This window comes from Maylandia zebra, linkage group LG18 (assembly GCF_041146795.1).
Source record: "Maylandia zebra isolate NMK-2024a linkage group LG18, Mzebra_GT3a, whole genome shotgun sequence".
Taxonomy (NCBI): domain Eukaryota; kingdom Metazoa; phylum Chordata; class Actinopteri; order Cichliformes; family Cichlidae; genus Maylandia; species Maylandia zebra.
In genome coordinates, this window is record NC_135184.1 from 31,138,871 (window position 1) to 31,283,049 (window position 144,179).

Sequence of the window (144,179 nt, forward strand, 5' to 3'; positions counted from 1 at the left end):
GAAATTAAACAGTGTCAGTCCGTAAGATCAGTCAAATCTGAGAAGAGTTCTCACCATACCCCTCACACACAATATCTTATTCAGTGATTTCTTTCTATATTTTTGAGCATCAGTATCAGTTTCAACAGCAAAATCTGTCAGAGTAATGCGTCTGACTTAGAGGAACATCTATTGATATCCTTTTTGACAATTCAGTGGAAAAAAAAAAAGTTTACCCGAAAAGGATCTTTTCGGGTAAACTTTCAAGTGTAAAATCAGCATATAATGGTCACAATACCCCAATGACAAACTTTGATCTTTTTTTCTCTTAGATAATGAATAGTCAGTTAGTTTTGCATCGTGGGCTTCACAGAAATGGAATCTGTAGAGCTGAATCAAACTGGATCATTTCTGGATCTTCAGAGTGTCGTGCTTTTCAGAAATGCTTCTTCTCTAACATTTCAAAATGTTTTTAGTTTTCACTGCTTCACAACACAAAAAGGAAAGTCCTACGTGATAGAAAGTATTAAGCTGAAGAAGGACAAAGTAGGAACTTTTTCTTTAAAATTATTGCTTTGGGGTTGCCAGCTGTGCAAACAAGAGCTTTGACTTTCAATTCAACTCAGTTTTATCTATACAGCGCCAAATCACAACAACAGTCGCCTCAAGGTGCTTTATGTTGTAAGGTGGATCCTACAACAGTAGATACAGAGAAAAACCCAACAATCATATGACCCCCTATGAGCAAGCACTTTGGCGATAGTGGGAAGGAAAAACTCCCTTTTAACAGGAAAAAACCTCCGTCAGAACCAGGCTCAGGGAGGGCTCCCCAGGCTCCCCAACCGGTTGGGGAGAGCGAAGGATTCATCCTTTAACTGAGTACGGTAAGCACGTGGAGTTCAATTTTAAACCTCACCTTGCCTCTATTAATATTGTCTCTATTGAGTTTTTGCTTGTTTCCTTGTTTTTTTCTCTTCCATCACTTTGAGAAAAACTGAAATGGAAGCACACCATCTACTTGTCCTCACTTCGCTTTTGTGGATTTTGCAATTTTATGCAAAAATCTAAATTCATTTCTTGTACAGAGCTGAACAAGAAAAAAATCTCAGACTGTAATCATCACATGGCAGACCCGTCCACATTTTCATGCTTTTCAGCTTCATCTTTTATTCTCCACGGTTGCTGTACACAATACCCGGCTACAACCACGACAACGGTCCGAGCACAGACTTTACGTGATTGTGGATGTTGCTGAAATTCTACTGCATGCGCATTAAATATATTTTTCCCTACATTCTGGTTAAGCATTTTGTGGACAGGAGAGAAACCAGCCATTCACCTTAACCTCCTAGGACCTGGCGTCCACATATGGGGACATCACCTCTCGCCCTCCAACAACCCTCGATCCTACATCCTAACATAAAAAAAAAGAAAAGAACATTTTTTGTCTTGTTTTTGTTTCGCTTTTCCCTCCTGATTTGATATCTGGATTATGACTAGCATGTTGCGCAGTATGTTAGACGGATATTCGGTAATCTGGGCAAATTCACAGGAAATTTGCTGGCAGAGCAGAACCTGGCAAGACAATGACAAGTGATATAAATTGAGACAGAGCCACAATGACAGCAGAGCTGCTTCAGGCTGTAGATCCCTCTGAAATCACTGCTTAAAGTGGGGATTTCCTCAGTTGTTGTGTTTATTGATAATGTAAAGAAGCAGAGTCAGAAAGCAGCAAGTAAAGTTATTTCATCAAAGCTTGAAATGTGATATATGTATACAGTAGAGTACATGCCACATGCATCAAAAGACTTTATTTTTATCTTAAAACCCTGCTTGATAATTTTCATATTTTAACAATGACCTTCAGTAAGTGGACAGAAAATAAAACACTTCCCCCCGATTTCCTGGAAGGAGAAATGAGGAAAGAAGACAAGACTGCATGCTGAGTTGGTAATTCAGTGTGTGTGTGAGAGGGGCAGGGGGCATGGGACGGCTGGTGGATTTCACGTCCCACTTCCTCCTGCAAGGCGATTAAGCCAGACGTCTGTCACACAGAGAGAGAGGAGAGCGAGTGAGAGACCCACCTCTCTCTACCCTCTGCTAGAGTAAACACACCCTCGCTTACACACTTATGTTTGCTTAACTAAAAATGTGATGATATCCTGTTGACTTTCATTCAATCCAGTCTGGACAACTTTTTAAAGAATTGCATGAGTGATTTTGATTATGTCAGTATTAACTCTGAGATATTGGTATGGAAGTACTGATGTTTACCGTAAAGGTCGCATCAAAAATCATATTGTCGCTAAAATTTTAATCAAGTGGCTGAAAAGTGAAAAAACTGTAGTTTCTACTCGTGGCCACTTGAGGCTGGCTCCAAAAGCCATTCAATCCCCACAGACCCTCATGTCAAAATCTCCAGTTTAACAGCATTAAATAGTGTATTTACGGCATAGTATGAACAGCTGCTGTGGATAGTTTAGCTTTCATGACTGGTTGTGTGTGTGTTTTTTTAAATAACTAATCCAATTAGATTTTTTAAGGCTTTCAATTAAAGATGCTTTCATCAACGGGTGTGTCAACACAGGCAGCTGTAGTTGATGCTTTCAGGCTCCTCTTCTGTGGAACCAGCTCCCAGTTTGGATTCAGGAGACAGACATTATTTCTCCTCTCATCTCTGTATTTAGGCGAGAGCAAAAACATATGGTTTACCCTCTCTGGATAGTACAATACCACTAATAAGTGGTTTTACTTTTGTCAAAAAACTGCGGTACATTTATATGAGTTGAATTTAGTAGGAAATTTAGTAGAAAAGGGTTAAAGCAAACCTGCAACTGATGGCTGGAGAGCTTTTAACCGTATTAGCATTTATTTGACTTTATTAAACACATTGTGCTTTAGCTGTGCTATCACCATAAGAGAGAACTGAAATGCAGTGTAGTAATAAATGCCTAATTTCACAGCATGAAAAAGAACAGCCAAAACATTACATGTTATTGTCCATTAACTGAAACACAGACACACACACGCACAGAGGGAGACAGTTGGGTCTTGCTGTCGGTTTGTGTTTTGTCAGCAGCTCCAGTGGGAGAGAGGCCATTTTTGATGCCTGGCCGGAGTGGTACACACACCCAGACACACAGCTAGAGTTTCCTGTTCCTTTATTTCACCTCCACTTGACCTGAAATGTTAAACTTTTAGTATTTTCCTCATTTATGGTGTCACACTCTGCACTCACACTCCTGTATGATCCCAGCATCTTCATCCAACCAAAGGTCTGACCTCTCTGATCTGTTCCACTCGTGTGTAATGACCACTGGATCCTCTAGGGGCAACTAAGAGGTTTCTAAGGCTTTAGTGACACACTGTACAAACTGTATTCACACTCATGGTACTGTACGTATATTTCATCTAATATCCAAGCAGTCTGCTGGTCAGAGAATTAGCATCAGCTGCAACGGTTAGAGTTGAGCAGATGATAAAATTATGGTGAGATGAGATCAAAATGAGAGAATTGCTAGCCGGGCCTTAGTTTGACAAAAAAGGCCAAAGGCTGCAGCTGGATGGATGATGATCTCAGTAGCATCAATCAGTTTTGCAAAGGGAATTCTACTTTAGATTCAACTTTATGTGCTAGAAATCAGGACTTTTATTAAAGCGCTAATTTTCTGTGAGTCTACTATAGTGGCTTTCACATCCATCTTCTTACATTTAACCAATCCGTGGTCACTGGACTGGAGCCTACACCAGCTGTCGGGCCAGGCACACCCTGGACAGGTCCTCAGTCTGGTGGCGTGTTCACAAGAGTCCCATTTAAAAAACCAAGAAACCCCACAAACTTTAATCTTATATTTTGGTCCCTTCAGCTTTCATTTAAGTCCTCAAAAAACAAAAACATGTCTAACTTTTTATAAGTGAGGCCCTTTTTTGGTACCAACTTTAATTTTACTCAAAGGTCAACACTATAGCTTTTAACATTTGTAAAGGAAAAACAAAACTTCCTGTAATGACTCCCAGAGATTAGTTTCTTCACACAAGCTCTTATAAAAGACAAAAAAAAAAGAAAAAGAAAAGAAACAAACAAAAAAAACCCTGAACATTTATTCAAGTGCAGGGAGGCAAATGATGAGACACAGGCTGAGGATTGGTTTCCTAGGCGAATATCATGATTCACTTTTATTAAAAGCATCATAGCTACAATTCATCATACATGATGTCTCAAAAAACAAAAGAAATAAAAACAAAAAACAAAAGACACACACCAAAAAAAAAAAAAAAAAAAAAAAAAAATTAAAAAAAAAAAAAAAAGAGGAAAAAACATTTACATGGTATGTCTGTAAACTTCAAGGCTAGATAAGAATTGAGGTAATGCTCTTCAGCTTGCTGGCTAAAAGTAACAAAAAGTCCTTTTTTCAAGAAAAGTAGCTAAGTAATAAAGGTACCTGATTATTTTAACTCTTTAACACCAGTGCATCAACAGGAACAGCGTGAGACAAAATTGATTGCAGTACTTATTTGTCATCATTTACAGTTTTAGTTTTGTTTTTCTATTCATACGACACTTGTGGTTATTTATAGTGTGTGTGTGTGTGTGTGTGTGTGTGTGTTGGGAGAGTGATGCTGGAACATTCAAAAGCTGCCTTGGTTATTGCTGTCTCAGCGTTAGAGAGGAGAACGGGGATCTTTGATGGGGAAGGTGTTCCCCTCACCTCTAACCCACTTCCCTCTCTCTGCATCTGCTGGGCTGGCTGTGAGAGCAAATGTTTAATATAAAAAAAAAAAAAAAAAAAACAAGACCTGGCCACAGTGTGTGTCTTTGAATGTACTCTCAAATATCTGAACCACTCGCAGCACTTGATTCATATCAGACACTTGAACTGGCCTCAGGGGGGGAACGGAAAATCAAGCACCGCTTGCGCTTTTTCAAGTATTTCAAACATACTCAGTGAGAAGAGTTGAACTTCATATAGAAAATGCAATTTTCCAACTCTGCTGAAAAATGTGTCTCAGTCCTGCGTTGGCCAGGCCTGGTGTCAGTGTGTGACTAAAGCAACAGTCTTTAAAGTGAAGGTCGCCAGGGAGCAGCACTTGGCCTGGAACTACTGGGAGGAGGTGAAGAGAACAAAAACAAAGCATTTATAACATGCTGCCCCCCTTTAAAGAATAAACCTGAAGCATCGCATCCCGTTGTAGACCACTTCTCTAAAATCCATTTACAGAAGCCTCCCAAATGAGGACGCCTGGATTAAGCAGCTCGAAGTGGACCAATCAGAAAACCTGATTGGTGTCAGACCCAGCCCGCTCGTCACCCCCTGAGCCAAAACCAGGCGCCTTGAAGCGGGAGGAAGGTTTTGAGATGTGGCAATGGAAAGACCGGAGACTGGTATTCAGTGTGGGACTGGGTTTAACAGTATTGGTTCAGTGTGCACACAAGCACACACACGTACACTCAAAGAGAAACAGTCCTCCCAGAAACAGTCACATGACAGAGAAAGGGGTTAGTGTGAGTGTGTAGTGGTGGACACCTGAAAGAGCGTGTGCAGCTAATGATCAAGTACGTGTTGGATGTGTGTGTTGTGGAAGTCAGTGTGTGAGACTGAGCTTTTTTCTTTTTTCCTTCTTCTTCCTTTAGGCCAGTCTGGTTTTGTTTCCTCCTCCACATCTACCTGGTCTGATATGTGAGAACTTAAAATCTGTTCTTACTCAGAACAGCTCAACTCCATTACCCACAATTCCTTTTGCAGCAGCTTTGTCAGACAGACAGTCGGGTTAGCTGTAATGCTGTTTTCCTTTTCTTTTGAGCTCACGGGGGTGCACTGCAAAGCAACCTCAAACCCTGAATGAGACGGTTCAACTCTTCCATGACCCTTTCTGCTTAAGGCTGTGTGAGTGATCAAAAATGTGATCCGTCTTAATGTACAGTCAGTTAAGTAGTTATTCTACCACTCAGGTGATGGCTACACATTAGAGATGATAAACCTCAAACCAATCAATTTAAACATGATAAATCTGCATTAAGGTTTTGACACCAATGCAAAATAATTAAAAGAATCTCACTGACTGAATATTCTGTGTCAGACTTCCTAAAACAGTGTAGTTTCTGGCTTTAGGCTCTTCCAACTTCGCAGTACACCCCTTAAACGCTGGAAAAAGTGTTGGCAGGGGATGCTTCTCGTTTTGATGAGATGCTGCCGACAACAACAAAACAGTCCAGACGAAAAAACAAAGGAAAAAAGGAGGAGGCAAAGAAAAAAAGACATTTGAGAGCTGAAAGCAGCAATAATAATAATAACAATAATAATAATAATAATAATAATAGTAGTACTACTGGAACCCTTGTGAAGTCTTGTTTGAGGGATTGTGGGAGGGAAGCGTGGGTGCACCGTTCACAGTGTGCGCACACAGGCCAACCAAACAAAAAGAAACAGTCTTTGAAGAGCAGCCGAGCACTCGGCGAGCGGCTGTGAGGATTTTCCCTGACTACACTATCGATCAGAAAGATTTAACTTAACACGCACAAACCTCGTTCTCTCTGACGCATAGGAAATATAACTGGCCAAAAAAACAACAAAGTGAAAGTAAATCATCAACAACAATGCAAAGAAAAAAAAAAAAAGAATTTATAATAGTTTGGATATTTCTGGTGGAGGCGTGTAAACGTGGTGGGTGGAGGAGGTGAAGAAATGTCCAAGGCCAGTCAGTTTTGTATTTTAGTTCAGTCACTCTTGTCCTTCTGTGAAGATGCTGCTGCTTCCTCTGCCGCCGCCTCTTCCTCCTCCTCGCCCATCCCTCCATCCTCTAAAGCTGAATAATCAGCCTCACTTCTCATCTCCCCCTCCTTCTCCTCAGCTAAGTCACTCTCTCCTCCTCCCTCTTCATCCTCTTCCTCTTCTTCCTCCTCTTCTGCTGCCGCTTTCAGATCTGCCTTCTTGTCCTCCTTCTCTTGGTCTCTTAGGACATTTGGAGTCCCAGCACTGCCCCCCAGCGCTCCAGCCATTGCATTCTGTAGTTCAGCAAGGTTGGAGGCGGTGGGGAAGCCCGGTAGGCTGAGCCCTCCAAGGCCTGGAGGTAGGAACATAGACGGGTAGAGGAGACCAGGGGCCATGGTGGAGAGAAGAAAGGGGTTGAATGCCAGGGTGTTAGCAGACATGCCAGCCGCAGCCAGCAGGGTGGCAGCGTCACCGTTGATGGTTGCCTCTGCTGACGAATCGGCAGCTGGGATCTGAGGCGCCACGGCGTCTTCGCTGAGGGATGCCTCAGTTTTCTCTGCCCCATCCTCTTTCTCCATCTTCTTCCTCTTTGCCTTCTTCACTCCTTCATCGTTTCCCTCAGCTGCCTCCTCGTCCTCTCCCGCCTCATTGCGGTTTTCTGCTTCATCTCTCTCCTCTCCCTCCCTCTTCCTCTTTGTTGTTGCCGTTTCGCCACAGTCTCCTCCCTCTCCTTCGGCTGTTCCGTTCGTTTTGCCTGCTGTGGTGGTGGCTGTGGAGTTGGGTGGAGCTGGGGCAGCGGCTGTGGCTGTTGCCAGGTTACCACCAAAGAGCCCGCCGAGGCTGAACATGTTGGGTAGGGCGGTGGCCATGTTGGGAAGGCCTCCCATGCCGGGCAGCATGAGAGGCAGCATGGAAGCGGCGGCGGCATTGGCAGCGGCCTGTTTGGGGTCTGTGGGAGGAGGGAAGGCCATCAGACCTGCAGCCAACTGGAGAGACTGAAGGCTCTGGAGAGAAGACAGGTCCATCCCTCCAAACAGACTGTTCAACAGCAAAGGGTTGATGCCTCCTGCAGACACAGACACATACAGTAAGTGAGGGTTCAAACACACAGTCTACTGAGACACACTCCTGCCTGATCCACATGCCAGACGGTTGGTTGGTTCGTACCTGCTGATGAAGCAGCCGTGGCCAGTGAAGCCTGTGCAGCCTGAGCTGCAGCAGCTGCCTGCGCAGCAGCAGCTGCCTTGGCGATCTCAGATTTGGGGCGACGCCCCCGACGGCGGACGCCCTCCTCTCTGACTACAGGGCCGGTCAGAAGGCGGTCAAACATCGCTTCAGGGAGGAAACCCTGTGTAGACAGGGATTTTTTTAAAGTAAAAACTTCAGTTAACTACATTATCACCAAGTGTAGGTTGTGCCTTCGTTACTCACCGACTGTTTGACAATATCTGTCCAATCAGGAGCAATCGAAAACTCTGGGTTCTCCAGCAACCACCTGGGAAGCTCTTTCATTGGAGGAGCCATGGCTCCGCCCATCTAGAAAACAGGAAAATGAAGTGAGGTTGGTGTTGAAAATGTCATTTTTCTGAAACAAAGAGACGATCTTGGAGAGGCAGTGATAGTGCGGCAGTGTTAGCTTACCTTGCGTCCATTCCTTCTGTTGACCACAGGCACTCTCTCATCCCCCGTCAGTGTGTTGATGTCTATCTTGTTGGGGTTTCGACAACGATGGCGCTTCTGCTTAGGCTTAGAGAACGGAGACAGCAGCAAGTCCTCATTCTTCTGTAACACAAAGAAAACAACACAGGGCACATTTAAGAAACGCGTCCACAAGTCGCAGCACAACATCCATCAAGTGATAATCTCGCTTGAGCTTTAATCCACAGTAATTATCAAATAAAAATGCAGAAAAAACAAGAGGACTTACTGGTGTGAAGCCAGGCATATCCATGGTGTACGTTGGGTGCTGCCTCAGCCATTCGCCGAGCTCTTTGTTGGAAACCGCCGTCTCTTCTTCCTCCAGATTGCCTGAGGCGAGAGATCTTGCACTGGGGCTCTGCTCAGAGACATTGCGGGGTTTGTGGACACGTGAAGCATCCTGAAGCCCCTCCACACCTGAGACCTTTGGCCCATCTGCATGATCCTGAAAAAATGACGCAGAAGGAAAGATTACCTTGACAATCTGTACAAGGATCACATCTGTGTGCATGACACAAATGACCACATTTGCCCTCCTACATACCCCTTCTGTTCGTCTGTTGCCCATGAACAGCAGCTCCAAACCCTCCACATTTTTCCTGCGGCCACGCCTCCTCTTAATGACAGGCAGGTCAGCCTCCAGCGAACCGTTGGCTCTGTGTCCAGTCGCTGGGCCTTGCTGAAGCAAATCCATCTGCGCCTTGAGGGAGGAGTTTGTCACCAGGGCACTGGAGAAGCTGGTCAGTGAGGGAGAGGCCTTGTGGTGATGGGGCATACCCTGAAGATCAGATCAGATCAGTTGTAATGCATCAACTTTTACACTTTAAACATTAATACAAAATCTGTAATTCTGTCAGGACCAGTTCAGTTAAAATAGGACTGGCATTCCTTCTGAAGTAATTTTTATGGCTCTGTAGTAGCACACAAAAGCTAAAGAGGCCAAATACAGCAGGCGTGTAACATCATACACATTAGAGGAAATGCTGCTGACTTCATCAGCTGATGTAGGCTGGAACTGAGACAAGCTGATGTGCTAAGACTGCTGACTGAGCTCAACTGTGTAGCCCGCCAAAACTGAAGTGATTTAGTTTAACAACAGTAAGACTCAATCGTTAAGAGCTAGTAACTAGACTGAACGTGTTAGTGAGCACCTTGGTGAGGTCTATAGCCTGGCTCTGGGACTCGGCAGCAGCATGGCTCTCTCTCAGCTGTGCCACCATTTCCATCAGGTTACGTCTCTTGGCTGCCCTCTCTGCCTCAATCTCAATCTTTTTCCTCCTCCTCCTTCTCTGTCGAGGCACCGTCAGGCTCAGAGTCTCCTCCTGCAATAATAGGTCAGCACTCAGTCCTCCTTCTGTTCCAAAACTGCATTTCACATATGAGCTCGGCACAGTGTCGTCATTTCCAAAAACATGATGATGGTAAACTGAGAATACTATTAATGGGTAACGTCATTTGTTGAACTTGTTTAGTGTACATGTGTGCAAACACTCACATGAACCTGAGGTGATAGTGTTTTATCTTCACTCCCACTAAATGGTGTATGGATGCCGGCCATTGTCAGCTCAGCCAGGCTCCGCCTCTGGAGCGGGCTCTCGGTCGCCATGGCTGCAGCCGCTGTTGTTGCTGAGGAGCCGTGCCCTGGCAGGAGGTTGCCAGGGAAGTCGAATACGTGGCGTCTGTTGACAGGCCACTTGCCCTTCAGGACGGCCTCGCAGATGTTATCCATCCTGTTGATCATCACTCGATCCTGAGTGGAAGAGAGAACCGGGTGAGGTGATGGATCATTCTGTCAGTTCCTTTGTCAGCTTCATTTCCTGCGTACTGTAAATCTCTCAGAACCACGGTTTTGCTTGAGAATCAGACTATGTTTCAGTTTTCTAAAGTATATTTCAGCACATTTTGGGGAAAAATCTAACAGAAAACTCTCTCTCTTCTGTAATTCTTTCCAATCACTCGCTGTTTTTACAATTGCTGCTGAGCTACTGTCAAGTAAACACTTCCCGCACAGATGTTTCATATTAAAAGCCTTGCAGTAGATCAAAAGGCATAATCCTCCTTCTGGTAAGCAGTTCATGTAGGGCTGGTTCTGATTATTTCTTGGCCTAAAAACTATCAGTACATAGCATAAAGAATTCCTCAAACTTTAAGTTGTAGGTTTTTACAAGGTCCAGTTTCAGTTGGAGGACAGTTCAGTTCATTATGGGAAGATTAATGATGAAAAAAAAAGTAATATATATATAAATAGAAAAAAAAAAAAAAAAAAGAGGGGGCACATTAAAATTTTTTTTTGACAAATCTTAACAGTTCAGACTTAATGTGGAATGTTTATACAAAGGGTTGAGTTTAAGTACTGTGACTGCATAGGAACAGCCAAGCCAAGCAAAGAAAGAAAGCAGAGCTACTGTGTTGTGTGCATGATGTGATTCATGTGCTGACAGAATTACTGCTTTAGAAATCGAAATTCCTGAAATTAAAGGAGACTGGGTATGTGACGTCATGGGTATAGATATGCCTAATATGCCAAGGAGTGGCCAATCAGAAAAGGGTCTGCTTTAAAAACTTGGAGCAGAAAGTTAAACTGGATCGTAAAATGTGAGTCAGGAAAAGCTGCTGTAGTCGAATAATCTGTTCACTTTAACATGTGAGAAATTACTATATTGTAATTCCAGCCTCCGTTGTTTGTATCCGCTGGCTAGTATTTGAGACTCACCTTAGGCCAGAATGAGAAGCCAAAGGCTCGGTCCTGTAAAGCCTGCAATGCAGAGGTTTCAGGCAGGTCGTCGGGGCAGAAGCCGTCTCTGGTTTCATCCCGGGCCGAGGTGCTCAGAGATGCGATGCTCTCCTCGTCAAAGTTCTTCTGCTCTGACGCAGCACTCACTGTGTCGAGAGAAGGAAAGTCATGCTACAAGCCTTAATTAAAAAGACATTCTGAATTGTTATCGAGGGAGCTAAACTCATTTTTCCCTCTCGCCCCTGGAACTCGGGCCTATTTCTGGTGTTTCCCCTCATGACTCGTCAGGGTTTTAATGAGCCTGTGACCGAGTGTAGGCCCAGCAATAACAGTGACTGACAACCAGGGCAAATAAAGTCAGTAGCAAAAGGGTCATAACACACAAAAGTGAAATGAGAGAAATTTGTGCAAGCTACAGTTAGATTTGTTTTATCAGAGATGAGGCGAAGAACTCATGGTTCAACATTATCCCTGCTCAGATCACTAACTCGGCCTTCACTCATACCTTCAGCCTGAGAAGACTTCTCCGATTTGTCATCTTCATCTAGCCTCTCCTCCTCTTCCTCCTCTGGGCTTTTCTCTGTGTCAGCAGACTTTGGAGATTTAGGAGACTCTGGGTTCTCCTTTTCTTCTCCATCTTCCTCCTCTGCAGTCTTTTGAGCTGGTTGCACTTTAGGAGAGGAGTGTTGGAGTTCAGCGAGTGTGTCCTTCTGGTCACCGAGTGTGCCGTTTTTCTCTTCTGTCAGGTCTTTGTCCTGGTCATTGGTTAGCTTCTCTTCTTCACCACTTTGCTCTTCTTTGTGCACTTCTTCCTCTTCGTTTTCTGCCTTTGGCTGGACCTCTTCTTCTTTCTTGATCTCCTTACTTTGTGATGCAGCGGTCTCATCTTTATCTTCTCTGATCTCTCCCTCATGTTCCTTCTGTTCATCGGGAGTTTCAATTTTAGCACACGGAATGTTGTTGGCATCCCCTTCCTCCATTTCGACCACCATTTCTGCTTTCTCGTCCTCCATCTTTACAGCCTTCTCTTCCACCTCCTCCTCTTTTGTTGCATTGACAGCAATTTTGGCAGCAGCTGTGGCACTTGCCAGTTCCGCAGGGGTTAGGAGCGGAGCAGAGGTACTTTCTGCCCCTCCCATCCCAGCTTTGGTGATCTCTAATGAGGCTCCTATGCTAACGTTGGCTCCTCGCTGGCTGGTAAAGCGTTGGTGGGCCTCCAGGAAGGCCAAGGTTGGGTCGTTCAAGATGTGATAATCTGTGCGGCTCACACCATGTTTCGAAGCACCCAGGAGGAGGTCCCGGTCGTGGCGGCCACACTCCCACCACTCTGGAAGGTCTGGGGAAGGCTGACAGAGCTTGAGGCGTTCAGAGAGCTGAGGGTGAGGGAGGACCTGCTCTCGGATGCGGCGGAGAAGCTCGATGCGGTAGAGGGTCCGAGAGGCACGCTCCTCTGTTATGGGGTCAATGATCAGAGTCGGGTCTGGAAGTTCTGACGACAAATAAGGCAAACAAGAATTAGGAAAATAAACATCACTCAAGTTTAAACAATCTCAAGAAACGTGTCCATAAGTCCACCTTACCTGTTTCAGTCTTGACTTGCATTCTGCAGACCCGTTTACACATGGCGATGAATGAATAGTAGTACTTCTCCAAACTCTCGTCTGTTTTCTTGTCCAGTCGAGCAAAGGCTCTGAACTGCGTCCAATCAAATTTCTGACGTTTGGTATCAAAAACGACTCCAAAGGTTGAAACAACGCGATAGAAGTCGGCCTCTTCACGACGCGTCCATCTGAAAAAGAAATGTAAAGAAAATTACTGGGGGCTGTTGTTAGGGAGTCACTGTCTCTTTAAACATAGAAGCATTCAATAAATAATAACTTGCTAATAAATGAAACGCTACCTCTGTCTTCTTTCCTTGTAGTACATTGCTCCCTCAGACACCAGGGAGCTGGCGTTCAACACTGGAGATGCCTCTGGCATAAACTGTCCACCTTTGACAAAATAAGCACTTCCTTTAGCCAAATATGGGCTTCCTTCTGCCATGAACATCCCTGCGCCATCTTGGATGTAAGGTGCTGCTCCTCCCGTTTCAGTAACCATACCAACTGAAGGCAGGAACTCCCTGCGTCTTCGTCGCCGGCCATCAGGTCGGTTGAGTGCCTCCTGGCGAAGCTGCTCTCTCCGGTTGGAGCGCTGGTAGGCGGTGATGAGGCGGCGCAGACGAGCTGTCAGAGCTGAGGCTGCTGGCCAGTAGAGGCGCTCATTGGAAGCAGGAGCCCTCTGACTGTTTTCATCTGATTTTGCTACCGGAGAGAAGAAATGATCTCAGCGTCTGAATAGTTGTTCTATACTGTGCTGCTTCTGGCAAAGCGTACCATAAATAGTCAGTAATGGCAGCTCACTGTGCTTTATATCTTTTTTTTGCAGTCATAAATATTCTGTCTCAATGAACATGGTTAAAGTTTGTACAAGTAATCCCTGTGAGCCAAAAGCTCAGGCTTCAGTCTGCTATGCACTCGTTTTTTTTTCTACTTTTGGATGTGTGATATCAGCAACGTTTTACTCCGGAGAGGCAGCAAATCAGAATGAAGTCGAGTTAAATGAGGGGGAATTAAAACACAGAGGATGAATTGAGGTGGTGCTTCAACGCTCATAAGACACATGAGAATTCAAGTCAGTTCAGTTTTATTTAAATAGCACCAACAGTTCCCTCGAGGCACTTTAGACTGTAAGGTGAAAACCCTACAATAATATAGATTATTCCAATAAAATACGGCTTCATTTGAAAATTCATTTTTTGTAATTAAACCACATGACAAATGGTTTCAGTCAGTCAGCACTTTGTCAAAAACTACTTTTGGACAGTAACAATTTTTGCTCGCCTCCGATCTTTCTGGACATTAATTCATTAGAAAAAAAGAAGCATTTTTTTAGGTTTTTCAACCTGCTTTTATGTGTGAAAAGGTAAGAGGAAGAAGATTAACGCCATTAAACGATCCACAGGGTTTAAGTCAACTGATCTTACGATAAACCAGGAGCGATTTTAGCCCATTTTTGGGGGTGCTTCAGCAAAATTAATCAAAGCACCCCCAAAGATTTCTTACTTTTTTTGACAATATTTGCCGTTTTTGGGACATACTACTAAAAGTATAAAAAAAGCATACAGTACTGAATTGAGATGGAACATTTTAACAACAAAAGTATAGATAACCCCTCCTCCCTCCCAAAATAGTTTGTTCCAGCTTGCCTCTCCCCTGCTCTGGCTCTAGCGCTGTTGCTGCCAGAGCGATGGTGGCTGAGACGCAGCGGAGCGGAGGTGTACGTGCCTGCCTTAAAACAGGACATATTAGCTGCATTTAACCTTCAGTTACTCTTTATATAGTTAGGTAGGAGTCAGACCATGTTTCTTTTTAGCTGAAAAACATTACACCAGGTAACCTGCTGTGTTGAAAACGTGTTTCCCGACTATGTTTGCTACCCTACAATTCGTCCTGCTCTGTAGTAAAATCAGCGACATTTGACCGTCCTGTTGCTCCCATTGAAATGTATACAGCCTATTTAAAATCTAAAACTTAACATTGTCCGTAGCCTGCTGTTGTTACCACTGTCCTGTTTGAAATGTAATGAGAGAAACTGGTTATTTTGTCATATGTGCCGATATTGAACCCAAGGTACTAACTAGAGGGTAAAATTATGATGACTGATAATGGAGATGAAGACAACAGACGATGAGAACAGGGAGGAACAGGGGTTTAAATGCATCAAGGAGACAGTCAGAGGGAACTCGGGACAACTGGAGACATTTAAGGATGCAGGGACTGACAGAGATGGGGAAGAAGTCTCATTGTGACGAGTAAAGTTTACCTTGCCTGGATGGGCAGCTCTCTGGGTGCTCAGCACCCCCAAAGCTCTGATCCTAGAATCACCCCTGCGATAAACTGATGGGAACCTACTAAATTAATCAGTAGGTGCGTTAAAGCCACCTTTCACCCCTTCCCCTCTTTGTCTGTATGGAGTTTACCTTCATTCTCTCCCTCTACACCCTCATCTTTGTCATCAAGTGGAGAGTTGGTGAAGTCATCCATGTCGTCTTTAAAGGGCATCCGCAGCGGCTTGTATTCGGGATCCTCATCCTCACTGTTGAAAGTCACAGGGAAAACTTAGGAAGCTTAAGTGTTACAACAGAGTGGGAAATTGGACAAACTTCAAAGGGCATTACAATGTGACTAATGAAACACAGAGATGGGGACTAAAACAGACAATACTACAAGGACAGGAGAGTAAAGAGCTGCTGGTCAGTGAAGCCTGCTTTCTTACCCCTCAACACCATCTGCCATCATGTCAGAGCCCCTCTGCTCAGCAGCAATGGCTTTGGCGTCTGGCATGCCCACTCGCTCCAAGAAACACAGGGCGGGGTCAGCACGCATTGAGTTGTACTTCTCATAGCCTGAAGAGGAAGAGAAAGGCATGAGAAATACAGACACCAGAAATCGACGCCTGCAGGTGTGGAGGATAGAGATTAGAATAGTCAAAACTGGAAAAGAATAACTAAAAGGTTTTCCCTTCAAGACACACCCAGCTACGGGCAAACTCCTACAAGGGTGGGTGAGAGAGAAGTCGTGCTTTCTAGCTCAATACTAAACAGGCAGAATGCCCCCCACACACACTTCATATTAAATGAAGGAATAGACAAAAACAGCAGCAGAAGGGCAGACCCCAGGAGCCAGCTGCTGACAAGACAGTCTGTGTGTCCGTGTGTGCATGTTTCTGAGTGTGTACACTTGCCCATGTTCTGCCCGTGTGTGTCTGCTTATCCAAGTGAGCCTGCAGGTGCTCATTTGTGTCAGAGGGGGAAACGGGGGGGGGGGGGGGGGGGGGAGCAAGGAGGGATGGAAAGGAGAAGGAGAGAAGAGTGTGTGTGTGTGTGTGTGTGTGTGTGTGTGTGTGTGTGTGTGTGTGTCGTGGAGTCTGTGAAAGTGAGCTAGTGAGTGTGAGAAACTGTGCGTGTTTGTCCGTTAGGAGCGTTCAGGCAGAACAGATTAGAATGTGCAGATCCTACCGAGACACATCAGGAAGGAGAGAGAAAGACGGGTGAGAAAAATGGAAGGAATGAGAGGAAAATACAGAAGAGTGGGGTGGAGGGTGGGAGGGAGGGAGGAGCATGAAGAGGAGGCTTGCAGTAACAACCGCACCACCTCTTCGCTTATCCCTTATTCCTTCTCTTTCCACCACATTTCAATTAGGAGAGATGTCACACATTGTTCCCAATCTCTGTCACACACACACCTCTGTGCCCGCAGCCAAACTTAATCATTGGGGTCTTTATAGGCTATCACTCTTTCTGTGCATATGTGTAACATTGTCTTGTGTGGCACAATCTGTGTCTGCATACAAACCTGTGTGTGTTTTATATCCCCCCCCCCGAAGGCCCTCCTGAGTGAATGAGGATTATGATTAACTACGGGTGAGCCCTTTTGTATTCCTGTGTGTGAGTGTCCTAATTGAATCATAGAAGGTGGCAATGATGGAAAAATTATGAGAATTATGCCAAATTAATATGAATGAGGGTCTCCATCCACAACGTGCACACACGCTTAACTCTTCCCCGTCAGTCTCTGACACTCACACACGCAGTCTGCACCTAACATTGGCCCACTGGTCAATTAATGATGCACTAAACAACCAGTTCCACAGTTAACTGAGGTTTTCTTATTGAAACTCTAAAACTAGACTAAGACAGAGCATGCAGACGCGCGCGCGCGCACACACACACACACACACACACACACACACACACACACACACACACACACACACACACACACACACACACACACACAGTCAGTAGCGAAAGTAGCCATCAATCACACTCCCAACAGCACACCAAGCCGGCCAGCTGCGTACAGCTATCACTATAGCAACACCAGTCAACTGGTGGCACCAGAAGTGGGAGGGACGAATACTTTCGACAGTAGTGTTTGTTTGTGTGCGTGCATGCGCGTGTGTGCTTCTGTGATGCTCACTGTGCCTGGATGCAGCAGGAGTTTGTCTGTAGGTGCTGACATGTTATCTGAGAGTCTCATGGCTGCCATGTTGGAGGGTGTGGATCTGTGTGTATAGGCAACGTGAAAAAAAGCTACCGTGTTTGAAGACGCCGATGAGCAGGGATTTGTCAGCTTCACTGTCCCACCAGTCAGCCGGCACCTCAGCATGAAACGGCTGGGGGATCCAGATGTCCAAAACACTGTGGCAGAGATAAACAATGTCAACTAAATAAACTCTGCAGGCTTAGTTTGATCTGGTACTGAATCAATCTTTATTTCAATTTTAAACAGAGCATGAGAAAAAGGCTGAGGTTGAGACGATAGACCATTGAAGCTCGATCAGCTGTAAGCAAGCATTAAAACACAGTAAAGCTGTATGTAGGTTCATTTTACTCAACTAAGATACCCTGATACAACTGAACAACAACATACTGATGCTACCATCACGGTGCCTAAACTCAGCCTTAGACCATGCGAGGGGGGCGGGGTGGGTTAAATCCATTTCCCCCCAACCAGACTGAGACATCTGGTTTGTCCATGCCTGTAAATAAGCTGAATACTTTCAATTACTCTTAGCTCTTCTATGTTGTAGCGCCAAAACAAAAAATAAATAAATAAAATGCATCCATTATGGAAAGAAAATGGCGTTTCCAGCTAGTTACAGAGAGAAAAGGGTACAATACACAATGGAGCAGAAAGACAGAGCATGACAGGAGGATATAAAAAAAACAAACAAAAAAAACCTGGGGAAATGGTCCCTTATCTCTGCAAACAGCAGCATTCCCAGCCTTGGCAACACACACACACACACACACACACACACACACACACACACACACACCAAGACTGGCATGCTAAATCCCCCTGGCATATGTTGGCACGATGGCACCCCGTATGCTCACGTCTGGCACGCGCTGATACACACAAACACACACACACGGTAGTCACAGTAGCCACTGAAGGGGGAGGGACAGAGAAGAGGGGGTGAGAGAGATCAACATGGAGTGCATGTGTTCCACATTATAAATGCATTCACATCTGGGTGGCAGCGTGATGGAAGGGGGATGGGAGCTGATGAGAGACTAAAGTGCACTTCAGAAAAAGGCAGGGATGGACAGATGGCAAGGAAAGGGTAGTATGACAGAAAAGAAAGGAGGAAGCCATGAAGGAGCTGTCAGAGTAAGATGAAGCTGACTGCTGAGGTGAGCAGCATATCTAACCTTCACATCCACACCTCTGCACCATGAGGCCTTGTGCCAAATCATAATAGGCAACAGCTTGTCAAAGAACTTCTAAATGGGTCAAAGTGTGATAAAAGGACCGGTCCCCTGATAAAGTAACTGAGTGTTGTGTCTGTCAGAATAGAAAGAACCCTGCCAAAGAGGCCACTAGAACAGCCTGAAATATACTTTAGTAATAATTCATCACAAGTTCATATAAATATCCGCCTCTCATCTCACTTTCATAATGCATCCAATACTTGAAGCCTCTCCATTCCTCTCAAAGTTCTTCTAGGAATAATACTCTCATGCACAGGGTATTTATTGTGTTTATTTCCTTTGACTCGCATCCAACATCCTCATGAGAAAATGCAGGAAAACCAAGATTTCACAAAGGCAGAGGGCCTTGGGTGTGTCTTTTATGTCAATTACAGCATTTTAATTAAATTTGATCACGGATCAGGCTCAAGATCCCTGAACTTTTGAGAGACTATTTACAATGCCAAAATAGTTTAGAACGGGCTCGTGAGAGCAACAAAAGACACAAAACAAAGATTTGTGCGTGCAAATCAGTCTTCTGTAGTGTGTAAAGATATTGTCCAATAAAGTGAAGAATTAGAAAATAGCACTGAGAAAGTCTACTGACCTGGAGTCTGCACCTTCCAGGATGCGCTCAGCCTGGTCACCTATGACTTCCTGTCGCAGATAATACAGCATTCTCACTCTCAGCAGGACCCTGAGGACGAGGAGGACAGAGTTAGCAATGAGGCTTTGTGACGTACTGGTGGAGAAAAAAAAAAAAAAAAAACTCGTAATGAGGCAACATTTTCAAACCCTCTATTAATTGCTTTTTCCATTATTCAAGTGTTTGATGGGATTTCTGGATCCAAATGCTTCTTCAGTTTTAAAAGGAAAAACAAACAGAGGCACTAGTGACCGTTATAAACAACCAATATTCCTAGTCTCCCAATGCAATGATATGATGTGAATGACACTGTGAACCCAAGCTCTGAAAGCAAACATAGGATCCAGGCATTAATCAGAGGTGGAGAGGCAACAAAAGCTTGTTTATCAAAAGATGAGATGGTAAGTACTTAAAAAACAAAAAACTCTTTAAACAAGTTAAAACGGCAGCAGATTTTTGGATGGTCTGTGAAGTGAAGGATCATTATAGAATGGCACATCTGCCAAATGGTGGCTAGCGAGGTTTCATTAAGCTAATACATACATGGCAGCATTGACAATGTGCCTACAAAGCTTTAAAATGAGGATTTAAATGCACAGACAGCACTGCAGCCAAGACAGCGTGCACCAAAAGTGCATCACCAACCGAGCATGGATGAAGATACATTTTGTTGTGTGCTATTTTCTAGTAAAAAGCCATCACCTCAACACTCAGTTGGCCTGATAGTGATTTATTTTCAAAACTTTAAATAGCCATTAACAACCATATTAAATGTCATCACAATGCCTCAGTTTCCCATGACATTTTCAAATTGCTTGTTTTTCCTGAACATGAGGCTTCAGATACAAAAATAATGTAAACCCTAGAAAAGAAGCAATAAATATGTGACAAACAAGAACAAGACAATGTCATAAGATCAAGAAATTAAACTGAATCATCTTCTGTAGTTAACTGGTATTAAATAAAGGATCTTTTAAGAGATTTAGTATGGTTCACATTTTGCGTTACAATGTTCTCTCTTTTGAAAATACAATTCAAATGTTTCAATATAAAATATAGTTCCTATGCATTTGCTACCACTAAGGACAAAATAATTATGGTCATCTCTGGAAAAGAATGAAACGTGTTCCGTATGATAATTAGCTTTGAACGCCTTAACATGTAACATGAATCAGTTTAGCCAAACACTGTGAATCAGATTTGATCTCCTGACACTGGAAATGCTGCTATCTGGGAGATCTGGCTCACTGTAAACATTTGTCACAAGATTTGTCACCAGGATTTAATGTCAGTAAGGATGTTTGGAGCAGGACACAAGGGGAGGACAGCCAGGTTAGGTTGGTTGGTGCAGAGAGGAGATGGATTGAAAGGACTGAGGAATGCTGAAAGGGGAGTTAACGCAAAGTTTGGAGAGGCAGCGAAGAGTGTGTGTGAGTGTGTGTGTGTGGTGGTGGTGGTGGTGGGGGGGGTTGGTGTATGAAGACAGTCATTTGCAACTCATTCTGCAGCATGTCTGTGTGTTTGTGCATCAATGGCATCACAAGTTGCAGAGTGTGTGTGTTTGTTGGCAGGCTGTGTGTGCTCATCCATCAATGTGCCAGGTCTGATTAGCCACACAACGCTGTGCTCCAGCCTAGCAGATGGCACCACATAATCACCCCCAAGTGTGTGTATGTGTGCGTGTCTGTGTTTATGTGTGTCTTTCACCCACTTCCAACAGGTCTGCCTGCCTAGCACCTGGCCTGGCATGCAGCCAGAAAAACACACACATGCACATGCACACACAAACTTCCCCTGTAGACAAAAAAAAAACCAAAAACCCTTGGAATTGAATCGTGAGGCCAAGGAAGCATATCTCCCTGACAACAGGAGAGAGAGCTGACCACACACAAATGACTCAGTGTGTGTGCGACAGGGGAAGTCATGAGACTGCTACATCCGTTAAAGTTTTGTTTTTCATCTTCATCTTGTTTTTAAAGCCACAGTACCATCCACTAACTTTCCATCTAAATGAACATTACCCACAACAATGCCTTCGTGCTGCTGGCAACATAAGTTGGCCACTAGCTGCCCTGATGTGCCACGTGCCTTTAGATGTCTGGGAAGTGCCAATACACCCTCCGCAGGGGTCGCTTCATTATCGCATAGATGCAGCCATTTATAGCCTCTGCACTATTCTCCTAAACAATAGGTGCTGCTGCTCTGACCATTTTGCGTCATACGCACTGATCAGGAGCAGCAGTGTTTTTCCCCCCCCCCCAAAGTTCTTTCCACAAACTCTAGTTTTCAAACATTTGCCACATCGTACACTTGTGTCTTCAACCCAGCAGCGACGGCCGTGCCATCAACTTACAAAAATCAAGAGGTGCATGACTAGCCGACACGCCACAAAGATTGTGTCTGTCAACATCATAACACAGGATATGATGTGGAAAGTTGTCATGTGACAAGCATAAAAACGGACTAACTTGTTACAATGATGTTTCAGGTGTCTCTTGTAGCTATCCTCTTGCAGTAAGTGGTCAGGATTACAGCTAGCCAGCCAATCAGCACGCGGAGTCTGTGGAGGTGGGGCCTGGGGCTTCCCCTTTTTGCCCTTCCTGCCCCTGGGCACAGGGGTTGAGAGACCTAAAGGGAAAGACAGAAGATGGTGAGGCAATAGTCAGGGGCGTCTACAAATAACGACCTCTCAACTTTTATGATACATTGTTAACAAGTCAGCACAGTTTCATACAGAAAACATGACAGCATTTTGCAACTGCAGTCTGTTTCCACTTGTTGTTCTTGGCCTCTCTTTTTCCTTCTCCTTCCCCAGGCCCTGAATTCTCAGGGCGCTCGAGTAACCACCGAGCAGGCCCTAAAACTGCCTACAGTGTATATTTAGTGCAATCAGGGCTGAGTGTAAGGCGTGTGTTACCAGAGTGGTTGGTAAGCGTCCTTGTGGTCCCATCTTCGCTCGGAGTGATCAGGTCCCAGATGAAACTTTTGATGTTTTCATCTCCACGGTAATGTAACAGACAGTAGGCCAGGAGGGCTCTGCAGATTGTTTCCACATCGCTCTCCTTCAGCGGGCGCTTGAAGCGGCCGTGAGCCAGAATGTCGCTCCATCTACCCCAACTGGAGACATTGAAGGGAAATATGAATGCCACCACTCTGTCAGTATCTATGCCAGTCTTTCATATGCAATATTTAATGGCCAACATTAGTTTAAATGCAGACATCACTATTGCTCTGTGAAAATGAACTTGACTTCTTGGATGTGGGAGCAGGAATTCTGGGGGAGACCAACCCCTCCCACCAACAATGGGATGAAAAAATACTGATTGAAACTTGAGCGTTTTTAAAATGGTACTTTTATTTGGTCAGAAATTTAAGTGCAAATAAATACGTTCATTTGTTGAATTTTAATTTTATTTCATTTGTTTTTTACTAAAACTCAAACCGTTCATAATTAAGTGCTACACTATTCTGTGGCTCCCACGATCCATCATGAATTCAACGTACAGACAAGTCCTCAACACGCTTCTGTCAGTCACACAGCCACTATCCCTGCGGAGGCACTTGTTGACATATTTTCACTAGCCCCTTACCCTAACCATCCCAAATGTGTTACACTAACCTCATTCAAACACTACGGTTTAACCCTCAAAAAGCAGCCTGTAGCCATTGAGACCTCAATTTTGCCCCCCCAGGGCTTAGTGCAGTAATTATAAGGTTCCCATTTGAGCATAACACACACAAATGACTGCTGGGTTCCCGTTATGCTGTACCTCCTACCATTCTGCTTACTTAACCATTACTGGCATCCAACTAGTGTAACGCAGACATCACAGTGTTTTCATGGACCACAGTGTATCTCCCCCCACTTCCACAGTGGAACCAACCTAATGGCTGATGTGGTGGCCGGGAATGCTCAGACTCTTATTCTCAACTGAAAAATTTTTTTCCACTGCTGCTGCTTCCCAATATTCAATGAACCATGTGCACCAGCCTACATCTGAAGCCTTTTAAAAAAAGAGGGAAAATGGTGGGTGACAACGAGCGAGAGAGACGGATGATGGGAAAAGACAACAGAGCGGCGAGCAGAGACGACTGGCCCAGTCAGACAGTGTGTTTGTGTGTCCTACAGCCTCAGGCCACGAGACTAGACTGTAACAATAACAACGCTGACATCTCACTAGCACCACTGTTCATTGCATGCACGCACACACACACACACACACACACACACACACACACACACACACACACACACACACACACACACACTGACTATTCAAGTCAGGCATGAAAATGGAAGGGCTTGCCAGATAATCAGTCTCCATGGTAAGTATGTCAGTCTCACTGTGTAGTATTCTGCTCTCATATATGTGACTTTACAGACCGTTGTTGAATACAGTCGAGGTTAAAGTTGAGTGAACACAGGACACTGTGTGCAGCAGAATAAGAATGTTTGGTATGTGCATGGTTGTTTGTGGCACTGATTAGCAGATCCAATGGCCTTGACTTCACTGATTTCTGTCTTCTCCACTCCATGTGCATTACCAGACAACCTGCTCTGCCTCATGAACCACAGCTACCATCATCAAATCATATTTAAAATGTTGCTGACATGTGTGGTACTTTATGCCTTGTTTAATACTGCACACGTAAGATAAGGTTAGTTTGCACAGCAGTGTATACTCAAGCAGCCCTTATTCCCTTCCCTATGCAAGATGTGGTTATGCCTCAGTTTATGCTGACACAGCCTACATCCAGCCATTTATTTTCAGCAATACTCCACAATAACCTGGTTATTGTTCTTTTTTTTTTTTTTTTTACAATTTCCTGTCACAGAGAGAGGGATATGCAATCTACTAGTTGCTGCTAAAAACTTGGACCCAAAAGCTAAAGCTGTTTGCTTTAGATCAAGGGGAGTGCCAAGGTCCACTACATATTTATGTGAAAGCAGTGTAGCAGGGAGCGCTAACAGAATGCTAAAGAGCAGCTACCATTGAACTTAGTCAACAAGAAACATGAAGATGTGACAGACCCATAGACCAGCAGGTTCTTCTCCACTCTGAAGCACTCTGATCGAGGGTAGCCCTGCGTTTTGTCTTGGGGCCGCCGTGGTTTGGATGAGGGTTTGCTGGGCTCATCTTCATCGCTCTCCAACTCTGAGAACTCCAGCATCTCTTCCTCTTTGACGCTGCTGAAGTGCCGTGTCTGCTTCCTCACTCTGGGTGTGTCGATAACCAGCGTGTTCTGGAGACAAAAGAGTTTTGTTTGAATAATTTTTGTCACTTTATTAAAAACCTATGTTCAGTTACAGCTGGCCTGAAATATGAAGAGCACTGTCTGCTTTATTCCCATGAAAATGGCCCCATTTGTACATTTCGTGTATATTCTGACTTCTCCAATTCCTGAATACATGGCATCCCCCTGAACCAAATCTGAATAATTGGATATTTGGCCCCACGTTTCATACATGATACTGAGAAATTTGCTGCCTAGCTCAAACATAAACTGGCATTAATTATGTTGTCTAATGAATTACATTTTTGTTCAATTAATTTGAACCACCCCCACCCACTTGCAATCCCATTAATATGCACAAACAGGGCAGTAGTTAGTTCCACAATTATCACAGAGCTGCAGTCATTTCCATTTTAACACGGTACAATAAGAAATCCCAGGGGAGAGGCCTGTATTCATGCTCGTAGAGCTGGATTAAGTGTTCCAGTGGAGGGTCCTCCACAAGAGAGGCAGCAAGGGAGCACGGAGAAGAAGTCGTCAGGAGGGAGAAACGCACACGAGGGGGAAGGGGGTGTAATAAAAAAAAAAAAGGCCAATGATATAGAGAGCGAAGGAACGCAGGAATATAAAGCTGCCAGTTAGCAGAGCGCTCAGTGTGTGTGTGTGTGTGTGCAAGAATGTGACGGAGGTTGTGTCTCTGTGCGTGTATGTGTGAGCACGAGCCTAAGTGATATCTCTGTACCCTCCAGGCATCTGTGCTCTGTTAAGTGGAGCTAAGCAGCTTACTCTCTCTCGCTCAAACACACACACACACACACACACACGAGCAGGGAAACATGGGTAATTAAGGAAGAGAGGAGATTCCCAACTGTCAATATTAATCTCTCTCCCCCCTCTCTGTACCTCCCTTCTGTCCCGACTGTCTCACTCTCCAGCCGTCTCACATTATTTAACTACCAATAACTATTGTAACCCCCTTTAAATAACAGAACTCAGCCCAGAGCTTTGTGTCCTCAACTTTGTGAAGTATTTAGATACATGGTGTGACGGTTCTCTGTGGATTTATGGCTACACTGCATGTTCCTGTGTGGTGTGTTAGACGCCAGGTACTTGTGTTTGCCACATGTGTGTAGTACCCGTCCATTGATGGCATCCAAGTCTAGCTCAGCCTTCTTTGCCCATTTCTGCCAGAAGTCTGGATCCTCCAGGGAAATGTCTGTTCGGTTGCCTGTCGCAACAAAACTAGCCTGCAGACAGAGGAACACTTGTTAGCGATTTATTTTTCATATACAGATTCTCTCCCCCCCCCCCCCGCCCCACTGTAATTTTTTTTGTCACCTTAGCAAAAGTGGAGCCCTTGCCCTCGGACTCAATGGTGATGGTGTGCGTTCGTCTCTGGAGGATCTGGTCAATGTCTTCCTCGCAGAATTTTGAGCCTTCGTCTTCCTCGTCCATAAGAGCTCCGTACGCTCCCTTTCTCAGCAGGTCCTCGATTTCTTTCTTTGACAACTGCTGGACCTGGACAATGACGGAAAATATTTATTTCCTCTCTCTTTCTAAAGGGTCAGGTGCTTAACCCAAAGAAGAAGGATATGATAATCTGAAGGATGAACTTTAAAGTGGACTGATGCTGTTATGTGTGGATATATCCGCTGGTGTGAGGTCTCACCCCGCTGTTGGCATTCTCTCGTCCACTCATGCTCTGGAGAACGGCCTTGTCAAGTCCCAGCTTCAGGCTGGCCTTGTCAAACATCTCCCTCTCATAACTGTTCCTGGTGATTAGGCGGTAGATCTTGACAGACTTGGACTGGCCAATACGATGACACCTTGCCTGGGCCTGGAAGAAGACGCATTTAGAGTTGTAAACACATTTCTGCTTTTTTCTGTTGATTCTCAAGGACACTATTCATTTGGAGATGATTGAAGATGCAGCGCAGATTTATTTCAGAGCACACATCGGGGGTGGGGGTGTACCTGGAGGTCATTCTGGGGATTCCAGTCAGAGTCAAAGATAATGCAGGTATCTGCTGCAGTCAAGTTGATGCCGAGTCCTCCAGCTCTCGTGCACAGCAGGAAGACAAAACGATCCGAGTCTGGTCTAGAGAAGCGGTCGATGGCTGCCTGCCGCAGGTTACCACGAACTCTACCATCTATACGTTCATATGGATATCTGGACACGGAGCAAGACAACCGGTCACAATTACAGTTAAAGTGGAACTGCACACAGCAGTACAAGTTTTGTAGCAGAAGCAGAAGTTGTCTCAAGCGGCCTGCAATGCCAGTCTGACCATATTTTAATGGCTCATCGCAGCTAAAATAAACCTGATGGAATGCAGATCCTCTCTTTGTTCTGCTCTGCCGAAAGCTGATGTTGAAAAGTGACGCTCCATTTTGTTTCTCGGTCTGCATTTCACTGCACATGTGAGCATTCCAGTACGAGTCAAAGCGAGATGTCTGTACTCGAGTTCATTAAGTTAGAGATATCTGCATGACACGAGTGCTTAGAGCAGTCGAACCTTATCATCTGACACTTTAGTCATGTTTAACACGAGCATCCGCAATTAGTTCAGTGAGTTACTTTTGGGTAAATCGAGTATTGGATACAACCATGCTGACAAAAACTTGATATTTAACTTCCGCAAACTTCTCACCGTTTCTGGATGAGGTAGTCCTCCAGGATGTCCAGACAGCGGACCATCTGACTGAACACCAGGACTCTGTGACCGCCAGCTTTGAGTTTGGGAAGCAGCTTGTCAATGAGCACCAGCTTTCCGGCAGCCTGAATCATGGCTTGGAGGGCCATGTCTGGCATATCTGCCCCACAACTATGGGAGTCCCTGAACTCCTCAATGATTTTTTCTTCCGCTCCTGTGCAACAAACAAGTTTACAGTTACAAACATTGAGAATTACAAAGTCATTCTTTCATTTTGGGGAGCTGAGTATGTACCATTAATGAGGTAAGGGTGGTTGCAGCATTTCCTCAATTCCATCATGGTGTTGAGGAGGTTGGGGACACTGGCTCCTCCGCCTCCAGCCCCTCCAGCCCCTCCTTTGGACAGGAAAGAGAAGTTCTTCTCCAGAATGGCCCGATAGTATTTCTTCTGGATGTTGGTAAGCTCCACCTAACAAAACAAAAAGTCATTTATTCAAATCATTTTAATTCCAAACTCCAGTGTTGCCAGGACTGAAGTGGGCTTAATGTTTCCCCCCCTTTTATTATATTTGCTTTGTTTAGCAACTGCAGAATCACTGCTGTTCTGGTAAAAGGGTTCTACCTCAATTATGGTCTCCTCCTTCGGGGCCAGGTTCTTTTCCACATCCTCCTTCAGTCTTCTGAGCATCATGGGCTTCAGAATGCCCTGCAGTTTTTGAACCTGATATACACAAAGGACATGTCACTGCAGTGAGAATTCAGCAAACATGAAAAGTCGTCCTACAGCAGAGTATCCCCGTTACCTGTTCTTCAGTCTTAAGGTCTCCAAATTCAGTCATGAATGTTTGTTCAGATGGGAATCTCTCCGGCTCCAGAAAGTTCAGTAAGCTGAAGAGCTCCTCCACAGTATTCTGGAGAGGAGTTCCTGTCAACAGAACTTTGTGCTCCTAGAGAGACGGTGAAGAAAGATTTAGAGTTTCTAAAAATGCAAGCAGGAAATGTTAACAGAGCTTTAACCCACTGAAGAAAATCACATTTGTCCTTTGGTCCTGTGAATCAAAGAAAATTACAACCACATACATCTGCCACTCACCATGTCCATCATTTTGAGTCCCTCCAGTAGTTTGCAGTTTCGGTTTTTGAGACGGTGGGCTTCATCTATCACCACACAGCGCCACGGGATGCTGCGCAGCTCTGGACAGTCAGCCAGAATCATCTCGAAAGTTGTTATCACCGCATGGAACCGATACACTCCCTTTATTATTTTACCCTGGAGAAGTGATTAAAAAAAGAGAGGAAAAGCATGAAGGTCAACAAAACAGTCACCATTTGTTGCAAACGCGAGTCAAAGACAGACTTTGAAACAGAAAAGGTCTGGACATTAACGCTCTGATGTCTTCACCTGAGCATCTGGTTTCGGTGTTGTTTCTTGAGTATTTCTAGTTGTTATGCAGCTTTTAATTCAAACCAGGTCAAACGCCCCAAAACCTCCTCTTGCTATCATAATCTGTAAAGATCTACCTGGAAAAGTCCCAAGCATTTGGTGCATGTGAGAAAGCAGATAGGCTCCGCACGACCTTGAGGATTACCCCAGTCTGGATTATGAACAAGAAGCTAGGCAAGCACACTAAAATGCTGCTTCGCAGGCTTGCTGTGACACAGGTTACACTAAAAGCTGTTAGCAGCATTGCACAAAAAGAGCTTACAGTTTCCGGCTTAAAGCTAGAGGACTAAAAGAGCTTATGCAGCAGAGGAGCGCTGTCCATCCCCAGCTAGCTGAGGTGGTGTTCAGACCTAGAGACCTTCTCACACAGCAGCATCCTGTTTCTGCCTCCCTAATCTACACCTCTATGATCCTTCTCATTTTTCCTCATACAAGCTGTCACAAATATGTTAGCTGCGTAATGAAATATTTGACTTTAAAGCCTATACTATGAAGCAGGATTTAAAGATTTAAAGGTAAACATAAGCAACTCTATTACTAGTACACGTCTCCATAATTGTTACTGGTATGATGCTGTTAATTGCACCCCTAATGTCAAACCCAGAGGAAACCCGGGGATAACTTATTGAATAGATAACTAGCTGTGTGTGAACATTTATCCAGCTCAGGAGGATACCCCGAATATGTTTGAATAGGTTTGCTTTATAGTACAAGGCAAATGTATTAAAGGGGAAAAGGTATTTGATATTTAAATGTTTAATTCCCTCTCACCTGTGCATCTCTGTAGTACATCTCATAGGCCTGGATGGTCTTCCGGCTGGCCTGACTGCCATGGTAGACCACCACGTTGAGCTCAGTCCAGGTTCTGAACTCTCTCTCCCAGTTGGGAATGGTGGAGAGCGGTGCAATGACCAGAAACGGCCCTTCAATGCCCTTCATGTAAATCTCATAGAGGAATGTAATCGACTGGATGGTCTTCCCCAGACCCATCTCATCAGCCAAGATACAGTTACGTCTGTGGGGGGACAAAGGCAGACAGACGCCTTTTATATCACCTGTATTTGCGCACACTGACCACAAATTTCTTAAACAGTCTTCCATAAGCTCTTTGCTTATTACATTGCTTCACCCCTTTGGAAAATCTGTTTTCCAAATCAGTGTTCTAATGACAAAAAAAGCTGGAAAATATTTGGGTGTTAGCTCTCCTGTTGGATTTGACTGATTTGACTGAAATGACAATTATTCACATTGGTGCACATAAAAGCACAACAGAGGTCTAAAGGAGATCTGCTTATTTCTAGCTCAAAGTATTTATTCTTGTGCTCTACAGCTCACAATAATCAACTTTTATGCTATACTGGTCTTTGATCCAGCCCCTCAGTTTTTCCCCTTCTTGATGTGCCTGTGACCTCCATATTAGAGATAACTACTCTTTCCGAGTGCAGGGCCTAGAGTAGGAAAAACTGTGTCGAACAGAACTTCCTGACCAGTTTGGAGGCTAAGCTTTCACCTGACAGGGATTATGTGTGCATACACTGATGTGATCATCTGTCTCCCTATGCTCTCTCTCTTCTTCTCTTTGACCTAACCAACTGCTCATTGCTGCCTCTCCCTGAGCCTGGTTCTGCTGGAGGGGAGTTCTTCTATCTCAGCACCGCAAAACGCTCGCTAATAGGGGATTGTTTGTCGGGGTTTTCTCCAGAACACTGTAGAGTTCTGAGAACTCTTTAGCTTAAGAGTCTTTAGCTTAAAAGTATAAAGTGCCTTGAGGGAACTGTTGCTGTGATTTGGCGCTATATTAAAAAACAACAACCCTGAATTGAGCACCACAGAAAAATATGAAGAACACAACAGCTCCAGTTTAAAACAGTCATTTCAATTCCATTTGTGTCGAGCTGCCTTCCTGAACACTTTGGCGGTGTGATTTCAGGCACAGATGATGACGCCAATGGGAAGGCTTAAACAGCAGTGCACCACAGGGCTATTTAATATTCACTTTAATGCCCACTTAAGAATATTAAGTAAGGTGATATCACATGTGCAGACTGACAGAAGCAGTTAGGAGACTAATTCAAAGAAAATGCAATTAATGATGACTTACGAGTTGTACCAGTTGAAAGTTAGCCAGTTGAGGCCTTCTAGCTGGTATTCCCTGAGTGCGTTGCCGTTCCTGTATTCCCTGGAGCCCTCCAGCTTTTTCCAGTCAGCTGCAGGAGGCCGATCCTGGACACAACAATAAAACAGATAGGGTTATTAAAAAACAGTCAGTGTTAATGACTGCAGTGTTTCATAAAGATGCAGATACTGTTTGTGTGTTTGAGGGGTTAGGATTATGTGTGTTGCTCTGGGTGCTTTTGCTCACTAAAAGCTTTCACCCTTCACAAGTTTTCCTTTGCAAACACTTTTTTCGCCCAAACCCTTTGCGGCAAATAACTGAACCCCAACTGCCTCTCCTGTGAGTCTTCGTCCTGGGAGTGTAACTCCAGAACTACTGAAGGCAATACTGCCCCTTGTTCTGTTTTGCAGTCTTGAAGTTATGCAGAGCATCTTCAGAACAGAATGACAACTACAGTCCAAAATGATGGAGTTGAGCATTGCTTGTATTGTGTGGGTAGATGGAGACACGACGGCAGAGTAGTCATTCCAGTTTTACTTCTTGGTAATCTACTCAAGTCTGCTACTTGGCAGTCTCCATGAACAAGTATGGCTGGTCATGGAAAAAACAAAAACGCCTACAGGTATGCGGACGTCTGCACGGACCCTTGGGCTCACTGATGACAAGATGTTAGAAGGCATCCAACTGCAGGTGGAGATCCTTTAATCCAGCCAAAGAACAGGGATGGCCAGACAGGAGCCAGCCAGTACGGAAAACATGACAACTGGTCATGAGCATGACAAGCTTTTCTTTTCTTTTAATACATTCAGTGTTTGTTTTCTGTTACATAACACCCTGATTTCAGTTGTGTTTACACTAAACAGCGCCCCTTTCTGGGTAAGTAAAGTTTCAGTCCCAAATTAGCTAAAGGCATTAGCAGCACCGTGCTGTTGAGACAATGAAATACAATCCAGGATGCACACTTGGACAAATTAATGTGATAATACTGCACAGCTTTTAATACAGAACTTTACAACTGGTTGTAGCCATTGGTGGCAGGTATTTTAGCGAGTGAGCTGTACACGTGTTTGATTAGCTCGCAGGACAAAGTCACATTGCAGGAAAAGTTTAACCTAATTCAACTTTTTGGCTAGATGACCCAGGGTTTTTTGGCAGGAGACCTTGCTGACAAAAAAAAAAAAACAAAACCCCAGTGTTAGTACCCCGCTGCACTGACAGACTGGATCCATTCTAATAAATGAAAGGGTTATATCTTTCACACATGGTTTCTGTCAGCAGCCTTAGGATGCCTCACTTTTTAAACCACATATTACAAATGAAACTGATGTTGGGTTATTAAGGATTTTTTGACCAACTAAATTGATGGAATTCATCCTCTGGGGAAAAGGCCCTTGGTCCACACTGCAAATGAGGCTAAAAACTGCCTCCCAATGCTGCCACTATATGATGGAGCATTACGAGCACGGCCCTTAAGGAGAAACAGTAGGCAGGAGTTAAAATAGATGGATGCAGGCTGAGGAAAGAGTGATGGAAGGAGAGACCACAGCCAGTCAGCTGCTTCTGTTCAGCATTAAACACACTGTTAGTGGTTTGGCTTGGCCACAAGAGCAGGGCGTATGTGTGCGAGTGTGTAAGACCGCAAAAACGTGGCCCTGTGGAGAGCAGTTAAGGGAGCTGTAAATCTGGAAGAGGAAGGAGCAGACAGCAGGCCAATACACACGAACACGCCTATAAGGAGGAGACTAGGAGACAGACAGCACCCAAAGCACAGCCACTCACCACTCTCTTAGTGTTGGGCGTGCGTGCTCCGATACGCTCAAATTCGTCTATCTTGGACTGGTCGATGTCGGCCTTCAGCTCCCAGGTGGAGTCTTCGTAAGGCAGACTGCACCACTTCACCAGATATAAGGTCACCGTCTGCACACATAAAACACAGGGCGCTTTGGTGAGTGTGGGTGTAGAGAAAAAAAAAAAAGAGAGGCTCAAGCCCAATGAAAGAGATCAAAGCACCTCTCCATTTTCATCTGTGCTCTCTGAAACGTCCAGGACACGGTCCACCTCCACATAGTCAGGGTTAAAAGGCTCATCATCCATCTGCAGAGAAAAGAAGTGGAGTTTTAAGATACACTGAATATGAAATAATGAGGCCTTGCAGAGTAAACTCCTCTGTATGAAATGTGTTCTTAGTTTTATCTACCCAGCTTTTCTATTTAACAGCTCTATATGAAACTCAAGTCAGTGTCTGTATAAAGCAAAACTCTGGGGGGGGGAAAACAATTTTATAGCCAGCAACATTTCTTGACACATTCCATTCAGAAGCACTCCTTGTGAGTGGTTACTTCCATGCAGCGGAAGGTCTGGTTTGTGGTGCAGCGTTTTGGTCTTACCTCAGTTATAAAGGTGTTGAGTTGTTGCTTGGCCTTAAACCTCTTGACCTTCTGGTGTATCCTCTTGTCCTTTTCTAGTTCCTCCAGGTCAGCCCAGCGACAGTGGAGGTATGAACTGAGAAGCACAAAATAAATTTCACATCAGTCATTTTAAAGAATTGGATGCTATAAACTAGAGGAAGAAAATCGTATGTGATGTCGTAGGGAGATCTCCAAGTCTATCAGCTAGAGTACTTCTTACAGAAACTGTGTCTCACGGATTAAAGACATTTGTATCTCTGTTCTGGACTGCTTAGTCAAAAGTCTGGTAAAGTCCATCACCTCCGATTTGACACCAGTGTTTTTGTGCAGATGTGTCCCCCAAACATCCAAATTAAATCTACTTCAATGTCTGCATATATCAGCTCTCCTTGCCTTCTATGGCTGTGAGCTCAAAGTATTTCGGACTCTGAATCAGACAGTAGAAGCTCTCCAAACTCATGAAAAATGTATTGTTTCCGGCATATCATAGACTTAATTATTATTGAGAAAATAATTGATCCAGTATTAGTTGTATCCCTGTCCAAAGGAGGGTTAATTCTTTAAACTGCCAGCTGCTAAAATCAAAGCTGAAGCGAATCAGGAATTAAGCACACTTTATTTATGTTAAATGCTGGGGGGACTGAAAACTACATTATTTGCATGTTGGGGTCAAATTTGCTTAGAGAACAAGCAACTTTAAATTGTTTTTGTAAAATGCATTTTTACATTTCACACAGCAAGAGACAGAAATGACACAGGTATCTAATGAATGAAAAGCATTCCATGTGCTTATCATTGTGATAGGATGCAACTGCACCAGTTTTGTTAATAATGTGAGAGAGGATCTGGATCACATACTTAAAAATGTCCCTGTGTTCACTGAAATAGGTCTTTAAATAAATAGAAAAAAGAAGAACAAGGCAGCTCTGATGTGAAAGAAAAAGAGCAAAAAAACCAAAAAAAAAGCCAAGCTACTACTCACAAGCCCTTGAACTTGACGTAGAACTCCTCCACCTCCACTTCCTCCCCCGACTCCCGCTGAAAAGAAAAACAATACAAAAAAGGGATCATAATCACAGCAAATACAGCAGCTGCAGAAGTGGCTCAACATTATTATACAACATGTGGTCGAAGTAGTGAAGGAGCCTGCACGTGAGTTTCACTCTGACACGTCATTCAACAGTAAACTGTCTCAAACTGAGAGAAAGGGGTGCCCTTCATGTAATGTGTAAGCAGCCTTGCACCTATTTAACATTTTGGCTACAACATGCTGATCAAAAATAAATAAGGCTGTTGAAGAAGTTTTAATGGGTTTTAACAGGAAATACTTGAACAAATTCAACTGCTAAAATCTGTGTGACTGAGCATTTTGTTTCATAAATGCATAAAAAGGGGAAATACCAAAACAGTAGCTCTTTCAAGCAAGGCTGTCCACTTTCATTCACCATTACTACTGCACACACACCCTCTACCATGCTACTACTACTGTAATGCCATGAATCATCCATCACACACACACCCTGCCTGAGGAAACGCTAGTTTGGCGTCTGGTGTAGCTAGTATTGCGGTTTTGGCTGTGTGCCAAGCCCGAGGTCAACTCTGAACAGAGCTGCAAGAGAAAAAGAGTGGTGTGAGTGTGCTTGTGCACGGGAGTGTGTTGTGGTGGTGGGCGAGGGGGTGGGGGGGATAACCCATTGGCAGCTGGCTAGCAAAGGAGAGTTGGCTGGCGATTGTGTGTGTGTGCGCTTGTGTTGGCTCAGGGATGATCTCTCTTTAGACAAGGCGTAGAAAACAAAGCAAGGCCGACACCTACACACAGTCAATCGCAGGCGCACACAGAGCTCAGAGCATACACATGCTGAAATATAAGGAATCTGCTTTCCAAGTGAAAACATGCTGCATAAGCAACGTATGTATGTGTAATGTGCTTATGTCAACTGTGGGAAGGCTAATCACATGACGCAAACCACGACTCTGGCCACCCTGTGGATCTGTGTATTGTGTTAGTGTCATTAGGGTGTGGATCTGTGCAGCTCACTTGTTTTTTGGAGGTGCGCATGCCCATGATCTTCTCTACAACTGGTCCTTCAGCTTCAGCCACATCCTGGAAACACAGAACAAGCAAATTCATTCACCGTGCTGGATTGTTTCATGTGATGTCTGGATTGGATACTGGTCTGATCTGGATTTAAAAAAATAATAAAAATCTAGCTCGGGTATTAGTTACATCAAGCCAATCTGTTATGTTCAATGCTGTGCGTTTACTACACCACATGTTAGCAGAAGTGCACTGGTTGCAATCCAACACAACATGAAGGAAGCTGACAGCAAAGCGTTGTCAATTTGGATGCATTTCCTCCTAACTGCCTGCTTCAACAACGTTTACTTCCTATATTTGCTGTAGTTGTTGAACTAGCTGCAAACCAATCAAATGATTCGAGATGAATGCAAAGCTCACTCTTAATATATTCATCACTCCACTTATGGTAACATAAGTACATGGACATTGTCAACAACTTGATTACAATGATTTCACTTCATGTGTCTCTTGCCAGCTTCGTTCCACATTTCAGTACATCAATGTTCAAATGCAGCCTTACACATGTTATTCCAAACGGGCAAATATGACAAACAGCATCATTCAATCGCGTCATTTAGCTTCTGACAAGTGGTTCACTGAAGACAAACCAAAAACTGAAATCTTGGCTGCACCTGTTGCTGCGATGAGGACGATGGAGACTTTGGCGATGGCGAGTCGTCTCCGCTGTCATCGTCTTCAGAGATCCTGAACTCCAGATCCTCTGTGTACCTCTTCCTCTTCACCTGACGGCTAGACCGACGCTTCTGATAAACAGAGGGAGAGTAAGAACATTTAGGCTACGTTCACACTGGACGTCTTAATGCTATTTTTGATCAAATCTGATTTATTTTTGTCTGTTTGTTCACACTACAAATAAAATGTGACAGTAAACGCGCTCTAGGGTGAACGGTTCACGGCTCTCAAAGCAGCCCACATGCGCAAAAGAAGACGTCACACACAAAGCGTGTTTACGGAAGAAAAAAAATGGCGGCTACAGAGCTAGTAGGTGTTGTTGCAGCAGTCTATCAATTTCTGCACAGTCGTAACCGACAGAATTTTGACAAATTAATTAGAGAAAGAAGGACACTGAGAAAAAAGAGAGCCCGTGCTTTAACAATGGCCACCATGCTTTCTTGTTTGTCTTCTCCGGTGCTGATAATTGGCATCTGTCTTATGTCAGTGACGTAAAAGAGCAAAAAAACAGCAGTCACTTTCGAAAACATCAGTATGTATCGGATTCAGTAACACATACGAAAGTGACCCAGGTCAGATTTGAAAATATTGGATTTGTGCTGTTCAAACTGTCATAGCAAAGTCGGATTTGATGCACTTTCGCCTGCAGTGTGTAGCCTTAGTCATCTGCGAGATCTCAGTGATTTTTGCCTTCCTCCTTCCACTAACTGTAGAGCAAATTAACTTAAAAATTCTGATGACACTCATTGTATTGTATATTTCCTCCTTTTTCTATGCTTCACTACACTTTACTACATGCTGTACAAAGTGAGCCACTTCACTGCCACTTGCTGTAGTGGTTCTACTATATTTACTCCTCTTCCTCAGGTGGAGACAGGTGGGGACTTCACCTATTTTACTTATTTTATCCAGCCGTTTTGTTTTAGTGTCATTTTTTGATTCGATTTTGCTTTGTACATTTATTACATTTTTATTTAGCATTTTATTGTGGTTCTTTTTAGTCTTTTAATTTATTATTTATTGTGCAGAATATTTTTCTACTTCACTAATTTAATTCTATTCTACTTTCTTAGATATATAACACAGATTTCATTGTTGTTGTATGCGTTTACTGGCTGCATTTAGGCTGCTATCCCAACTTTTGGGATGAATATAATATCCTACCAAATCTGCACTGGTAAGCGGAAAATGAAGGGCTGTACGTCATCATTCACCAGGCATTATTATTTATTATTCACTATTCTGTACCATATCGCCCAGCATGTTATCCATATTTAAAAAACCAAAACCTTTACAATTCAAGGGGCTCAGAATGTTTCAACATAAGAGTGCGAAAACAAACTAGGGTAGCAGCCTGGAGAGGACATGTTTAAGGGGACATACAGCTGCTAAAGTGCTTTCCTGTTTGAATTAGAGCTACAACTCTTCATACAGCTAATAGCCAGATGCTACTCTCTTCAAGATCCACATAATTATATCTGCACATAATTTCATGAATCTGTTTATGGGTTCATGGACGCGTTCCAAATTCTAAACCAGTACTTAAAAGTATATTTTCAACTATTCTCTGCAGCCTGGTAGAGAAACTACACCACACTTGAAATGTAAAATTAAAAAAAAAAAGAAAAAAGAAAATGAATGCAGCAGCTGAAAAGTTGCTGATGATGCATGATGTCAACTTGACAGGAGGGCTTATCTGCTTGGTCTGTCAACATGGCTGGTTTACAACACAAACAGCAGACGCCTGCTGGCTCAGTGCCGTCTATCTCTACAGGCCGTGACACAGATCTGCAAAGGTTTTCATGACCTCCTGCTTTTTTAAATTACTCTGTACATGTGTTTTAGTCCTGCTTTTATGGCATTGCAAAACTTTCTACGACAGCTTTCCTTTTCATACCTGTACGCCATCATCATCCTCTTCCTCGGGTGGAGACAGAGGTGGAGACTTCACCTCAGCATCATCGTTGACCGAGAACTCTCTCTTTCTCTTTGAATCCTTCTTAGCAGCACTGGCCCCACCCTCTGACTCCACTTTTTTACTGTTACAGGATACAATGGAAAGAAGAGAGAGAGAGAAAAAACCCAAGTTAGAATGAGCTCATCAAAAAAAAGAAAAGAAAAAAGTGTCTAACCACAAAATAAAGCCATTATTCAAAGTACTACCTCTTTTACATGTGCGCGCCCTTGTCTGTCCCCAAGGCAATCGCCATGTTTGATTTACCCATTTAGAAATCATTAGTGTGCCCCAGGCTCTGGCACACAGGGGGTTAATGTGATGAAAGACTGCATGGAGGCACAGGGAGAGAGGGAGCAAGAAAGAGAGGGGGTGGGGTGGAGGGCAGAAAGAAAGACCCAAAAGGAGGGAGGGAGGGAGAGAGAGACAGGCAGACAGAAAGAGAGAGGGAGGGGGAGAGCAAGGCCTGTGAGAGGAAGGGGGAGGGGCTGAGGGGCCCCCAGGCTTCTTCCAATCTATGGCATGGAAAGAAAGAGGAGCTGGCTCTGTCTGAGAGCTTGTGTGCATTCACACCACAGAGGTGAGAGGACACTCGGCATCCTTCTTCTGTCTGGCACGCAGCCTCGCATTTCTACCCCTTCCAAACGGCAGATGTTTGTACGATGCAGGTTGAGTGACACCTCTGTCTGAACCATTCATCTCTAAAGTGCCAAAGACTATGAATTCACATAAGATATGCGGGAATCCCATCCAACACCCCCAAAAAGTTGTCCTTTCTTCAACAGAGCCTGGAGGCTGTTGAGCTGAGCCCAGTAAACTGTTTTATTTTAGCAGGTACAGAGACCTTGTACAACAATGGAGAGGTCATGCTGAGGCAGGGATCACACTACTGACTAGTTAATTTTCAAATGTTAATTTTTTCCTTTCTGGGTTTCAGTTTCAAAACTAGATGTATTCTGAAAATCTGACAACGAAAAGCCCAATCTTTCAAACCAGTCCGAGCTTATTAGCCTTTAACTACTCTGCACCTGCAATCTAAAAATCAGATGACAGAATACTGAGAAAACAGTATCACACCTTACTTTTTACAGCTGTGCGCACCAAAAACACTCAGAAACACAAAGCAACTCTGGTCATGATCACATAGTTTTCGTGTTAATGTAACCTAAAGCATCACCACAGATTTCACTTTTACACCCACTGTGGAATCCTAATGAAGGGTTCAGATGAAAACAAAATGCATTTTCTCCTCATAGTTGATAAAATGCAAAGACGCACACTGATGCAAATGGCTGTTGAGTGACACAAAGTTGGAAATACTTTGAAGCTGTGTAATAAACATTGTTGTACACTACCCAGTGATGGTGTTTTCCTGGCAACTACTTTACTAGTTTATTGAATGGGAGAAAAGTCTAAAAGTGAGACAACACTCAAAGTTGAAATACTGTTTGGGCATATGAAACTATGAACAAATGTCTGTAACACAACACACACATAAGTTTGGTAGTGTAACTCCAACATGATCTAACAATACTTTGAGCACAGGGTCAAAGTATTTTCAACTTTTTGCCGCTCGCCAGGCTTCTGCATCATTCTGCATTTTGGGATTTTATCAGTTGTGAGAAAACCTAGTTTCATCTGAATCCATCATATATTACAAAAAAAACTAATTTGTAGGCAGCAAGAGTGTGCCATTTATTTTTGCATGAAAATTGCAAGCAATAATTTAGGTCTTCAGTAGTACTTTGGAAGGAAAATGGTCCCACGACTGACTTAGGGTTGAATATTTGTGGGTTTTGAAACAGTCCGAAAAAACAAACAAACAAAACTACAGCAACTTTATTTGCTAGAAACCTAGGAGGTATCATTCATACTTGTTTCAAACAGGATCAGGATCACCTGATTCTTGGTAGGTGCATAATTTTATACTTTTCACGATAAACACAGAGTGAACAACGTTATCTTCTTAGATTGCTTTCATCACTCCACTTGAGACCTCACCTTTGAGACACTACATGGCTTATATAGAGCAAACAATCAGAAATACTGCATAAAGCTTCAATTAACAGTTACTGGAAGACTTGACCCACAAGTTACAATCTGCAGCAATGGAAATGTACAATGGTATTCTATGACAAAGTGGCTGACACCTGCCTGCAAAGAGAACTTTGCAGTGGATAGTTGTTTTTTTTAAAATATGTTGTTACATAAAAGTTACTTTTGAAATAACTGGCTACAGATGGAATCCATGATTTTAAATAAAAAGTCAATGCTGGCAAAAATTTGAAGGCTAAGGACACTGCATGTTGATAAAAGACAAAAAAAGTACTGTTAAAAGGTTTCATAAGTGATTAGCTGGCAGCGGGGATTAGCAAATCCAGCTAATTTGCAAACATGGAACTGGATCCACAATCAAACTGACTATCTAAACCAAGCTTTACACTCCACTTTACAACATGTTGATTTATTTCAGAGTAAAAGTTATGTCAGGCCATCAGGCAACAGCAATTTGTTCCACTAACTAACCTACTATGAAACAGAACATAACCATTTGTGTTGCTGCCTGTAGTGTATGGCCGATCTCCTTTCTCTGCTCTGTGCCTGTGTCGCTCGTCCCCTTTCCTGCTTGGTGCCTCTCTCCCTCCTTCCCTCCTGCTCGCTCACTCACCCTCCCTCTACATCTCTCACCCCCTCTCTGTCCCTGGGGCCCTTCTCCTTTCATCCTCACGCCAAGAGCAATCACCATCTCCGTGGTAACGGCTGGTCATGTGACCTGCACCTGTTCCTCTGGCTGGTCGCCACACGCTGGAGCCATCTGGCCACACACACAAGCACGCACACAAACACACTTCTCCACTTGGCTGCCTTCTCTCTCTTCCTCCTAGCTTCGTCACGGCCCCACTTCTTAATCGCACCCTCACCTCTCTGCAGCTTTTCATGCTCAATCCATCGTCTTTCATCGTTTCAACACTCTTCTAAAGATCTGATTTTCTGTCCAGTTTAATTAGCAAAGAATATATATCAACATTTACTTTATAAAAGGGCTAAAGCAACTTTTGCTTGAAACAAATGTTTACCTGAAAATGTGACTTTAGAATATAGTGTACTCTACTATTCCAGTATGCCTGTGGTGCAAGCATATACTTGAATGCATTATGACATCGCTACAACTGTGTTTACATGAACAAAACCCATCAAGTTCCTAAAAAGGAATAAATGAGTCAAACAAATCTTGTAAGATAGTGTAGATTCTTTTCTTGCTTCTATATCCCTGCCTGCTCCCGCTGGCTGCAAACAAGACACTCTGTTATCAACTCATCTCTTTAAGGAACTTGACCTAAGCCACCTATTACAGCATAAACCTAACATAAAAGATTCACGCAGCTACGGTTACGTCATTCACTGGTTAGCAAGAGGACGTTGCAACGCACCAAGTACGCAGACTCCAAAAAAACAAAAAACAAAAATCCAAAACAAAGTATAACAGGAAGGAATACATGGCCATCAGGCCTCCAGCTGTCCATTTCCACAACAGAGTGTAATCTAGGCTTTGGCATTTTGAAGCCTCAAGTGAGCAATAATTAGATCTGACACTGAAACCGAGGGCAGTTATTAATAGTTTTGTATTTGTTTTTTTAGTTTTTGTTTTCACTTCGGTATTAGCGCAGTTAGTTGCAAAAGTGGTTTTTAGTTCATTTTGTTTGAAATGTGTTTTATTAGTTATGAAAGTTAGTATCTTCAATTATTACAATATGGAGGCCATTCATCAGGGGAAACGTAATGTCTCTTCTGAATATCCTGAACAAGTCAAATATGAATCGGAAAGCCTCACATCCGTCTGGAAGTAACAAAGACTAGAACTTCAGGCACTTCCAATATTTTATCTAGGGGTTTGTTTGTTTTTTTGAGTTATTTGAGTAATTTTTAAGCCAACAATATCAATTCTGTTTTCATTTACCACTTTCCTGATTTTTTTAATTTCCATTTCAGGCACCCACAATGGTTTTGTTGTCCCCATAATGTGGAATATATTTTATACAAAATGTATGCTTCCCCCCCCCCCCCCCCCAAAGCAAATAAAACCAACATGAAAGAACTGTGGTGATGTATTTGGTCAGGGCTCCACCAACGACAGCCTGTGATAAGACCAACAGTGCCACAAATCTCACAATGGGACTGCTGCTATGAGCTGTGTCTACTGGCTAACCGATAAGAATGAAGCATGAAATTACACTGTTAATTTGCTGAAAACAAAAAGAAACAAACAAAAAAAACAAACAAAAAAACAAAAACAAAGGAAAATACAATATAAAACAAATTGTTTGGGATTGCAACAAAGAAGTAGTTGTGGCAGCAGACTTGTTTGTATGATGTGCCGTTACCATGGGCCAATGGAGACAAAACATGGGAACAAATGGCAACAACCACCCTTGTTTTGGGCATGATTCACAACAGATTATCACTGAAGAGTTCACATTCAAACTTGGCCTAATCAAGTTCATCAGCCCTATCTATGCTTACAACACTGCACAAATTGTAGTCACCTGAAGATTACATTAATAGACTGCAATGTCGTCCATCATTTTAGGTTTACTTAATAAAAGTAACGTAAAACACTGTTAGGGTTTTGTTTTTGTAAATAATGTGGTAATTTACTTATGCACACCTTCACTGAAGTAACCTGCTGTGTGTGTCAGTGAGGAGCTAATATGCTCCTTTCAGACCGGGATAAAGGAAAGACAGGAAGCCGAGCAGTGGAGTAAAATATTGGGATACAAAACGAAACCGAAGAAGAAGGGCGGAGTGGAACAGACACCTGCTGCTGTGATGAGTCATACCACTGAACCCCCATACACAGATCCACACAAAAAGTCCAGAAGGCAATGCACATACGCTTCTGTGTGTGTTCAGAAAGTGCTGTATTTGCACACAAGGTGTCTGCATGCATGTCTGCCTTCTTTGTGTGTACAGCAAACAAATCACCCTTGTGCATGCACACGTACACGCATATATGCACACACATCGAGGGAAGGGTGTGGCGCTGAGAGCTGTGTTATTTATAGATGTACTTCCTCAGAGAGGGAGCGCATGCGAGCAAGGGAAAAAGAGGATGGAGAGACAAGGCAAGGTCAAAGGAGAGGAGTGAGCTGACTGGACGAGTAAACCACCTGATTCTCCCGGCTTCGCTCACATAAGCACACACTCAGACCGTCCTGAACAGCTGAGACCATCTTCAATTTTCATTTATTTTGTCTGCTCATTAGGATCCAGTTGGCCTGCACAAATTTGTGGGGCAAATTTTTAACCTTTTCAAGCAAAACAGCTGCAATTGGAGGAACTTATTCATGCTCTCCGGTGTTAAAAACTGAATAACCATCAAGATATCCAGCAAAAAAAAAAAAAAAAAAAACTTGTGTCAACAGGTACTGCAATCATCTAATACAGGATAAAACTTGCCTAACTAAACTCAATTTAGCTTACAACCGAGTATCTATCCATCAATGTAAGATGCTGGCAAGCATCATGAGCCTAACGTATAGGCACAGCTTGTGACAATGCCACAAACCTGTAAATAAAAGAGCAAGAACCAAATGAAAACCACTTGTGTTCAAAGGGTTAAACAGCACAGCGGAACATCTTGGTTACACTGATTAAGCAAAGACTTCAGTCTGCTCCTGTGGTGGTTTATTTGTTCGTAAGGAGATGCAAATACACACAGCAGAGAGAAAACATACTGTAGTATGGTATGGGCCACAAGAAAAACCCTTGAGCTTTGAAGATTATTTCTCTACCCACTGGTGGAAATCTCACATAAATCCCCCCAAAATGTAACGGAACATATGTGCTAGTGGCCTTGCAGAGCCTTGTCAAAGTTGGCTTTAGATCAAAAAGTTTAGCACTAATGGGTACATTTCATCAGGTTTAGAAAGGAATTCCAGCCCCTTGAAAAAGACAACACACAAAAAAAAATGAAAGCTCAAATTTATAAAAGCCTTAAGATTAGATTGCAATTAAAAACATACCATTAAAATTAATGGTATGTTGCACAGTTGTATCTACTTGTCATATAGATACAACTGTGATACAACAAGTGAGAGACCAGTGTAAAACTCCTCAGTGACAATCAATACAAGCTATATACTTACATTACAGCCAGCTGGCTGATCCAATAACTACTACAGAAAGCCTTGTTACACATCTTTGCTCCTCATCATTAAATAATTTACTGATTGTTAAAAATTATAATACGTCTGTTGAAATAAACAGGCAGGCAGTTTTGCTGGAGATAACTTTAGCAGACAAGATATGGTTAGGTGAATGGTAAATGGAGTGGTATATATTGCTTTTCCACTCAATTTAAGCACTCAAAGCTCTTTCTTGTACAAGTCTCATTCTTCAAATCCACTCACACTCAGTTCAATCTGACTGATGAGGATCAATCCACTGACGGCCCACTCACCCACCCCAGATGGCTAGTTACATTTTGCTGTGGGTAACTAGTGACAGTTAACTCATAGCATTAACTTTTTTTAATTTCAAAACAACTGACAGCAAGCCAGCAAGCCCCAGGTGATTAGATAATTGTAGATATGATTTTATCCACAGCTGGCAGCGAGCTGGCTAACCTTAGCTTACCACTCAGGTGGTGCAAAATTATATTTGAAGGATTCTAGGGATGTCACCAGAACTAATGCTTACAATACCTTTCAATCCGTAAAACAAAAGGTACTATTTTTACTTTTTCTTTTTTAAATACGCTGCCTCATACCGCTGTATCAGCCAGTCTTTGATAACTGAAGGGGGCAGCATGCGCCCACAAGTCTTCTCGTATAGCCTTAGACGCAGCAGAAGGACGACATATACAAGCACCGGAAAAAATACATGTACAAGATGTATTTCACTGATAAGAAATGCAGTAGGAGTTGGGTAATAACTGCATAAAGGTAACATGCAAATGAAGGTATCATTCTTTTCAGACCAAAGGAAGAAGTGCTTGCTTTCGGAAAAGCACCTACAGGACCAGCATCTAGTCAGCAAGACCCATTTCTTTCAGGAACTCATAATACAAATTTTCTAATAGACACTTTGAGATGCAAAAACCATGTTCACAAGTCATGGTTTGCAAGAAACCATGACTTGTGAAGAGCTCAACTTAATGAAAGCAATGACAAACTTCTTCTCAAAATATGGAGATTTACTGTTGCCTTGCTCATGTGCTCAAAACTTCACTCCTCAGTCCTCGGCTTAAATTAGAAAGACAAAGGAAGGGGGAACAAGGGGAGGGCAGTGAAGAGGAAAAGATGAAAGGATACACTCCTCTTTGTCAGGAAGGGGTGGGACTGGAGGGAGGAGAAGGGAAACGAGAAGAAAGAATAAAACAGAAGATAGTTGGGTGATTGCAGAGGTCCACCATTTTAGAGCAGCAGTGAATGGCCGGCAGCCATTATTATGCTAAATTAACCTGGGAGCTCCAGGCCGCCACTCAAGATGGAGGAAAGCCTGACAACAGATAAGAGCTAGTTTACCAACACACACACACACACACACACACACACACACACACACACACACACACACAGAGAGTTGAGAATGGACTCCTCACCCCCACATTTCCCACTGCCCTCACACTCACACAGTGTTGAGCTCAGGGTGTGGATTGGTCAGCAGCATGGCCTTCATTACCATTAGACGCAATTTTCTGCCACAAAGATTAGCAATGGCCCCTCCCCCAACACATGCATTCGCCCACACACACACACACACTGCCCACCACCCCCACATTACACACACACTCGCTCCAGCTGCCTCCCCCCTCTTTCCACACACCCAAACTCTTTTCCAGTGGCCGGTGCATGCACACACACCTCCCCCAGTGTTGACCCCACTTGCTGCTTTGGCCCTCCCTCTTCCTTGGGATAAAAGACTCCAAGAGGAAAGAGAGATGGGCCACGGACTACGGAAGAAGGAGAGAGAAATGGGGGGCCATCCTGACACATTCCTCAGACCGATCGAGTTTCCACCTTCACAATGAAACCGCTGCTGATACTCTCATACGCAAACACCCTGAGCTCTTCTTGCCCAGGAAGGCTCTCTGACTGACTGGAAGAAACCAAGGGAAAGAGTAGCCACCGATTCAGAAAAACAGCTGTTTAAACGTGTATTTCTTAGGGAAAGTGAAAAAGGGGATGTGATAAATGAGAGAGGAAGGGTGTGAAAAGGCAGGGATAAGACTACAGAGTAAACAAAGTGAACTGAAGGTGATATCGGCAATCGCTGATAGGTGCTGGAAGTTACTCATCTATAACCTTGTACAGGAAGTTTAAACAGGCCCTCACTCTTCCTCCAGAATTAAATGTGTAATACTGAATGTTAAAAACGGTGGCAGTTTAATTTTTATTAATAACATTAACAAAAATGTTATTCGTGTTGTTCTTCAGAGACTTTCGACTAAAAACCAAAAACGAGTTCTTGGCTCTTCTCTTTGTTTAAAAACGAAGCCTGACTCTGTTTTAATATTAGCGGTAAATGCAACTGATCCTCAGATGTGCCCATTAGCAGGCCTTTGATCACTAACTCACACTTGTACACAGGGTGCAGCGGCTCACTGCTCAGGAGTTGTGACCCTTTTGGTTCCCCGTGCTTGCCCATGATGGGCCTAGAGATGTCTGTCTGTATCTGCACATACTATTTTTGTGCATTGCATCTACACTCAAGACAGCTTCAGCATTTGACATTAAAATCGAGATATCTCCAGCATGCTGAACTTCAGCACTTGAAATGTTACCCACATGACCCGAGACTGCCCGAGCTACCCTCCTCAAATTGATCCGCTTCTGTTTTCATGTGGAACTGAAATCTTCACAGTTCCACTTAGTGGTTAATGGTGCCAAATGCACCGTTGGGACGCTCTGGACATGAGCTCTTTACAGCTGATGAGAAATAAGCCCTTTCACCTGTTACCTGACACTTTAATCTGGTTTACTACAGTGACGTCCCACTCAACACCAACTATGACACACACAGTGACCGTAATAGTGCATTAGTCCTACCTGGTTTTTTTGGGAGTCTTGGGCTTGGGTGTGGAGCTCTTGGCCTTCTTCTCCTTGGGCTCTTTGGGGGTCTTGGGTGTTTTGGGCGTCTTCGGGGTCTTGGGCTCTTTGCCCTCAGTCTTCTCCTTTGGTTTCTTTTTCCGTTTTTTCTTCTCTTCCACCGGTGGTGAACTTCCCTCTAAAAGTTCTGTGCCAGTAATGTGTTCACCACCATCACTTCCTGTTCCTGGAAATTCAGACTTTACGTCTTCCTCGCGTCCTTCTCCCGCTTTCTTCCCTGTACCTTCTTCCTCTCCATCCACTACTTTTGCCTTCTTCTTCTTCTTCTTTTTTGGCTTGGTCTCCTGGTCGTTGGGCTTCTCTGTGCTGATAGGCTGACCGGGGGCACCGGCACCAACTGTTGGCCTGTCAGGAACCGCCATCAAAACGTCACCTGACGGGTCCGTGGGGGAATGCTAACAGGAAGGAGAAAGACATGCAAGTTACTCGTCAATTGAAAATTAGAGGCACTGAGAGAATAATACATACATTTACTATAACAAATTACAGAGAAACTGAACATAGCATTAATGTAGACAGTCCAGGAATGGTGCAAAGCCGCTGCCAGGAGATCAGCTGATCTCAATGCAAACAAGATGTATGCAATGTTATATAGTGTGCGCCATTCATGTTGCCTTAGCAGGGCCCCATTTTCTGTGCATCTACAAGCAGCTTTACAGTCCACCTCCACCCAGTCTTCCGCTTTCATGCTGCATCTAGTTTAGTGTCTTATCAGTTATTATTGATGCCTGTTCTCTGCTGAGGTCTTACGCTTGCTCTCCCTACCTCTGGTCATTCCCTCAAATATATTTACATATATTGGGATGCTCTCAGGAAGTAGAGCAGTTCATCTACTGATTAGGAAGGTTGGTGGTTCAATCCCTGGCTGCTCCAGTCTGCATGCCAAACATTATTGTCAAGATACCAACTCCAAGTTGCTCTCCAATACATCCATCGGAGTAAGAATGTCTGTGATTGACAGATAGGAAGCACTTAATAGAACAAAGTGTTTGTGTGAATGAGGCAATAAAGCGCTTCGAATGCTCCAGGAGAGAAGAAAAGCGCTATATAACAATTTACCATTTATTCCAACAATCTCAATTTGCTGACATGTGAGGGATCTTTTATTGAGGCTATGATTATTATTTTCTCAATGATTCATTCAAAAACTGTGGCAAAAAAGTACCCAGAAATACACAGGAGTACCTGAACAGGCCAATAACAAAAAGGTGTACCACATCAGTGCAGAGTTTCAGAGTTAAAATCTAACCACAGCATAAATATACCACAGAAGCAGAAAAACAAAAACAAAAAAAACTGGGGCTCAAACACTGATTACTCTACCATATGATCGTGTTCTGCCTGCAGACAAATATAAAATTGTAAATTCTCAAATGAAAGAATTTTTGTTTTTTTGTTTAAAATGACCTCGGTGGTTAATCAACCTTATCAGTTTAATTAACCCATCCGGTCTAGATGGGCCTGGGCCCCCTTTCCCTGGCGGGTCGCGGAGTGTGGGAGTGCCTACTGGGGTCAGCGGGGGAGCTGGCCCCAGGGAGGGGTTACCTGCCCCTCCCTTCCTTCCCTCCCCATCTCCAGCTGCCTCTCTCTTCCCGCTCCACCACAACCACCCACACATGCAGGGCCTTGGAGTAGGGGTATGTCACCAGGGTGCAGAGGAGGCTACCCCCCCCCTGTCCCCTTCTGGCTGCCTCTGCCTCAATTTTATCCCACAGCTTAGACATTCACATTATTCACACTCTCACTACACATACATATAGGATCTTGGGGGTGGGCACAATCACGGAGTCCAAATTACCATCAGGGTGTACACCCCACCCCTGGCGTCGTTGCCCACCTCTCAATTTTAAATACACGTAGACATTGAGGGCTATCAGGAGGGACCATGCGCTTACCTGCTGCTCCTTGGCAGGTAGCTCCATGCCCTCCTGGGTTTTAATTGCACCTTAGAACACACATGCATCAACACTACAATGAGCGGGTGGAGGGAGGTTTGGAGTCTTCTCCCACCCCCATTCTCTGCGGCCTGCTGGAGCGGGAGGGCTAGGTGGAGTTGGCCGTCCGACTGCGGTCTGGAGTGTGGGGCCTCCCTGCTGCTACGGAGTCGGGGTGGTCTGCCTCTCCCCACCGCAGGGAAAAGGGTAACACCACCTGGGTCTGGGTGCAGTTCCCCCCTCCAGGGGCAAGGGTACCTAGACCCGGTTTGTAGAGTACGCTTGGGGAGTGTGATCGTGTGTACAGCGTCTCTTTATGTCTGTCTCCACGTTGGTTGAGTGTGGAGTGAGTGCATATGAGAGCATGAGGGGGGGAATGGATGTTTGTGTCTGTGTGTGCCTGTATGTCTGTGTCTATATGTCAGGTTGGGTATCAGACGCCACCTCTCTGGGGACACCTCAGGCCCTCCAAGGTTTGGAGGCCTATCTCCACCTACCACCACTTCCCCTGCCGGTGGCGGACTCCCTCAGGTGTCGGTGCGTTGGTGGTTCTTTGTGTCTGGGGGTGGGCGTCCAGGTACACACCGGCTCACTCCTTGGCGGCCGCTTATCGGGGCCTGGAGCCTGGGGCTCGCTCGGGCCCCTTCGGGGGTGGGGTGCCCCCGGCCTCTCGGCCTGGGGCTCGGTCACTCAGGCACAGCTGGCGGCCGGCGGAGCTCACGGGCGCGTCACTGCAACTCCCCCTGGCTTCTGCTCCGCGGCTGCTGAGTGAACCCTCATCTGGGACTCTCCTCAGCTCTTACTGGAACAGTGGCGCGGCTGCCCCTCTGTTGGTCTTCCATGGTCTCTTGTGTTCTGGGGGCCTCTGGATGTCTGGAGTTTTGATCTCCTCCATACCTGCTTCACACCCCGGAGGACGGGGCTGTGGCCCCCCCACACTCCCTAGCAGATCGTTACATGGAGAAACCTTTGGAATACAAGCGCGCTGATCCACACAGGTATGCACACGGGTGTTCACTGCTCGTAGACCCAAATTACACCTTTCTTGGCTGCTACTTCGAAGCACATCTGTCCTGCGTGCTGCACAACAACATTGAATATTTAGTATTTACTGCTGTTTACACTTAGCTAGATTAATGCGATGGTGTTGTGTTTAGTATGTTGCTTTGTTTCTTTTTTTTTTGTCTTTTTTTGCTTGTTTTCTATTCTTCTCTCAACAGGTGATCCAGGAGATTTTTATTTTTTTTCTCCCCCCCTTTCTCACTGTCCCTCTCCCCTTCTGTTTTTCCTTTCCTTCCTTTCTTTCTCCCTTTCCTATCTCTCACTCATGTCTGTCCTGTCTGTAACATCTGAAAATAAAATATAATAAATAATAAAAACAAAGATCGACCAAATGGACCAATACGGCAATGCCACGATGATCCATTTGGCAAAGTAAATCCATTGGGTATCCTTGTTGGTCTTCAGACAACAATTCTGATGGCTAAAGAACCAAATGGGACAGGCGAAAAAAAACAAAAAAACCCCCCAAAAAAACCAAACCAATTTATTATTTTTGGATTACTGATTATAAATCTACTAATCATTTAAACTCTAAAACGAATAATCTCAAATGCGGACTGGCTTCACTGCTGGTTCACCTGTCAATCAATACTGATATAAATTCTGCAGGGTGGGGTATGAATCTGTCAGTAATGGCAGACCAGAGCAGAGGGGGAGAAGGGACTCAATCATCCATCCATGAACACGGCTGCCACCTCCTCCCTCCCTTCAACTCCCTGTTGCTGCAGCTTCCGCCCCCTCCTGCCTCGACTCCAGCAGCCTAACCTTAGTAAACAAACTGGCTGACACTTCATCTTTCCTCCTGTCTCCAGCAGACTAAATCCCATCTCCTTGCTCCTTCTCCCCTCCACCACCACCACCACCACCTCTTCTTTGCTCCCAAGTAAGCTTTCTGTGACAGGAAACTGGTTACCAGCTGTTGGGAGCCTTTCCAACTGCCTCTCCTCTTTCTCCCTCTCTCTTCCATCCCTCCCCCCTTTCTCTCCCTCCAGCTGCTCAGGGTCCCAGTAGCAGATGGGAAATCAGGCATCATGACACGAATAAATTATCTCCATACTTCAAAAAGGCGCAGCGAGGGAGCGTGTGTGTGTGTGTCATATGAGAGCAAGAGACCAAGCCTTTGAGAGTGTGTGTTTGTGCGTGCATGTGTAACACATGTGTGCAGTTGTGTGTGTTTCAATGAAGTGTATGAGCATCAGCAAGTTTACAGCAAAATGCCTCAGCAGCGCACACACACAGCTTGTTCACTTGGAGGAGGAAGCACTTGCTATCACTGCAAGTCCACTTCCATCAGGAGAATCCAAATATGTGTGTGCGGGGACACACACACACACACACACACACACACACACACACACACACCTAACTACTGCAAGGTCACATCACACAAACCTCTACACACATGCACACAAACACCTGCTGACACACACGTAAACTGAGCCTTTTAGGCACACAAACAGGAGGGGAGTGAGGGATCGAGAGAAAGAGGGAGAGATGGCGAGGGGGGATGTGGTGCCAAGAGATAAATCTGTCCTCCTGCCAAGCTTCCTAGATAATCAATCACAGGAATGACAATGGAGACACACACAGTGTGTACACAAACACATGTTCGAGTGCTGCGTCAGGTTTGGCGTTCTGCAGGGTGAATTCATCTGCCATTTCCACAGGTACTGGTTTAAATCCAGTGTTTCCATCAACAATGGAACGTTTTATTGTTCTTTTCTGAGACATGATCTCCATTCACTTCCAAAACAGATTGTAATATCATACCCAATAATTGGATTTCATAAAAGGGGGGAAAATCCTTAAAAGACCACCAACAGAAGAGCTGCATGGCTAATGTAACAGATTCAGTAGGTGAAGAGCATCAAGTGTCAGCTCTCAGCGAACAGAGGGGAGGACAGGAGGGGAGAGTGTGAGGATGAAGGTGAGTGAGAGGAGAGAATAGTGCCATGGTTAAATCAACCAGGCAGAAGCACTTAATATACACCTATTACGCTCACATCTTGCTCCATGTTTTTATTGTTTGACTCCACTAAAGCTGCACTTCTTGATTCACAGTTCAAAATCTTTATCACACTGTGGCAGACTACACATTTGATTAACAACTGAAAGAATCCTGGAAAATCGGTTATAATATCCTGGGATGTGGTGCAGCCCCTCCATTTATCCTCCATCTAAAACAGTTTAAGCTCATTCTCCATTAAGCCAACTTTGTTCTAATTGACCTCATTGACAACTCGTCAGTAATAAGTCAAAATATCAGAAGAAAACTGAACAGTGTCCAACATTTGTCACGTTTTGTGACTATGGTATAAAACAGAAATTACAAGATCAAAATTTAATCACAGTGATTATATTCTGATAATTATTAGAGCAACATTGAAGCACAAGCTTTGATCAGTTAGTTCTCACACAGAAATGGTTGCGTAAGCTTAATGTACTGGGTATGAGGTTAACTTTTTAGAATCTGAGAATCTTTATTAAAATGTAAATTTCTGAACAAATCCCAGATTCACCTGATTAACTCAAGAGAATCGGCCCAACTGGTTAAAAAGGGGAGAAAGGATTCACATTCTAATTATATCTGTATCTATATCTCTATATCATATCTAGGATTGGGCGGTATAAACGGTATATGGCAGAAACAATATGAATTTGGCCAATGGTAGAGATTTAGACTATACCGCTCCACCGCGATAGCGCATGTTGATGGTGTCATCAAGCTGCGCCCGTTTTGGTCGAAAGCATTGCAGCAGCTGCAAGCAATATCATCTGCAAATTATGTCGGGCGACAGTAATAGTGAAGAGAAAAGCATGTTCTGGAATATGAGGAAAGCCGAAAACTGCGCTTCCTCTACTTCCGTACCACTGACTAATGTTGAATTCTCTGGCAGCTGCTCTATTCCCATGTTGTTGCAGTATATTAATGACTAACCTCGTATTATGGATGGATTATCTCAGTTATTCTCCTGACTGAAGTTTGGTCCTTTTACAGCATCCTGCCATGCGATTGCATTTGTCCCTAACCATCGGGAACCCTCACGTTAACTTTTATCAAGTGGAAAAAAGTTAGCGTTCATCCTTCAGCTTATGCTAACATAGCTGTGTCGCTAGCGATTACGTAGCACATCATTATATACCAGCTAGTCCAACTTCAGTAACCCTACAAAAGTCACTGCTCTTTATTTTCGGTCTTCATTCATGTTGGAAGTGATAGCAGAGCTGTACGTTTGAATTTTTCAGAAATCTCTCAGTCAGAACCAGAGATGGGCAGTAACGCGTTACTGTAATCTGATTACTTTTTTCAAGTAACGAGTAAAGTAAGGGATTACTATTGCAAAAATGGTAATTAGATTACCGTTACTTTCCCGTAGGAACGCTGCGTTACTGAAACAGTGATTTTTTTGCGAGAATGTCTCACGACAGTGACGTAAGCGAGTGCGACGTTCGTGACAACAGCTGTGTGCAGATCAACAATGGATCATATATGAGCATGCAGCGTTTAAAGCATGGAAGTACTGACCTTACTTTGAGTTTGATTCCATAAAAAGTGACAAAAACATTAGTGTCCGTTGTGTGTGGGAAGAAAACTTATTTTTACTCCGAAACCCCCCCCCCCCCCAAAAAAAACCCTAAACAAGCTCCGAGTGCGCAACGACGTAATGGGAAATTCACAGAGAAACTCGCGGATTCTTCCACTGACCGCTGCGCCACACCTGCACTAGAGCACACCTCCACCTACCCCACTCCTGCTTTACAGGTGAAAATAGAGCAACAGGACTGCTAGTCTTTGATTTTATTTACTTTCTGCTGTGTTTTACTTGCATCTATTTGAAAGACTGAGTGTAAACACAAAAAATATTTTATTTTATGTGCTGGAACGTGCAGAAAATAGGTTTAAATGTTAAACTAATTTCTTCAAGTCAGAGAATGCTGCATATAATTAAATTTTTGCTTGACGCATAAAGTTAAAAGATTAAAACTGATAAAACAAGTTTAAAAAAAAAAAAAGAGAGACTTTTCCATTTGATTACATTTTGTATGATGGATTATGCAGAAAAAGTAGAATTGGGTTGAAAGATCTATCGCTTTATCACCTATTCAGGTTGTAAATCGTGTTTTTAAAAGTAACTAAGTAATTAATTACTTTTGAAAATAAGTAATCAGTAAAGTAACGGGCTTACTTTTTTGGGAAAGTAATCAGTAATTAGTTACTGATTACTTTTTTCAAGTAACTTGACCAACACTGGTCAGAACATGGTATGTCATGTTCAGGTGGAAACTAGCCAGCTAACTTCCTGCTAACTATTAACTCGGTTAAATTTAATAAATTCTGTTTTCATGGATGTCTGGATGTTAAACTTAATTGTTAAACCTGGTAAAGCAGCAACACTGATCATTTTATTAAAGATGAACGAATTTAGGCAGTTTTTAACTCTCAGTGATGCCACAGTGATCGTTTCACTTTAGGACCTGAAGCAGACGGAGTTTTGCACCCAGATTACTCCGCGAGGCTCCTGACTACAGTAGCCGTAATGCTCCAACAATCCATCAAGCGGTGCGGCTTCGTAGCTTACCAAAGTCATACTAAAACATTTTGACAGATTTTTGAGCGCCGTGCACCACATAAAATCGGTTCAAGGTCAGTAAGCACAACCAGAATTCATACATAAGGCGCACCGGAGCATGTTTCAAATTATACCACAATATGGATTTTAGGCCATATAGCCCAGCCCTAATCATATCTAATTGGTTAGATCAATGGCAGTCACTAGACCAGGGGTGGGCAATCTCAGTCCACGAGGACTGGTGTCCCTGCAGGTTTTAGATGTGTCCTCGAACCAACACAGCCGATTTAAATGGCTAAATTAGCTCCTCAACATGTCCTGAAGTTCTCCAGAGGCCTGGTAACGAACTAATCATGTGATTCAGGTGTGTTGACCCCAAGGTGAGATCTAAAACCTGCAGGGACACCGGCCCTCGTGGACTGAGATTGCCCACCCCTGCACTAGACTATAATGTAAAAATTTGCAAATGTTAGCAACTCTCAGCCTGAATTGTCACCTTTTGGGACAAGGTGACTGTGGCTAAGATGGTGTCAATGCCTCTAAAAGGACACATGCTTCTTAACCTCCTAGGACCTGGCGTCCACATATGTGGATATCACATTTTGGGTTATTTAGACCAAAATACTCAATTTTGCTCTACAAGGGCCTGATATCCACTTACGAGGACATTATACTGCTACTGTTCTATCGAAATTTTAAACGACTATCCTCATAAGTGGCTCTCATTTTTCTCAGAAACAAAAATTAGGTAAAAAATAAAAATAAAAAAAAATAAATTAGTAATTATTTGTTTTTACATTCATCAGGTCCCAATCAGCCCAAATATCAAAGAAATTAAAAATGCATGCCGTGGAAGAGTTTGGGTTTTAGGAGTTTTAAGGAATTTTTAACACCAGAAATTCCTTAAAAAAGAAAAATGGTGCATTTCTTTCACAGATATGAACACTGGTGATCTGGAAATTTCAGTTTAAAATATAATGCAAGAAAACCTGGATGCTTACACTTAAAACATAGTCCTGAGTTTGACAACTTAAGCAAAGGTCAAGTGAGCCATATGCTGAGGGGATAAATACTGCACACCACTTTGTTATATTATTCTAATAACATAAACTTTGCTTGCTTTTGTTGACACTTTATGTGTAAGATGGGGAACATGTTCTTTTTAGAGAGAAGATTCAATACAAACAAATTTCTATCCTGATGGAACCGGTTCCCACCTATAGCACAAGGGCTCACTGACTCACTGGTTTTATGAGTATAAAAAGGATGTGAATCATATACTGTGGCCTTCTCAGTCACCAGTATAACACAGATAAACAGCTTTAGGAGACTTTGGACTGTCATGTAAGGCAGTGCTATCCAACAACATAATCAAAGCACCAATGAGGAGATATCAGGAACAACTGTACTGCCCGAAGAGGTACTAGAACAAAACACTTTTTTCCTTAACCTCTAACATGTCTATGTTGTTATAAAGTATATATGCCTATAACTTGTATAGACATATATATACAGTGGGGCAAAAAAGTATTTAGTCAGCCACCGATTGTGCAAGTTCCCCCACTTAAAATGATGACAGAGGTCAGTAATTTGCACCAGAGGTACACTTCAACTGTGAGAGACAGAATGTGAAAAAAAAATCCATGAATTCACATGGTAGGATTTGTAAAGAATTTATTCGTAAATTAGGGTGGAAAATAAGTATTTGGTCACCTCAAACAAGGAAAATCTCTGGCTCTCACAGACCTGTAACGTCTTCTGTAAGAAGCTTTTCTGTCCCCCACTCGTTACCTGTATGAATGGCACCTGTTTGAACTCATCATCTGTATAAAAGACACCTGTCCACAGCCTCACACAGTCAGACTCCAAACTCCGCCATGGCCAAGACCAAAGAGCTTTCGAAGGACACCAGGAAAAGTATTGTAGACCTGCACCAGACTGGGAAGAGTGAATCTACAATAGGCAAGCAGCTTGGTGTGAAAAAATCAACTGTGGGAGCAATCATCAGAAAATGGAAGACATACAAGACCACTGATAATCTCCCTCGATCTGGGGCTCCACGCAAGATCTCATCCCGTGGGGTCAAAATGATCATGAGAACGGTGAGCAAAGATCCCAGAACCACACGGGGGGACCTGGTGAATGACCTGCAGAGAGCTGGGACCAAAGTAACAAAGGTCACCATCAGTAACACACAACAACGGCAGGGAATCAAATCCCGCAGTGCCAGACGTGTTCCGCTGCTGAAGCCAGTGCATGTCCAGGCCCGTCTGAAGTTTGCCAGAGAGCACATGGATGATACAGCAGAGGATTGGGAGAATGTCATGTGGTCAGATGAAACCAAAGTAGAACCTTTTGGTATAAACTCAACTCGTCGTGTTTGGAGGAAGAAGAATACTGAGTTGCATCCCAAGAACACCATACCTACTGTGAAGCATGGGGGTGGAAACATCATGCTATGGGGCTGTTTTTCTGCCAAGGGGACAGGACGACTGATCCGTGTTAAGGACAGAATGAATGGGGCCATGTATCGTGAGATTTTGAGCCAAAACCTCCTTCCATCAGTGAGAACTTTGAAGATGAAACGAGGCTGGGTCTTCCAACATGACAATGATCCAAAACACACCGCCCGGGCAACAAAGGAGTGGCTCCGTAAGAAGCATTTGAAAGTCCTGGAGTGGCCTAGCCAGTCTCCAGACCTCAACCCCATAGAAAATCTGTGGCGGGAGTTGAAAGTCCGTGTTTCTCGGCGACAGCCCCAAAACATCACTGCTCTCGAGAAGATCTGCATGGAGGAATGGGCCAAAATACCAGCTACTGTGTGTGCAAACCTGGTAAAGACCTATAGTAAACGTTTGACCTCTGTTATTGCCAACAAAGGTTATGTTACAAAGTATTGAGTTGTATTTTTGTTATTGACCAAATACTTATTTTCCACCCTGATTTACGAATAAATTCTTTACAAATCCTACCATGTGGATTCATGGATTTTTTTTTCACATTCTGTCTCTCACAGTTGAAGTGTACCTCTAGTGCAAATTACTGACCTCTGTCATCATTTTAAGTGGGGGAACTTGCACAATCGGTGGCTGACTAAATACTTTTTTGCCCCACTGTATGTAACAAGTACAAAGTCATACTATCTGCTGTCAATCTCCATTGATCATTTTCACTTAGTTTGACTTTGTGTGTCCAGTGAATCCAGAAGACAAGTGTCCATCCCAGCATCCATCTATTATTATAGACAGACAGTTCAGATGGGATAAATTTCAACTTTACCAAGAGAAAAATCAATGAAAAATGAACTGTGCTCGTGTGTTGAGTAAGCAGTCAGCTGCAGAATATTTTCATTCGCCGAACTTCGAAAAAACGAGCACCCGGCGTCTTCATATCAAAGCAGCATTTCCTCAAAGCTGCAGAACCCCAGTAAGCTAGATGTATAGCAGAGCAGGGGGAGGGGTAAGACAGGCGCGTTATATGTCAACTAGAGTGCTGCACACAACATAGTGTGCGTGAGATGTAGAATAAAGGTCACACCCCAGCACTCTGCCAGAGCTTTGACCTTGAGCTGCTGACGAAGGCACGCGTGCATGTGTGCGTGCATGTGTAATAACCATGCTTAGTGAACAGATGGAGCTTAGAGTACCAGACATGCAGTCATCATGACTGACTGACCAGCTTGGTGTGTGTGTCTGTGTGTGGGGCTCTTTCTAACAAGTGCATCATGAGGCGCACAGAAACCTTGCTTCCCGGGCCACATGCACACGCTACTCTAACTCCTCTAGTTAGGCTATCCTATTTCTCAAGGCACATTCACTATTCCGTTCCAGAGCACCGTTGGTGTGTGTGTAATGACGGGGGCTGCTGGGCCTGCAGCTAGAGCCAGAATGGCAGAACGGCACATGCAGTGCATGCCCCAGTGAGGAGCAAGGCTCACCAGTCAACCTGGCATGTAGGTCAGGAGTGCTGGATAAATTAAGTGTGACGGCTGAAATGTCAACCACTGAACACAGCGATGTAGGCTTGGAAGTGGGGAGGTGGGGAGGCGTGGGGGTGGAAGAGAAAATGGGGACTGGATCTTTGGGTGTGTATGTCCATAGGGCTGCTATTGTGTGTGAATGGGTCAGTGGAGAAAGGGGGCTTTGAGCAACAAAACAAGCTAATGGAAGGCGAGGACACGTGACGCAGGCGGCAATGGTGGCAGGCGGCACTCAAACCCACAAACGTGCTGGTCGCCACTGAGAATGTCTTCCCACCATTCCTGTCCTCCCTTCACTTGAGATTTTCTTTCGGTTTTTCACTTCTTTCCTCTTAATGTTTTTTTTCTCTCACTCCAAATCACTTAATCACACCCCATCCTCACGGTCTCCCTGTTGTCCAAACTGTCTCTCTGCACATCCGGCTACACAACATTAACTTAATGATGGCACCCCTGAAAAGGAGAGGACAAATAGTAAGACAGACAGGGAGAGCGGAAAGAGAGGAGACTGGGAGGAGAGAGACAGGAAGGGAGGTTTCCTCTACAGAGGAGGGGGATAGTGGAAGCAAGGGGGAGGAGAAATTATGCTAGTGGCGCCTCTGTGCATGCGTGTGCACGCGTGTGCACGCGTGTCGCAGGATATGCAGCTCACAGGAAATAAGCGGCTGCAAAAATCCATACCCCCTCCCCCCACCACACACACGGAAACACAACCACCGTGCACAAGGCCCGCAGCAGAACACACAAAAGGAAAAAAAAAAAAAAAAAACCATGAACAAACATACACAAAACCCCAGTGAGCCAGTGCCCAATGCACCGCTGTGTTCTCAAATGTCATATACAGACACACACACACTCCTGCACACACATACACACTTCCCTTACACTCCAAATACACACATTCCCCCACCCACATGAAAAATAAACATTCACATAAAATACACCCACACATGAAAACAAATGCACATAGTCTTGATCTCACTCACACATACTCAGCCTTGCTACCACATCAAAGTGTCTGTTTGACGGAGACTCACCTGTATGTGAGGCACTTTCTGTGGGGTAAGAGGGGGTGAGGAGAGTGGGTGGGAGGCAGAAGGTGGAGGTGCCCACGGGTGGGAGGCCTGGTTGGGGGGAGGGGGCGTGCTCTGCAAGTGATGAGGGTGTGAGGGCAGGTGTGTGTGCTGCGTCTGAGGGCTCTGAGTGGGTGGCCCAAGGCCCTGGTTTGGAGCCGGGATTCCATGTTGACCAACAGGCGGTCCCTGAAAACTCATGGGTGCCGGCTGCATATGCTGCCCACTTCGAGAGGCCTGCTGCTGGGTCTGGAGTAAACGCTGGTCTCCGCCCTGGCTTGCGGGGGCTTCGTGCCCTGGATAAAGCGACAGGACAAAAAAGGAAAAAACAAACAAACAAAAAAAAGAATCATTATCGTCGTGTCACCCTTGTCAACTATTTAGATGGAATCAAGGCAGTATTCCTTTTTACCCTGTGTTTGATAATGAAATTCATCTGAACACTTTGATGCCCCCCCCCCCCAAACAGATGTGGACATACTCTTACTTTTCCATATTTTGATCATTTCTCTTAAACAAAAGTCACATTTCAAGTATCATGGCATCAAATCATGTGCCTGTTTAAGCTTTACTCAGTATTTAGCCAATACAACCATGATGGAGATGGCTTTAGTTTCTAGTTCTGTCCTTTTGTAAATTGAAGAAACTGATCTTGATCGCCAATAAAGGATCAAAGTGAAGCCCGTGAACAGAACACTGCTTACCCTGCTGCTGCTGGAGCTGAGGCCTGTTTGGTCCCATTTGTGCACCACGCTGTGGCCCCATACCAGGATACATCTGCCCCGCACTGGGGGCCATGCTATGGGGTTGCTGGTGTTGGGGGTGTGGGGCAGGCAGCGGGGTTTGTGGAGTCCTCTGTGGATGGGCCATAGCACTGGGTGGAGAATGCATTGCTGTGTATCCTGCAACCTCTGGGGGCCCAGCTAGCCCTGTGCTAGGAGGTCTGCCCTGTTGGGCGGGAGGAGGGGTCGGGGCTCCCAAAACCCGCATTGGGGACATGGATGAAGGAGAGGAGTAGGTTCCCTGAGCTGGGGGGGCAAGATGGGACTGGGCTTGGTTTTGGGGTTGGGACATATTTTGCGAGTGGTTTAGGGGGTGCATAGGCTGGCTCTGCTGCCCTGCCTGCTGCTGCATCGGGGCAGAATGAGTCTGATGGGCTTGGTGTGGTGGTCCAGGGGGGTATCGTTGTCCCTGCTGCCCTGCTGCCGGGCCTGTTCCCTGGTTAAACCTCTGGCCAAGCTGCCCTGATCCCATGGGCTGGCTGGCATTAGCACTGACATTAGTATTAGGAGCCTGGCCCATCCCAGGTCCTATGGCACCATACTGGGGCTGATAGCCAGAGTACTGAGTACCCCCAAACCCTCCCATGCCTTGTTGGTGGTGGGGGTGCGGCGGCTGTCTGGATGGGGAGTGTGGATATCGGGATGTGTGTCCCATATTGGGATAGCCTTGGGATTGTGCCTGAGGCTGAGGGTGTCTCATCTGGTTACCCCCGATTCCAACATGTCCCAAGTAGTGAGATGTGTCCTGAGCAGGAGGGGGTGCCATGCTCTGTGGAGGGTAGTGTTGATTCATGCGGGCTGCATTAGATGTGGGTGGACCTTGAATCCCACCATAATTGCCTTGAGACATTTGGTAGCTTCCCATCTGGTTGGGAGTAGCCCCTGGTTGTGCTGGAGCCTGTGGATAAGCTGGTCTGGTCTGCTGCTGCTGCTGGCCCCAAACTCCCCCACCTCCTCCTCCTCCTCCAGTATCACCCTGGTACCCATGGTGGGGGTTGCTAGCGTTAGCTGGGTTACTGTGGTAGTGGGAGGTCATGCCATTCATAGCCGTGTTCACATTTGGGGGACCCTGGCTGGGGCCATTCTGAGCCATCATTCGTCCTCCAGGGGTGCCGGCTTGATCATAGCCTGTATACGGGCCATGGTCGTACATTTGCCCCAATTTAGGCTGTGCTGGGGTAGGCCCACTCCCATGCATCATCCCCTGATGGTATCCCCTGCTTCCCTGGTGTTCATGGTTCAGAGCGGAATTTGTCTGCTGGGCAAGAGGAGCAGACTGGCCTGGGACCGACTGCTGAGGAAAGCAGTCTCCTAAACCATCTAACCCATCTGAGAACAGCCCTGGGTCGTCCCCGAATAAGCTCAACATCCCAGGGTCCGCCATGACTGGATGGAGGCCCCACAGATGGCGGGGACTGGATGGAGGGAGATTTGTTGTGCGGTGAGAAGCTAATCAGATAGCTGCTAATTTGAAGCTTTCCACCATGGTCCTCATGAAGGTTTCTGGTGAGACAGGAAGAGAAAAAGAAACAGTGGAATTAATGCAGGTATTCAGAGAAGGGCAAAGAGCTCCTGGATGCTTCACTATGAAAATAATTTACTTTAACAGTCCCCCGATGAACTGTCACATGCTGCCTTTGTTAATTGATACAGAACTAGTCTTCAATAGTTCTGTATTAATAAAGTGTTTACATAGTAAATCCACAGCCACCTAACTTAATCTACTCATGTAGTGTGATACTATTAACAGGTATAGGACTCCATATGCCAGTAACAATATAATATACCAGTTTCTCATATTAACTTTATATTCAGCAAGTTGTTTTATCATTTTTTGATGAATATGAGCGAATGACTTCATCCACAATTACTCAGTCCTCCTCACTCTTATTTCCAATGATTAGTCACTGCTAAAAAGCTGTGAGAGTCCCCAGCATCCTTCAGCAGCTCACCTAGAGAGCATCTTATCTGGTTTGCTCCAACTAGACTATATTAGGCTGCAGCTGGTCAACGAACCCTTGTTCTGCTCTGCTCCAGGGCAGCTCTAAGCAGAACCTACAACAGGTGGAGAGCTGGTTCATTTTCAGCTACACCAAGCTCACAGAGGGTGGAGAGCAGAGCAAGGAGTACAGCCATCAGCTGCAGTCCAACACACGGACGTGGAGACTCACTGGAAAAGCAACTGATTTAGAGGCTAGTTACACTAATAATAATAATAATAATAATAATAATAATAATAATAATAATAATAATAATGGATTGGATTTATATTAAAAAAAAAAAAAGGATTTATATAGCGCTTTTTCAAGGCACCCAAAGCGCTTTACAATGCCACTATTCATTCACTCTCGCATTCACACACTGGTGGAGGCAAGCTACGGTTGTAGCCACAGCTGCCCTGGGGCAGACTGACAGAAGCGAGGCTGCCATATCGCCTACACCAGTAGGCGGTAGGGTGAAGTGTCTTGCCCAAGGACACAACGACCAGGACAGAGAGCCCAGGGATCGAACCGGCGACCTTCCGGTTACAGATACGCTTCCCAACCCCCTGAGACTACAGTAACTTTTGCAACAACATAATCATATCATAAACCTGAGTACTGATGGTGCTGATCACCTGTACAAAGAGACAACACAGTTTAGTTTAAGCTAGCATCTAAGATGTATTGATCAGCAACGGGTAATCAGATGAGCATGAAAACCATTTTTTCTCCTCCGTGGTTGGTATCGTATAAAGTTAGACATTTCTTGTAGGGACATTTTCTACAAAGGTAGCTTTTTGAATTCAGGAGTAAAAGCCAAGAACACAATTTATTTTGATTCTTTTTCCATTCTTAGAAAATGCTTTTCTTCTGCATGCAGAACTGAACTGCCATCTTTATTAACTATGGTATGATGGCCTCACTCGTAAAGATTTGTTTATCCGGTGAGGTAAAACACGAAGATGTTAAAAATTATTTTTTTTTAAAAGGCAACCACTGAATCAAACTTTTCTATATCACCCCACCCCCAAGAGACCATCCCCCACCTCCATTTTTACTAAACAAAGAACTTCTTTCTTTTCCAACACACACTTGGAGTCATTGAGTGAGTGTGTGTGTGTGTGTGTGTGTGTGTGTGTGTGTGTGTGTGTGTGTGTGTGTGTGTGTGTTAGAACAAAGGACCCAGCAGATGCAGCTCTGTTTGAACAGCAGCAGCTGCCATCCAGCCAGCCAGAAAACAGCAAGCCAACAGGCCACAGAGCCTGCCCATACACCAGTCAGTCAGTGGTTAGCTTTTCAGTCAGCAACTCATTCAGCTGGCTAACTAACCAGTCAGTCCTGGCAGATGTTTGAAGGTACGGGAATTAGCCACCTGCTACCTGTGGGCTTCCCTTTCCCTCTGTATAAAAAACTAGATTAAAATGCGTATGGGAAACTTATTGCTAAGAACTCAGCATTATTTGTGTGATAAAATTAGGAATCTGAGAAGCTTAGAGGCCAATGTAACAAGCGAGTGAGTGTGAGTGAGAGGATGGAGGTAGGTGGATCTGAGCATGCTTGAAGTGTGTGTGTGTGTGTGTAGTGGAGATAGAGAGGACTGGGGGAGGTTTGCTTGTTGCTTCTATGCGCTGCAAAAACCAACAGCCAGCCGCTACAGAGTTCCCCACCCCCCCAAACTCCTTCGCCCCATTTCTATCCTCCTCCACTCCTCCCTCCCACATATTGGTTCATTATAGAGCTCGGCAGGTATCGGGGATAAAACGTGTCATTATTTCCACTCACGTAAAGTAGCACACAAGCATTAGCAAGTTTTCCTTCTTAATAAATATTTGGCACTGTAAAACTCCTCGTGCCCACACAAATAATCAAAGTAGGCAACTGACATTCCAAATCGTCAGATTTAGTGAAGCACCTCTCACTGCGGGCTAACTAGGTCTGAGCATACAGCCTGCTGAGGTCTATCACAGCATGGGGTGCATCCTGGACTGGCTCACGTGCCTATCACAGAGCTGGGCCTACATTTGGTGCAGTCTGCATGGCAGAGAAGCAGCACTTCTGCTACTGTTTTGTCAAAAATATGACCACACTTCACATAAAGCCTGCTGCTTCCTGTCACCAGGCAGATGTTTTCTCTTCAGCTTTACTCAAGAGGATAAAACTGTTAGAACTGATTGGTCCAACATCCTTTCACTGCTCCCACCATCTGCTATTGCCAGAAACTCTGAATGCTGTAAAAACTACCACGTTCTACTCAGTTAAAACACAGAAGTCAAAGTGATACTTTTAAACTAATCCAAGACTTTTTTTGTTTGAAAAGTTTCAAGAATCTAAAAGTTAACGTTTGAGACTAACAAGCACAAGTTATTTGTAACCAGATGTGATTCCTCAAAGTCTCTTTGCATACTCTTTAATGTCTGCTTTTTGGGTGACAATACCCTTATAAACTAAAGCCATTCACTAAGTAACATGACATTAGCATGACACAGCGCTACAGTGAAAAAGCTCTCCTTTAAGCCTTGAGCCTTTCTGTTGCAAAACTCCAAGATGCCAGCTGGGAGCATCCACTCTTGTTGTGTAAATAGCATTAAGAGTCCTTTCCTCCATACCTATGAGCCGTAAACCAGCTGCCTGTACGAACAAAGAGCTTATTACGGCAAAATGCAAAGGCATCCAAGACTTAAACTAGTGGTAGTTTCGTCAACAAGAGTTTAACTTTATATTGAGAACATTTTCACTGCTTTACCTGGAGCCATTTCTGACAAAGTGCCAGTCGCCAGTGACAAAAATACTATATCTGTCCTGTAAAGCAGGAAATCTGTTAGTCTTGGTCAGTTGGTTTTTAGTATTAAGTGACTGAATTGCAGGGAGGAGAGCTGCTAACACCTGAATGGCTTTACAGACAGTAACATGTTTGTTTACAATCCGAGTCTCCTCCTCTTCTGAAATTATAGCTATATATTTCTATAACTATATATAAAATAAGCACATTTAAGCTCGCCTCAAGCACAGTTGACTTTTCATGCAGTGTTGATGTAATGTGTTTTTTCCCCCGTGTTCCTGAAAACTAGTTTAATCATCAATTAAAAATCACTAATTGGTAATTTAGACTTCTGAACATGTGAATTTAATTTACAAGGATAACAATTCATCTGAATTAATTATTTCACTCTTCTGCCAGTAACGCAACTTATTCTGCCACACCTGGATGGAGTCTCCAAATATCTGCACGTTGTCCTAATGGCAAAACTGTACAGTTGTGACTTACACAGCAGAGTGTTAGTCAGAGGGAACAGGAATGAAAATAAATTTGACATGCATGTGTTGAGACAGGGCCTCTGGATTACAAATAAGAACTTGGAAACTTGATTCTAAATACACATCAGCTAGGGCACACAGGTTATCAGTATCATATACTGGACAGGACCAATGATAAATGGGGAATTCACTGACCTTGGTCTATAAAGGAGATCTGATACTGTTTGTGTCAAGCTGACAGCACTTTTCTTGTAGAATTTGCTAACTTTGCACAAAACTCAGACACGCCCTTTGCCCCTTTTTAAGATCCCTGGTTGAGATGTGTTTCCATAAAGAAGTAGAAACACCTATAAAAGCTTTTCACTCGGTCAGCTATATTTTGCTAGCTCCAGTAGGGCATTACTATAAACAGTAAACATGGACATGCCTGCTGGTGCACACTGAAGTTCAGCAGGTTCAAACTTCAAACTCAATAACCAGAGAGTGAACGTACATTTGTGTGTCCACTTTTGTTCTTGAACCGTTAGCTATGCATGATACACAGGTCAAAATGATCCTTATTCATTTCATATTTGGGAAGCAACCTCTACAGCTTCATACACTTCAAGTCAACATTTGATTGGCTGCCCCTCTTAAACCGCAAGTTTAAGAGGGGCAGGGCTGTGTGCCTGAGAAGACCAAAGTAGGATATCTCCTCTGAGTAGAGCAGTGTGAATCATAAGCATCTGACTCACTAGGATTAATTGTACATAGATTAAACTCCTTTGAAAAATTGGCCGTGTTTAAAATGAGTCTCCACCAATGTAACACTATGACAGAAAATAAGGAAAAGATATTATGCCATGTCTAGTTGCTTTTGTATAAGTCATTCAAACATTGCATGGCAGCTAAGGCCAATGTGCTGCGTGTTCTTAAAGCAGCACATCAAGTGTTGCATTAGAAGAAGAAAAAAAAAAAAAATTGTGTTCAGCTACTAGATTACCAAGAATACAGCAGCTCGGAAACGCAGTGCATTTCAGTCACTACAGGAAGGAAAGGTTTCTACTTGTGTCTGTGTCTCAGGTGAGAGTAATTGAGTGTAATGTCACATCCTTTGCAGCAAACTATTGTGAGGGTAACTGATTTCCTGTCACACACACTCTACATATGAGTGAATCCCACATTACTAAATAAATGTAGCTATATAAGCACTTACTTGAGCCATCTATGTGTGTGTGAGAGAACAGCGCAGTTGCACGTGTGTGTGTGTGTCTCGAGGCTCCTTTGCTCCACTCATCCTCCTCATTTCTTGTCTGGCATTTAGAACTTAGCCTCCCACAAGATAACACTCGTCTGCAACGAGTGGATGGAGCAGGATACACTTCATCTTGCTCTTTATTTCATCCTCCATCTCTCTAGCGTATCTGTTCATCCCTCTGTGAAACCTGCTTCAGTCATGGAAAAGACAAACTCCTTGTTCTCTTGATTTAAACTTTCTGTACCACTTTCTTTGCAGTTTTAGCCCAAACTTGAGTTCTTGCAGAGATCACACAGTGACATACATATATGAAAACACGTGCACAGTTTGGCCCAGCTGTCATTGCACAGGGAATTAGGTGAGCGACCAGTGTGCCACTTTAAATGCCAAATCTCATCAAAGGATGAGGCTTTTAGGCCCCTATGCTCCTCCTGCCGTACCACACTTATGCTGAGGAGCCAAGTAGAAATTCAGATATATCCATACTGAACATCACAGATGTATCCGTTTAAAAAAACAACAACAACAAAAACCCCATAAAAACAAACAAGCAAGCTGTCATCTGAGCCAACTGAATACATACCAGTCAATGTTTAGCATGAAGCAGCAAACACTTTGTCCCTTCCCAGCTATGCAAATCAGTATCTTGGCATGTGATGAGCCTTCATGCTTGACCCTCAACAGCAAGTATCCTTAGCAGCTCACATACAACAACATAGACCTCCCATTTTTATGATGCAGGGCAAGCTGTTGATAAGTAGTCTGTGTGCTATCGGCAGTATGGTAGGCACTTCGACCTCCTATCCAACAAATTTACTCAGCCATCCAGTGACATAAAAAAAGAAAGGTACTAACACAGCCGAAAGCTCATGCTCACTTAATGTGGCTTCACACGACCACACTGATGGTTATCAGCATTTTCAGAGGTGACAGTCAATGTAGGTTTTAACAACAGGGGTCAGTTTGAAGGCGGATGACTCAGATAAACAAAACTTCAGTATTAGAGAAAAACATTAGTCAAAAACATTGATGGTGATGAACAAGGTAAACATCCTTTTTAGTTGCTGTCATGTTATTAAATGTCAGTAACAGATTTCATGGGGAAAAAAGACGACAAGAAAGTGATCCACTTTCATGTCACAAGACACTGCAAAAATCCAGAATATCAATCAATTATATTACAAGAGTAATATAATTACAAAACATACTGAGCAGAAAGTGGCAAGTGAAACTAGTGGGGAAATCTATTTTGAGCAGCTTAAATATGTTATTTTAGCTCCAGTCTGTCACTAATTGCTCATATATAGAGTTGGAGGATGTGCTGGCGTAACAGCATCAAAACTGGATAAACTCGACCGCGTTTGGATAAATGTCAAATCTACAAAATGACATAAAATGCTGAAGGAGACGTAAAAGAGCACAACAAAATGCGCTATCAGCCGATATGTGCCTGGCTGATTACCACTATCACAAGATTAACTGATGTTTATCTGCAAATATATTTATAATTTTATATATATTGGCTAATGTTTGATTAATTTCACCATACTGACAGTTATAATGGACAATTACAAAATCAACAAATCTAACAGTCGTCATTAAAACAATTCATTGTCAAATATGAGAACTTGTGTGAAAAATGATCTACAGCACACAAATGCTGGGTTTTATTAGTAATTTCTGTGCAGTGTAAAGAAAGCACTGGAGGCAGCTAAGACAGGGTCAGGATGGGAGAGAAAGGGCCTTTCCTTTGCATTTCTTTGTGTTGCAACTCCAAGCAAACCGTGTCCCAAAATAAAACCTAAGATACTGTATCAAGACACTGACCTTGAAGCAGCAGACACTCTCCAGTTTACACACAGCTAGAAGCAATATGAAAAGGGTTTGGTTCGGGCACTGTCAGAGGAGTGCACGGGCCTGTGAGGCAAATAACGTAATTACCAGCTCCACCTCACCTGAAAACACAACTGAAAGGCTCGTGTACGTATAGTTTTAACCAACTATACATGCATGAGTTTCAGCCAACTTGAAAAATACACATGCAATCACCAGCCAGGCTCAGGAATTCACACTGACTGTGCAGCTCTGTCAAACCACAATTATTGAGGCCACCCATTCAGCCAAGCCGAAACCGCAGAATATCACTGCCAAGTTAGTGCAACTGAATGGCCTTCTCTGGCTGCCGGAGGCATTACACAGCCTTTCACTGTAATGCATTAGAGATGGGCTTTCATTTAACAACAACCCCAAACAGGAACTCTAAGAAAAGACTGGCAGCCAGGCCCAATCAGAAATGCCCACTTTATTTTTTACAATTTCTGTATATTGAGCATTTTACACATATCATATATCTGTTGGCCATTTAACAAAACACAGCGTGACAAGTCTCCAAGTTTTCAGTGCAGACAATCACCCACGTCAGGTGATCTAACTGATATGTTCTTCTCGTCGGTGTGAAGGCATGTTTGGGAGTGACGTCACCTGGTGTAAACTGGGCTGGAATGAAAACCCGCAGGCAGCAGGCACACCTCACCTTTTTCCTGCTCTGTAAACATTTCTGAACACCTATTGAAGTTGTCATTTTAAACACTCCAGAGAAATCTCGAGATGTTGACGATTTGCATGGGGCTGTCACCTTCTCGATCCACAGGCCTCATTTTAGTGGTTTCCTCTACTCTTTTTCCTCTCCACTATTATAGACACTTGCTGGTTTTTATTTGTTAACATCTATTACACTTGACCAAAATGACTGCAAATCACTTGGTGCATGCAGCGTCAGCCTGCGGTGAAGGAGGGGTGTGAGGGAGGGAGATTAGCCAACAGTGGCTCAATACAGTTCTGTCTGTGCCGTCGACAGTTTGGCAGCTAAACTGTCTGTAGCCTCCAGGCTTTACTACAGGAAATCTCTGCCATGTCAACAACACCATGTTTCCTCTGAGGCACAGACAGGTACAGACAAATAAAACCAAGCCAAAGAGTAAACTACACCAGTGCCTTAGCAAGCGCAACTTCACTAAACACCTCCGGGGTGGGGGGGATTTTTTTTTTTTTTTTTTTTTTTAAAAAAGCAAATGATCTCCCTCTTCATCTGCAGGACACGTGTGCACCCACCCACCTCCCATTACCACCAGGATCTAAGCCACTATAATTTATACCTTTGTTCCCAAATGGAGGACAGCGTGCAAGAGCTGGCTAGCTGTGTGTGTAATTACGCTCAAGTGAGGGGATGCATGGCCGTGTGTTTGGGGCTGGGATTTGAGGGCCGGAAGGAAGGAAGAAAGAAGAGGAGGTGGGGGTTGACGGGGTGGCGATGAGGGGGGCCAAGAGAACAAGGCGAAAAGAGAAAGAAGCAGTGAAGCTAAAGAAAATCTGGTTATTTTACGCACGGCTGCTTTGTTAATGGACACTGTGTGTGTTGGTTTGCGTTTGTGTGTGTGAGAGAGACTGGAGAAGGGGGTGGGTGGTGGCGGTGGGTCAGCAGGAAAGGGCTGTGTTTATCCAATCTGTTCCCTGCCTTTACCATGTGGTAGGAAAAACCACTGGCCGGCTCTCAGTCTGATCCCAGAAGACAGAGGCTGAGAGACAGACACAGGAGAGGGAGGGAGAGAAAGAAGTAGGCCACAGGGGGTAGCCAAGGAACCTGCTAAGAGAGAAAGAGTGCATGTCTCTGTGCTCACTGAGCTAAAGAACCTGTCATGTGGTTTGTGAAGCTATATGCTCCCTGAAAATCACTGGTTTAAGCAAGCCTATTTAAAAAGTGACACATATATGCCCAGAAATATTGGCCAAATAGTTTAAAGATTCTAGTGGGTTTAGTAGGTTTTCGGGCCTAAACAGGATTTTTGAGTTCTTTAAACCAAAGCTATAACTGAAGCTTCCAAATTTTTCGAGACACCAATCTGTTGCCAATACCAGGGTTTCTGCCAGCACATTACCAGGGTGGGGAACCATCACACTGATGGTCAGCTCAAAAGTTCCAACCATTGATTTAGGTAACATATCTTACACGGTTCTCCTGATTTGAGAATTAAATAATCAATAGCCAGGTTAACATTTATGAGAACTGTTTAATACTGTAATGTTGCTGAAACGAGAACTCTACCGACCTCTTTGAACTCCTTACAACGTGTTGTTATGAGTCATGAACATCAACCACTAGTAAGAGCTGAAGGGTGGAGACAAACACGGTACTGGCTTCGCAACAAATAAGTACCTAACCCTGCAACCCTTATATATCGCCCTGAAGCTCCTGTTAATCCCTTTTAAGGCATTAAAAAGACATTTTTGTAAGTTAAAAAACAGGACTGAAGAAGCAGGCAAATGCTATGACTCAGTGCCGGTTTACCTGTTCAGCTTATATCCATCCATTTGTGCTCACTGATTCGGCGAGTCTCAATCATTCATTGGTGTATGTAAATGAGGTTAAGTATGATTTGTTCTCCATCTGTTACATGCATTACTTTCTCTTCATGCTGGAGCTAGGAAATAAACTTGACAGTGTGTCGTCCCAGCTCCCTCCTCTCTGTTCCCGTGCACAGCGCTACACACAAGCTGTTCTGTCTGTGTCACTGCGGAATTAGCGATTAGCATTATCTCAGCTGATAGTGAGATAATACTCCATTACATGAGTACAAAACACTGTTTACAACAAGTATCAGTCATTGGTAATTATATGTTAACATTTCTTCTGAACAGAAACTGGCATTCCTAAATTCTGTAGATTCTAGTCATCAAAACTCAACAGCAGAGTGAAGCAAATCAAAACCAAATGTCAAATGTAGGATGTCAAAATAGACTAGACTGATTCTCAGTCTTCTTTTCTACACTTTGTGTCACTTACTACAAACAGGAAAACACAACCAAGAACAAAGGTTTAGACAAAGACTTGAATCTTTTTCAACAGACTGCTGAGAAATGCTTCCTAAGAACCTGAATGTTTCATTTGTGCTTAGCTGACGGGTTTCCTCCACTCATCTACTTAGAAGGTCACTGGATATATATGGTTGTAGAATGCATTTAGAATCTGTGGAAAGAGCTTATGCAAATCAAGAAAGACTTATGCTTGTTTAAATTGTGATAGGCCCTCACATGCAATAAGGTCATTGGAGTATCTTTTTTCCTATAAAGCAAATTTCTCAAATTTATAAATTAAGCCAGAGGGATGCATCTTTAAAAGATCTCTGCAGCTCCTAAAAGTACTCTACAGCCTGTCCTCTGCAGTACTAAAACTCTAGGGATGAATGAGTTTCCAAAACTTCTGCCATAGACTGGGACCAGATTAAGTGTCTTATCTGACCTTAATACATACAGTAGGCTGAACTAATATTTGACTTGTAGCATCTGACCCACATTGAGTTCAGATCAGGAGGCAGGTCACAATGCCCAGTCAGACGACATGTACCGACGCTTTCAGGATGAGCGCTGTAGTTAATGCTGGTATTTCCCCTACCACCCCTCAGAGTCTGTAGCTGTAGGCATTCAGAGCCGAAGGAGACAGGCGTCCCCTGTGTCTAAAACAAACCACTTCATTAATATGAATATTCCAGTGTTGTTTGAATCTTGATCAGAAAGTCAGAGCAGCAGGCATAAGCTGATATGAAGTTCGGAGATCAAACGGCTGCAGGTGAGGGGGAAATTGTAGCTTGGTAATGCAAATGACTTATCATAGTGTTACACTGCCACTATTACAGGCTTTGGGGAAAACCCTGCAAGTGTTCAAAAGCAGTAGTCTTTTCAAAAACTACAGGATTTGTCAGTAGCAGGGAGTCAGATCAGCTTGCTGAAAGAAAACCACCAGTGGTTTTGGGGCTGTTGAGAGATTTGTCATACCTGTTCAGACCAAAAAAAAAAACAAAAAAAAAAAACAAAAAACGAAGCTTTGGAAATACTTCTGAGCAACAAGAACATCACAGGCAGTACTTTCCTGACTCTCGGTCTAGATTTTCATTTTTGTAGAAAACATGAATACACAGGCTTCCAAAGAAAGGCTTTCATGGTGAATTCCCCATGAAAGTCAAAATGCTTAGGTATCCCTTTATGCAAGAGCAAACAGGAAGGCTCACACACTGATGATAAACAGGCTCTCCAGAATGCAACCCCCACTGCTGCTCAGTCAGTCACTGCTATCGACATGTCCTTTTCAACCAATGGGACAGCCAGGTCTGAACCAAATCCCCTGAGCCTGGATAGCTACACTTCTTGCCCCACCTGCCCAGGTGCTAAGACTTCCAGAGTCTACTCCAACTCCTACTCCAACAGTAGATGGAACTAGTCAACAACAGTAATGTGTCAGGGTGGTTTATAATCTATATTTATAAAAGTTCAAGACCCTACATATAAAAGGTGAACTCCTACAATCTGATGATGTCCTACGATTAGCACTTTGCAACAGTGAAGAACTCCCTTCTAAGAAGAAGAAACCTCCAGGCTCACGGAGGATCAGTCATTTACATGTTCAGGAAATTCCAATATTATCTGCCAAAAACAAAGATCTATGTACCTCTTACGAAAGTGTCTTTACTGGTTGAAATCTCTTTCACGTGTAGTTAACATCATCCTGTTTTCATTCCATCTCCCTAACTGGATGCTGATTCCAAAAGCAAGCAGCACTTAATCTTTCATCAGCAACGTGAATCACCGAGGAGAAATGGTGATCGAAGATGAGCAAGAAGGATGCGTGGATGCCACAAGAGTGCCATTAAACCACAGCAAGCGCCGGGAAACTGATGAGATTTTTGCATGGCGCTGACGGAGCTTTTCAGCAATAGGATTCATCAGCAGCTGATGACACAAAACTCCCACATATTACCAGTGGAAAGGCCTTGGATTTAGCTTTGCTTATTTTCTTCCCATGTTAGCAAAGAGCTGAAGAGGGGAAGCGGGATATTCCAAAAGTATATACAGCAGCAGAGGTCAACAACAGACTAAAAGGCCCATACTTGACAGGCCGTCTCCTCCAGCACATACAGAACACACGTACAGCCCACACACAAACACTTGAGAGCTGTATTAATGCCAGCCTCTCTCCTAGGCACAGCACTTGGTCCAGAAGGCCCTCGCTGCAGGAGGAGGATGGGGGAGGCAGGCGCAGAAGAGAAGGAGGGGACAGAGGGAGAGACAGGTGAGAGGGAAGGATGAGAGAAAGCAGTAGACACAGTGATGACACTCAGTTTTGAATGTCACCACAGTGCTAAAGACCCCCGCTAACCTTTTGGCTGGAAATGAGAGCGCTGGACGGAGGGCGGGGGAGAAAACAGACAGCCAGGCAAAGATGGAGAGTGAGAAAGAGAGATGCAAAGGGTGAGAAAGAAGACTAGAAAAAAAAGGAGGTAGGCTTATGCAGAGGGGGGCAGAAAGGGAGTGGCTGAGGGGTGGAGGTGGAGCAATAGATAGCGAAGATGAAAGAGATGGAGGCAAACAACAGCACCACTTCTCATCCCCACTAACAGAAGTGCCATCTATGACACATGATGATAGGAGACAAAATGGCCCCCCTAACAAACAACAGTAATCTGAGTCAGACACCCAACAGCAACCTTTCAGCACCAGATTGTCCAGTGCGCTGCATTACCTGCTGCTAGCTAACCTGCAGACAATCCACTCAGTTCAGTTTTGGCCGGGCAATCAGTGTCATCCATCTTATGTGCGCTTGTGTGTCCAGTGAGAGAGAGTGAGTGCTTTTCATCATTACTTTCAACTACATAACTACAGCGAAACCTCCACTGACCTCAAATGGATTTCAAAAATGCCTGCAATGCATCAGCTCTTAACGCCACAGACGTTCCCATAAACAAGCAGCTGTTCTTTAATACATGAGAAAAAGTTATTTTTCTCGTAAGCTCCACTTCTACAAAGACGTTGTGAAGATAACCTATCTTCAGTTATAAATCATATCTACATCAGAAACATTGTATACATTTTTCTTTTGTTACAGTTCAACCAGAGGTTATCTGTACTACGCAGCGTGTCTATAGAGCTTAACTGGAGGCTGTTCACTGAAACTTACAGAAAGACTAGCTCCTCATGGAGCGTCTCCTGCGAGCATAGGTTAAAATCCAGAAGAAACATTTTAGAAGGTTTCAGGACCCATTGTTTACTAACTGCAAGTCAGCTCTCTTAAAATAATGTAACAATTTTCTTTTTGATTTCTCATTATTATTCCATTTAACACTACTGTCCAGAAAAACATCAGCTGGGGCATTACAACTTATCTCAGGACTAAAGGTGGCAAATGACAAATTTCTGCTTCCACTATTTACTGATTTTATTCTGAAAGTGCTGACCAACTGGAGTGACTTGCATATCTCCCACTAAAACATCTTTTATGATGCTGGTCTACTTGATACTATTCTCTGCACACCATTCCATCTTCTGTTTGAAATCTGTGTTTTTGTATCTCACTATAATTTATTTATGAAGTATTCTGTTTTTAAAGTTCAGGTGCTGCTAACCAGCTAAGCCCACGCTATCTGATGTTTCCCTACCTTCAAGCTGGCCTGGTCCTTTCTGTCATTCGGCTGCCTCTCCAGTGAGTCCCTTAAAACATTTTCAGTTCACTAGGAGCCCTTTCTCACTAGTACCTAGTCAGCTATTGTGGTTTTCCATTTGGTAGTATTACCTGGTACCAGGTACTTTTTTAGTACCTGCTTTGCTGGGGTTCCAAGTGAGCTGAGTAGATCGGAAAATGTGACAAATGGCATCTTGGAACTTTCAGCTGCATAGACCACGTTAGGTGGTACTCTACTGAAGTGGAAAACAACCAAAAACCGAGTAGAGTCGAGGCAGTACTAGTGGAAAAGAGGCTTAGATAAACCAGTTACTGGTTACAATGGGAGTCTGTGAGTGTGGGACGAGTGAGTCTGCAGAGGCAGCTTCATAGATCACCTGGCCAACCTGCAGGCAGGTGAACACAAATCAAGACAGGGAGGAACGTTCACACTAAAATGCATTTACAGAGCTTTTAAAGAGCCTAACCACTGAAGAGCACCCCACGTGCCAAATCAAGATCACCCTCCAGACAAGTCACTCTGCTTCGCACTCAGATTTAATTGCAACACAGGCAAGAATTTAGCACTTCCTTTTTGTGGTCAATACTTTATTTGCACTGTTAACCCCACTGAGTGTGTAAGATAACTTCAACACTTCGACAGACCAAGAGAGTGGGTGCTAATGCATTAAGTCAGACACAAAAATCACTTCGGGGCAGTAGGTGCAATGCTGAAAGTGAAAATGCGCCTTTGATATTAAAGTTGCTTTTTAGCATTTTGAGAAATGAGGCTGAGAAATTATGAACTTGTTACATCCAGATTTCCCATCCTCTCAATAATCATGTGTACATTAAACTGAGAGAGGAAGGCCCAACATGTTAACAAATGTCACTTTAACCAGCATAATACAAAAATGTCAGTGTTCTCCCACATGCCAACAAGTTTACTTCTGATTTCTCCTCTCGTTTGTCTTTAGTTTCTCCTCATCTGTCATTTTTGCGTACACTTGTGTAAGTTTAGCCATATTAATCTGAACTATTCTTCACAGCATGAAAGTAGCAAGAGCTGGTGAAAAGGTCATCAGATGACTGCACACCAAAAGTGAAATGTCCAGATAACCAACACTGACCACACTAATGATTCATAGACCACAACAACAGGGAGTAGGCTTATTCAAAATCATGACAAACTGATGGGCACCTGCTCCAAAGAAAGTGTCAAAGTTAAAATAATGGATCAGGGTAAAGTTGCACAGACAGATGTTCATTAAAAATCACTGAATATAGATAATGGGGGAGGGCATACATGGCGACAATGAGCATCAGTGTACAGCTATAAGCACGGAAATTTGATTGCATCATTCTGAGCAGAGCTATCTTAAAATTGCATTTCACTGTATGTGTGGTGTATGCCCCAATCTTAGCCCCACTGTAAGGTGGCAGGGATTTCCCTAGATGTGGCCATGCTGGGACCACCACCAAAAATAGGAAACAGAAAAACTCCTCAATCTCACAGAATCCCCATCTTTTAGAGTTAAAAATGAGACAAGAGGGCAGATTCTGCTTTGTGTTTTTAGTGGAACAAAGAGTTTATGACAACGCGACAAACAGATTTACCGACAACTTGCTTCATGAAGTTTCAAATGTTAATGGTTGTATTATTTGGCTCTTTGAGTGAATAATGCACACTCACCAGCCAAAATTAAGACAACTCGAGGGTAATCAGCATGACTTCCACATACTTCAAACTTAAGTCAGAACTATTTAAACGGGGGGAAAGGGCTACTCTAAAAAAATAACAACCATTGTGTCTACTTTAGTAAATCAATCTAAATATGTGCAAAATTAAAACATTCACCTCTGCACACGTTGTCAAAGGGAGGGGAATCTAACTTTATGTAAAAGTCTCAGGTTAGCCAAGACTAACTGTCTCTAGCAAACTAAGTCAGCCTTGCAGCTGGGAGGGGGGCTCAAATTTTACCACAAAAAAGGGCAGTGAGAGAGAGGGGAGAGAGACCAAATAGTGCTGAGCATCTGTTGTGTGTGTGTGTGTGGTCAGGGCCTCTTATCTCTCCCTCTGTGGCCCGCTAAACATGACTAGCTGCCATCTTGGCTCAAAGACACAAGGTGGTAGTGGTGGGGGTATAGCAGCTCCTGCCTCTATGGGAAACGGGAGGAAAAAACATAAAGACCCAGCACAAATCTACTGAAATGTGTCGCACTGACTAAAACCACAAAGTAAAAACGAATAGAAAACGAGCGCGTGTTTCTGAGGGGGGACCAAGCTCGGTTATTTTCCAGAGATTTAGTGCCAGAGTTGCGTGAGAGCGGCAGGGTGACCATTATGCAAGTTGGCCGATTACAGAACACATAATGGGGAAAGAGAACAGGATAGCGCAAGAAACACACGCAATTAAGTTAAGACTGTACAAAGAAAAAAATACGGTTTTAGTATATGGTAAAGATGTGTCAGTGGAACTACAAGGGCAGGTGTTTAGGACTGCCTTTCCCCCCTTCCACATCGAGTAACAAGTGTAGTCGTAAGTGTAACCAAACTTCGGTCGCCGGATACAATGTAACACAACAAACAAGTGCTCCTAACAAAAGCCGAAAGGCGGAAAGACCTAAGGAGGATCTGTAATGTAACTTTGCATTTTTACCTCGTCAAAAAGTGAAGTGAAAAAAGAAGCAAAGTTAATTCCCTTGCCCAAGAGCTATGCACTGATCGACAACCGTTTCGAGCAGGTTAGTAGCTAGCCCGGTGGGGCTAATAAGTGGTCTTTGCCCGTACACAATGAGGATGAGAGCTGGCTAGCAGGCTAGCTGAACTTCTGTGTCCTAGCGCTGGGCCAACCTCCAGCGGCTAGCAAAGCTAATTAGCCTATCAGCGGTATTTCGCACGTCGTTTCGGACCAGGGAACGATTCGCTCATCTCGTTTTTTTTGTTAAAGTAAAATACTTTCTCCGCCACTCCAAAGCTGTACACGAGTAGGACAATTTTTTCAGCACATTCCAAAGTGTTTTGATAACACAAGGCATGGTAAAAACAACAAGAAAAACACGGTTGTATGGAATGACCGCCTGGCCTCACAGCTTCCCCCCTCCTCTCCTCCACTGCTCTGTCCCTTTCGTCCAATAAAACTACCGACTACTACACATTCTTAACACTGTCCCCTTAACCACAAAACACTACAATTCTATTGAAATCAAACTATTATTTATACTTTCATTGTTAAATGGTGCAATTGAGCCAGTGTGCGGCGTTTTTGGAGATTTCTGCCAAGTATTCTCCGCTGGGAATCTCCCTCGGTGCTCCGCTCATTCAGTCGGCTAGTGACTCACCTCTACGCTCGAGCCACCTCGTGTCTCCTAGAAGCTTCAACACAATTAGCTAACAGGGCTAACACTCACACTTTAAAAATGAACTAAGTTCAAGTTTTATATTACACAGGACGATAAGTTGTCTGAGGAACTGACTCAGAAACTACGAGGCTCTCAGTGTTGTGCTGGACATTTTTCTTTCCACTTTTCAACTAACTAATGGGACTGTTGTGCGTCTGTGTGAGTGAGCGATGCTGCGGGTGGCAAAGCTAAACTTGCTATTGTTAGCATGTCGGCATGGCAGCTACACGGACCTTCAATGACTTTCTACTGAAAGAAAAAAATAAAACAGATGCGAAATAAACCTGCAGTCTAAAACAGAACCTTCCCCGCGAGTTTGCCCTGAAAGAAATGCTCGTCGGTCTAAAAACCACAACTCACTGGGCGGATTAAAGAGTCCGATTGTGCTGAAAAAGTATGGAAAACTTGCTATTCAGAAAGAATATAAACGATTTTAATTCAGGACCCTGTGTTATTATGGAAGCATTGCACTTGTGCCAAAATCTGTTCGAATTTTTTCTTAAATGCACTCAGTGAAAAGGGACATTTGTTAGCTTACCCAACAAGCTCGGTCACTTCGGGCTCTTTATCAAATCAACTCCTCGTTAGTAGGGTTAGTATCTCCGCTTGCTTGAAAAAAATCCACGGTGGTCCTTTTCAGTTTGAAATATAAATAAACAGAGGGAAAAAAGTTCAAGTTTCGTGTTTTTCATGAATTATTTCTCCGGCGTATCTCGCATCCGCGACCTCGCCGACTACTGTGCGTTGCTCTTCTCTCCTTTGTGTTAATTTCACTCAAATCGAGTTTAATCCGATCGATCCCTCGGCTGGTCGCGCTCCCGAGTCCTCCCCTCCAGACACTCGCTCACCTTCCTCGGCCAGGGGGGGCGCGCTCCCGAGGACCTCTCATACAGATAAACAGGCAGCGTGCGCGGTCACTGACCCGGCCGTGCCCGTAAGTTCTCATTAGGGGATGGAAAAAAATAACTGGGGCGTCATTTAGAAAAGGAGCTTCTGAATAAAACCGTAGAAATTAGGCGTATTTTTAAATATATATTTTAAATGCATTTTTATTTAAAACAAACAAACAATGGAAAGCATAAACTCGGTTAGAAACCTAAGATAAGATTCTAAAAAAATTAGAAGGTTTTGGGGTATGTGCCCTAATGTTTATCATTGTGAACAACTTTAAATTCTTCTAATCATTTATATAATATTTAGGTGAAGGTGTAGGTTAGAAAAATACCTGAATGTATATGTGTATTGCTGTAATCTTTACAGACTTATTTATATTATTTTTACACATTCACAACTTCTTCATCTCCCTGTTCTGGGTGAGGGATCTAGGCAAGCAAATGCTCCTCATATTTTACACATCAGGGACTCACAAACTATTGATTAGGGACACAATCATCCATTGGATAAGAGTGATACAGATAACTGTAGACAGGCCACAATCTATTGCATGCTTTGTTAGATACTATTCAGTCACCAGATCAAACAGACTTAATGTCCACGATTGTGCATATGTGTGAATCAGGACTGACATCCAACAGTATGAAATCATTTCAAATAGTCTTTGAGCTGCACATTATTGAACATATATCTCTATAATTGTAATGAAAAGCAAAACGTGTGTGTGTGTTTTCCTGCTGCATCTTGTTTGTCTGTCTTGAGTCAACTGCCGTACCAGAGTCTGGTGTTTAATTGGTGATAAAGCTAAAGATAGCGTCTCACAATTTCCCAAATCTGGGATAAACAAACTATAAGTTTTCTTATCTTATCTTTTCTTATGTTATTTTATTTTATCTTAGCTCTCACTGCACAATCAGACAGTCAGATTTCATGAATACACATAACCTGTTGTCCAGAGGCCATGATAGACTGAACATCTATTTGTGACTGAGCATCAGGGAGTTGTTGGTATGACACTGATTTGGAGAAAGCCTCACAAAACTGCACTTGTTGATGGGTCTCACCAAGAAGGCAGTGCAAGTTGTCTTTCTGTATTACTTCATCAAATCAGTGAAAAGGGAAAATCAGTATCTTATATGTTAGCCTTTTTGTCAGGAATTCCAAAGTGTTTCAGATATTGTGACAGTAAATAGGTTTAAAAACATCCATTTTAATGCCCCAACACCACATGTCTTTAGGATCAGACTATTCTGTTGCCTGTATTCTGAATTGGGTATTATTTTCTTGATCATTGTTAAGTTGACATGTAGTGTGTGACAAGAGCCATCCTCAGATATGTTAGAACTACTGAAAATACTGTATTTGGTCTAGGAGTGGGTGCTGCCTGGGTACAGCACACAGTGGGCAGGACACATGACGTGCGCTCATTCAGCGTGAACTTACCAGAGAGTTACCTGTTCTGTTCTCACATGAGTGCAATCAGATATGCCAGATGCTAAATTTGTAACATGGAGCTGGCAGGTTAATGTTTAATGCCTGATGAGGCGATGTCTAGAAAGTTTAGTAATTGTAGTACATGTGGGGAAAACATTTGGGCTGCTCTTTCTACATGATAAACAAGGACTATTATATTCTTACATTTTATACAGCATCCAATCTCTTGAAACAATCATGCACATATTAGATAATAAAAACTTTGATTGCAGTAAAAGACTGCAAGTTGCAGCAGGGACATGCTAAGAGTTCAATTCAATTCAGTTTTATTCATATAGTGCCGAATCACAACAGCAGTCACCTCGAGGTGCTTTATATTGTAAGGTAAACATCCTTCAATAATACAAAGAAAACAGAGAAAACCCAACCATCAGATGACCTCTATGAGCAAGCGCTTTGGCCACAGTGGGAAGGAAAAACTCCCTTTTAACAGGAAGAAACCTCCAGCAGAACCAGGCGTAGAGTTAGGGGAGGAAGACAGGACAAAAACATGCTCTGAAGAAAGCCAGTATAACTAATAATTAAATGCAGACGTGTATGTGTTTTGGGGAAGAAGTAGTTTTAATGCTTTGTTCTGTCTTTTATTGGTTTGGTGTTATAGTATGGTTTTATACATGTTTGAATATATTTTGCATGCTTTTATCTCGAAGTATTTTTTTACTTCCAACCCACACCTTATCAAAGGAATTCTCCAGACCTGCTCACGCTGCATAAAAGTAGGGAGGTGAGAGCAGTCAGAGGAGAGGAGTCATGGAGCATGTACACAACTGGCACAAGCATGATGACTGCAGAGCTTCGGCAGACCAACGGGATCGAGAAAGACAGACTCCAAAGAGACTGGCCCTGGAATTGTCTGTAGAACCGGTTGACGGATATGGCGGAGGAGTTGTATGCAGTAAGAAGGCCTTTTTCAGCGAGACACAACCAGTGAAAAGAGGGATTTCTGTGATGGTTGGTGCTAGAACATCCATTTCAAGACTGCTGCACCTGTGCATATATTGTAACTCAATGTTATTTAATGCATCTTCTAAATGAGTTTTGAACTTCTTGGCTCCCGTACCCGTTCATTTATTTATATTTTTTTAGCTGCTCTCCACCTAATGGAAAAGGACCTCCCTATAAACACTTGGTGAATGAAAAAGGTGACTGAAGACTCAATGCATCATGAGAATCCCCCAGCAGCCAAGACCTATTGCAGAGGATTTCATGGTGTTTTAATGATGCACGGCTCTATAGGAGATTAAAAGAAACTCACCACACTCAGTCAAGTGCAGGAGACCACCCTGTTTGTATTACATGGTACTTTTATTTTAAGCCAGCAAATGACCTAAAATATGAGGAACCAGCAGTAATGTGGCAACAACTTGTAATTTGCTTATCATAACAATCTAGTCCTCAGTAGAGAAGCACACATGCTCACACACAAACACTTATTCATGTAAATGCACTTTCTTAGGTCTCCAATCTCTACAACTTCCACCTTTCTGGTTAAAAGGTCACAAAGTCCCTAACATGCTGACGTAGTCTGGAAGTCGCATTCAGCAAAACTGCAGAGAACACACTGTACTTTGTTCACCAGAAAACACGGCTTCTAAATTAATTTCCACACATATATGCTGTTTTTTCTTCCCCTAGTCTGTCCTTCATCAACCATTTTGTATATATTCTACATGTTTTGCACTCTGCTGGCTGATTTCCAGAGATATCTGAACATACTTCACCTTCCTTTCAGGCTTCCTCTCAGTACATTTTGAAATTCAACATGCAGAGACTTGAAAGTTGCTTGAGTCACCGTGAACACGGTGTCTGTGGTTAATATAGTCACAGCCATAAATGTGGATTTCAGGGGAGAAGCAGAGCACGCCTTACACATACATTTGCCCCCCACTTAAATGACGATATAAAATAAGACGGGAATTTGATTTTGTATTTTCTTTTACATTAATAAAGATTTCCTGAACTGAACTAAGGAAAGGTAGAACATGAATGAAGTTGTTGGGATGAAAAGGACTTATTTTGGGGGTAAATTTAGGAAAGAAAGTTCAAGTTCATTTTTGCCGCAGAGATATTTTTATATTATTAGTTGATTCAGGCTTGGAGGTGAATGATGGCTGTTATAAAGCATTAAAACAAGGTATACTAGCAGCCCAGTAAATGCCAGAGTGAAGCACAGAGGAGAATCACTTTAAGGAACAAAAGTAGCATCAGAAACAAATCTGAGCTGATCTGGGTATATGAGTATAAATAGGTGTGTGGGATGAAAATAATGTAGCTCATTAGGAGGTTATGAGTGACAAATTACTTTTTTCTCTCTGTCTTCGCACCATTTACCACATGTGCAGTGTTGTGTAGGGAAGAATTATTTCTGTGTGAAATACATAATATTCTCAAAGCCTGTTTGACCTTGGACATCTACAATCCCATTTCTCAAAAAAAAAAGCTGGGACAAAAATGCACAGCAAAACAGGAATTTTAAAATAATTTATTTGACAATAATACCAGGAAAACATCTTATCTTTTTTTTTTTAAAAAAGGCCCATTCCAAATTGAATATTTTCTGAGATTGTCCTATTGATATTGGTTACATTTTAACCAAACTAGCTCAAGACTTCAAAGAGCACTTCCAAATCGGTACAGCAGAACAACTAGAAACAAATAACTAACGACCTTTTTTAAAACTAATACAAGTACCTTCAGGGTAATTTTGAGACAGTACGCAGAACACATTTTACAATTATGCTTTTTAATTATATGCTGAAAGACTATAACTTTATATGGGGTGGCTGTAGCTCAGGTGGCAGAGCAGGTCAGCCACTAATCAGAAGGTCGGTGGTTCGATCCCAGGCTGCATCCTGGCTGCATGTCAAATATCCTTGGGCAAGATACTAACCCCATGTTTGCCTACTGGTGGTGGTCAGAGGGCCTGGTGGCGCCTATGTCCGGCAGCCTCGCCTCTGTCAGTGCGCCCCAGGGCAGCTGTGGCTACAATGTAGCTTGCCATCACCAGTGTGTGAATGTGTGTGTGAATGGGTGAATGACTGAATGTAGTGTAAAGTGCTTTGGGGTCCTATGGACTAGAAAAGCGCTATACAAATGCAGGCCATTTACCATTTCTGAAATAATTTTTTTTTTTTTTACAATTTTCTCCAAACCAACATCTTCACTGTTGCCCCTTCCAAAACTAGGAATTATCAAAGGAGATTAGGATACTTTGCAATGCAGCCCCACTCCCCCAAATACTAATGTGACCTTAATGAAGAATAAAATTTCACCTCATGTGAAAACATGCGCTGGAATGAAAAACAAAAACCGCTGAATCCTTGAACATGAGGGATGGCTCCTTTAAAGTGTGTAAGGGTGTGGACTTGAGGAGGGTTTATTCTGTGTGGTGGGTGCGTCAGAGGTATTACCCAATCAGCTGCAGCATGTAAGAAAAACCTCACTATTATAAAGGAAGAGTGATTATTGCTGACAATGGTTCAACTGCCATTGGCATAAAGCTTGGAGAACAGGATGTATGAATGTTTCACCATTTGCTTAAATAAACAATACATCACAGGTCACATAAGTGTACCATGTATAGCAATGTGGTTTGCACACACTGTTCACTGATCCTGATGTTGTAAGTTTCCCTTAGATCCCACCGTGACGTTCACACGTACTGCAGAAGCACTTACCACTCTTAAGATGAAGTCTGGTGCCTTTTGGTTAATCATGGCTTTGGATTTTACACCATCATTGGGTGAAAAGTAGACTGCATACTTTCTGACTCAGGCACTACACCTGCAGCCCAACTGGCAGTCAGGTGCCCACTTGCATGATGTATTTCCCAAGTGTCCCTTAAGATTCCAAACAGATGGACACTGAAAAGTGCTGACTGGGGCAGGCTTAATTATTAAATATCCTGTCACTACTGGAGATAATGAACATGGCACAATCCAGTTAAAATAACCGTGTTGTGACAAATGAGGAGAACAACTTTGGGTCCATCTTCTAGTTTTCTGTTGTGTTTCATGATCCCATATCTGTCACCAGTCAGCCATCATGTTACAGCTACTATCAGGTAAAGTGAATGATATGGATTATGAAACCCTGCATCCTGGAATTGCTGCAGGTTTTGCTTTGTGGCAGAAAGAGACTTCCAGGGAGCAATCTAAAAACAGCAAGGAAGTGAGGTAGAGATCCATGAGGTGGCTTTCAGGTAGAGAAAAACCCAAATTAAATGTGGATTTTTTTGATGTGCAATAGGGACTATTCTCTGAATTTTTTATTTGTTGGTTAGGATAATGAGTCTTATCAGTTGTACGTCATCATCGGCTGTCAGTGCGATGACTGCTTGCTTGCCTAACTTGTCTGAATGTTCTGTTTTCCGCTGTAGTAGACGGGTGGAGCAGATTCATCAGGTTAATTGGAGAAGCAGCGGCCCAGTATTTCCCCAATAAAACCCAACCTTTCCTCAGACCTTTGGGAGTTCTTCTTTCACGTGCATCTTTGTTTCATGTCACGCAATGCATTCAACACCATGCTATCCACTCATGCACTCACACACCCTTACGACTCATTATCCTGATGTCAGCGCTTTCCCCCCCGCCTGTGCTATTTCATGTATTTTGTTAAATATTAGCAGCTAACCTTGGTAGTTTTTTTTTCTAATGAGTTAACTTACACTAATATCCCAAACATGTTCTATATTCCTGTAAATGAAGGAGTCTGACATTGGGCTCATGCACGCTGAGTGATGATTCTTGTAATAATATACTAGTAATGCTGCTGACTGAGAAAAGTGACTTGTTAGGAATCCATTACCAAAACTTGAAACCCTTTTGTAGCTGCTTTGTGCATGTTTGTTATATAGCTTACTGTACATCTACCTCCTGAGTGTAACTCAATTATAAGCTAGCCATGACTATTTCTGAATAACAGGACTAGAATCATTCTCCTTCTTGTCCTTTTCATGATCACATTGATGTGTAATAATTGTTTGAAATAATTTTGATCTTCAACGTTTTTGTTCACACTAGTCGTGTTCATGGTAACACACAGAGCAGTGTCACACTCTTCCTTGTTCCGGCCCACTTGTCAACCAATCAGCATACGATCTCCAGTGGACGGGAGCTTGTTTGCTTAGGTTGAAAACCCGTTGATGTAGGCCTACACACAACTACAGTCCCACAAAACAAGTGTCAGCAACCTGTTTGCAGGTTTAAATCATTCAATGGTGGCGGTAACCTCCACCAATCACAGACATTGCCGTTTCAATTTAGAAGACTGCAGGCAGAACGGTTCTTCTGTGAGTGAAATGCTTCAGTTAAATAAAATAAGCTTGATATCACGCAGCCTTGTAGTTTCTACGAGAAACCAGGTTTCACAGAACTACTTTGTACGGTTACATTATGACTCATAATGAAAACCCATATGGAGAATACGAATGGCATCTTTTCTTCACGAACCTGCCACCATGATCCTCTCCCTTATAGCTGAACTATGCATGCTAACTGATGCTGGTGTAAAATAGAGTAAAAATGTGAAACTTATAAAGTACCTAAATATTAAATGTGCGTGTTATTTGCTAAGATAGTCTGAGGACTCTGATATAAAAGTCACACATGTATGCAGTCTTATTTTTTAAGTGGCCCTGGATTGGACCAACCCTCCATGATGCCTCAAGGTCAAACAGCACAGATCCAAGGGTGCACACGTCCCTGCTTGCTCAGTTTAATGGATAAATCAGACACAGAGAAACAAAATGTGGACGCAGTACGACTTATCAGTGAGAAGTGGCACTCGAAAATAAAATAAAATGATAGAAAATACAACTTTTTTTTAACACTGTATTTTTCCATCTCCACATAACCATCAAAATGACATTTTTAGAGTTTAGAATGTTTTATTATAGTTTATTGTGATAGCATTTTCTTTTTTTCCCCCTTCTTTTTTTCAAGGTTTTCTTTTTTCCAAAGAACAAACACAGCAAATAACGTTGAGGGGAAGGGGAGGAGAGGCAGGTAGAAGAGGGAAGAGTGAGAGGAGGGCCACATAGATAAGATAGATAGATAGGTAAGTAGGCAGATAGACGCATCAGGTAGGTTTGGCTTGATCCTCCCCCTGTAACCCCTCTGGGTCCACACACACACACACACACACACACACACACACACTACATGTTGCTTTACAAAGAATATTCATCATCAGAAGAAGATTAATAACTGTCTGAATATATCTAGTACTTTAAAAAAGAAAGTAAAATAAGAACACAGATTCACTCGCACTGCCGTGAAACCCAAAACAGTTGTACGGTTAGCCAGGAGAGCAAACACAGCGAGGTTAGATAGAAGGGAATATATGTATGCACCATCTACCTTTGCATACATATGAATTTGTGGGTGCGTGTGTGTGCAGGGTGGACGAGAAGCGAAGAAGAAAAACAAAAACCTAAATGTCGGTTTAGATTCATTTTAAATGCCCCGATTCAAACTGGGCTTCTCTCCAAGTCATATCACGGTCTCTAAATGTGCACGCCTCTCACTGTGTATGTGACTCTAGCTAATTAGTGGTCAAATGCCTATCTGCAGATAAAAGGGTTGCTCTTTTTAGCAGCTGTCCAAATCTCTCAGGGGGGTGGAGTTAAGGCAGACAGCTGATTTTGGGTCAGATTTATTTTTTCTTCATCCTTTGTTTGATGAGAAACACAGGTAAACACGATCATTTGGCATTAAAAACTGGTAGAGTGGTATTGTTACCAAACAGTTTGAGAAAGAGGGGAAAGGAGTGAACGACTGAAGCAGTACAGCATGATCATAACAGTAAAACGGTGCCATTCCATCTGGGATCTTGAAGCCAAAAAACCCCCCAAAACAAAACAAAAAAAACATTGCAGCAGCCATCGATCAAGCTCTAAACAGTATACATTATATATCTGCAGGCTAACTCTGGGTGGAAATCTTAGCTCACTTTGACATTTTCAGCTGGAGTCCGTTCTCCACCAGGGACTGTGAATGCCTCTGTGCACCCCTGTTAACAGCTTGTTATCATTCATACTTGTCATTTAAAAGAAAGGACACCATCGACCCTAATATAACAGGGCAGCTCGGTACCTTTGGGTTTAAATGAGAATTGTTTAAAACGCTAAAAAGCTGCTTGAAGGCTCTTTTATTCCATCGCATGGTGTAGAAATAACTAGACCACAACAACATGCCAAGCTTCAGCTCAAAAAAAGCCACAGAAATCTAAAGATCTATATATACACACACACAAAAAAAAAAAGCGCCTGATAAATATAGAAAAATAAGAAAAACACCCCCCCCAAAATCCTAAATTACCAATTCATTTTTCCTAAAACTTCATAACTTCATCATGGTAACCACTGCTCTCGACATCCCTTTATCATTTCAACTTTCCTGTTTTTCTTTTCTTTTCTTTTTTTTTTTTTTTTACATCTCTCCCAAAGAATCCGTGTTCACGCTCAACAGTTTGGTCTTTTATTCTCTCTCCATGTGGTTTAAAACACTGTAAGCAGTTTTTAGTGTTCAGTAATACAAATCATCTGCAAATGAACAAAAAGGGCACAAGGACAGAGAGAGAACAAGGACAAAAAGCAGGGAAAAGGAAGGACAAAAAGGACATGATTTGCACATTTTTTTATGGACAAAATACAGAACGACTTGGAGCCTCCCCCACCTCACAGACTGACAGTGGAATACTTGTATCATCCCTATACACACAGGCACAGAATGAAAACTGACTCAGCGTGTTGAAACATGTCCTGCTATCAACACGGTCTTTAAAAACATGTACAGATGTGTGTATGGACAAAACACAGCGCCCGCTTTATTCCATATAACCAGCCAGTTAAGAGTGTTTCACGTCTACCCTCGGTCATGTCTCCATCTTGACAAAGTCGACTCACCGCAGAGCTTTGCAATCCTGCGGCACTGAATCATCCCAACAACACCCAAAAGAATTCAGAGGAACTGCTGGAATAACACTCCGATAGGTGTCTAACCAAAATCTACTGAGGAAAAACTACAAATTAGGTGGGCACATCTGCAGGTGAGGCGGACTCTGTCCTCGTAAACCTGCAGGATGACTGGTTGGGGTGCAGCTCCTAGACCTCATGAAAATGGTTAAGAGACTCGGGGGAGATGAGATGCAGCGAAAAAAATGCAGCAGGAGAGAGACAGAGACAGAGAGAGAGAGAGAGAGAGAGAGAGGTTAAACTGTTAAGAGAGCCTGGACATTTCTGTAGAAATGCAAGAGGGTCGGAGCAGGCGAGGAGGAGGAAGGGTCGAGGCTGGAGGTTAAGGAGGCGCGTTCTGGGGCTTCAGCAGCAGCCCCCTCCAGCCTGGTGGCCTCCCTGGGTATTGGACAGTGTGGAGTTGGTGGTGGGATGCTGGGGTCCAATCTTAATACCGTTAGCCTGGGTGGACACAAACACAAAGAGACCAAAGGTAAATAAAAAATCTCATCTGAACAAGAACAGAATAAAGCCTCCATGTCACCATTACATGCTTGTGGGAGGCCTCATTATTTCTTTGTACATTTCATACTGACACCTGTCTGTTTAGTTCAAGCTGGTCACTTATTTTCTCTCCGGTCTACATAAAACATGAGAACCATGACTCTACACCCAATTTAAATACTAGATGGACTATTTTTAGTGTTTTACTCACTACCTCTTCTCACACATAGCACAGACCTGTTCCTATACAAAAGTTGGATTCACTAAAATAATCACAAACTAATTTGCAAGCATGAATAATAAGTCATGGTTGTAAATCCACTAATGATTTAGCCAAATATTCAGTGATTCTGATAGTCATCGCTTGGGCAGGCATTGGATTTTAATTTTTGAGAATTGGGAACTCTGCTTGTTCAGCATGTGAAAACACTGTACTGTGTCTCCTTTGTCAAACCCTATTAGTGGATTTTAGCCCACAGCTAAATAAAATCCACATAAAGTTTCCTACTTCACAGTGGTATCTAGCACCACAGTGTTTGCTGTGTTTATCAGTGAGGCCTCAGAGTGAGAGCAGCAGTGTGGCAGAAGAAAGTAAAGACACCTCTGTCTTTCTTTGAGTGACCATTTAACTTGTAAATATAGTCAAAATCAGGCCACAGACATCACCTTTCAGTCAAGCACATAGTAGAGCAGGGCGAAATGACCAAAAATATTTATCACGATATACATTTGAAAATTTGTGATAACAATATAACTGACGATATAATTGACACTAGACAAAATGCTTTACAACTCCACAACTTTATTAGTGCAAAAAAACCCATCAATGTATTTTCACTTAAACAAGCAGCTGTTTTTTACGTGCATTAAAGTTATATAAAAATTTAACAGTGCAAATGCAAATTCCTTGCTGACAGTTTAACCAAAAGGCATTTCCAGTGGAAATTGGTCGACATGTCCTCAGCATAACCATGTATAATATCCACAAAACTTAAAAAGAGCTTATACACACACAGTACGGTAATATTATGCTGAAGCACAGCACGTATCACTCCGCGAGGCTGCCTACGATAGCTGTAATGCTCCGACAATCCATCAAGCGGTGCGGGTTCGTAGCTTAGCAAAGTCTTACTAAAACATTTGACAGATTTTCGAGCGCCACATAAAATCGGTTCGAGGTCAGTAAGCACAACCAGAGTTCATACATAAGGCACACGGGATTATAAGGGGCTCTGTCGATTTTCAGAAAAATCAAAGGATTGATTTTAAGTGCGCCGTATTTTCCAAAAAAACACGGTAATAACGACGGCCCGCTAGCATGCGCTACCAAAAATAGTGCTTTGTTGTGTATCTGATGGACGAAAGCTAAACCAGTTCCACACCACTGAAGTTGCAGCATTTTTACAAACCAGTTCTGGTTCATCAGTTTCATCCAACGATCCGCTTTCGCCCTTCTCATTCTCCGTCACCACCATGCGAAAAAGCATGGTGGAAAAACGCCATGTGCGTACAAAAACAAAGGCACTGTGCATGCGCGTTTTACCCATATTCTATCGCGATATTTCATTTTCTTATTGTTGCCCAACGTTATACCGGTATTACTGTGAACGGTATGATATGGCCCAGCCCTAGCGCACAGTGCTTTCGTTGCAGCTATAAAAATAATCAGACACGAGTAGAACATAAAGTGTCCCACGAAAGAGGCATTGACAGCGTGAGAGACCACAGCATCAATTCATCTTTGAGTCTTTAAGTGCTCAGAGTAGAAAAGTGCTAAAGCAATTACTAACTGAACCTGGAGTCTGGAGGGGAGGGACGGAAAGCAACAGCTGATGTCCAACAAAGTAAACAGCACAGTTTGGAAGGTAAGAGCAGGTATTTCTATCGGCACTATTAGGAAATATATTTTAAAATAAGCAGGGATTTTTGTCCTTTTTTTTTGTTTGCTGTTGTTGTTACCCATTTTATTGACCTATTTGCCATTTCGGAGACATGACAGTGTTGGTCCTGGTACCACTTTACCCAGTTACCTGTGACATTTTCCAGTCTGTAAGATGTCACGTAAAACAAGGCAGACCAGTTTATATTATTCTTAAAGGTTCATGTTACTGCAACATTCAGGTGACAGCTTTAAATTCCTGTAAGAGAGTTTAAGCAAACACTCCTTCGCAGACTTTTCGATGTCTCTCACTGTGCCCATAGTGGGACCAGGCCCCTATCAAACAACAGGTGTGCTAAAGCTAGGAGAAGGCGGCGTGTGAACATGCAGCTGAGCTCAGTGAGCTATGCAAGCTGGCAACTGTCGGCAGTAACAAAGTTAACCAGAAAACTTTTTTGGGTCTGAATGTAGTCCCGTGGTGAAGTATGTTTAACAGGATAAGGCTTCAAACCAATGCCTTGATGTCCACTTTATTCATCCAACTAATAGCATCATAGCATCATTCACAGTGTAGCTAAAGTTACAGAATAGAATAGCCCTTTATTGTCATTGTACATGTACAATGAAACTGTAGGATTACTATCGGTGTCTAGACAGTTAGATTAACAAATATCTAATTCGCATCATAGATTTCTTCTCTTTTCGTTTTTTTAAAAACACAAAAACAGTCATATACTGTATAGCTCAATGAAATGGAAAAACAGGCCCAGCTATAACAAAAAAGTGCAGTCGCAGTATTGGACTAAATAAAGCCACCTCAGAATGACTGTGTTATAGCTTTCATGGTGAGATTAACACTGAACCGTGCCTGTGGGAGCTCCTATTAGATCTCATCACAGAGGAAGCAACAGGTGCTGCTGCGTAGCACAAAAGAAAAGGAAACACCAGCAGCACTCAAGGACGCTGGGGGAAAAAAAGAAAAGCACTTGTAAAAGAAAAGAAACGAGGAAAAAGAGAGGCAGGTGGGTGGTAGGGAGACACTTTCATCTCTCCCTCCCTCTCTCTGTACTGTAGTGCTCACTTTCCCTCTGTGTTTCATCATGTCTCTCTCTGTGTGGCTGTAGCACAGTCTCAGCCTCCCTCGCTCTCTGCCTCTGTATATATTTATCTCCTCCTCTCACTGTAACCCCCCCTCCTACATTCAGTAGCAGTAGTGCCTCTGGGAAACCCTGTATGCCTTTAAATCACATTTATTGAGCTAAGGCCATGTGTGTGTGAGAGTGAGTGTGTGTTTTCTCATAGTGACTGCCAACATTTCTGGTGGGGCTTCCCTCTCTCTCGCAGCCAGTCAGCTGATGTGGTTTGGCCGGCCGGCCTGCCTTCGCTCCGTCTTACTGTTACTAATAACAAAAACACTCTGTGGCTGGCTTCCTCCAGCTCTGCCTGCCCACTGCCTGTACTTGAGGGCTGGCGAGCCTGACAGGCACCAAACTCTGGCACTCTGCATATGTGTGTGTGTTTGAGAACCATTACACGACTTACATCATGTGACTACAGGAAACACATTTATGTGCTTCACAATTTGGAGATAACCATCTGGACTGGATAGCCAACTTGGTGCACGTCCACAGTGAACTTGATATTAGCCTCTCGATGGAGATTCACCTTCAGAGATTCATCATGGGGTTGCATTATTATCACAGCCAATCAGAGCATTGTAGGCAGTATTATCAACTGTGGATGTTACAAAAGCTTGTGTCATGTTTAAGTTTATAACTAAATATGTTTAATAATGTGGAAAAAGATCTTAAACCTACAATGATATTTGTGTTAACAGGTCCTGACTTTAACCACAATGAGTAACTATAACTTGCATTTTTCTGTAAAATTGAGGGATTTCTTTTATCAAGAAAAAAAATATTATGTAATTATTTAGTCTGTATATGCTGTCAGAGCTCATAGATAGAAAACGTGAATCAGCTAAAATCGGTATCGGCAGAAGACACAAATCCCCTTTGGGGTTGTGTCAGGAAGGGCATCTGGTGTAAAACTCTGCCAAATCAAACATCCGGAGCTACCCGCTGTGGTGACCCCTTGTGACAAGGGAGCTTATACTTCTGGGAGAACAAGAAGGAAAACCCCCCACAAAAAAAACCAAAAACCAAAACACAAATTGGCCAAGAAAATTGCAGTCAGTGCATTTCTATTACAGTTAGCCATTTTTATTATTTATTGTAATTGTTTATTTCATTTTCCCCCAATTTGAATCTGTATACATCCTTCTCCTTTTAAACTCACTATTCAGTGCTGTCACAGTCTATTCTGTATGTTTTTCAATACTTGGAATGTTAATCCTTTTTCCTACACTGGGAAAGCACTTTGAGTTCACTCCTGTCACGCTGTATAAATAATAGTGCTCTGAATTTTAATGAATGGATTCCGAGTGTTTGGATTTTGCACTCTTTATGTGAAATTAGCCTTTCTTACACTTAGTCTTTCACTAAGATGATGATATGAATCTCAATGTCTGGTTCACAAACTTTCTATTTGGCTGGATGGGCAGCTTCCAGTCTGACTGGCTGGCTGAGTGTTTGTTTTCTTGCCCAATGACTGAGACCTTGTGGGATGTGAGGAATTTATGAGCTGGCAAGATGCCGAGAGAGAGACAGAGAGAGTGAGACAGGGAGACTGAGACAGGGAGAGAGCGCAAACTAAGAAGTGAAGAGAGTGTGTGTGGAAAATAGAGCAGAGGAGAGGAGGAACACTGGGAGTTTTGCTTGGCTGCAGTCAAAGGAAGCTGAGTGGAGGGCTTTTTTCCCCTTCTTTTTGAAAGAGAGGGAGCATGGCAAACCACACACACTGCTGCAAAACCACACTGAGGAAGAAGAGGGGAAGGAAAGAGAAGAACAAAGAAGAGAGAAGGCGGCTCAGGGAGGAAAAAAAACCCAACACAGGAGGAACACAGTATCTCACCTCATTGTTGATATCAAACACTCCCTCCTGGATCTTCTCATAGATCTCCTTGGCTGTGTTGATGAAAGCCTGCCGTAGAGACAGGAAGTGAAACAGACAGAGAGGACAGGAAGGTTAAAACCATCTTTTTATGCTGACTCCTATAAATGAGCCTCATGTCATTAGGAATGCAAAGCAAATTCAAGTTTCAGTAACATAACCAGGCTCTGACTTTCAGCCATTTACTGTTCAGCTGCAGCCCGAGCTTCCCGTCACAGCTCAAAAACACCTCACAGAACTTTGAAACTTGACATCACAGTGAACTTGCCACTCCCAGTTTTATGCCCTCTCTCACATCAGTGACACAAAGCATGAACTGATCTGTTAAATATTCCATATAGGTGTGTCAAGTGCAAGTAACAAAGTCAGACGATCTATATTTAATTATTGGCTGCTGAACACAAATAAATTCACAAGTTTGTGTGAGTGGAAAAACACACCTGGCAGGCAAATGATAACCAAAAACGGTCACCAAAAAAATCTGTGTTCGATGGTGCAGTCTCCACATGATAAAGGCATAAAATGTCTGTGCAGCTGTGCTTACTCTGGAAAAAATGCTAACTGCTAGGCTAGGTCAGACGTACCTTGACTTCAGCTCTCTATTTAAAGCACAAACAAATCCTTTCAAACCTTTAAGTTACTTATTGGACAACAAACACACTAACACCAATGAATCCACAAGCAGATAATATCAGTCTTAAGTAAATGCATTTCATAAAGTGTTGTATGATTAGTCATGCTTCTAAAATAATGTTAAGTATTTGCATGCTAAGTTAACCCTAAAATTAGTAAAGAAAAAAAATGTCAACCTAAAGAAAGATTTAAAAAAAAAAAAAAAAAGGTGACATCATGCTGCATGCGACATAAAAGCTGCATGTAGAAAATGACAATCTAATAAAATAAACCCTCAGAAAAAGAAACAAAACTTAAAAGTTTAAAAGGCTTCTTCTGCAAGCTATGTTTCTAACATGTAAGCACACAGTTGTATAACTCTGCAGCCTCTAACAGCTCATTAGAAGGCATGTAGGTCCATCTTTTATATTCAGTCTATGCTTCTCACATGTAAATTCAGCGGGAGTTATGTCTGGTGTTTTTGTGTTTTGATTCTTTGAACAAATTAGCTCAAACATGTTAAAGATATCTCATATTTGACTTCAGAGCTACACATTTATCATAACTTGCAATTTACCAAATTATATAGACAGAAAGAAAGAAGAGTAAAATTGGGGCTTTTGGCACCCCTGAGCTCTTTGGAAGATGTTCTCAAAATTGTGTTTTGTTAAGAATTAAAGAGCTTATGATGTACACTACTACTGAGAAGTATGATTGTTCTGCAAATACTATCCAAGCCCTTCAAGCCAGCTTTGAGAAGTTAAGGCGATATGGCGTAAGACCTTGTTAGAAGATGCAGTTGCCCTTTTGAGCAGATCAGCAAGAGAGATCTGAGCAGAACACACAAGCAGACAATACAAAGTTTGTCTCACACTCACACTCACACACACACACACACACACACACACACACACACACACACACACACACACACTTTGGGCTAACTAAGAGCACAGCAAGGATCAAAGATGATTGAATAAAGTAGAATTAATCTCCCTGAGCGACCGGCCTATGACTACGGTATCGATGCATTCGTCTCCAGGGGGAGTCTTTCTGTCTCAAGGGTCCGAGCTCAAGAGCAGCTGGGATAACTAGAAATGCGACACCAGCTCAGATGTCATAACCTTCACTCTATGTAGAAATGATCTAACAATGCCGGCTCATATAAGTAATGGCAGTCAAAACTAAGCCTCATCAGAAAAAAAGGAATGTTCAAGAACTGAAAATATGTCCTGAACTTCTATCTGACACCCTGTCGGAAATAGACTGAGCCCAAGGGTGCACTCTAGTGTACTCTGTCCTCCTCATGCTGTCCTCTTTCCCTTCTTCAACTCATCACTGCACCCTCTTTACCATCAAATGTACTTAGACTTTCTTTTTTTGAGTTAAACTAATGGACCTGCAGATATGTGTAGAAAGTGAAAACAAGAGGGAGAAAACTGAGGTGACTACAGAAGATTTATAGATGGTGATAGGGCAAAGAATAGAGAGTGAAAAACCATTACATGGCTGATAACAGAATACTGGGAAAAAATATTTTTAAAAAAATTAAATACAGTAAACAAGCAATTAATCAGTGGGCAAAAAAAAAAAAACAAAAAAAACAAAAACAAAAAAACCAGCAGAGGTGAAGAAATATAAGAAGAAAGACTGGTGAACAAGAACAGAAGCGAGCAGAGGTTAAGGTTAGGATCTTAGTGAAGGAAGGGTGGGCAGAAGAGATGATGAAAAGGTGCTTACAGCAATTTCTCTCCATCTATCTGTAAGGACCATCCTATCAGCCTCAATGTCCACCCACAGACCCTGACGACAAACCCAGCATGCTGATTGGCTGCTGAATGTCGCTGTGAGGGGAGGCAGGGTGGAGGTTATGAATATGTATGAACTATAACCGGTTGATATACTGCTCGAGAGAGGAGGGGAGGCGATGGGTTGAAGAGCAGGAGAGGAGGGAATTGGGGGAGGATAAAATGAATAAAAAAGGGCAGGAAGACACGTTGGAGGAGGGGGGAGGAAGAAAGGAATCGTGGAGCAGGATGGGGGAGGTAAAGGAGGAGAGCTAAAGAGCAAATGATGGACGTCAAGGGATGAGGAGGGATGGAGCGAGGAGAGATGAAGGGAAGGGTGGAGAGGAGTGGTATCAGGAGGATTCAGAGGACACTAATGAGACAAATTAATCATACCACACACGCGCGCATGCACGCACACGCACACCTCCCCCTTATCTTAACCCAAGAGAGGACTCGACTCATCAGTGGTGTTGGTGTATGTGTTTGCATGATATAGGCCAGGCGTAAGACGGTATGAAGGAGAGATTGGGGGGAAATAAAAGCAAAACAAGACACACACCCAAAAAACCCCAAAACCAAATCACCACTGACACCCACCCACACATGAACATACAGCGCCGTGCTCCTAGCTTGCATGCTGCACTGTGTAGGATAGGATTTATGTGATTGGATAAGTGAGAGAGGGGTCCCAGAAGACGACGCCATGCATTCATTACACACAACATCACCAGGGGTGTCTCTCTCTCAGGGGTGGAGAAGGATGCTCAGAGTGCCAACTGGAGTTTGTGATACTACTGTGAGGCTGGTAAGGTTATACACCACCATTGTGATCCTTGACACTGCTGGTTAATCAGGAGGTTTGAGTCTGATGTGGAATTTAGTCAAATGTTAAATCTGTGACACAGAACATTATAACAAGAAAAAAAATGTGTGTTGACTTTTACTACTGATCCAAAATGTGCACAGACTTGTTTATCATGGAACATGTAAAAACAAATGCCAACAGACTCAATAAACCAATCCGTAAGGCCAGTAATGTTGTGGGGATGGAGCTGGACTCCCTCAAGGTGGTGTCGGAGAGGCGGATGTTGTCCAAAATAAAGACAATGTTGGATAACACCTCCCACCCACTCCATGACATGCTGGTCAGTCACAGGAGCACGTTCAGTGAGAGACAGAGTACCGAAAAGCACCACTGAATGACACAGGAAATCTTTCCTGCCTGTGGCCATCTCCCTGTACAATCCATCCACTTAACACACTGTTTGCTGCTACAACTATACATGTTTCTTTTCAGCTATTTATTAATAAGTGAAATATATATATTGTACTATTCTTAGTTAGCCTATTGTCTGTCTTGTCAATGTTTGTTTATAATGGAGCACTGTAACAAAAAAATAAATAATTTCCCCCAGGGATCAATAAAGTATTCTGATTCTGAAATACATGTGTTGTTGGCATAGACAGGTATATGAAAGATGGATGTCACCCAATGGATTGTAAAGTGCAGGTTTGAAGCCTCGACTGAGCGTCTTCTTCACAGAGAGTGGAAAATCATTTACATGGTGTTTTTTTGGTGTTCTGAAGCCAGATGTGACGAGCCAGGGGTGTGTCTAACTGAGAAACCACACTATTTGGGTAACAACTTTTCAATCACAATGATAACATCCTGGACAATCTTCTCTTGTCTAACTTTTAAAATACTTCACACTTACACCATGGGCTTGGATGACTGAGACTATGAAGGAAAGGGTTTGTGAAGGTCAGAGCAGAGGGTTGTTTTCTGACAGACTTCTATAAAACCACAAGTCTTATTGGAACAACAGTTATTGCTGGTCATTAAAAAAAAAAAAAGTTATGTAGTGTTTAAGGCTATTGGCAGTAAACAAGTCGCCACATCCAGGGCTGGTAAATTAAGCTATCGTGGAACTGCCGAAAACTTTTTATAGGCAGTTCCAGTTTTCTATTTTATAAACAATCTCGCAATCGCTAAAAAGTATCTTACATGTTTTTTAAGCTTTAAAGTTAGAGTTGTGGCAACACAGCCACCTGATTGTGGTCTATTAGTCATGACCTCTGGTGGCGAATTATCAGACAAATCCTCAGGCCTGCCGCTTGAGACATTCAAACATCTTGTACTCCAGTTTCTGTACATTTTGTTGATCAGGTTTCTGTGTCTACATGTTGCATCCATACAGTTTTTGTATGCAGTTCTCTAACCAAGATTGCCATTGTTAGCTGATAACTTTGCATTTGGCCCTACTGTCAAAATATGGTCTTTTCTGGCTGCAGACGATGAATGTGGCAACATTACAAATGTTGAGGCTTTTCAGGCCAGAAACCAACTGACGAGGAAGACTGTGAGTGTGAGTTTGCAAGTTAGACACAAAGTTGATTTTGTGTTACTGTGTTTCTGAGCCCCAATAAAACTTTTTACAGGTAATTTGTTAAAGCTAATGCACTGAATGGTAAATACAGGAATATCAGGGGCGTGTAAGAAAATGAAGGGGTACCGTTATATTTTTAGACATATTTGCACATCTTTTAAAAATAACAAGCATTTAAAATTCAGTTTGTGTAAGAATGGAAAAACTAACTTAACTAGAAGATTTACGTTAGAAACTTACAATGTACTTTGGACCTATAAAAGGACAAAGATGAATTGTGCTTGATTAATGTGTTCCACAAACAGCATGAAGTCTATGAATTCTTTATAGGTTGGTTTTCAGCATTTATCTGACCTGAATAGTAATTTTGAATACAAATTAAACCTGAAGGAAAATTTGTTTTGTCTGTATGTTTGCTTCAGAAACACAGCTGCAACTTGGCTAATAAATTACAAATCTTACTAATTCAATGGACAAAATATTTTTCCATCCATATTGTTACTTTGGAGATTTTATATATCTGAGAAAGGAATATATGATTATGCATGAAAATTCCCAAACTGGGCTGAATGCATAGACTGTATATACAAGATGGCTGTAGCTATTCGTTGCAATCCTGTAGCTAGTCCTGTTGCAGTGCTGCAATGTGAGTGTTTTGGCAGTTAAAGTCTTGGTGTCTGGACACTGAGCAAAGGGTGGGTTCTGACTCAGAAATTGAGGGACACAGCACACCCAAGAATCAGTAACAAGGTAGGTCCACCCTAAATCATATCCTTCCTCTCCCTTTTAACTAAATGTGATACAAAACAACAAGTATGGTGTACACAAAAAGATCAGAATCTAGACCAGATTGAGGAAGCTGGGGGCCATTTTTTAAAAATATATTTCTATAAAACTAAACTCCTTTAAAAAAAAAAAAAAAAAAAAGGAAAGAAAGAACTCTCCCCCTGCTGGCGATTAAAAAGAAAGCAAGTTAAAGACCCTCCATGTTGGCCTCACCAGCAAGTTATGCTGATTTTTTTATATACAGTCCATGTGTTTCGTCTATGAGCCTATGGCAGCGCTTATGTGATAACATACTCACAATAAGCAGATATTTAGCAGGGCTATCACCATCTTCAGATGAACTACCATCACAACCAGCTGACTGTGATTATAAAGACTTCCTAAAATATATTCAAATATAATGCTGACCTCCAAGGCAAATTCCTAATTCAGATAAATAGGTGGTGAAAGCTGGTAGGGTTGCGTGTATGGAATTACCTCCTCTACATTAGAGGCAGTCTTAGCTGAGGTCTCCATGAATATGAGTCCATGTTCTCTGGCAAATGCTTCACCTTCCTCTTTCTTCACCTCTCTCCTTGACTCCAGGTCACTAAAACAATAGATACAATCAATTATAAAATGATGTAGCAAGCCATGAATTACAAACTAAATTGCTAGGCAGTTCAGTGTTGGTCACGTGTATCCTTATTTGCTACAGGATTACTGATTTTACAAAAGCAGTTTTGGTAGAAATTGCAGAAGATCACTTTAAACTATGTTTTTTAAAAATGAAGCACCCTTGTACCCAAACTCATTACAACTATAGCGTGCAACTGAATTTTCTCTGGGTCCATTCTTGTCAGGGGCTTGTATTTTGTGTACTTCTGGTAACTACTCATTTAAGAAAAATTAAAGCCATTATTTCCATTCTGCATCAAAATGATGAGAAATATAAATTAAACAAAAACAAATTAAACATTTTATGCTCTCTTTGTAAATCCCAAGAAATCTGTACCTACATTTGGCTTGTCTGTTTACTAGTGGGATTATTTAGAACGTCATGGATGGATTTACACAAACATTTTACCAGACACTGGGATTAGCCCAACAACTCAGAAGTGATTAGATTTTGGAGTTGATCTGGATAAAGATCCAAGACATTTTGGAAGGATTTTATTTTATTTTATTTTTTAAACACACGGCAAAACCGGACATATAACATATATCAAATTAACATTTTCTTGTTTGAAAACTTATCCTCAAGCTCGTTGAGGTGACTGATGTTGTGGTTTGGGACTATATAAATAAAATTGAATTGAATTGCTACTTCATGATATCATGAAGCTACTTTAAGGTCTTGACTGGGAAATGTCTAGCAGCAGAGAGTAAGAGAGTAATGCCTTCTGCTTTTAGGTGGCTAACTTACTGCTAGCTTAGTGTAGATTGCCGTTTTCTAAATTCAACAATTCCACCTCAGATCACACAAAGTAAATGTCTTTTTAAACGGCAGAGTTAATGCCAATGTGTCTGTAATTGTATCAAAAGCTACATTTTTTGGAAACTGTCATTTTACAGAATATGAGTGAGCAAGCAGTTTGTTCAATACCAGCTGAAGAGAACTGTGGAAAGAAACTTCCTCATGTAAGTTGTAAATATTAAAGCACATTTAGCAATGGACGTCACTTGTTGTGACAAGTTTCTTACATGGTGGTGTGTTATGTAAGCTTGAGCACAGAGTGTGTCTGGGGGAGAAAAGCAGAAGTGACTGAATTACACACTTAGTGACAGTGTAAAATTATGACCAGCCTCAGCCATAAAAAACAAAGTCAGACAAGTCATCGTTACACAGCAACATGTTGTAAAACACACTATTAATGGTACAGCGTTATGTAGGGCAGTGGGCAGCCATCACCGTAGAAGGGGGGAGGGGGGCAAACTAACAAACTAAAAAACATGTTACCTCTTGTTGCCAATGAGCATGATGACCATATTGGAGTTGGAATGTTGGCGGGCATCCTCTAACCAGGTCGTCAAGTGGTTGAAAGTGTCCCTTCTGTTCAAACGAGCACAGATTGATGGTTTCACTATGACTGCATTGAGATCAAACTGAAAGCATGCCAGATAAAGCAGCTGTTGTCACGCAGACGCATAAACATAACTGATTTTACAGATCTGCCGTTTCCTTTTAAATTGGTGACTGATGTGTGTGCCACTTCCTCTTGCAATTATGCCAACTATTTAAACAGAAAACTCCCTCATCCTGAAAAATATACATCTACCTCTGTAACTCCTTTATGCACATTAATCGCAATAATTATTGCTTCAGTTTAATTTCTTACAGGTGACAAATGTGATGGGAATACACCTCCAGACAGTTTTCAACTCTTCATATACCTGAGCACTAACGGATGAATTGTCATTCACTAGGATTGCTGCTTTTATTAGAGTATCTACAGCAAACACATGAAAGGAAACAAGAGACGAAAGAGAGACAGATCATCAAAGCTCGATTCGCCAGCTGGTTTCAAACACAATGCAGTTAATGGTCAGGGCCTTTAAAACACACCAGTGCACCTAATAAATGAATTTTCTTTTCTTAATTTCAGAAAATTTCATTCATGCAATCAACAGGGTTGGAATTAAAACTTAATATATAATAAAAATGTTCTGATTTAAAAAAACAAAAAAACAAAAACACTTCGAGACAGTACAACTGGCACTAAGACTGTGAGCTATAAACTACTGCTATAATGAATCTTTATCACCGTATCACAGTTGACAGGATGTCATTACATATCTGACCCCACACTGGCCTTTTTTCCCCAGCTCATCCTATAATTTCCAGGGCTCGCGATTTTGCGAGCTCTGATGTCTGAAGTCTCTTCAGTGGACTCCAGTTTCCCAGTTCTTAATAATACTTGAATGAAAAACAAAATCTGTTCTGCTCATTTCCAGCATTTTATTTTTCACTCTACTATAGCAACTCTGTGAGACTCAACATTCAAAATGATCCTTATTCAGCTTGTAGTAGGCCTTGGTGCATTCTTTGTCTAAAACAAGCATTGAACCCTTCCCCCTTTACAGCCACCCTCCCTTAAAGCCAACTGTTTTCTGACTGACCCTTGTAAACATTAGGTTTGGACAGCAGGTGGACATATGCCTGAGATGAGTGTATTAGGGATATTGTCACAAACATTACTCAAAACTTTTGCCAGTTTAATGTGAGCGTCTACCATTGCAAATGTGTTTATGTAACAGAAAATTCAAGACTACAAAAGGGCTGACTCCATAGTCAACTGACTGCAACTGCATATAGAATGTCAGAGCTATGAAGGGTAGGATTCTTCCACTGGGGATCATAAATATTCCAAAGAAAACGGATTATCATGAGTTGGTGGAGTGGAAATCCTGAATGAATTACCCTGGACAAAAAGTCATGGGACAGAAAACATTTAACCCCTTAAGAATATGAAACTCAATCATCACAATTAAAGGTAATTAAACTAGTAAATGACAATATATATGTTTCTATGGCTCACAGTGTTGAACTGCCGGTGGGTTTTAAACAGCTCGGCTAAAATGCGCTACTGACTTTGGCCATCCTTTCTTTTTCAACAGCAGCATGATGATTTTTACACTAGTATCTTTATAACTTTTGGATAAATTAAGTATTAGGGATACCTCTTTCAACAACATCTGATCTAGCCTCATTGCTAGTTTCTTAGCTCGCTAAGGTCACTTCCATTTATCAGTGCTGTAATTTAACTTTCAGGGATAGCTGGTAAGCCAGCAGATGACAATGGTTAGCATTCAACACTAGCAACTAATGGGTGACGCCAGACATTTATATAGAGTCTACGATGATATCACAACATGCTCATAACATACAAGTGAAGATTATCCATAGTGAGGAAAGGATGCTTGTAACATGACTGTAGTTCTACTGCGGTTCATCTCTATTGCATTGTGTCTTATAAACACTCAGCTAGCATGTGTATGATTGACTGACTGATTGTTACCTTGTGATGTCATAGACTAGGAGTGCTCCTGCCGCTCCTCTGTAGTAAGACCTGGTGATGGACCGGAACGACTCCTGACCAGCCTGGAGAAACACATGCATATATTAATAAACAGAAATTGAAAGCTGAATAATTGAAATGTCTGCAGACACCTGCAGAGTTGTCGGTTTTTCAAGGGCCCCAACAAAGACTTTGGCTTCACAGGTCTGCTTTTTTAGCTCTGCAATTCATTCAAACAGCTGAGCTCTTCTGCAAGCTCCCATGTTGTCTAGTCCTAATACATGTTATACATCAGTCCTGATTCTCTAGTAGAGTCCAGCTCTGGGTTTTCAGTCAGCTGGGGAGAGGACAGGACAGAGCACAGCCTGTAATCGGATACAATAGAGTTCTCTTTCATTCTCCATCTATCTTTCACAATCCCTTTCTTTCTCTCTGCTTGTATGTCTAACCTTGCTGTTTCTCCATATTTATGATGAACAGAAGGACTAGCTCTGCTAGTCAAGCTGGCTCTCTGGGTCACCTTGTTCAGTGAACCCCACTACATTATTATCATCCCCTCGTTATCTCACTTTTTCGATGTCTTTCTTCGATCACTCATCTTTTAAGTGATCGAAGAAAGACATCTTTCCTTCATTATTTTCATCATCCGGTATTCTTACAACCCCCCCCCCCCCCCCCAGTGCAATATCTATTCATGTTCTCTTGCTATTCAATGTACAGTAACAATGTCGCCTGTGTTCGTCCAAGCCCGAGCAGAAAACAAAACGACACTCTATCCTAGCAGCTGCAAGTCCCATGCTGCTCTGACCTCATCTGAACACCAGACAGTCAGAAAGACAGGGAGGTGAATCATTCAGCCAGTCAGGGGACCAGGCTGTCAACGTCTCACCCAGCGAAGCAGTTGGTTTGTGAGTCAGAAAACTAGTGAGGACAGCCAACAAGCTGGGTAAGTTAGCCAGATAGAAAGCCATTCAGAAGTTTGGTCAGCCAGTGCAGCAAACACCAAGTTAGCTGGTCACTAGAGCAGTCTGCGAGATGTTCAAGGAGCAGTCAACCAGCCAGTAATGCTATTAGTGAATAAATGATAAATAAGGGTGAAAGAGAGGGAACGCTGTGCCTGTCTGCCATCTGGCACATAGGCGTGCATAAAGAAACACACAAGCATACATGTGGCAAGTGCAGCCTGCACAATAACCCAAGTGGCTTCTCTAACTATTCGGAGATTATGTACTATACAAATCCAAATTTGTTGCTGAGATTTTCACTTTGGCCAAACCCAGAAAACCAGGTAAAGACAATAATCTCACTGGTGGGCCCCCCAAAATGCACTATCCTGGGACCAGAGAACCGGGACTGAAATGCTGGTCCCTTTTCTCACACTGCTTCCTTAAGATCAGAGAACAGGTATTCAAAGAGCTCTAACGCCATCTGTTGGTTAAAGCTGTAAGTGCAAGCTGTGAAAAATCACAGTCCACCAATCCAAAAGTCACAATGTTACATCATTTTCTGGGACTGTCCCATAATGCAGGCATGCATTTTAGATAAACAAACGAAAAGGGTCCTTGCTCTGCAGTGCTGCACATAAGTTAAATAATAATAAAAGAATAATAATGTTGCAGTTTTTGGAAAAAATAAAAGCCAAACAAAATTCAATACATTCCTGCCACATTATACTAACAAGCTTGAAACCTTCATTTATAAGACTTAAATACACTTACAGTTGAGGAAACAAATTCAAGTTATATTTTCTGTTTGAAAAAGAAAAAGGTAGAAAAACAGTATATGTATTACCGTATCCCAGATTTGCAATTTGATCTGTTTGCCATCTATAGTGATCATCCTCGCGCCGAATTCCACACCTGCATAGACACAATCACAGAAGATGGGTGAATAACCCTTTCTAAATAAAAGCTACACAGATCTTACACAGAAGACTTTTTTCTTAACTGTTAATTATCTGTTGATGGATTCTGATAGCAATCAAATGCTTTTAAAAAGACATGCGTCTGTATTCAAGCTAGAGGTCGATTCTATATAATATCCATTATCATCTGCCTGCAGGCAATGTGCAGGATATGAATAATGTCCTTAACATAATCGCAGTTTGACAAGTAAGCACTTGAAACACCTCAAAAGCTTTGCAGATCGGCCATTTGTTGATTTTAACCGAGATGATGAAAATCCATTTATAATTTCTGTTGGAGAAGTCAAACCCAGCTATGCTTTTCTTTCTGTACAAGCGTATAGATCCCTCAGCCTAGTTCACAGGAAGAGAGATTTGTGGAGAGGTCTGATGCCAGACATTTTATTTTAAATATGAGCAAAGCTGAGGAGATGGACCCACTTGGACTTATCTCATACTCTCCAGATCCACCTTTATACAGACCATGAAGAGTACCACAATGTAAACACAACCTTAATCAATCTTATCTACAATCTTAAATAATGCTGATGGAGGCTGTGGGGCTTGTGTGATGGCTTCATGCTGTTCTTGTCACACAACCAGTGATCGCAAGTGGTATGCATAATGTGTGTAATCTGAGGTTTGAATTTCTACATGACATAACACTTGATAAGGATTATAGCTGCTATAATTACTGGGTCATCTGTGTTTTGAGCCCAACATAAATTGCCCCACAGACACAAAAAAGTATACATTGCATTGTGCTTAAGATCAAATTTGAAGTTGAAATCACATATCTGCTCTTAGGCCAAAGGCTAAAATTGGATGTAAATATTGGCTTTATATTTTATTTATTTATTTATCAGTGGCTCCTCCCCTGTAGCAGGGGTGGTGTTGCGGCTGAAGCTGCTTTACAAAGCATGTGATTTCCAACTCATTCTTTCATTGTACATAGATCACACGAGCTGGCAAGAGATCCAGTATATGGCTTAGGCCGCTGACCCACTCGGATTTAAACAGCACTATGGAACTCAGCACTGCTGAGAATCCATACAGGGCAGGGGTGGGTTTTTATTTTGATGGGCACACCGTGCAGCCAATCACATGCAAAGAAGGGCTGTGTGAAAGAAGGAAGGGGGCAGACGTTTTGTGGTGGTACAGACCAGGTACACAAGTGTGTCGAGGAAAAATGAAGAAGCGAGCGAAAATGTAAAATGAGCAGCATCTGCATTTCAATAATACTGGAGGCTGCAAAGCTGAGAGCTGGCTTTATGGCCATTCATACTGCACAAAGTAATTAAGCAATTTTCTGTAACGGATGCAATTGTAAGAGGTTACTCCTCTCTGTCAAATCTACTGGAGTTGTACACAGTAAAATCTGAATTATCTGAATATCAGAAGGGTTTTGGTTAACTCAGCATCTAATTACTTTTTACTTAGTTTTTTATGTTGTTAACATAGCATCAGCTATATTGCTTTTACTTTACTTTAGTCTGACCTAGTCTATCAAGTTTAATTAGTAAAAGTCATCTAATTATGCTTTATGTTTTTATTATAAATGATGCAGGTGGTCTTACCGATGGTGAGGTCGTGAACTGGCTGAAACCTCTTGTCTGTGAACTGTAGTAATAGACATGACTTTCCCACACCTGAAAAGAAAAAGTACACAAACAGAATTAAAGGGGATTCATTCATATGCTGACAATAAAATACTACAAGTCAGAGCCACTGCTGTTTGTAGGTTGGCAAAACACCAAGTTACAACTCTTATATTTTTAATATAAGACAACTGGAGTCAACATCATGTTCAAATGACCCAGCAGGGAGCACACCATTTCATCAGCTTTGCTCCAGTTAACTAACTATTAGCAAGCTAACTGAGCTATAAAAGGTGGCTAATTTTTATGTAGCCAAAAGGGCACTAATGAGCGTGCCTATTTTCAATGGCAATCCACACATACCTTCAGCTCTGAATGTGGCAAACTCCCACAGATACACAAACACTTACAAAAGCAACACTTTCATTGTTCATAATTCTGTTTTAGGTAATTTATTCTCAACTGGAAAAAAAACCCCAAAGCGAAACAGCGAGTTAGGAAGTCAGATGACAGGTGTTTGCAAATGCAATCATTAAATCAAAGACACATTGACTTAACTGCATTACAAACTACAGATGGAAATGGTGAGCAGATTCTCAGAGAGAGTGCGAGCTGTTATTTCCTCAACACAAATATCTAGAAGCATGACAAACACACTCAACAGGTTTGGTGCCACAGTACTTCTACAACATTTAAAAAAAGTTAGTCACTTGTCACTGAGATGTGTGTGTGTAAGTGTGTAAGTGTGTAGTAAAAAGAAAATTTCCTTTAGTGAAGAGCAGTTACGAAAGCAAGGAAACAAAAGAAAAAATAAATAAATACAGCCGTAATTCCTGGCACCTTGAACCCATTGCCACCTCCAAGGCTAATATGCTACGGTGAGGAATCCCTTAAGAATATCGATGCCTATTGGTGAAGAGATAGAATAGAATAGAATAGAATTCAACTTTATTGTCATTGCACATGCACAGGTACAGGGCAACGAAATGCAGTTTGCATCCATCCAGAAGTGCTTTAGTGATATAGATATATTACAATATATATTAGCAATAATATAGATATGTGAGTATATTACAGAAATGGGTCTATTATGGTATGTTATAATGTACACGGTATGAAGTATGTTGTGAATATTCTATAACTATAAGTATGTACAGGCTGTAGTGAGTACAAGCTATGTACAGGATATGAACAGGATATGAACAGGATATAAATATGAAAAACTATACAGAATATGAAATAAATAACTTTACAGAATCTGGGATATACAGCTATACAGAAATGGGAACTATGTAAGTTGTAAACAGTTGTAGGATTAAAGATTATCGAATGTACAGAATGATTATTTACACAGAGCTATACAGTAGTGCAGTTAAGATAAGTGAGGGTGTAGATAGTTTCTACAGAGGCTATATAAAGTGCTAGTGGTTGTGAGTGGTGGTTCAGTCCATGTTATTATTGTGTTTGAGGGTACAGTTGTCCATTGTGGGTGTGTGTATGTTCAGTCCATGAGTTTAACGTGGGTCAGATGTCAGGAGGCAGAGTTCAGGAGTCTGACAGCTGTGGGGAAGAAGCTGTTCCGGTACCTGGTGGTCTTAGTCCGGAGGCTCCTGTGGCGCCTCCCAGAGGGCAGGAGGGTGAAGAGTCCATGTGATGGGTGACTGGGGTCTTTGATGATTTTCCCAGCCCTTTTCAGACACCGCTTCCTGTAGATGTCTTTTATGGCAGGAAGTGGTGCTCCGGCGATGCGCTGGGCAGTTTTCACGACCCTCTGCAACGCCTTCCGGTCCGAGGCAGAGCAGTTCCCGTACCAGACTGTTATACAGTTGGTCAGGATGCTCTCGATGGTGCAGCGATAGAAGTTCACCAGGATGTCTGAGGACAGGTGGTTCTTCCTCAGAGTCCTCAAGAAGAAGAGGCGCTGGTGAGCCTTCTTGACCAGCTTGGAGCAGTTGGTCGTCCAGGTGAGATCCTCGGAGATGTGGACTCCCAGGAACTTGAAGCTGCTCACACGCTCCACAGCCGTCCCCTTAATGTGGATGGGTGGATGTGGGTCAGCATTCCTCCTGTAGTCCACGATGAGCTCCTTGGTCTTCTCGGTGTTAAGCAGCAGGTTGTTTCTGTCGCACCACTCAGCCAGACGATCCACCTCCTCCCTGTAGGCGGCCTCATCGTTGTCACTGATGAGGCCAATCACCGTGGTGTCATCTGCAAACTTAATGATGGTGTTGGAACCATCAGCAGGTCTGCAGTCGTGGGTGAAGAGGGAGTAGAGGAAAGGGCTCATCACACAGCCTTGTGGTACACCGGTGTTCATTGTGATGGTAGATGAGCAGCGGTTATCCAGCCGGACATGTTGGGGGCGGTTGGTCAGGAAGTCCAGTAACCATTTGCAGATGAGGGAACTGATACCCAGGTCTGTCAGTTTCCTGATGAGTTGTGAGGGGTGGATTGTATTGAATGCTGAACTGAAGTCTATAAACAGCATTCTGGCGTAGGTGTTGTTGTTGTCCAGGTGTGAGAGGACAGAGTGCATTGCGATGGAGACTGCATCCTCTGTGCTCCTGTTCCGGCGGTATGCGAATTGGTGGGGGTCCAGGGTGGGGGGGAGACAGGATTTGAAGTGTGCTAGGACCAGTCGCTCTAAGCACTTAGTGATGATGGGGGTGAGTGCTACTGGGCGGTAATCATTGAGGCAAGATGGGTTGGAGTTTTTGGGTATCGGGACGATGGAGGTGGATTTGAAGCAGGCCGGTACCACAGCGTGGGCCAAGGACAGATTGAATATGTCTGTGAGCACTCCTGCAAGCTCCCCAGAACACGCTCTGAGAACACGCCCGGGGATGCCATCAGGGCCTGCAGCCTTGTGGACATTGATCCTGCTCAGCACCGCTCCTACATCGGTGGGGGAGAGAGTCATAGGTTGGTGGTCTGGCGTCATGTCTGCTTTGGTTGTGGTTGTGGGGTTCCCTCGCTCAAAACGAGCATAAAAGTTGTTGAGCTCGTTGAGGAAGGAGACATCAGAGGATGCGGGGGAGGGTTTGGTGGTCCTGTAGTCTGTGATGGTCTGGAGTCCTTGCCACATGCGTCGGGGGTTGGAGTTGGAGAAGTGTTCTTCTACCTTCTTTTTGTAATGGTGTTTGGCTTTTTTGATGCCCTTCTTTAGATTAGCCCTGGCTGTACTGTAGGCGTGTGCATCTCCTGACCTAAAGGCAGTGTTGCGGGCCTTCAGGAGACGAACATCCCGGTTCATGCATTTGATGCATTTGAAAGCAAAGAAACTTTAACTCAACCTGATACCATTTTAACCCTTTTATAAAAAGACCAAGAGTGTCAGGAACATTCAAGAAAATGGAGAATGCTGGTATAGAATGATTTACTCAGCAAATATGGTAAGTAAGGCTTTGGAGTCAAAGGGTTTGGGAGTGTGTGAACATATGTGTGTGTAAGAAGAAAAACAGGAGGAGGAAGTGGGGGAGGGATGACCACAGGAGAATAAAAGAGAACGTTAAGGAGACAGTAGCTGGCAGAAACTCAAGGAGGTGCGACATGGTCTTCCTCTTCCATGGTTTCCACGGGTCACAAGTTGCTAAGCAGGGCCTGTGCGATGACGCTGTTGCTAGTAAGGGATGGAGGGATCTCGAGAAAGTTAAATAAAGGTGTAACAGTGAAGTCATTGTTACCTCCGTCAGTCAACAGACACCTGCTCATAGCCACTCTTGCACTACTAAAGCAACAAAACAGTAATAGCAATCTTTCTAATTAGCCACAATGCAATTAACATACATTTTAACATAGCAGAACCTTTCATTTCTGACAAGAGGTAACAGCTTGATGGCTGTGACACAGAGCAAAAGCAACCTGTCTACAGGGGCCTAGAATCAAAGCATGCTGTGTCTTTAAATGCAGAGCATGGCTACAATTGGAGTCATAATTAGTGACTGTGATAGGTTTCTGTGAATGTGCTTTCAAACAGTCTAGCTCTCACCAGATCTCGTCACACAGAGGAAAATTTGGACATACATGCTGGGTTGTCAGACAACAAAAGGAACATGTTGACTGGATTACTGACAGGTGGAATAATTAAATTGCGCTTTTTGAGCAAACACCAGTATGACTCAACAAATGTGATCCACTAACAAGTAAAAATATCCACCTCCCATAGTTGTGGCAAATAACAAAATCTTTAATGATGGTAAATGGTAAATGGCCTGTATTTGTATAGCGCTTTTCTAGTCCCTAAGGACCCCAAAGCGCTTTACACAACCTGTCATCCACCCATCCACCCATTCACACACTGATGGGAAATCTCTCACAAAAGCCTGAACAGTGGAGCTTTGACCTTTAGCAACATTAAAAAAAAAAAAAAAAAAAATAGGATGCATTCGACAAAATGATTCATAAACCACGGCCCTGTTCTTTAGACAAGGATACCTTGTAAAAAAGTATCCTTTTCCAGCTCACTTCAACAGTTGTCATAGTAACAGGTCCATCATGGCCGAGCACCTCACAAGTTGTCTCATACCATGGGGCAATTTCCCAGACTGAACTAGTTCTTACCTTTATTTGATACCTATTTCAAATTGTTTTTAATTACAATAAATCACAGCTAACACACTTCAACCAAAATCGATTGAAAACCAGACAGTACAAAAGACTGACATCGCTTTAGGGTTTGAAAAGTGAGGATAATGCAACATACTTTTTTTTAATGGCCATCAGGGGTGACAACTGCAAAAGAACTTTTGGTTCCTACAGATGTTTGTGTGAAAACTGCCTTTGAACTCCATCTCTGTAAATACTTTCCTAATGGGATTATGGGTTTATGGGCTCAGTCATTCATTTTGGGTATGAATAGCACATTTGTAAATTCTGTTCATTTTAACTGTAAAAAGAGGGAAAAAACAGTGCTGGCTAAAAAGATGGTCACTGACTAACAACTTGTGACTGACAAGTCTGCTAGTATGAACCACGCTGTGGTGTGGTTTCAGCCAGTCACGCACCACTCAATTTTTGTAAACCCAGCCAGTTGGTGAGGCCAGGTTGAAAACAAGAGTGTACGATTGTGTCCATTTTTACCACCAGTTAAAGTGCAGAGGTCTTGGACTGTACAGAAGGAGATATTGGACGGCTTGAAGAGTAAGACGTTCTGGAGAAAACGTTGAAAAAGACAAAAACAAAAATACTGCAATCACTGTGCTTCCTCTTTCAACTTCTAGTCCTATATCAGTATTGATGTTGAAGTTGACGTTTTGCTTCAGTGGTGACACCTATTGTCCACGGGAGGACTGCATGGCCTCAGTGCCAGTATAAACGGTGAGGAGGCATTGATGACGTCAGGTCTTCTGACACAACCAACACAAAACCATAACAGACATTAACAGGGCACAAATCAGCGAGTGACGTCATGATGTCTGTGTTCATGTTTTATACTGAGGATGCAGAAAGTGAGCTGATTTGTGAGCACCACAAACAATATTATAGTGAGAGCAGAGAAATGTCAAATGTAATGACTTTTCCCTTTTATTTTGCTCACAGCTTATCAATAATCACAACTGAAGTTTTCTGTGTGACTGTTCATGTAAAAACATTGGATGCTGTTGTGCTGCTGTACATGTAGTATGACTGCAGTCTTTGCTTACCCATTCCAGACAAAAACCGTTGAAACTGTTAATCCGGCAGGACAAATTGAGCATTACATCCCTTTCCAGGCCTCATCTGCTGAAAAATAAGTCGAGGCTCTAACACATGAAAATGTGTAAATATGCTCACTTATAGAGCAGGGCGATATGACCAAAACTATTTATCACGATATACATTTGAAAATTTGCAATAACGATATAACTGACGATATAATTGACACTAGACAAAATACTTTACAACTCCACAACTTTATTAGTGAAAAAAAACCCATCAATGTATTTTCACTTAAACAAGCAGCTGTTTTTTTATGTGCATTAAAGTTATATAAAAATTTAACAGTGCAAATTCCTCGCTGACAGTTTAACCAAAAGGCATTTCCAGTGGAAATTGGCCGACATGTCCTCAGCATAACCATGTATAATACCCACAAAACTTAAAAAGAGCTTATACACACACAATATGGTAATATTATGCTGAAACACAGTACGTATCACTCCGCGAGGCTCCTGCCTACGATAGCCGTAATGCTCCGACAATCCATCAAGCGGTGCGGCTTCGTAGCTTAGCAAAGACGTCTGACAGATTTTCGAGCGCTGTGTACCACATAAAATCGTTTCGAGGTCAGTAAACACAACCAGAGTTCATACATAAGGCACACGGGATTATAAGGGGCGCTGTTGATTTTCAGAAAAATCAAAGGATTGATTTTAAGCGCGCCGTATTTTCCAAAAAACACAGTAATAACGACGGCCCGCTAGCATGCGCTACCAAAAATAGTGCTTTGTTGTGTATCTGATGGACAAAAGCTAAACCAGTTCCACACCACTGAAGTTGCAGCATTTTTACAAACCAGTTCTGGTTCATTCATTTCATTCTTTCGCCCTTCTCATTCTCTGTCGCCGGCACGCTTTTTCCTCCATGTGCATATGAAAACAAAGGCACTGCGCATGCGCGTTTTACCCATATTCTATTGCAATATTTCATTTTCTTATCATTGCCCAACATTATACCGGTATTACCGTGAACGGTATGATATGGCCCAGCCCTACTCACTTATTCCTGATACTGTTATTCTGGTCACTAAAAACGTCAAATGTTGATACCATTTCATCTCTAGCACTCAGAAATGTAGCAATTACGTTTTATGAAGAGATGATGTGGGCTGAGAATTAAAGTATAACACAAGCGAAAAAATTACTATTTCGTCTGAAATGAGACAAGAAAACGCTGACATTAAGCAGGCACAATACACAACCTTGTTGCACATGGTTGGTGCCGATGTGTTAGGAGTGTCCAGCAAGCCAGTGAGATGTTGCTCTGCTCATTTACAGCAGTAACTTGAAGCTTGGCTAGGTCAGCAGACTGCACCACAATCCCTGCTGAGGAATTTGACAGGAACTGTCCACGGGAACAGTTTTTTGCACATTAAGTATTACTCAAGTGCATTCAAGTGTGATCTGAAGCTGTCATCCCCATAGGCTGTCGGCAGGGGATTTCAGAAGTTGAGAACAATATAAAATAGCTGAAGTTATAGTTTTAGAGATCCTTAAAACTTAAACTCAATCAGCATTCTATTCTGAATGACGGACCCTATATACAACAATAATTATTAGATCCCAAGTTGTGGGACTATTTGTTAATCAAACCTGGTCAAATTGCAGTCCCACAATCCTGACAAGGCAGATTTCACACAGTTAATATTTACTGTTATAGGTCCCCCATTAACCCAGTTTAATCACACATGAACGCAATGTTATCCCTCAAACACTACTGTCATCAGAAAACCACCTCAACTATGAATAACACACTTTTTAGCTCAGTTCACACTCCAGTCTGGTCATTACTGCGAAGAGGTCTTTTAAATTAGGGCTTATGGGACACCGTCCTCTGTATACCGCAAAAAGATTAATGATAAAACAAGTCAAGGACAGGTAGTTTCTGTTTAAGTTATGTTTCTGCCTGGTTACAGTTTTAGGTGGTTGTATGACCTAACATAGATGTTACTAATGTTTGCTTGAGCAATTTTCTTTGGTATCAAAGGTTTCATAGACCAAATATTTGAATCAAAACACTCAGGTGATTAATAACTAATGAAAATGTGTTAGTTGCAGCCTTTCTCATGAACACATCTAAAGAGTTTTAAAAAATGACGTCATTTGTTGGGGGGGTGAATTGTGGAAAGCTAATAATCATAATTATTAGACAGGAAAACTACACACAAACATTTACCACAACTCCACTGTAAGTTCCCAAGGATACCTGTAAAAAAAAAACTTTAGTCAAAGCAGATACACATGCAGGACTTAACAAAAGGTCCATGAATGAAGGATTTGTTCATTTTAGCCAAAGACCGGATATTATTGCATAAAAAATCCCAACGAACTATAGCTGTGCATATTGAAATCTGTCTGTGCTTTTCATAATGAAAACTGCTGTGAAACAATGAACCTCAAATTCTCTGAATGGGGTCAAACTCTAAAATTTGAAAAGCTGGAGATCTACAGGCTGTGTTCAGTAGGACACAGCCTATTTTTGGACATTCAATCTGTACTGAAGCTATAATTTCTGTTCAGATGCAGTTTGTCTTCTGCAAGCTATATCTGAGGACAGCCTGGCCATGGGTCAGAGAGACAGTCAACACTGAATTAACCTTTTCCTATGTCTCAGAATAGTCAATCCAATTTATCATTATTCGCCTGTGCAAGTCCCTGCTACTCCTTTAAGTCATAAAGCAAAGCATCTCCTCTCAAACACTCCACGAAGGGTTGAGAGAAAATAAGAGGAGAGAGAGGTGATGACACCTGGAATGATATCAGAATCAGAATCAGAATACTTTATTCATCCCGAGGGAAATTAGGGGTTACAGCAGGCAGCACGCTAATGGCGCATGCGCACTCACAAAGGAACCTTCTGACCAACTTTACACAAACATCACATTGGGCAGACATGTCAGAAGGTAGGCTGATAGGAAAAAAACAACGAAAATACACTACATGAGGTAAGAGGAGGAGAAAAAAAACTCCACTCAGACTGAGCTCCTAGTGGGAGAACAGTTTGATAAAAGAAAAAACACCTCGGTAAGTTTTGACAAATGTCACATTTCAGAAAGCATCAGCAACACAGCAAGGATGCAGGCATTAGAGCAACAATGGGTAGACGCCAAATTAAAATGACACATGGACAAGTTAGATAAAGGTCAAGAAAATTAATAGCAGGCCATGAATCTACACCTAAGGTGAACAACTACCAAAACACATACTACATGCCAAAAAAGGTAGGATGCCACTGGACAAAGTGACTTGTCTCTGTGTGTTTTTCCCCCTAGAAAGTCATACACTGCAGCTGTATTTCTGTATTAATTATAGTAAATATTCTAAAGAAAAATCTCTGTGAGAAACTAGTTGAACTATTGAGTTCAACCAAAGGAAAAAAGTGTCAACTCTGAATACATGTCTGGCAGGTGGGGTTAAGAGCACCAGCTGCATGAGTGTATTAGCTGGGAATCAAAGGAGCTTGCAAAGAAAAGCGTCTGGACTTCTTTAAGTTGCTTGAAGACGTTTCACCTCTCATCCGAGAAGCTTCTTCAGTTCTAAGCTCCTTTGACTACGATGACCTGGATGACTGAGAACCTTCACAGACATTAGCTGGGAATGTTTCCTCAGACTAAAATGATGTCTACGCATCACACCTTAAAACCCAACTAAAACTCACTGACTGGAAATACATCTTCCTCAGTCTTCATGTGTAGATGAATGATTACAGCACTAAAAGACTGCCAATCTTACTGGTACTGACCATCATACTAGGCACATGGGGAAGATGGAAGCCTTAATGATTACTTTTCACAATAAAAGCCTCACTGAACATTGATTAACCTGGAGATCGGAGGTTTTTCTGGTGTTTAAACTTGTGGATTTGCTTTGACTCAGCAAAGCAGTTACAAGGTAACAAGATGACACACCCAAGTTAAACTTGTCCAACTACTAGTCTATGACTGGTTTTAGATTTTAATAACCATCATATCTCCTTTAGGGTGAAGATAAGACCAAGATAAGATGTGTTATATTCTATAAAATTAAACATAGAAGAAACAAATAATTCCAAAATAAAATTATTAAATACAGTCATACAAAAGTGTAAAAACTGACCGCCTAATGAAAATACAAAAACCGATCACAGTCAAAAAGAGTTCTTCCAGAAAACAGAAGAGTTCTTCCAGAAGATGTCCCTTTCTCTTTCGGACACACTTTTCACATTCAAAGGCAGGCAAATCGCCCCACACTTTGTCCACAAAGTTGCCACAAGCCAAGCTGATGTTGTCTAACTAGTTAGTTAAGTAGTTAGGTGGTGGCAAAAATTAGCAAGTTCTACTCATACCAGTGATTCACCCACTGAATTACATGCCTTGCACTGGGCTTTTTGTTGTTTTTTGCCTAAGCTATAGCCTGGTATTAACATTGTTTACAGATAAAATATAGCTCTAGAAATTTTCAATTTTAGCAAGGGAATAAAGAACCAGACAAATATTTCATACTGTTATACCTGTTCAGCTAACATCTATTGACTTATGTTCACTAATAAAGGTAGGCTAAATCATTTATTTCTGTATTGAATAAATATGATTGGGTGCCATCCTGCTGGTATGCTGGTAAGCAAGAGATAAACTCCCCACTGTCTCCTTCCCCTCTCTCCCTGCATCTACATGCAGCAACTCGTAAGCAGCTTCGCTGTTCCCAGTCACTGCTACATAATTAGCAATAAGCATTGTAGCTTATGAACAGTGCTACATACATTGTTTGCAAGATTAAATCCCTTCTCCCCAACCCACCTTAGTTTAAGATGATCTGATCAGTCTGACTTGCATCATAGTATGATAACAACATTGCAGGCTAGTTTCTTACTTAAAATGACCTGTCTCCTATACATAAGTGTAACTGCTGACCTTTCTGTTGACAGAAATCACATGACCTAGTATAAGTAAACATCATGACTCCTGCACCTTTGAGTCTCATCATTGACAATGCTGGAAAATATTTTTTACTCAAGCAATCGCTGGATAGGTTTTTACTTCTGAAAATCACTCTTGATGTATCTCTCAGCCCCAGATGAATTGAGCCAGACAGAACAGTCAGATATATTGGGATTATGTAACGTTGTATTAAAATGACATATTACATGCAGAAAATGATGTTTTTACAATTATTTACTGTTGTATACAGTTACTACTACTCTGCCCCTAAACCTATTTAGAAGCCTTTCTACTGATCACAACAACAACAAATCAGTGAGCCAATTAGATTTTCACCTGGCAGACTAATGTTAGGTTTCTTTCCAGGGATTCCTGAAAGTGATCCCAAACACCCCACGCTAAATTTGTAATGTCATATGATGAGAAGATGATAGCTATGGAACATTTGGCCCAGCAGCTTTTTTGACACTAATATTAATTACATGTTATGTCCTGGACACCAGATATTTTAGTTAAAAAATAAATACTATTTCCCCCTGGAAATATGCTTGAAAAACAAAACGAGGCTAGCACTGCAATGCCCGCGTGTGTGCTTAAAAAAGCCTCTTGAGGCAAAAGTAAGTGGCGCACAGATGGAGTATTTCTGGTGTAGACATCTGTGTAATCAAGCTGGGACCTTTTCAACATTCACTACTGAAGATAAACAACATACTTGTACGAAATCATAACAGCAGCAGGCAGAACGTGACCCTGCTTGGCAATAACAGTGTAGTAAACATGAAACCCACCACAGTGTACATCATCTAAGACAAAACTACATATCCGCACAATGGGAGTCTTTCCCCAATATCTATTTACTCTGAAAATTTTCTAGCTGCCTCTTACTATCGCTGGCAGTTTATCTTACTAAAGCTCTCGTTGTACCTCACAGTAAGACCTGCCGCCTTTTCTAAAACTGGTGCTGTAACAGTATAATATAGAAATGTACCTGCAACTACACAGCGGTACCCCTCATCAGTACAGCCTGCTAAAAGTAAACAGATGACAACACCGCCGGCTAATTGAGCGGTTTCCAGCACAAGATATACAAACCTACATTTTGGTAAATGAAGCGCAAAACATGGAACCATGCAACGACTCCAAATCGCATGGATATATGTAGCCAGAAATTAGATCTGCTCTACGCCATTTCAGGGAATATTAGAGGTGCAGCTTGGCGTCTTGGCCTTCTCTGACAAGAAGCTAAGCTAATGTTTAGTAATTATAAGACATGAACAACAACAGAAATTGGTAGTGTGGTTGTCTGTCGTATGTAGCTGCAGTGAGTGAAGCATTATTTGGATGTCGTGACAGTCGGTTGCTAAATATTTGGTGGAAAAGCTACTTAGCTGGGCTGGCAAGCTGTGGCTAACACCCCCACCCTCGACGCAAAGGGACAAAAGGCCCAAACATTTATCAGCCGCTATCAACCTTGACACAAGCTACTCCAAGGCAGCTTGTGTAAAGATTCCTCTGTAGATTTTTAACACTGCCAGGGGTCGCTTATTGTTATCTAAATATGTTAATAGAGAAGGATTGGAGCTGTCATCCCACCCCTTCTGTCTCTGCTTTTACCACGTCATTGAACTATCCAACACTGCGGAAATACGCCGCTAGCTAGCGGCTAAGAGCTAGGTAAATGCTAACTGGCAGTCTAACTGGCACTTGTTGTAACTTACCCGTGTCTCCGATGATGATGTATTTGAAGAGGTACGCATACGCCATGACCCCTGGTTTGTGCAGTTAGCTGTCTAGCCCGTTACACCTTCGTAAAATCGAACGTTACCGTGTGAAGAAAGTGGCTGACAGACTGTTAGCCCGTTTCTCTCTGTCCGTGCTGAGGAAGGAACAATAAACAGCCAGAGCCTCGGCTCGACGTCACACGGTCCGCCCTCGCCACGCTACACAATGAGGTCTTCAAGGTCTGCTCGGAAATTTACGATGCATTTCACTAATTCCACTCTTAGTGGAAATGATGGGGGGAAAAAATCACCTTTAAAAAAAAAAAAAAAGTCAAACAAATTTTTCAGGAGGTATTAGAATCACTTCACTTTGTTATTAAATGAATAAAAAATGAAATAAAAAGGGAGCAGAGATCACTGCTGCCACCTTCACAACATATAAAACAAATTCAAGGATAAACAATGTAAATGAAACAACACCGTGAAGCGGTATGCATAATACCATAAACAGTACCACATAGCAATGGCGATTCTAGGCTCAAACCTTTAGGGGGACTCAGCTCCCAATCATGTCATGCATGCAGTGTAATTAGTATTAATGGAATATGGTGTTTGCAACAAATATAATAATCCCCTTTTACAGTTGCAAACCTCTATTCGACTGGATAAACATTACAATTTTACCTTCAAAAGCAGCCTAATAATTGGATGATCAATTGTAGTGTCAAAGAATAATTCAGAGTAGTGATGGGATTTCCGGCTCTTTTTAGAGAACCGGCTCTTTCGGCTCGGCTCATTAAAAAGAGCCGGTTCTTTTGGCTCCGAACCGGCTCTTCAGGTTGTTTTGTTGCTTTAATTAATTTAATTTAATTAACATCCATCCATCCATCCATCCATCTTCATCCGCTTTGTCCAGGGCCGGGTCGCGGGGGCAGCAGCCTAAGCAAAGAGGCCCAGACCTCCCTCTCCCCAGCCACCTCCTCCAGCTTATCCGGGGGAATACCAAGGCGTTCCCAGGCCAGCCGAGAGATATAATCTCTCCAGCGTGTCCTGGGTCTGCCCCGGGACCTCCTCCTGGTGGGACATGCCTGGAACACCTCACCCAGGAGGTGCCCAGGGGGCATCCTTGTCAGATGCCCGAACCACCTCAGCTGGCTCCTTTCGATGTGGAGCAGCAGCTGCTCTACTCTGAGCCCCTCCCGGATGGCCGAACTTCTCACCCTATCTCTAAGGGAGAGGCCAGCCACCCTTCGGAGGAAGCTCATTTCTGCCGCTTGTATCCGCGATCTCGTTCTTTCGGTCACTACCCACAGCTCGTGGCCATAGGTGAGGGTAGGGACGTAGATCGACCGGTAAATTGAGAGCTTTGCTTTTACACTCAGCTCCCTCTTCACCACGACGGACCGGTGCAGCGTCCGCATTACTGCAGCTGCAGCCCCAATCCGTCTGTCGATCTCCGGCTCCCTTCTCTCATCACTCGCGAACAAGACCCCGAGATACTTGAACTCCTCCACTTGGGGCAGGAACTCATCCCCGACCCGGAGTGGGCACTCCACCCTTTTCCGGCTGAGAACCATGGCCTCAGATTTGGAGGTGCTGATCCTCATTCCCGCTGCTAATTTAATTAACAATAATATAAAATTATGCACAAAAGGAATGTAAAAAATGTAAAAAAAAAAAGTGTTTTATTTATATATGTTTATATATAAATATTTACGGTGGCCCCTAGAGGCAAAGCACGTACAAACTCCAAAACACAGCTACCTAGATCACTTAAATTACACAATTGAAAGCATACTTGTATGGTTTGTGTATTTATACACAAGCACTCATATATATACAAATAATTTAAAAAGTTCATTTACCTGTTACTACACCAAATCCAGTCGTTGGTACTTGCTGGCTTGTGTAGCCACTAGGTAACAAAAGCTCAACACTGTGCCTAGAATTCTGGAGCACTTCTTGTTGTCTTTTGTAGGTGTTTTGGAGTTTTTACGTGCTTCTGAGTTTTTACGTGTTTTGCAGTTTTTACATATTTTGGAGTTTGTACGTGCTTCAGGGTAGTTAGCAATGCTACACACCTGTTACTCTAGTCTGTATTATGTAATGATTCAGCACTCCTTAGGTTTTGTTATACATTTTTAGACAGCGATAAGATCAGCTACACACTCCACAGAGGCCCAGAGTTACTGTTAATATAAAAAAATGTAATGCTGTCCTTTGAGATTTTAGCATTTAAGACTATGAGTGTAATGGATCTAAAACTGTTTAAATCTTCAGAACCGTCTACAATCAGGTGACATTGAAACTAAAAACAGCAGCAGAAGGTTTCAGTAATTTCAGTAACTAATTTGTTCTTTTCATTTAATAATAGAGTCTATATTATATCAACAGCTACATTCACCCTGGAGAGAAACTAGTGAGGCAGACCATGAGGACTAAGCTGGGTTTCTGGGACCAGAGGTTTGGAGAAAGGTCTTTCCTTTCTTTCATCATCACAGCTGTCCTGTGCCAGATATTCTGTTGACCAACTGAGAGTCTTCATTTAAGAAACACCAGGAAGACCGAAGCTCATGGCATTGATCAAGCGGGACTCATCATCTTCACCAGCAGCTCCCTCACAGGGAAATCGTCAGCACTCCTCTGTAGGCCCGCCCCAGGAGATGGATAAACCCAGCATTTCATGAACACTGTGATGGAGACCTTTGGTTTGTGTAACGTTATAAATACTCGGATACTCTCCAGAGTCTCCGGACTTTTACATAAAGATATTATATTCAGTCCTGTAGAAAGTTATATATTTAAAAATATATTATCCTCTCTGATTACTCTGGTATGAATAACTCTGAATCACTTTATGGTAAATAACACATTATCTGCAAAAAACTGAAAGAATTCCAGATGACAAGTTTATAGTTAAACATACAAGTGACGACCTTTGACCTTCATCAGGTTTTATTTAATCGTGTCAGAGAAACTCAAACGTGCTCTTCATGCAGCTGAGTACATAAAGTGTTTAAAATGGAAGCTGTGCAGGTCTGAGATCAGCAGCTCTCTGAAACACCAAACAGGTCCTGTTAATGCTGATATACAGTGACACAGCTACATGGGTGATTAATCCTGTTGACTTTTTGTCTTTAAATGTATCAATAAAACAGCTGCAGCTTTCACTACAGCACATGTGGTACTTTAACCTTTGCACTGTTTTCATCAGTTAATTTTGCAGTTAACATGTGAACATGTTGGATGATCTGTCTGCTGTCATTGGGTGGTGCTGAGGTCTGAATCTGAGGGCAGCTCCTGTAATCACAAATAGAACAGAATCATCACAAACTGAATTATAAAATTTATCTCTTAAATCTGAAATAAAGCTGATCCTTCTGTCCTCACACACTCAGGATCTTTAGCTCTTCTCTTACATTTTTTTTTCAGTTCTACAGTTTAATCCACAGTTACAGATTAATGAGGAGTTACTGAGGTACAATCTTAAAAAATTTTTAAAAAATGGTGTTACTGTCTTTACACATGTGGAGACTGAAAACATGCTGTTGTTTGCACATATTTAATAATCAGCTCTGCACAGGAGCTGAAGCAGAGTGCAGCCTGTTGCTTTTACAGTATAACACTTGTAATGAAAGTACAGTAACGATAATTAGTTACTGACGTTTCTCTTGATTTCTTTAGTCAGGGTAAATTCATTCACCTGCACGGGTTAGCTAAACGAACTTTACAAAACAAGTTTCCCCGACAGCCGAGTGCTCATCTTAGCTAGCGAGGTCCTGAGACCTAGCTAAGGACGGCAGTTACGGATTAGCTTACAAACACGTTTAACTTACCGAAAAAGTGCAGCGGGGCCTCGGGTCCTTATGTCGGTCGGGTAGTCCAGTTTACTGAAAAACACCTCAGGCTGTCAGGTTAAAACAATCAGGCGTGTTTTCGTAACGTAAACGCTGGCAGTCCTCTCAGAGCCTAAGCTCTATCTGCTATTCCCGAACAGAGATACGCAAGTTTCTCCGTAACTGCAGCTGTCAGTCAAAGCTGTTATGATGACGTTCACCCCAATTTAACATCACCGCGGTAGGAATTAGAATCAAACTTATGGGAAAGGAGACCCCTTGGACATAAATCAGCGTGGTGAGAACTATTGATAACAAAAGAAAGAATCTTTGGAAAAAGTTTATCTTAGGAGAATTAATTTATTTTAGTCTGACCCTAGTCCCATCCGCTAACATAGAGGAGGCGGGGTTTATGACATATACTGCAGTCAGACACCAGGGGGCGATAGAGACGTTTTGGCTTCATTTTTGGGGTGCTGTCGCATCGACCATCTTTTATACAGTCATTGGTTTATACGTGCTTCAGAGTTCGTACCTGTTTTGAAGTTTGTATGTGCTTTGTCTCTAGGGACCACCGTAAATATACTTTTATTTATTCACTCCACATAAAATGTAATAAATAACTCATATAATACAAAAACAAACTATTCACGTTCCACTTTTAACTATTTCAATTTTCAGCTTCTTCTTTTAAATAAATTTAAAGTGAAACAACACAAAACACTGCAAACCACAACACAATTAAATATAAATTAAAATATGAAAACAAAAAGAAATGGTAAATGGCCTGTATTTATATAGCGCTTTACTAGTCCCCAAGGACCCCAAAGCGCTTTACATATCCAGTCATCCACCCATTCACAGACACATTCACACACTGGTGATGGCAAGCTACATTGTAGCCACAGCTGCCCTGGGGCGCACTGACAGAGGCGAGGCTGCCGGACACTGGCGCCACCGGGCCCTCTGACCACCACCAGTAGGCAACGGGTGAAGTGTCTTGCCCAAGGACACAACGACCGAGACTGTCCAAGCCTTGTAACCTTCCGATTACAAGGCGAACTCCCAACTCTTGAGCCACGATCGTCCCCAAGAAGATGCACCTTCTCTGTCACATGCATGAATAAACTTTCTGAGTCCTTTATCATCCACAACTGAAAATAGTTGTGGATGATTACTATACCTTTCTAATGTGACATTGTTGTCCCTGGCTCTCTTTCTCTGTCTCTCCCTCCCACTCTGTTCCTGTGCAACTACCGCCCCTCCCCCCTCTTCCCAGCGCAAAGCACAAGGCTGGCATGCGGAGTGAAGCGAAAAAAAAGTGCGAGAGAGAGACAGGGTGAGAGAAAGAAAAAAAAAACCCCACAGCTCGCGATAAGGAGCCGGCTGGCGTCGGCTCTAAAGAGCCATTTCGTTCCCAACCGACACATCACTAATTCAGAGTAAGTAATCAGAGGTTTCAATCTAATACACCATTTTAGTGTGAAGCCTTTAGTTATTAAACTCAAGCCAAAGGCTCAGTCATTAAAGACGTTTCTGAATTATTTGTGGCAAAGCAGAGAAGACGAGAAACATGCACAACATTATTCCAGTCTCTCAATCACAGGCAGTCCATCAAATCATCAAGCACTTATAGTAGCATTAATCAGTACAGAAAACCAACCTGCCACTATAGAGTGGCAGGATGGGTTTCTGTACACAAAGCAAACTGTAATAGAGCTGTTTTATATTAAAGCTTTTGAATCCTGTAAAATGCTACCATTCATATCAATATGCCCTGTTTAGAATTTCCATTGGCATTTTTAAGTATGCTACTGCAAGCATGCAAAGCATCTACGAATTACATGAAAAACTACTTTATGAAAAATAACTTTTATTTTTCCAGCTAACTTCACTATGTGCTCCCTGACCTTCCTGTTCTTCTACAACCCCTCTGTCCTCTCTCTCTCTCCATCCTCTTCACTCAGCTAGAAGCTAGAAAATGACAACAAATATAATCTCATAATAGTTATTATAGAACAGTAATAAGTATAAGAGGGGTATCCACAACTGACAACAGGACAGCAGACTGCTTACATGCGCAAACTCATCGTCAATTATTATTAACCTTTATTTAACCAGGAAGATCCCATTGAGATTAAAAACCTCTTTTTCAAGGGAGACCTGGCCAAGATAGGCAGCAGCAGATGTCTCACAGTTACAGAAATTACTCAAACACAGGCAGCAACAACACACATGCAACAATAAGTGAAAGAATACAAATAAAATAAAATAAAATTCAATAAAATTCAAATAAAAATAAAAAAGTCAGTTAAAATGACAATCAATCTAATTGAAACAGTTGCATGTTATGGACTTGGCCTCAAGGATTCGTAGTTTAGATTTAAAAACACTTAATGAAATGAATTCAGTCATTTTCCATTCCTTCTGCGGTTTGTTCCAAGCCAAGGGTGCTAAATGGACAAAAGCTCTTTTACCAAGTTCAGTTCGGGCAAATGGAACAGAAAGCAACAAGTAACCATGCGGACGAAGAGAATACCGACCAGCATGTTTCATTACAAGCAGGGAACATAGATAAGAAGGCAGCAACCCAAGTATCACCTTATATATAAAACTGTATAAATGAGAGTTCCTCCGACTTACCAAAGCAGGCCATCCTACCTGAGAGTATAACTCACAGTGGTGAGCCTGAAATTTACGGTTAGTGATGAACCTCAGAGAAGCACGACACACAGAATCAACCATTCGAAGACATTGAGCAGAAGCATTCATATATAGAATATCACCATAATCCAGCACAGGCAAGAATGTTGCAGCAACAAGCCGCTTCTTTGTATTAAAAGAGAAACACAACTTATTTTGAAAATAAAATCTCAGTTTTAACTTCAGGTTTTTCACAAGATTCTCTACATGTGGTTTGAAGGTAAGCGAGTCATCAATTAAGATTCCTAGATATTTATAGGTGTGAACCAACTCTATTTTATTACCTTCAAGAGTAGTTACTGATGGGATTGTTTGGGCTCGTCTCCTTGATTTAGAAAACAACATGATCTTTGCTTTGTTTGCGTTGAGAACAAGTTTAAGCTGAAATAATGAGTGCTGGACAGCAAAAAAGGCTTTCTGCAAGGAGTCAATGGCTTGGACAAGAGTTGAACCACAGCTGTAAATAACTGTATCGTCAGCATAGAAGTGCAAGTTTGCATCTGGCACATGTAGACTAAGATTGTTTACGTAAATGATAAATAGAAGGGGACCTAATACAGAACCCTGTGGCACTCCGTTGTGCACTGTAACAAAGTCAGAACATAGACTGTCAGATTTATTGCACCGAGTCCTGTTACTGAGGTAGTTTGAGAACCATGCCACTGCTCTCTCAGAAAGTCCTGACTGGAAGAGTCTAAGTTTTAAAATACAATGATCAACAGTGTCAAATGCTTTTGACAAATCAATAAAAAGGGATGCACAGTATTGTTTTTTATCAAGTGCAATAGTAATATCATTTACCACTCTAATTGCAGCTGTGATAGTACTGTGATTCTTCCTAAAGCCTGATTGATATTCAGATAAAATGGCATTGGTGTGTAAAAACTCCTTTAACTGCTCACACACAAGAGCTTCAAGAACTTTGGTCAGCACAGATAGATTAGATATTGGTCTGTAATTAGTTAACACTGCTGGGTCGCCCCCTTTTAATAGTGGAATAACAAAAGCTGATTTCCATACTGAGGGAATTTTATTCGTATCCAGTGTGAGGTTGAAAAGTGTTGCGACAGTCAATAAATGTGGTAAAGCTACAGCTACATAATCTTTGGTGAATTTGACTACATGTCCACTCTCACCAGTTTCTTTTTGCTCTCTCTCTTTGCTGTCTTCACCCTGCGCTCTCTCTTTCTCTCCCTCTCTGTCCTCTCTCAGTCTTAAAACTTAAATGTTACAGTGAATAAAAGGCATATGGATTTGGAGCTGTACTGTAAACAAACACTGAAGCCCAATTGCTTGAGCAGCCCCAAAAAACAGTTTTAATTCACCTATGCCCCATAGCAAATGCCTTTCAAGTTTCAAGTGAGACCATGCTTCATGAGCTTTTTTTTAGTTTCAAAAAGACATATATATGAATTTACAGACTCCCCAAGGTCCATGTCAGCTGAAAGGACAGGGTAACCTGGGCCTGGACCCCTGGGAGCCATTCATCACACAAGTATTGACTTGGGACGACAACGTTTATGAGTAAGTCAAATATGTTAATATCTCTATAGTTAGAAATAAAGCATGAAACAGACAATGTCATGACATTAAACAAAAAAAATGGCAATAAGATGTGGACAGCCACTTTGAGGCCCACAGTGGTTGAAATGTTATGACTGAGGCCACGATTGTGTTTTGATGCTCTAACAGTCTCCTGCTGGCAGGTCAGCAGTCACGGCTTGGATCCAACCTCCACCATTTCTAACTTCCTCTGTTCCTCCTCCAGGTTTCTTATCTCAGTTCTTCTCTGTCCACTGTGAGACTTCATATATTATGATGAGTCACATCTACCTCGGGAGCAGGCTGTGTTGGTACAGTCATGCCTTAAGCCTCCCCGGTAGTCAGATTTATCAGTGTCCTTCAATGGTCCCTCTGCTTGTGCTGCTTCTTGTGTTGTGGATGTTGTTTCTGTCGCTTGGTGAATTGTCATACCACTTTCTCAGATTGCACTTGTCAGCGATGTTAACCTAGAACCTAGAAATCATCTTGGCTGCATGTTGGAAGATGTTGTGACTGTAAGGTATGAAGCCCCTTATTGCCAGTTGTCTTACGTTTTCCACTGCTCCAATGATAGTGACGTTACGTTGAAGTTAATGCTCATAGCGAACAGGAATGGTGACCATCTCTTTCTGTAGGTAGTCTTTGGCCTTGAAGTGACGCTTGAACCCTCTCAGGTAACTGCTGATTATTCCCTTGATATGGTTTGGGATGTGATAGTGCTTCAGTGCTGTTCTGAGAAGATTGTGAGGAATTAGGCGAGTCCAGCCAGACTGCTGTCAGATTTCTTTGACCTGGCTTTCATGTATAATCTTGCTCAGGACCAGGGCCATTTTTTTTGACATTTATGAGGCAGCAGACTAAGAAAAGATGCTTAGACCCACTTCTTACCTGGCTATAGCCTCTAGGTTATCCAGCAGAAATGTTTTTCACCAATGCTTTCCCAAGGCAAGTGAGAGTCGTCATCTCTCCAGCATGTTCTCTCCCAGTTACACATGCAGGATCCATCCTCGTCAGATGTTCTACTCTGAGTCATCCTAGATGAACAAGCTCCTCACTCGTCTCTATGTTCCTGAAGTCAACTTGGGCAGCTGGGGATGTGGCTGCCAAAGCCACTGACTGCTACTTGATCTACAAAGCACCAGACCATTATAGCTCTCTCTGCCCACACAGGAGGGTGGATGCATGAATCTTGTTCTGGGTAGGCCCGACCTGGCCCAGTGGGCTAAGGCTCGGCCACTCAGTGCTCATTTGAATGACACTTAATCTAACCCACCGCTGAAGACCATTTTGTGTTGGGAGGTCCACCAGAAAAAGTTTCTGTCGACAACACAGGTCTTGGGAACATGATTAGATGGTGATGGATGGAGGGGTTATTACAGTAAATCAGTGCAAAATATTAGACCGTACAAAAATAAATCTAAAGAAAGCAAAACAACATAAATCTGTGCAGACAGAATTATCAATATGTTCAGAAAACCAGCCTGAAAGGCTTGGAAATAATATGACAGTAAGTAAGTTTAACACCCCCCCAAACAAACCCAAAACATCCATTTGTAAGAAAACCATTTACTTTGCCATTACTCCTTAAATAGTTTTACAATGCTTTAACATCAGTTTAAATGGGATTTTTCTGATTTAACATTATCTTGAAATAAAGTGTTATCTCTTTTTAATTCAAATGTGATTTTTTCACATTTGTAAAAAGCAACCGCTGGAAAATAAAAAGCATCATCTTATGCAGCTATTCTTTCAATAAATTCAAAAAGCCACAATTTTCCACAAAATAGACCCAGCCTTATTTCAATTGCAGACTCTCAAAATTGTGCACCATTCTGCTGACAGCTGTTATGTTTTAGGACATTCATTTTCTGGATAGACCTGTCTTTATCTACTTGTAATCCCAAAATGTAACAATTTATGTTCAGAGTTACTTTTGCCCTCATGACATTTTGTATGTCCTCACAGTGGGACACAGAAAATAAATTTGACTCAAACAAAAAACTAAAGTCACACAATGAAAACAATGTTACCTTTGATTCCAGCCCACATCTAAGTTCCAAGCTCAACAGACAGCTGTGTTTACACCATGTATTCAAGAGTTAAACCAACCGGTTACAGGTGGACATTTTAAAAGCAGTGATGTCCTAGTCCTTGAACTTTAAATGGATCATTGTATTGTAGAAAACAAATTTTCAACCATGTAAAAGCCTGAAAGGAAACTCTGTGACCATTATTCACTGCACAGAAGAGCAGTGGCTCTTTGTAGTGCCTTAAACCTGGATTCTTTTTAGCACCGGGCCAGCAGAGGGCGACTCCTCTAATTGTAGATAAGTGTAAGGAAAATGGCCTTTCACTTTTTTAATCTGTAACCTCAGTTATACTTAAGATTGTAAGTAAAGCTTTAATAAATAGAGCACAGTGCTCATTTATGATATTATTATGCCCCCAGTCAGAGTAAAAAAGAAACATAGAATAGGATCTACCTTCAGTTCTAGCCAGTAAGCCCTGACGTGCAGGGGTGGATCTAGAGAAATAGTCCTAGGGATGATGTGAGGGTGGAAATCCCATGGGGTGGCAAAATCAATGTGCAGGTGTTGCATTCTGTAATATTTATTAGATATGCTTAAAATACACCAAATGCAGTAAGTATACACATGTTTCATATAAACATGGTCAGTAACCTTCTTATTGGCTTTAGGCCAAATAATAAAACATTTCCGTTACATAAAAAATGTGCATTTTGATTAAATAAAGATGTAGCTCAATAAATATAAAATCCAGAATACTACACAACATGAGGTGGATCAGTTGGAAATACAGTTTTTCTAATTTCAGTTTCACATTCTTGCGTTAGAAAATAATCAAACTGTTACATGCTTACAAAATGTCAGGAATCTGCACTGTCATGACCAAGTTTTTCACCAAAAGGTAGTTGTTTTTTTTTATGATTTATTGGGTTATGACACTCACCTTCATTCAATTTCCAGAGTGTAACAATCAGCCACCTGTGCTGAATCTGAAATGCCCATGATGGTGATTCAAAATATATTCTGGCACAATCACAGATTGTTGCTACTGACGACAAGAAATACATTTTTAATTTTTTGAATCTATATTGAATTTTAACTGTCGCTAGGCTCAAAGTGTTAATGTTAGCTTATTTTAATAAAAAAAACAAAACAAACATTGTCATATGTCAGAGGATTTGCTTTTTTTGATACAGCTATGATGACACTTGCAAAACTGAGAAAAGAAAAAGAAAAAAGATCCAAGGCTCTCTATCTTCTTTGCTGTGTGGGTAAATATAACACAATACCACTTGGTGGCAGCAAGCAAGCAGGTAAATGCAAAGCATGAAAAGATTTTTCCAAAAAGCTAATTAAATACCCATTATTGACATACTGAGCTGTAGTAACTAATTGTTTCTTACAGAGCAAAGTAATCTGACAGAATGTGATGTGTTTGATGGCAGAAAACAACAGGAGGAAATCACTCTGGACAGGAGAAGACATTGGCATTGATAAAGAACATACAATAAAGATGTGAATAGGTGTCACTAGGTAAGTCCATCAGGTTGATTGAAATGCCAGTATTAAATAGAATAATTATAGGCTAAATTCTGCTGGTTTTGAGTAATATCTCAGCAGTTTCATTGTATTTGAGTATCACCACAAGAAAGTGACTGTGAATTCTTTTGGTAAAACTTTGTAAAGCACAACAAGATCAAAGTTTTGTTATAACCTTTAGCAGCACAAAGGTGAATAGAGATTAAAACTTGTTCGGTAATCACATAGATTATAATCTATGAAATTTCTACATTCGATTAGTTTGTCGTCATTTCTTTACATCTGAAGTAGAATATATCAGAGGGGTTCTTCATCTTCCGACTTACAAGGCGGTGGAAGGCATGCAGCCACTGACTGCTTTAATTATTAATAAAAGGTAAAGGAAACAAAACTCAAAGTAGTATGCAACAGTGTTCCTACCTAAAGAAAAACCTCCGCTCATAGCTTAAGGTCTTGTGTTTGATTACACAACCACCACACGTTCCGTCTCCAAACAGGGATTCAGTTGCTCTTCCTGGGTGATACTATTACAGTTTAAGAACGCTCATATGTCATTTCAGCATGAACTCCTATAAGGTTTTTGGGAGTCAGAGGGTAACAACCTGTTCTGTTACTTAAGTAAAATGATATGTTGTGTAATTTAAAAATTTGAGTGCAAATTAGACTTCTGCACTTCCTCTTGGCTCTTGGAAAATCTAGCAAATCCCATGATTTGGTAACTTTGGGAATTTCAGATCGGGAGGACACTCCTGTTGGCTGTTCTTTAAATGCTGATGCTCCTGCATATCAAGGGAGCTCTTCTTCATTTAGCTTGCTCTGAGGACAGTTTCCAAGGACAGTTTCCTGATAAAGAATGTAGGGTAATTAACGAGAGCAGCCTGGAGGATATGGATTAGGAAAGCAGGGAATGAACAAAGGAAAAAATGTCAATACTATGAATTATTTGTCCCATTTGAGACTCCACCTCCCAAAATACAGTAAAATTGAAAAATATATAGTTAACTTACAAATGACAACAACTGGTAATTAAAGAATGTATAACAGGGTGAAATATAAAGCACTGTTCAGTGTTCAAACTCATTTGTGATAGGCCATGAAGTTGTAGCCAAAGGTTTCTGTGGGTGTTTGAGAGCCATTTTCTTTGTCCATCTTGAAGTCATCAAGTCTGAAGTAGAGTTGGCCTTTCACTTTCACCCTCATGCTACTTTTTGCATGTTTTCTCAACCACTGCTGTTTCCTTCACCCAAGGGTGGATCTGTGACCTCCAACAGAAACGCCAGCTCGACCTTCCTGCCAGCATTCCAGCACACACACATACACACAACCACTGTGGTTCCGAAAACAGCAGAAAGGGTAAACGATCATAACAAATAAATCAAGAAAGAAAAAATAATTAAAGCCGATATGCTTTACAGTTTATTTTCACCTCTGAACACAGGGAGCATACAGGGCAGGGAGATGAAAAAGAAACACTGTTCTGACATTTTATGGCAGGGTGAGCAAGCACACCTGCAGAGACACAGAAAGGAAGAGAGAGAGAGGGGAAGAGAGAGAGATAAGAGTAGAGCAAAGTAGCGAGAGAAAAGAGGTGGAGCAACACAGAGTAAAGAGCTGCTCAGAGAGGCAGAGCAGTCTGCACACATCATCAGCTTGTCTCTTTAGGAGGACGAGAGCAAGAGAGAGTAAGAAAGTGGGTTAAGAAGAGACAGACGGAAAAAAGGAAGAAAAGAGAAACTGCATCAAAGAAAAGAGAGAGTTGTTGTTGAGCTGGGAATCCATCCAGCAGACTTCAGTTTGTGTCCAAAACCAGTTAAAACCAGAGTGACGGGGAGCCGTGAGTGGGAGGACAGACTGGTTTCTAGCCACAGGGAGTAGACTGCAAAGCACCATGGCTGACAATGTGAATGAGGAGTCGGATTATACTCCGGGGAAAGATGAGCTGGACTGGGGCTATGAGGAAGGTAGGCTGGGCTCTCTCAGCATGTGAAGGGATGCTGGAGATGTGTGAAAAGCTAAGGATCAGGAGGAGTTTTAAGGGGGACAACCCAAAACTTTACACTTTTTCAAAACATTTAAAAAAAATGCAATTTGATTCTTTAGTTGGATTTGGGTTATACACTGTACAACATCTGTCAGACCAATATGTTTTTAAAACACCACTAATGGTTTTACTCTCTCATCTCCTATGCTGTAGGTTGCTCGAACGGCATGATTTACAGTCAGTCATATAGAAAAATATCACAAGAACAATATCACTTTTTGCTGGCAACAATATCAAGTTGCCAGCAAACAGCTGTTTATCACTGCACTGCTAAAAGTATAGGAGACTTGCAACAGACAGTTGTTGGTCAGAGACTTACAGCAGAGCAAAGATTTCCTTGGACTCTACAATTCATACAATAAAACTCAAAAATGACTTGGCATTAAGAGCTGTCACTCATATATCACTCATATATCTTTGTCTACAGAGAAACTGAATAAAGCACATAAACACTTGAACATAGGTTACAAACATTACTGTCATACTTTCAGTATGTCATGTAGTTATGTGTTCACTTTGTCTTTCTGCTAATGCTGCTTTTACTGAGCATCGAGGGATATACTGTCACACTGAACTGTGAAATTCTTACTGTAAGTATACTAAATTATATGGAATACCATGTATATCTAAGACACTAATATTTGACATGCAAATACCTGGTTAGCTAAGAGGAGATGAGAGGTTCCCACAGGAAATTCTTCATCTTAATTTATAAGCACAAGTACAGAACTTCCTTGCCATGAGCTGACAGAGCTCACTGCTGTGTAATAAGCAAAAGTTTCCTTTCTTAGGACTTAGCTAAGGTGTCAGTCACATAGACCTAGAGGTTGGTTGACCCCCTGACAACCTCTGGTCACCAGGGAAAAATGTTGCTGGCAAATTGTTGCTGCTATTGCCAGGTGAAATCAGCTACACCAAGAATCTGCTTGTGATAGCTTTGGTCACCTGCAGTTTGCATTGAAGACAGACTTTTCTACAACGAGTTGTCATTTACGCCACAAGCTTTAGTCAAAGTGGAACAAGTGCAGTATAAATTGGGTTAGGGTTAGGGCTAACCCTAACTTTTACTCTGACTGCTCTCAATTTCTCATTTTCGTCACTCTTAGTTTCACTAACAGTTGGTGAGTAGTTTGCAAGTGTTTACAGAAATTTCAGCATCTTCCATATAAACTGCTGCAAAGGTGGCAGCCTGCTATCAAGTAAAGCAAAGGGGGTTTCTCAAAGAAGGGTTTTGGTGTACCACTTTACATCTGCTTGCAAACACTTTCTTGATAACAACAGCCAGCAACTTCCAGCAACCACCCACAACCAGTTAAAGAAAGCACATCTTTCTGCTGCAACCAGTGAATTACAAGGTCACTGACTAACTGGTCTGCGATTTGATCAGTTGGTTTCACAGAGACTGCCAGAACCTCCAACAACCACTGAAGGTGCACATTTTCCCTGCTGAGTGGTGGCTATCAGATGGCCACCAACTAACGCCTGTGTGGCTAACAAGCTGGCACAGTCATTTCTTGATTAGCTTACACATAAGAATGATATCATCTAACACTAAAGTTAACAACACCAAATTCTTTTCCAATGGCTGAAGCAAAAAAAACGTAATTACTCACAAAGCTAAGTCCTTAATTTGAGGTCATTAAAGCAACAATCCGCAATTTAGTAGTGCCACTGAAATTCTCACTGCCTTTAGTAAACTGTTGTTAAGGCTTTAGTTGCTGAGGAAAGCGAGAATGTGACCACTGCCCCATGCTTCTTTGCTATGGTGTGAGTAGTCAGCCAGTGAGGACCGTCTATCTGCAGTACCAATAGAAAGGCACACTGTGAGGCCTGAGCTCCTTGTCTTGGAGGCAGATGGGTGTACTGGACTTTCCATGAACACGATACTGCCAGTGTGTATTTCCTTTTTCTAAAAACACAGCAGGTTGTGCACATTGTACACATCTCTTACTGTTGCAGTCAGCTGAAAAGTGAAGCAAATTCTGTCTTTCAGTGGGATCACTTTCTCTACACTTGTTTATCTTCACACTCTATTAAACTGATAGCAAAGGCCTTACTAGTGTTGTGCTGTGAACAGGTGATCTGTCTCATTTAGGACAGACTTGCCCTGTTTTTACAACTGCAGTCTGCTTAATTTTGTTTTTATGAACAGTAATCTCATTGTCACACTCACTGCAAGAAGTCCTGTTTACTAGACACTGAGAGGAAGCAGAAAGAAACTCAGGACCAGAATGAGGACAAGGCAAAGAGGAAGAGGGACTTAAGACCAGTTTTAGCCAGTCTCGTGTCCCCACACGTTCTTCTGAAACCACCGTTTTCCTCTCAAGCACACACCCAGATCTGTTTATATCACTTCAGGGGATATTATTTGACTTTGATTTTGTGGCGACAAACCCCAATTTAAACCACAACTACTATTTAAACTGTTTGATTAGTATGAAGATGGATGGATAGTTATTTATTGGAGTTTGGATATATATATATATATATATATATATATATATTAGGGGTGCAACGATACACAAAATTCACGGTTCGGTTCGGTTCGATACTTTGGTGTCACGGTTCGATATTTTTTCGATACAAAAAAATGTTCATGCCTTTTTAATTTGTCATTTATTAAAATTATAAATATATATTTTAACTCAAAAGTACAGTTTTTAAATTTAACCCTAACCCTTGTGCGTGTTTTTTATTTTGACGGCGAATGCGCACCTGCGGACCACTTATGTGCAGCCCTGGTTATTTAGCTCGTCATATTGCAGCCACAGAAATTCTTTTGTCCATGAAACCATGAAGCTGCACTTTCTTTTTGCCTTATAGTCTGATTTGTCATAACTTCTCCGTTTTGTGGTAAGCTTTTCTTTGGCTGTCACTTCTTCACCCTGACCTGTCTTATTTGGCTCAGAAGAAATGAAATATATATCCTCAACCTCTCACATGTTTAAGCTTGCTGCGGGAGATTTCACTTGTCATGTTTGCATAGTAAGCTAACGATTAATAAGACGATGTCAGAGGAATTGGTGCACAAATTTTCATCACTCACAGATCAGTGCTGTCGCTCTCTATACACAGTTCGCGCGATTGCAAAGTGAAAGCAAAAAAACAAGCGCAAATTCAAACGCGATTTCAATATGTCACATATTGACAGTGGCTCACCGATGCCAATGACATAATTACCCAGCTACATTTCTGAAAGAATGCAAAAGCATTGACATATATTTTTCTTCCTACAATAGCCCGACGGGCAGGGAAGAGATAGATTTTGGTAGCCCGACTGAAAAAAATAGCTAGCCCCAGGACGTCGGGCTAGCGATATTGCAAGCCCTGTATCTGATTGAGGAATCACTCATCTTTGGAAAAGAGAGTTTATTACAGAGAAATGTCTCTTTCCAAAATAAAAGCTATACTATCCGCTTCTTCTGGGCTATATTCTCAGCAGCATAAGGAGAATCATGTGCTAACAGCTGTCTAAATGACTCGGCTAAAGTTAGTAGCATGCTTGTTGTTTTTGTCTTTGCACTAGGATGATGTCGGCGTAAATGTGCAGTCATATTCGTTGTGTTCCCACTAGTGATTTCAGGTTAATCTCGTTGAAATGACCTTAACGCCACAACACGGCAAATCTCCGTTAACGAGCTACCGCCGATCGCCCCGTGCATGGGGCTAGACGGCCAACATGTTAACGAGCTAACTGCGCTAACACACTAGCTCCCACCCATGTAATTGAGCATTGCATGGCACATCCAACATACTGTTTTACTTTAGTCCATGACTCGCTTACCTTCAGGGTCATACGTCACATGAAAACCAAAATAATTCCAAACGCCAGATCTGGAGAGCTTAACTTCTGTCTTGCTAGCTTGCCCTGCCGCTCTTCCTTCTGACTATGCTGTCTGTGTTGAGCACTCAGTGGATCTGCGCTCGACAGTGCAGCCTAGGCGGAGTAGTCGAACGCAGATTCACTGAGCGCTCAACACAGACAGCATCGTCAGAAGGAAAGTTGATAAAATAAATTACAAATGTTGTATTGTTCGATACATATGCGTACCGAACCGAAAGCACTGTATCGAACGGTTCAATATCGATACGAATATCGTTGCACCCCTAATATATATATATATATATATATGTATATATATATATATATATATATATATATATATATATATATATATATATATATGAGAGAGAGAGTAAATAACTATCCATCCATCTTCATACTAATCAAACAGTTGTCTGTGTTGTGCCACTTATGGTACCATAAAATGTGCTTTCATTGTTACTAGGCTACCATTGCCATATTTATTATAATAATTACAGGTTATGACTTTACTGCTTGTAGACTTGCTAATAAAAAAACATTTCTGACTCCCCTCTTATATAAAACAGCCCCCCCACGTTCCTCCAGTAGGAAGAGCAAATGACCAGTCAAGTTGGATGACTTGTTGAAATCTTAACTGGTAACTGTACTCTAAACATACAATTCCCTGTCTAGTACATGTTTGCTCACTTGCGAGGCTAGTGAGCAAGCACTAGCCATGCAAGTGAGCTTTGTTAGCATGGCTAACAACATGAAGGGGATTTTTTCTGGTATGGGAAAAAGACCAAAGTGAATGACAGCTGAATTGATGGTTAAGTTTCAGGGTCAGTGATTGGGTTGGACCAGCTGTTGGTAAAATAAATCTCTAAAGGTGTATCTTAATTTGGATACTTGTGTTACTGGCACACAACATTAAGTACACAACATATTTCCTTCCTACATGAATTTAGACTGATTGCATGTTCACCAATTAAAACTTGAGTTGTGAGTATGGCATTTGAAACCTTTGACTGTGATTGGATTTCTGCCTGCTGTCAGCATCTGATCACAGATTGTACAAACTTTCACCAAAAATCCAGAAGCGAAACTGCAGAAAGTTAGAAACTGATGTCATTGAGCGAAGAAGAAAAATAGTGTTGCTATTTTTATGACCGATTCCATGAACTCATTTGGGAAGTTTTTACAGATTTTCCCTCTAGACTTCACCGGAAGTCTTTTTGTAACCATAGATATCTATCCAATCCATCCATCCATTCATCTGAGAGGCAGGGTACACCCTGGACGCCAGTCTGTTGCAGGGCTTATTGCAACCTCGTACCCTTCATATGGCATGCAGATTAAGCCACTTCCATGCTGCTTTCATTTTTTTGACCCTTAAACAATATTTGATGCTGCTTATGACTGCTCTAAATAAAGCTGTCAGTGAAAGCCATTATTTACCTCAAATGGTACTTAGGGAAGTACTTGATTTGAGGCACAGGATGGACGCCTATTTAGCAATGACCAAGCCCTTCATAAGAGCTGTTTTATGTGGTGTATATTGTTTAAATTAAGTGTAGATGATGACTTTGGTAACATATTACAGCTAGTCAAAGTTTGAACTTTGAAACAGCTGGTGCAACAGTTCCCTTTACTTTTAAGTGTGACTTGGCAGAACACTTAAAACTGTGCAACCATTTTTAATGGTCATGTTCTTAGTAAGCCTATATGTTACAACAATAATCTGAATGTATGCTCTATTTCATGTGCATTTTTATGCCTATTTTTGCTCATAAAGGTGTAGAATGGGGACTTCATTTCCCAGCAGCCAATGGCGAGTACCAGTCTCCCATTAATCTAAACTCCAGGGAGGCTCACTACGATCCGTCACTCCTGGATGTTGGATTGTCACCAAACTACGTGGTGTGTCGAGACTGCGAGGTCATCAATGATGGACACACTGTCCGTATTATTCTCAGGTCCAAGTCAGGTAACTCCCAGCAGCCATGACATCATATCAGCAAACACAAATTGTTGACTAAACTGCTTTGAAACAGGATGTATGAATAGTTTTTGAGATTTGGTAGGAGGTGATTAATGTATATTTTTCTCACAAGGGAAAAGCAAAAAAGTTGCATCGCATAACAAATGACCCCTTTCTCTCACACCGACTATTATTCTGACCTATTTAGCCTTCTTCCTGTACGTGCTTGATCATAAACCCTCTGGTTTCCTGTGACAGTGGTTACTGGAGGTCCACTGCCAAGCGATCACGAGTATGAGCTTCATGAGGTTCGATTCCACTGGGGCAAAGAGAACCAAAGAGGATCGGAGCACACGGTCAACTTCAAGGCTTTCCCTATGGAGGTAAACCAAGGAGAAAAAAGAGAAAAAAGCAAGGCCATAACCATGAAGCACACCCCAAACACCAAAGAAATGCACTGATTTGTTTAGACTTGTCTTCAGCTAACACTGTAGTTTGATGAGTCCTTGAAGACAAAATCTTTTTTTTCTTTGAAAAGTATCTGCTTTGATATCAATAGCATTGTTCCACAGTCATAATCAAACATTCTGTGACTCCGTGTGTCTGTGAAATCTTTACGGTGCGTTCTCTGACAGTTCATCAAGAAACTGTACCACTCCATCCAAAAACCTACATTTATATTTTCATTTTTTTTTTGTTTACAAATGTGTGAGCTGTTTCTACTTTGGTTTTTACTCCACGTTAGGTCAATCCCATTTTTATCTTGTCATCTACAACAACTTTGCATTTCCCAAAACTGGACTCCATCTTCAAACACTAATGTTATAAATTCTGGTGAACTTTCTTAGATAACGTTCCTGCACAATATAATATCTGGCATTTTACTGGACCTCAAGGTAAATACCTAATAAATTCCTAATTATTAGGACACCAAAAATATATGAATCTGACAACAGAATATTGGACTTGCTGGTCTACAAATGTCCCATTTTCCCATTTTTAGTGTTTGTCCGTAGTCAACAAGGGAAAATTGTGTGAAGAGAGCTTGGCTTATTTGAAGACAGTGGTAAATACAGTTTACTGTGCCGATTGTACTGAGCTCAATCTACTGCAGATATTATTCTCAGTATAGCTCAGTGTCTCTTTCCATTCCTGTTTGTAGCAGCAGAACTACCCTTTTACGATAGCTTATGTTTCCTTTTACAAAACACATTATCAGTTCTCAGTGCAGAAGGCTATTGATAATGAAACAGGCAGCTCAGAGATCACAAAGATATTATACATTAATGTTTTTTCCACTGTGTCTGTTATAATAAGACACATAGCATGGCAGCTGTAAGTCTTATCATGTATGTAACTTCAGTCTGGTCTTGTATTTACTGCTTTCAGGGTCGAAGCTTTGTACACGTCCCTTTGTTTATGTGAAAGCCCTTACAAAAAGCCTTCAGTCACCACAAGCTGATGGTTTCTCACTCACTCACAACTTGTCCTCTCTACAGCAAATGCCACTCAATCACAGATTGTAATGTGTTGTTTCTTTGTGTGCAGCTTCATCTGATTCACTGGAACAGCACTCTGTTTAACACATTGGAGGATGCTCTAGGGAAGAAGAATGGAGTACTTATCATAGCTCTTTTTGTGCAGGTAAGCATCCAGAGCCAGAAGGCTGGCAAAGTGACCTGATAAAGGATTGATTTACAATGTCTGTTTATTCATAGCCAAGAAACTATTTTCTATGTCAGTCAGAAACATCGTTAAAGTCAGTGTCTTTTCAGTCCTGGAAGCATTCATGGAATGAAGTTGTTTTTCCTGCACATTCCACATACACTTGTTATTGTGAACTGGGAAATCTGGGGGCCCAATACTTTGAACTCTTTGTCAAGTGTTGTGTGTATTATCCTACTGAAAAAGACCAGTGGCATTAATGAATACTTTCTCCACAGAGAAATACGTGTTCTGCAGTAATGTTTAGGCAGGTCAAAGCAACATCTACATGAATGCAACTGAGGCTTACCAGCAGAAAATCATCACACTGTCCCCAGTGTGACAGACATTGTCAAAACTAGTTATTGCTTGATATATTGCATTTTTTAAATGTTTGAAAATGTCTGTAAAGCTTCCACTGAAGAACTTTAAAAGAAAGAAAGAAATACAGATACCCCCCCCCCCCAAAAAAATAACATAAATTTAAATACATTTCTTCATAAAACAGATGCATTTTTTTCTCCATGCTTAAAAAAAGACACTTAAACACACCATTTCTCCCTGTTAAGTGCAGCTCAGGGGAAGTGCCATTTAAAAAGGCTGTCCCATTTTCCATGTATATGATCCAGCTACAGAGTGTTTGGTGACATCTTATGCAGCCTGTGAATGCTCAGTTAAACACAAAGTAAAAGGTGCTGTCTTTCTGTGGAGTTCTAAGTTATATGCTGGCTCCCTAAACTGGGACTGAGCCACAATGCCCGTTTTAAGTCTAGTCTTGACATGCATTTTTATAAACATTTGCTTTTATCAGCCCTAATGTACTTTCCTTCCTAGCATTGTAAAAGCTGTTTTCCTAAATGACTGATCAGATAAATTCTAGATATGCTTGGTGTGACCTGAGAATGAGTCAGTTTGGAATGTATTGTTTGCCACGTTCCTGTGAAATTCCCCTGATTTACATGCTTAATGCACTCCATAAGGAATAATCCTCAGCTCATGAAATGAGACCGGGTTTTCAAGAACTCTCAGTAGACCTCTTGAAAAGCTAGTCTGCTGAGAAACCTGCTCAAAAACCTTGACAAAAAACAGTGGCTATCTCACTCTTTCTTCAACCCAAAACATTCCTGACCTCAGACCTAACACTACACACATCCTGTTCTCAACAGAATTCTTACTTCATTCCCTGTTTACTTCCTGCAGACATAAAAGTATAAAAGTCCTGCTTAAACACAATCACTGGTAGCATTATCGTTATCAACTAGTTCAAGCTGAAATAAGGACTACTTTGTCAGTTGTGAAACCAAACATGCTTACTTTTTTATCAGATTGGTAAAGAGCATCTGGGACTGAAGGCCATCACTGAAGTTCTCCAGGACCTGCAGTACAAGGTGTGACTGAATTAAAAAAAAATCTGAGCAGATGAAAGCATTTTAAAATGCTGGATTTGTAGGATGCATGTACAATGAGAATAATTATCTTTGTGTTAATGCCACCAGGGGAAGAGCAAGATAATCCCCTGCTTTAATCCCAACACTCTGTTACCGGGTAAGCAAGGATGTCTTGAGCACCGATGCAGATTTGTAGCTATTGCCTCCTGATAACACCCATACGATTTTTGTGTGGGTGTGAGATAAAGTTGAAAAAAAAATGCAGATCATGTCCTCATTTCAGAAAGTCAACTGCATGATGGGATGAAGAAATTGTTTTTTGTTCAGCCTTGAGAGCTGAAACAATATCATCAAAGTATAACTGATGTTTGCTTTTTCCACAAAACCTGCCCACAGATCCATTACTGAGAGACTACTGGGTGTATGAAGGATCTCTGACTACACCACCTTGTAGTGAGAATGTGACCTGGATTCTCTATCGTTACCCTCTCACCATCTCACAGTTACAGGTAAAACAAATAAAGCAGGTAAAGTAAAGCATCCTCTGCCTTTTTAAGGTTTTTTTTGTTTTATTTATTTTTCTTCTTCTGTTTAATCCCAGAATTATTATCTCAGCCTTAAAGGCCCTTTCAGCTCAGTGTTTTGGGTTCCTGACAGGCAAAGTCCTCAGGCAGCTGTTTTCTCAGAAGAAGCTACAGCATCAGCTGCTGATGGTAGTGGAGTGTTTAGCTGCTGATGAGACGGATATATTTTGCCAGAAATCAGTGGAGAATATAATGGTGAATACAGTAAAGGGTTAATGTATAATTGTCAATCTTTCATAATAAGAAGAAAAGAAAAAAAACCCTAGATGCAGAAAGCTGCAAAACCCTGCTGCTATTTCACAATAAAAGCATTTCAGGAACTTTATAAAGTGGTCCCAAAAAGTTGATTCTGGTCATCTGGACGTAGCGTTTTCAGTGAGAGAAATGTTTCGCCACTGATCCAAGTGACTTCTTCAGTCTCAGCTGACTGCAGGTTTCCAACCTTATATACAGTAGATTTGCATAATGACTTAAACTAGCACCACTGAATGAACAATGGGCTGTGAGGTCTGTTTCTTGATCATTAGTAAGCAAATTGTCATGACCATTGATCAACAACCACTGATCAATGACCTTGCCTGACGAGTTACTTATTCTGTGTTGTGCCATCTTAGCCAGAGGTTGTTTGGCTTCTCCAATGTATAAATCCTGGCAATCCTCCTTAACAGCGTACAGTATATTACTCTGTTTGTGTCAGGGGACCTGATCCTTGGGGTGGACCAATTTTTGGCTCAGCGTGTTTTGGGGTTTAAAAGCCACGGATGCAGTGTTTAGAGAAAATGCGTCTCAGCTGTTCCGATACTCCTGACACATACAGGATGACCACAGGTTTTCGCTTAAGCAGCGGTTGCCCTTCTCTCCTGGATCTGTCATGCGCCGTGGTGCGCGGGCACGAAAGGATCCAGGCGCAGACTCCGAGCTAACAAAAAGACACTTTAATAAAACAACGAAAGGCGACCCGGGGAAAGTAGAGAGCAAAACAGAAACTAAAAATCCGGGGAAACAATGACACGAGGAAGCCGGGATCGGGACGGCGGGGGGCTGCAATAGAAAGGGGAGATGATTACTAGGGAGCCAGGAAGCGGGGAGAACATATCAGGACTGAGTTAGAGTAGGGCCTTACGATAGAACGGAACCGTGGGAGCTCGGGAGGGAAGTGTGGCAGTCCGTGGGGGAAGGAAGTCCGTGGAATGGCGAGTGGGCCAGGTGAGCACCGCGAGATCCAGTTGAGCCGGAGGACAGGCAGGTAGCAGACGCCGAGTAGAAACCTGGACAGAAGTAGGCAGGTTAAACAAAGTTCCAAGCAGGAGAGAATGCACACTTTTCGTGGAAGTCTGGTTACCACTGTGGGGATGACTA

General features: G+C 42.3%; 3 protein-coding genes across 6 annotated transcripts in view; 1 reads left to right on the top strand and 2 right to left on the bottom strand.

The window, feature by feature from the left end:
* Positions 1–4,123: 4,123 nt before the first annotated feature.
* On the bottom strand, positions 4,124–79,380 carry chd7 (chromodomain helicase DNA binding protein 7). 2 transcript variants are annotated; one of them, XM_004573985.4, is made up of 41 exons: positions 79,065–79,380; positions 60,088–61,668; positions 59,348–59,679; positions 46,705–47,159; positions 37,598–37,739; positions 35,640–35,771; positions 34,966–35,031; positions 33,910–33,965; positions 32,907–33,021; positions 32,530–32,613; positions 32,299–32,436; positions 30,505–30,626; positions 29,175–29,418; positions 28,053–28,229; positions 27,763–27,906; positions 27,582–27,680; positions 27,254–27,428; positions 26,957–27,173; positions 26,280–26,475; positions 25,975–26,142; positions 25,644–25,823; positions 25,442–25,552; positions 24,103–24,314; positions 21,988–22,187; positions 21,539–21,698; positions 19,032–19,121; positions 17,262–17,365; positions 15,439–15,568; positions 15,143–15,258; positions 13,022–13,424; positions 12,702–12,910; positions 11,627–12,610; positions 11,101–11,267; positions 9,883–10,137; positions 9,539–9,709; positions 8,932–9,165; positions 8,617–8,832; positions 8,331–8,471; positions 8,121–8,225; positions 7,857–8,037; positions 4,124–7,755 (listed from the first exon to the last, which is right to left on the bottom strand). In XM_004573985.4, exons 2-41 carry the CDS (start codon positions 61,547–61,549, stop codon positions 6,695–6,697), a joined length of 9,954 nt encoding a protein of 3,317 aa, XP_004574042.3. In that variant the 5' UTR covers positions 61,550–61,668; positions 79,065–79,380; the 3' UTR covers positions 4,124–6,694. The 2 variants fall into 2 exon arrangements, with proteins under 2 accessions (XP_004574042.3, XP_004574043.3); XM_004573986.4 differs by lacking the exon at positions 79,065–79,380 and adding an exon at positions 70,985–71,197.
* Positions 79,381–88,378: 8,998 nt separating this feature from the next.
* On the bottom strand, positions 88,379–119,873 carry rab2a (RAB2A, member RAS oncogene family). Its single transcript, XM_004573988.5, has 8 exons — positions 119,668–119,873; positions 107,317–107,388; positions 105,628–105,695; positions 103,837–103,919; positions 101,778–101,870; positions 100,316–100,427; positions 94,225–94,293; positions 88,379–89,330 (listed from the first exon to the last, which is right to left on the bottom strand). Exons 1-8 carry the CDS (start codon positions 119,711–119,713, stop codon positions 89,235–89,237), a joined length of 639 nt encoding a protein of 212 aa, XP_004574045.1. The 5' UTR covers positions 119,714–119,873; the 3' UTR covers positions 88,379–89,234.
* A 13,022-nt stretch (positions 119,874–132,895) lies between these two features.
* The window catches only part of ca8 (carbonic anhydrase VIII), a 20,036-nt gene continuing 8,752 nt past the window's right edge, over positions 132,896–144,179 (top strand). Inside the window, exons 1-7 of one of the 3 annotated variants that reach the window (XM_004573990.4) lie at positions 132,896–133,278; positions 138,965–139,150; positions 139,403–139,527; positions 140,693–140,788; positions 142,174–142,236; positions 142,345–142,393; positions 142,633–142,745. In XM_004573990.4, the coding sequence (XP_004574047.1) occupies positions 133,206–133,278; positions 138,965–139,150; positions 139,403–139,527; positions 140,693–140,788; positions 142,174–142,236; positions 142,345–142,393; positions 142,633–142,745 (705 nt within the window). In that variant the 5' untranslated portion in view covers positions 132,896–133,205. Of the gene's footprint in view, positions 133,279–138,958; positions 139,151–139,402; positions 139,528–140,692; positions 140,789–142,173; positions 142,237–142,344; positions 142,394–142,632; positions 142,746–144,179 lie in introns of all 3 variants that reach the window. The other 2 variants (XM_076876794.1, XM_004573989.4) reach the window with 2 other exon arrangements.

Excerpts from the sequence above, each read along its gene's own strand:
- chd7 (XM_004573985.4), bottom strand. The coding sequence starts at position 61,549 with ATGGCGGACCCTGGGATGTTGAGCTTATTCGGGGACGACCCAGGGCTG. Across the intron at positions 27,174-27,253 it reads CCACCCTTACCTCATTAATG|GAGCGGAAGAAAAAATCATT; the intron begins GTACATACTCAG and ends TTTGTTGCACAG. Across the intron at positions 12,611-12,701 it reads GCAAGTCAAGACTGAAACAG|AACTTCCAGACCCGACTCTG; the intron begins GTAAGGTGGACT and ends ATTTGTCGTCAG.
- rab2a (XM_004573988.5), bottom strand. The coding sequence starts at position 119,713 with ATGGCGTATGCGTACCTCTTCAAATACATCATCATCGGAGACACGG. Across the intron at positions 94,294-100,315 it reads CTGCCTCTAATGTAGAGGAG|GCTTTCATCAACACAGCCAA; the intron begins GTAATTCCATAC and ends TCTCTACGGCAG. Across the intron at positions 89,331-94,224 it reads TGTTTGATATCAACAATGAG|GCTAACGGTATTAAGATTGG; the intron begins GTGAGATACTGT and ends GTGTCCACCCAG.